Genomic DNA, 144,179 nt, shown 5'->3' on the forward strand with positions numbered 1-144,179 from the left:
CGGCGTCACGCGCAGCAGGTAAGCAGCTTACCTGCCCGCCACCCCCGTGGCCGGGGGCTCGTAACAGGGGTCACTTCGCGCGCTCCGCCCGCGCAGCTTACCTGCCCGCCACCCCTGTTGCCGGGGGCGCGTAACAGGGGTCACTCCGCGCGCAGTGCGCTCACGAAAGGGGTGGGGCTCACCCTGGTTGATATAGACAGCAGCTAGGACGGTGGCCATGGAAGTTGGAACCCGCTAAGGAGTGTGTAACAACCCACCTGCCGAATCAACTAGCCCTGAAAATGGATGGCGCTGGAGCGTCGGGCCCATATACCCGGCCGTCGCCGGCAGCGAGACGCGCTTGGAGGTGCGCTCAGCGCGGCTCCCATATAATTGCGCACTGGTGTGCGTCTGGGTCGTGACAGCGTGGCACGCGAATGCTGCATTGGATCAGTCTCTTTTCTTTAACAGGCAAAAGCTTTATAACCTCACTAATGCCTTGCATCGTCTATATTAGATATATAACAACGGGCGGATGGCGGGCGGATGCGGTTCTGATCAAATGTTAGATCGGGTGGATTGCGGATGGTTGACGACTTTCTGATGCGGTTGCGGATGAAATAATTGCCTATTCGCGCATCTCTACCACTTATGATATGTTGGAGCAGCAGGCAGCTATATACTCTGCATTGACCCACAACACCCTGAAGACAAATGTCACCCTGTCTGATGATGATGTGAGAGTGGCAGGTGAGGTCCTCCAGGTGCTTAAACCCCTCAAAAGTGTTCCATCTCTACTGAGCACTGAAACTTCACCATCTGTGTCAATGATCCTGCCACTGAAAACAAGTATTCTACAATCCATGGCTCCAAGTGTGGAAGACAGCAGCATCACTCCAGATGTCAGGCTTTATGTTTCAAGGAAGATGATGTGCCTTCTTATGTTGCACTTTAACTTGTTTTTTATTCATGGTCATTGGTCCAAGTTTAAAGAAAGGAGGAATGCCTTTTTATGTTGCACTGTTTTTCATTAATTATGTTAAAAGGAAAATAAAAATGTATGTCAAGTTGATCAACAGATTGTATTATTCTCCAGTGCAATAACAGTACTGAAATGAAGGCAAAAAGGGCATTAATGGGAGCTTTAAAAAAAGAAGAAGAAAAAAAGAAGTAACTAAATAGTTACTTTTCACAGTAACGCATTACTTTTTGGTGTAAGTAACTGAGTTAGTAACTGAGTTACTTTTGAAATAAAGTAACTAGTAACTGTAACTAGTTACTGGTTTTCAGTAACTAACCCAACACTGATCGTAACTAGCCTGAACTTGAGCATATAGGCCTGGCCTACTGTGTTCTATACATATAAAGTGCTGTAAATTAAACAAAGCCTGTCTGGGGACACCTTTACTGAAAGAGGACAATTCTTCAATGAAATGTAAGTATATAAAGTGCTGTAAATGTAACGATTGGGGACACTTGTGTATACACGTGTAGTGTAGTAACATGTATACACACTTGTGTGTATACATGTACATGTTAAAGGCTGAATAGACTTATGCATATAATACAGTATATGCTCATCAAGTGCTGTAACAAAGCCTGCCCGGGGACACTTTAAGACTGTGGTTCTTAACCTTGTTGGAGGTACCGAACCCCATTAGTTTCATATGTACATTCACCGAACCCTTCTTTAGTGAAAAATAAAATGTTTTTTTTTTTTCAAATTCAAGACAAAGTTATATGTTTTTGGTAACACTTTAGTATGGGGAACATATTCTAAGTAACAAAGACTTAATTTAGAGTTATTTGGTTATGGTTAGGGTTAGAATGTTAAGGCCAGGGTTAGAGGGTTAGGGTTATAATAAAGCCATGACGAATAAGGCATTAATAAGTATTTAATAATGACTAGTTAAGAGCCAATATGTTACTAATTTGCATGTTAATAGGCAACTAATTAATGGTGAATATGTTCCCCATACTAAAGTGTTACCATGTTTTTTTACTGGTGCACAAAATGAACCGTGCGTGAACATCACCTTGTTCAAACAACAAAACTAACACATTTCATGAAATCACAACAAATTACACACCTGCAAATCAGTGTGACTTCTGCTGTTGCCGTATTCGTAATATGCCGATAGGGAGACATGTTTATTTACACGATGGGTCGGGTGTGTTTTGACCTCCGCCGAACCCCTGAGGCCGACTCACCGAACCCAGGTTAAGAACCACTGCTTTAAGAGAACTATAGTCAAATGAAAACTTTTTTTGTGTGAACCCAAATGAAAAGATGAAGAGAAAAAAAGGAGAAAGTGCATATTTTTGGAGGTGTTTTCTCTTCTGAGTTTGAGGACACGGTGGAGTATCTGCTGTAGAATTTTTTTTAAACGCGCGGTGCACCCTCATGGTGCGGTCAGCAGCGTAACTAGGCAACCATCATGACAGACAGCGCAGAGGGGCGGGGCTGCGTGCAGGCAGACAGTCTTTACTGTCATGTCTTTTATTTTGTTCATTATTGTTGAATTCGGTGTTTACGTGTGTGTGTGTGTGTGTGTGTGTGTGTGTGTGTGTGTGTGTGTGTGTGTGTGTGTGTGTGTGTGTGTGTGTGTGTGTGTGTGTGTGTGTGTGTGTGTGTGTGTGTGTGTGTGTGTGTGTGTGTGTGTGTGTGTGTGTGTGTGTGTGTGTGTGACAGACGCATGGGACAAATAGGAAAATACGGAAGAAACTGCGTCCCGTATTGTTTCAATACGGGATGCAACATTTCAGTCCCAATTACAGGTCGATTCCGTATTTTACGGAGCGGGTGGCAATCCAATTCACATGCATCTTTTCTGACAATGCTAACGCTGCAGTGTGCATTCCAGGCCAGTAAGTGGTAATGTCACTTTGTTTATTAAAAGAACGACTTCCACTTTGAAGTTGGCAAACATTTACGGCTATTTTGCTAACCGCAACAGCAACACGTTTTGATGTTAAACACTTTTGTGTCAACATGACAAATGTTTAAGTTAGGTTAATTTAAGTTAAGTGTTGTGTTGTGTACCACACTAAAATAATATTTTAGAGTTTGCTCAAGTTCAACTCAGAGCTCCAAAGCTGTTACCGTGACAACTAACACCCCAGCAACAGAGGCCACACTGGCCTGTCTGTGGATCGTCGCCGTGGTTACGCCTGAGCATTTGTTTGAAAGACATTCATCATTCATTCAAACTCTTTTTTTTCTCCCCCTTCTGACACTTTCTTCTGCTTGTGGACATCAAGTTACGCCAAAACGTCTGCTTTTATTTCACATAAGCGGACTTTAAAAGAAACCGGGGATGAGGGGAGGGAGGGGGACGCACACAAAAGCGATGGAATGTTCCAAGCGGAGGCTGAAAAAGGAGAGCGGCTTTCAAACAAGAATAGGATGGAGGCGGGGGGGTCAAATGAGGTCAGTCAGTTTTTTTTTTCTTTCTGCAGAAAACCTTTTCATTTCCTGTTCCTGCTGACATTCAAGTGTTTAGCACGAGCATGGTAGCACCCATGACTCTCAAAAGAACAAAATCTGAACAAATGAAGAAAAGTCGTAACATCATCAAAACACTTACCAATGTCCAATCAGAATCAGAATCGTTTTTTTTTATTCAATTATTTATTATTTACAAATCAGCTCTCTGTAATGTCATCACCCACACAGCTCCCAAATGTTGTACAGGATTTCCCCTACATGTAATTGGTCGTGGCGCATTGGCCACACATTAAAATGAGGGTTGTTTTTTTTTACATAAACAAATTCAACATATTGTAGGTTTTGCCAAAGTCCCCATCCAAAACAAAGGCTCCTTCTGGATGTTGGATCTTGTCGATAGCATCATACTGTAGGAAGAGACCCAAGCTAAACTTCGCTTGGAGTGATATGTAAACTGTTAGAATTACAGCAGTGACCTCTCTGGGTAGGTAGAAGGGTCTGCCTACTACTGAAATGGCCTTTAAATCCAGACAAGAGTGTCTGTAAGTGGTTCTCAAACTTCTTTCACCTATAGCACCTCAGAAAATAATTTTCTCTCCAAGTACTACCAGCATACCAGAAAAGAGAAACTGGAAATTGTGATGTATCATGTTGTATGCATGCATGTTCGAAATAAACACAAACTCAACTCAAGAATGACTATAAATACAGTAGCGTAGTTATTAGCAAGTATATTTAATATTTTTGGCCACTGTAACATTGCACACAGTTTGAACAGTAACACCAAGTTTGAATACAGGAAAATAAAACACTGTACTTAAATAATGAATCAAATCAAATTAATTGCACATAAAATATTTTGATTCTTTGACATACCACTAGATGTAACCTGTGTACCACTAGCTTGAGAATAACTGGTATAGATGATTCTACAGTTCATGCTCTAGTGTGTCGATGCACAACCCCCCCAATCTTTTGTAATTTTTGTTTTTGTTTATAAACTCAGGAAATACGTCCCTGGACATAGGACTTTAAGTATGACCAACACTGCTCCTGTAACTAATTGATATATTATGTCACTAATAATGAACAATTATTTGTGGGGTGTTTTGCCTGTCATGATTGCTGAAGAAGCAGCTTTGTAAATAAAATGTGATTTATGTTGATTTTAAAGTGGTTTGTTAGATGAAGGGTTGCTCACAAGCAGTTTTTGTTGTTGTTGTTGTGTCACACATATGGAGTAGGAGGCTTGGTCCAGGTAGAGCATGGAGCACAGCTGGCTGACCTTACACTCAGCCCTGCACAGCAGCTGGTTGTTGTAGCTGACTATGAAGTGAGAATAGTAGGTGTCGAAGGTGGAGGTGGGCGGCAACCACAAGCTCAAAGCCAGCTGGAGCAGACTGGCGGGCCGCAGGTCCGTCACGCCAAAAGTGTCCGTCATGGTGTACTCCAGCTTCCAGTCAGCTCTTTGCTTGAGGTTGGCTTCAGTCAGGTTGAGATAATACTGCCAGATATCCTTCAACACAAACAAAACCTTTTCAGGCTTTTTTCTTCTCACAAACACACTTTTTGTCTGCTGATTTGCAGCACATTTTTTCTTCTTTCAAGATAGAGGAAACTTTTAGGGTTATTTCCAAAACACATATATTGGTTTATTTTTGGTCTCCTTGTAATTCACCTGCAAAGTGTGTGTGCGTGGTTAGTTGTCTTCTTTTCATCTTAAAAATGTATGTGTATGTATGCATTGAAACATTCTCAGCTGTTAAGAAAATATTCACTGGAAATAACTTTGCACTGTAAATTGTATTAATATTTTGTTTTATAGTGATACAGCTGACCATTTATTTGAATAACACACTTGGTCTGCCAGAGCATAAGAAGACAAGGCAGAAGCGATCACCGCTGCTAACTTAGTGACTTTGTTGCTATATTTAGCAGGTATGAACAACCGTCTAAATCAGACTTGGGCATTCTGCGGCCCGCGGGCCACATCCGGCCCTTTGTACGTCCCTGTCCGGCCCGCGTGAGGTCAATCATAAATTACAATATAAATTTAAAAAAGTATATATCTCGAGTGTGCAATACAACGGTGCTGCTTTTGTTTTGAAAAGCGTTATTTGTATTACTTCTGTGTGGACGTATGCTCGTGCGCGATTGTGAGTGAATGTGAAAAGCTGCAATCACAAATTACAAAATACATTTAAAAAAACATCTATGTCATGCGTACAATACAATTGTGCTGCTTTTATTTTTGAAAAGTGTTATTTATGGGTGTATGTCCGTGTGTAACCTGGGAGTGAAGGTGCACAGCGACAAGATGTCCGGTTATCCCCGAGACGCTAAAAAAAGAAAAGTTGATGACGAATGGCGTGTTTTCAACAAGACATGGACTGCCAAGTATTTCTTTACAGAAATTAAAGGTAAAGCTGTGTGCTTAATTTGTGGTACACATGTTGCTGTGTTTAAAGAATATAGTGTAACGACCTGCTGAAGTTGATGTTGTGTTCTTGGGTTGCGGAAATGAGGAGTGAGGATAGACGTGCGTGTGGAAGGAACGAGATAAGTTGAGCTGTGTTAGTATACGTTGCTCAATAAACGTTTAAAAAGAGCGTCAGACTTGGTGTGCACTTCTTCTGGACGCTACAATTGGTGTCAGAAGTAAAACTTTGCGCATACTGCCGCTGCTTGGGTGAGCATACTGTGCTGCTTGTGTGCTCAGCCTGCTACGTCATCGGGAGGTACGTGCCACGATGTTTCCTGGCGACTTTGTCAAGATTGAACGGGAGGGGGAGGACATTGAGTTGGGACTTAAGGTGCTGGCAGCGACTGCAGATGTCTGTGTGAATCCCGGACGTGAGGAGCTCGCCGCAAAGAAAAAGAGAGAGAGGCAGCGTCGACAGGTGCAGCGCACGCTGCTTGGCATGGGGGAATTCCGCCCTCAATGAAGACTCCCAGGTTTGATGGCAAGGTGAACTGGGAGGCATTTCATCCCACTTCTGACACCAATTGTAGCATCCAGAAGAAGTGCACATCAAGTCTGACACTCTTTTTAAACTTTTATTGAGCAACCTATACTAACACAGCTCAACTTATCTCATTCTTTCCACACGCACGTTTATCCTCACTCCTCATTTCCGCAACAGCAACGCTTCCTCCTTCTTCGCCAATCACCTTACAGTCGTGATACGTTCACAACAAAGAGGATGCAGGATAAAGTGACAGAAATTGAAATTTTTGCATTGTATTATACATCAGGAAGTGTTGTGTAAGAAAGTGTTAAAAATAAAACCATCAAAAGCCATCTGCTTTTGTATAAAGATAAGTTAGGTTAAATTAAAATATTATTATTATTATTATTATTTCTCTTACGGTATATCAAAAATAATTTGAGCAAAATTTAATTGAAATATTGTCGGTGTGGCCCTCCAGCAGTGCTCGGGTTGCTCATGCGGCCCCCGGTAAAAATTAATTGCCCACCCCTGCTCTAAATTGATAGTGTCAAACTACGGATCTGCGGGGCCATTTGAAAAACAAAGTGCATCCAGCCCAAATGGCAAATTTCAGGAAATAAGAACTCCAACTTCAGCATGTTTACCTCTTTCCAAGGTTTCCCCTTAATGTTATTGATTGTGGCGGCCCGCTACGACAAGACCTTTTTAAAATGAAGGTTTTTTTTATGTGAAAACAAATTAAAGTAATATAGGGTAATGTAGCCTCCAAAAGAAGTCACACAAATTCTGTCACTCTTTTTTTTTTAATTTTATTTTATGCTGACCATCCCAATTCCAACATATATTCCCTCCTGTGCACACACGTCCGTCTCTGTGATTTCTTACAAGACACACTTCCTCATCCTCACCAAACTTTTGGTCACCGAAAAAAGACTAATCATTGAAACAGCACTGCTGACCCGGATGTTGTGATGACATAAGCAATGCGGTTGTCTGGAGCGGAGGCAGCATATCTGCGACGTAGACATACTTTAATATATCCGAGATATACCCCCAGACAGCGATCTATAAAATGTTAGTATGCCGCCCCGTCCTAAATACACAGACATGCACACACGCGCGCACACACATACAAATAATCAAAAATCACTATGCATATGCTAGTTATGTTAACAGTTATGATTTTGCTATAGTGTGCTTCTTACCAAAATTCCAAAATCGTCCGTGTCATATAAATACAAGCGCACCGCTGGGTTGTTGGAGTAAGGCCTGTAGACGTCTTTAAAGGGCGTCACAGCTGGAGACACAAAGACAGAATTCACCGGCTTACCTAAAACAAAAGAAAAACAAAACTTACCATGTCAACTTTAAATAAACCCTTGTCCGTTTCATGCAGATTTAGAAGCAGCAATCTAATCGGGCATGCCTCAAGGTACATCCTTAAGTCTCTTACTTTTCTTGATTTGTACCTTCTCACTGTAAGAAATCTTTATACAAAAATAGTAGCAGTGCTTATTCTGCGCACGTTTCAATTTCTCTGAAAAAATACATACACTTATTTGCCACTTTATTAGGTAATATTAGTTGTAGGATAACCTCTGCCTTTTTAGAATATACTTTTTTTTCTTCGAATGTAATAATCATTTTTGTAAAGGCAGTTTTGTGTGCAGCTGTACCTAATGAAGTGTTTTGGTACCTTTCTGGTCCAGAAGCACCATGATGCTGTCTCTGTGGGTGTGGCCATAGAATTGTCCAGCGATCACACTACTGTGCGCCCTGAAAATGTCGACCAGCCTCTCGTTGTCAGCTTTTCTGATGGCGGTGGTGTTCCTGGCGAAGGGCAAGAAGCCGATTGGGACGTGAGAGATGATGAAGACCTGCAGCAACGAGTCATGATCATCGCAGTCACACGCGCTATTAAAGATTCTAGAAAGTGCTAATGTTGGACCTTCTCCATTCGCTGTTCAGCTCTCTTCAGGGTGTCCTCCAACCACTCAAACTGTCCCGCTGGGTCGCTGATGTTGGCGGTGGCTTCATTAGGACCGTAGTAGAGAATGCTGTTCACGCTGACCACTCGCAGGCCAGGATAGACCAGCTGAGAGTAGAAGCCACCTGAGGGACGCAAACACTTTGAGACGCGCTAGGTAGGCTACATGCTAAGGTTTCACTGTGGTGTGCTACAGCATTGTTTACCTTCCCGAAGTGTTTGCAGCGCGTCTGTCTGCAGCCAAGGCTTCCACAAGCGGGCGGCCGCCTTGTAGATGTCGTTTGTGGAGGTTGGCATCTGATCCTGACATATTTGTTTTTTAAGTAAGGCAGCCGAACACAACCTCACTGCTTTGTGATTAGATGGCTTGGTACCTGCGGCCAGTAGTCGTGGTTTCCCACAGCTGGATAGACAGTGATGTTTGGGAAGTGCTGGCGGATGGTTTGCGTCATGTTGCTCATCACCTGGATGACCATCTCTGTGGAGAGTTCATCTACAGGAACGTGAGGCGGACTATCTCTGCAGGACAACACTTTGTATTAATGCTAACAAACACAGGAAGGAACAACTAAATAAATACTTGTACAGACTCAGGACTGAATATTTTAATTGCTTTAAAATTGGCTTATTGTCATTACTGACTTAAAACATTTGTAGAAATCGCTATTTTACATTAGATCGACATGTATAATTTAGCAATCGAATGTAATTTTCCATATGTACTTGTCAACATATTGTACGAGTAGTGTGTAAAAAGCTTGATCGTCGCGGGCAAAGAGGGTAAAATTTAGCGACGAGTCTGAATTGACAAATACATTGAAAAATTACACAGCGCTTTGATTTTATCATCATTAGAATATTATGAATTTGTATAGGGTGTACACCGCCTTCCTTTTAATTTGTAATAGGTGTGTTGCTGTGGTCAGGAAGTAGTATTTGCCATTAAGTTGAATGTTACGATCCTGTCTTTTGTTGAGTACTACAGCGTCTGTACTGTAAGTATTCTATTTATTACCCACCAGCTGTTTTGATTGTAATGTGCATCTTAGTTGTAGTTTTCATTGCCAAATTTGGAAGTGTTTAAAATCACCATGTACAATTGCTAATGCTAATTGTTAACATGTCCAATTACCATCAGCTGGGGCATTCTGAAAGGTGGAGCCTTACTTTTGAATGCTTTCCATCAGGCAAGCTGTCTTTGTTGGCATGGAAAAGTACAATATTACATAGAGGCATTACGCTACGAATATGCCTGTTTGCCAGCCAAGTGCTTGAGCCGGTGCCAATTCTGCAACCGGATGTTGCATTACACGATCTAGTGATGCATATGGTACCGTTTGGTTTTATGTGAATAGGTACCTGGTAGTATAACATTCGGTACCCATCCCTCTGTCATCAATACCAAAAAGTTATATATATATATATATATATACAATATATATATATATTAGGGATGTCCGATAATGGCTTTTTTGCCGATATTCCGATATTGTCAAACTCTTAATTATCGATACAGATATCAACTGATACCGATATATACAGTCGTGGAATTAACACATTATTATGCCTGATTTGGACAACCAGGTATGGTGAAGAGAAGGTCCTTTTAAAAAAAAATAAAAAAAAATAAAAAATTTAAAATAAGAAATAAATTAAAAACATTTTCTTGACTAAAAAAGATATTAAAACAATATAAAAACTGTTACATAGAAACTAGTAATTAAGGAAAATTAGTAAAATTAACTGTTAAAGGTTAGTACTATTAGTGGACCAGCAGCACGCACAATCATGTGTGCTTACGGACTGTATCCCTTGCAGACTGTATTGATCTATATTGATATATAATGTAGGAACCAGAATATTAATAACAGAAAGAAACAACCCATTTGTGTGAATTAGTGTAAATGGGGAAGGGAGGTTTTTTGGGTTGGTGCACTAATTGTAAGTGTATCTTGTGTTTTTTATGTTGATTTAATAAAAAATTTAAAAAAATTAAACGATACCGATAATTTCCGATAATACATTTTAAAGCATTTATCGGCCGATAATATCGGCAGGTTGATATTATCGTCGGACCTTTCTAATATATATATATATATATATATATATATATATATATATATATATATATATATATGTGTGTGTATATATACCTGTGTGTGTGTGTGTATGTATTAGAGATGCGCGGATAGGCAATTATTTCATCCGCATCAGAAAGTCGTCAACCATCCGCCATCCACCCGATCTAACATTTAATCAGAACCGCACCCGCCCGTTGTTATATATCTAATATAGACGATGCAAGGCATTAGTGAGGTTATAAAGCTTTTGCCTGTTAAAGAAAGGAGACTGATCCAATGCAGCACAGACATTCGCGTGCCACGCTGTCACGGCCCAGACGCACACCAGTGCGCAATCGTATGGGAGCCGCGCTGAGCGCACCTCCAAGCACGTCTCGCTGCCGGCGACGGCCGGGTATGGGCCCGACGCTCCAGCGCCATCCATTTTCAGGGCTAGTTGATTTGGCAGGTGGGTTGTTACACACTCCTTAGCGGGTTCCGACTTCCATGGCCACCGTCCTGCTGTCTATATCAACCAGGGTGAGCCCCACCCCTTTCGTGAGCGCACTGCGCGCGGAGTGACCCCTGTTACGCGCCCCCGGCAACAGGGGTGGCGGGCAGGTAAGCTGCGCGGGCGGAGTGACCCCTGTTACGAGCCCCCGGCCACGGGGGTGGCGGGCAGGTAAGCTGCTTACCTGCTGCGCGTGACGCCGGCCGCGGCGAAGGCGGACGAGGCGGGGTGTCGGTGGGCGCGGTGGTGACCCTGGACGTGCGTCGGGCCCTTCTCGCGGATCGCCTCAGCTACGGCTCCCGGTGGGGCCCTCTCGGGGGCAGGGGCCTCGGTCCCGGACCCCGGCGAGGCGTCCCTTCTCCGCTCCGTAAAAGTGTCCATCTCTTTTTTTTTTCTTCTTCTGTTGTGGCATATGCTGCAGGTGCCTGCTCGTTTTTCGTATGTGGGTAACAACATTTAACTATGTATATATATTTCCGAATTGGTTTAACTGCCACCCGCCTGAATCTATTTAAAATCTAATTTTTTTTTATTTCAACCGCCCGACCCGACCCGCGGATAAAATCTAATTTTTTTTTATTTCAACCGCCCGATCCGCGGATAATCCGCGGACTCCGCGGTTGTGTCCGCAAACCGCGCATCTCTAGTATGTATGTATGTATATATACAGTATATATCTATCTATCTATCTATCTAGATAGATATCTCTCTCTATATATATCTATATATATATTAGATATTAGTGTATAAGATATTAGTGTATAAGATAGGGTGTGTAAATGTACTTATTAGTTTTCCTTTTCAACAAATGTGCAAACTTGGTGATTTTTTTATTTTGTAATTCACTAAAACGACCTTTTCTTAAAAATTAAAAATAAAGTGACTAGCAACAAATTGGGGGTCTTTTTCTTGTCTTTTAGAGACTAACATGAACATTTGTACCACTCTGAATATTGATGACTTTAAGAAGAAAAAAGAACAACTTAGATTTGTAATTCCAAATACATTTGTTTTCCTCCATGGTTTTTTTCTCACTTCCAACAGCATTCATAAATAAATTAAAGGCTAATAGCCAACTCTGCAAATGAAATGATTGTCAACAAACTCCTATGGGTTTTGGCAACCCACCAATACATTGCAGTCCTGTGGTAGACATTGTGGTGTCATAAAGAGGAAGAAGAAGTACTTGCTCTACCCAGTCCAAATGAAGAAGTCTTCAGGCTGTACGAGGTGATCCATGTGCAGGAAGACGGACTGGATGAGCCTGTAAGGTGAGTCACACGGGAAGGCTCCAAACGGGCCAGCATCAGAGGCGGGCTCACCTTTGGAGGAGAAGCACACCTTGGTGGGGTCTGGCGCCAGGTGGTAGCTGGGGTCCAGGTGCAGGTCAGTGATGTGCCAGAACCGTCCTAAAAGGGAGGTGACAAAAACAGTAAACATTCAAAGAAATTAACATTTATGACACGAAATAGGGAGAGTGTACCGTGACAGCTGCATTGTTTACGTTTTCCTCTACTCTTGACTTTATTTCCCCCACTCCTCACATTTTATTATTTACCCCCTATTGTGCAGTTTGAACAATATAATATATTTAAGGTAGAATAAGTTACCGTAAAAAAGTACTTCCTGTAATTATAGTGACAAAAATAGTACAACAAACGAGAAGCTGGCAGGGCTAGGACCCGACGAACTGCAAGCCGAAATCGATCAATCCAAAACATGTACACGATTCCCTCTGAAATTATAATAATTTCAGTACCATACCATGTTATCCTCTGTTCGCTACATGTATGGGGAGCAATTCGGCGCAGTTTATCTGAACGAAAACTGCTTTAATTTGCCTGAAAACGTCGGTTTGTGGAGTGACCGCTCCAAACATGTGCATATCTGCCATTGTTTTCCCAAGTGTAGAAGCTTCATTTTCAGGAAAAGCTCAACAGGTGAGAAGTCTCACCTGTTGCCCCCACGTCGCCTCTTCTCCCAGGGGGGGCTGCCTCGAGCCGGGTGGCGCTAAACAGTAAAATAACAAAACAGGCAAGTGGCGCCTTTTTGCCAATAGAAAAGACTAAAGGCGACATTTTCACTTCAACGTCAAATGACATAAAACATGTCGAGTGTGTTGGGAGAGAAACCGGAAGTTGTATGGATCAAATACGTCACGTGACGGATTGTCTCAAGAGTGGAGGCGGGGCTTCAGTTGACCGTCAGGAGGTTGGTCAACTTGCTTTGTTTACTGCATTCTTACTTCACTTTATATTGTATTACATTATATATACACTATATATTTTTTAAATATATTTATATATATTTGTATTATATATGTATATTATGTAAAAACAGGTGAAATAACTGAAAACATGTTTTATATTCTAGTTTCTTCAAAATAGCCACCCTTTGCTCTGATTACTTTTTTGCACACTCTTGGCATTCTCTCGATGAGCTTCAAGAGGTAATCACCTGAAAGGGTTTTCACTTCACAGGTGTGTTTGAAGCTCATCGAGAGAATGCTAAAAGTGTGCAAAGCAGTAATCAGAGCAAAGGGTGGCTGTTTTAAAGATACTAGAATATAAAACATCCATCCATCTTCCATCCATCTTCTTCCGCTTATCCGAGGTCGGGTCGCGGGGGCAGCAGCCTAAGCAGGGAAGCCCAGACTTTCCTCTCCCCAGCCACTTCGTCCAGCTCTCCCCGGGGGATCCCGAGGCGTTCCCAGGCCAGCTGGGAGACATAGTCTTCCCAACGTGTCCTGGGTCTTCCCCGTGGCCTCCTACCGGTTGGACGTGCCCTAAACACCTCCCTAGGGAGGCGTTCGGGTGGCATCCTGACCAGATGCCCGAACCACCTCATCTGGCTCCTCTCGATGTGGAGGAGCAGCGGCTTTACTTTGAGCTCCCCCCGGATGGCAGAGCTTCTCACCCTATCTCTAAGGGAAAGCCCCACCACCCGGCGGAGGAAACTCATTTCAGCCGCTTGTACCCGTGATCTTGTCCTTTCGGTCATAACCCAAAGCTCATGACCATAGGTGAGGATGGGAACGTAGATCGACCGGTAAATTGAGAGCTTTGCCTTCTGGCTCAGCTCCTTCTTCACCACAACGGATCGATACAGCGTCCGCATTACTGAAGACGCCGCACCGATCCGCCTATAATATAAAACATGTTTTCAGTTATTTCACCTTTTTTTGTTGAGTACATAACTCCACATGTGTTCATTCATAGTTTTGATGCCTTCAGTGACAATCTACAATGTAAATAGTCATGAAAATAAAGAAAACGCATTGAATGAGGAGAAGGTGTGTCCAAACTTTTGACCTGTACTGTATATAATATATAATTATCATATAACAGTATAATAATTTTGCTTACTATATAGGTAAACAATAAAAATTGCCCTAATGTTAGAAATAGTCTGTTAGAACATTGGTTCCTTCCTGGGAACTTACAAAAATATATGATGTATTGCCATACCCTTGGCATATGAATAATACCACACTAATTGATAATAGGAAATCAGCTTTTTGTCATCAATTGAATCTTCAAATTATCGCTAATGTAGTAAAAGACCAACAAACAAACACATTTAAAAAAGAGTCCATCATTCTCCCTCTGTGTTTTATTTAATGTTGCCATGACGAGTCATTCAAAATGTTTTCATATAAAAAAGAAATTCTTAAAAAAAAAAGTGTTGCCTGCGAGAGGAAAAAGATGAAGAAGTGTGAAGACAAGCAGTAGAGATAAAAAAAAACAAAGAAGTCAACACTTCCTCTCCATGGCTGGATGGGGGCGTGGCCTATGCTTTCTCGTAGGTGCGCACGGCGTGGATGTCCTGGAAGCTTAAGTTCTGTAAGAGAGGTCAGAGGTCAGGGTTTCACTTATTTGCCACCCCACCCCCATTTTAATAGTTCCATTTATTCTGCATATTAACTTTCGTCAAAAAAGAATACTTCTGCTGCTTTGCAGTAGTTGCTCAAAGTCCTGACTGCCAGCCCAGCAGGCACAAAACAGTGAAACAACGTTGAGAAGTTGTTGAATTAGGTCCTGACGTAGAGCAACTCAAACTTAACATTGAAACAACATGCTTTTTTACTACGTTTAATCAATGTCGGGTTCTAATGTTGATTTGACCATTGAGTTGGGTTCATTTCCCAAACAATATTCTACAACACAAATACAATGTTGAAGCATCATGCTCTTTGAAGACGTTTATTCTTTGTCGGGTTGTGACGTTGTTCTAAAGGACATGTATGTACGATCAATGTTGTCTCAATGTAGTGTGCCTGCTGGGAAAGTAGCACATTTTCTGGTCTATATATGTCAACATTTGCTTTTGAAAAAAAGATACATTTTCTGAAACATTCTGGAGTTTCTGGCAGAAAGTCCACAATTTCCCTTATTTTCCCAAATAATATTTTTTATTTTCACCTGCAAATGTTAACAAGTATGGACCAGAATTTGTGCTAGTACAACATTAAAGATATTTTCACAAACATAAGGGAAATTTTGTGGAAATTCTGGTGAAGTAAGCAGAATATTCCTTATTTTCCCACCATTTCTGAAAATGTCCCTTACCCTCAAATACAAATGTTGACAGGTAATGAGCAGAAAATGTGCTATTCTGACAGTCAGCATTTGCATTTAAAAATAAGGGCTATTTTCCAGGAAATAAGTGAACTTTTAAGTTTTCTATTGGAAATTTGGGTGGAAAGGACAACATTTCCCTTATTTTCTGGGGAAAAAAAATCGTAAATGCAAATGTTGACATGTGCATTGGAAATTATGTTGATCTGGCTGTCAGCATTTGCATGTAAAAATAAGGGGAATTTACCAGAAAATTTGGGAAATTCTGGAATTTCTGGTGGACATTATATGTTTTAATTTCCTACAAAATTTCCCTCATTTTAAAATATGAACGCTGACTGTTATGCTCTGGAAACTTCTCCTCCACCAGTCAATATTTGCTTTTGAAAATAAAGGAAATTTGATCAAAAATAAGGCAAATTCTGAGCTTTCCACCAGAACTTCCAAAATCTTCCGTCTGTGTACCAAATGTGGACAGAAGTGCCCCAATCAGGTAATTAGAAGCATGATGATGGGACAGGAGATGCTCAGGTGGTAAACCTGCTGTTCCATAAGATGGTGTTCCCTTGCACATAATAAGCATGTTACAATCTCAGAAGACTTTGTCTCCGCTCACCATGACCATTTTGCCGTCCTTGATTTCCCTCACGAATTTGGTCTCCTTGCCGTCCCACTTCTGGACGTGGACCAGCTTGTCTCCGTCCATGCTGACTGTGGACTGAGCGATGCGGGAACATTAAGCGCCAAAGTTGTCTGAGGTCAAAGTTCATAGGAGGCTCTCTTACTTTGCAGTTCCTGTCATCGGCGGTAGTCTCATCGAACTCCTCGCCCAGCTTGAAGGAGATCTCGGTGTTTTTGAAGGTACTCTGAGTGCGGACCATCACTTTGTCGCCCTCCTGGCTGATGATGACCGTGGGCTTGGTCACATTGCCCACTTGCCGGGTGGCGAAGCCCACGCCTGAACGGGGAGAGGAGCATCGTTAGGCCTCATCGGGTGCAGGCGCAGCGTAGACAGAGGAGCGTACTCACCCAGAGCTTTCATGTACTCGTCAAAGTTGTCGCTGTCCACCAGCTTCCATGTGGCACAGAATGCATCGACCATGATGAATCTTCTCTGCTGGGACTCTCCACACTGAGCAGACGATGCCTCCCCTTTGGGCTTCTTATGCAGCGTCTTATTAGTATGCACACAGGTGGGCGGCACCAAGCTCTCCATTGGCTCAGGAGACTTTTTTGGAGGGCTGCGATTGGCCCAAGAAAGTGGGTCACGCTGCTGCTGACCCTCTGGAAAGAAAAGAAGCTAAATGATCCCACTGGCGTGATTAATGATGTAATTACTAGCATTCATGCTGCTGGAATAACAAGAAGAATGTGAATGTATTTCCATTTGAAAAGTTCACCTGCTGTACTGGAGATCGGCAAAAGGCTCATCTTCTTCATTTTGTGTTTTTTGGGAACTTTCAGACTTCCGGGCGTTCCCGTGTGTGGAATGTGTCACACACTCATGCATGATCACGTCGTGTCACAGCCCTTTGTCCTTAACTGCATTAACAGACCCCCCAGCGACCCCCAAAACTGTCATTTCTTCATGCTCAGCACACTAATGACCGTGTGCACAAGAGGATACGTGTGCACGTTTCATGTCACACAATAAACACTGTCTGTATTACCACTTTAACACCACAATATCTCAACAACAAATACATATGATGTCACACTGGTGTATTTAAACTATTTTAATCATGCTCAAAACCACTAATTCTCAGTTGTAAATATGTATCATTTTTATTTTTTATTTAAATCAAAATGTAAAGAAATATACATTTTAACGTATGCAGCTGGGATAGACTCCAGTCCCCCCACCACCCCGAAAGGGCCAAGTGGATGAATGAATGGTGAGTATGCAACTTGTTTGGATCAAAGACAATAAACAAACTTTAAGGCCAAGCAGTGGGCTGGGGTTCATATTTTACAGCGGTTCTCTGGCGCTACCTTGTGGCCAGTGGTCGATTTTTTTATTTACATTTACTTCAAAAAATTTACTTTCAAGCACTTAGAATCATTTTTTAACTATTAGGCACTATTTAAAAAAAACATTAAAATCATCCTTCGCCACATTGCGCTTTGAAGTTTGCGACTTCACAATATTGCATTTTTTTTTAAGCTTATTCTGTGTATTTTTGGTTTAAATTAAACATTATTAAGCTTAAAATTGCCATAATCAACCAAACATATCAATACTACAGTAGTATTGGCCAATAAATGAGACCAAACCAATCAGAGCACGCTGTTCGGTATCATGGCCACTGATTAGCTCAGTCTCAGACAGCATTACTATATTGGATTAAATGAGTGGGGAAGGCAACTATGTGGGTGTTACTTCATGTCTAAAGGTCTATCCTAATGTCAAAATCCATTTTTAGAAGAACATAAACAGGTTTGTTATGCTTCTAGCTATGAATTTACTCGATTTTTAAACAATTCCTATACTTTGCCGAAATGTATTTTGCACGCTCAGGCCAATTATCAATTAACAGCGATAAACGAGGGATTACTGTATACACATCCTTTTTTTTTTTTTTTTTTTTGTCCTGTCCAGCTTCTCAGGCAAATCATATAGTTGATGTAGATGCCCATATCGGCTGTTCAGATTTACTTTACAAAAGAGAAGTGGAGGATACTTCTCTTGTTGCCTTATTTGTATTTGACTTTATTAAATGTATTTATATTATCATTTAGTGCAGCCGGGCCGGAGCAGGAGGGGATAGAAAGAGAAAAAAAAAGAAGACAGAGGGGGAAATTGTGGGGACAAGAGGGGGATTAGACAGAGAGACAAAAACAACAACAGCAAACACAACAACAACAATAGAGCAACATCAGCAAATACGACATGTACACATATGATGGTAAAAGTGATAGCAAATAAGCAGTTAGCGAAAATAAAAAATAATACAGAAATGACAATGAGCATTATTACACTACAAATGGAGCAATACAAATACCAATAGAAATAGCGCTATTGATAATGAACAATACCAATACTTTACCTTTATTATCAACAATACAGTTGTTCAAATGCAACAATACATATACGTAATGATAACTTGAGATACGAAAGAATGCAGAAAAATGGAGGGGAAGAGAGAGAAGCAACCTACATTAGCCTTGTAGATTGTTATAGTAACAATAGGTTAAGCTTTGTCAGTGTGCCATGTGTTATACCCAGTTTACCCTAGGGCAACAACGTTAATATATGTTTGATGAAACGTGAATATGTGCATGAGTGTATGTATGCATATGTACAGAATGTGTATATGTGTTTGTACAGTGAGTGTATATGTACAGTATGTGTATATGTATGTTTGTACAGTGAATGTATATGTATGTTTGTACAGTGAATGTATATGTACAGTATGTGTATGTGTATGTTTGTATAATGAATGTGCGTGTGGATGTACGAACTTTGAGTATGTAAATATGTACTGTATTTGTGTATGTATGTGGGAGCGTAGGTACCTATGTATGTATGTATGTATGTGAGTATATGTGAATTTGTATGTACCATACATTTGACTCCCAGAGTGCGTGTATACACATCCTGTGTGTATATGTAGTATAGTAATGTATCAGTCGGTCAAAATATTACAAACAGCTCCGACTACAACTTCTACAAATCAATTAAAATGTTGTATCATTCCAATTTTAGTATACGTGTTACACAAGTTTGTCATTGATACCAACATTCATCCGTCTTATGAGGGTGAGTGAAAAAATGACTGTTGTATTTTTAGTTAAAGGTGCCATATGTAGTAATGTGGCCAGAAATGGTACTGCAACCACAGTAAAAAAATTCTGTAGTCCCCTCCCACTCTTCATGATTGAGGTTGCCAGATATGCAGCCGAATCCGAATCCTACTCCAAGGAGCTTCAAATGGCAATCAACGAGTCATACTCTGTAGGTTTCTCTTGTTTAAGCTTCTTGCAAGATGGTTTACTAAGTAATTATGCCACATTTACTAATGTCGATAAGCCAAATGCATTTGTAAAGTTACGCAGCAATATTTTTGTCGGGAGTCGGAACAGATTGTTGGCATTACCCTGCTAAAATGTCTGGTTTGACCGCACGGACCACCATCGAAATAATTATATATAATAATATGTAATATATTATATATGTCATAGGCCTACTTTGATGGCAAGCCAAGGCCAACACTAAAATGACTGCCACATTTCATTCAGCATAACTCCATGTTGCATCCAACCTGACGCACTGCATTCTCTTCCATGTACGCACATCACCATCTTTCAGTGCAGGGTGCAATTCTATGAGCCAACCCACGTTACGCGTTAAAAATGACTTTAATTACGATCATGATTTCTGGTTAAAATAGGCCAGCAGAGAAGGCCTTGCTGGCCCTGACGGCACACCACTGGCCTCTACATCAACAATATGATTTGCCTGAGTAGCTGGACAGGACAAAAATAAATATCGCCAAGCTAGCGGAAAACACAACTCAAGTATGCCACCTAGTGGCTACAAGAGGTATATGCGTGATTGGGAAGTGTAATGTTTTTCTTCCTTTATTGCGTGTCCACTGACTTTTTATCTTTTTGTTGGAAAATACGTGAGCTTGTCAGGCGTTCATACCTCAGCATTAAGGACGTGCTGTGATCTTTCAAAATAAAACGTAACTTCAAAACATATATATTTTGCCGCTCGACAATGAACAAAAACACTATTCAAAGACAATAAACAGAATATGTTTCATGCCTTTAATATCCATTTGACCTTTTTTGTCACGTACTACAATATGATCCAAGTTGTTGTTTTTTTGTATCATGTCCTAAATTTTTACTGTTATCGTGTACATTACCAAATGTGTGTCTTTTACATTGATACGACCGTTTGACTCGGTGTGACGTCACTGGGGCGGGGCCGCAAATGTAATTGCTAACATCCTCTTGAGGTGTCCTGACTCCTGGCGCGGCAGACGAGCGACCACCGAACCAGCGACCAAACCCGGACAAAAAACCTTTGCCGTGCCGTGAACACCATGTCTTCCAAATGCCCAAAATGCGAAAAGACGGTGTTTTTTGGTGAGTGCACGTGTTTCGTGTGTTTGGTAGTGGGCGCGCGCCTTCTCGTTCATCATGTAACGTATAATTCATTTGTTAACGTCTTTTATCGTCATTTCGGCATTTTCCACTTGTAATTATTAGACATTCATTCTGGTGTCCATCTTCATCAAATAACATCTGACGTATTGTCATCATCAAATGTGAGTGACTCATGTTTTATCTTTTAACAATATGGGCTCAAAAAGGTGAAATTATGAAGCTCTCATTAATAATGAAGTGTATTAATTAACTCATATTATGTTCTACATATGGTGAATGTTCATATTCATCTTGGAGAAAGCAAGTATATATTGTTTTTCAAATCACCTGACATGTATACTGTGTAGATATGCATAATTTATCAATTTTTAAACATATTTTTTATATACATGTTACAGGTTATATATGTTTTATTATTGAATGTATCACATGCGATGAATATTTAAGGGACCACAATGGAAACAAGTCTTTTGGCTTTTTGTGCCATTTAATGCATTACATGGATTCAATTATTTAAGATGTCAATAAACTTTTCAATCACTCAAAAGCTTCAAGTTTGAGTACATAGTGGTATTTCAGTTTGAGCACATGATAAGATAAGGCCCCTTAGTTTGATATTCGCAGGTGAATTGGATCACTTCTCATAGGAAGGAGGCCCTAATTGGGACTTCGGAATGCAAAAGTGATAGCCCTATCCTTGAGAGGAGACTACCTGTCTAGTTCAAACACCAACCTTTAAGTTATGACTTAAAGGCCTACTGAAACCCACTACTACCGACCACGCAGTCTGATAGTTCATATATCAATGATGAAATCTTAACATTGCAACACAGGCCAATACGGCCGGGTTAGAAAGAAGGAATATTTAAACTGATGGTTTGGCTTCTCCAGGTTAGGAATCCTCCATTTTTGACCTAGATTCCTCCGGGAATTGCAGACCTGTTTAAATGACGCTGGCTTGTAATAAAGCAACTTTTGGTTCAGCAAAGCGTCTCCGACGTCTCTTTTAATCAAACTACGCATCCGCGTCGTGCCTCGGCCTGGGATGGGACGACAAGACCAGAATTACACTTCAATATTTCATGTGACGTTTACTTGAAACTTTTTATGTCATGTTGATTATTGATATTGTTTGCTTTTTTACTGTAACATTGTAACAGAACAACATTTCTTATTTACTAACTAAACAATGCAAAAAAATAAATATTGTGCTATGGTAAATTTGGACCTAAAAAAGTGAAACATTCTGGACCTCATGCCGGAGAAAAATGTAAAAGGTATTTGCTTGGTTGATTCCACACCAGAGGTCACTGACAACATGAGTGCCTTGGTGGAGGTCATAGCAATCAAATAATAAATACAGCACAGTGGTATTTAGGACAATTGAAGTGAACAAATCCCCAATGGCCAGCGGGCTGCAGCGAGAATTGAACTGACAAACTCTGGGCCACAAAATAAAGTAAAGAACTCATGAAAACAAGAGGGAAGCATTCAAGAACACAAAGGACGTAAGAAATTTAAAGCGCACAAAGCTGAACCCGTTCTCAAACAATGGCAATAAAAACTATTCTGATTCTGATGTAACCATCTGCCACTTCATTATGCAGCAGCGCCATTTCTACATACAGTTACAAAAGTTACTTAGATCATATTTGGTGTGTTTGTTCTTCCACAGCGGAGAAAGTGTCCTCTTTAGGCAAGGACTGGCACAAGTTCTGTCTGAAATGTGAGCGCTGCAGCAAGACTCTGAACGCTGGAGGCCACGCTGAGGTACTGTGCATGATTAAACACACACGCAACGGTTTTAACAGCTTTATCCAATGATTATTGAGTACAGAGAAGGACTAGATAGGGATGCTCCGATCAGGGTTTTATGCTGCCAACTCCGATTATCCGTGAGTCAGATAGGCCAATACCAATACCAATCACATATATTAAATGTTCAAATGTATTTATGGTGAGTGCTTTTGGCATTTAACAATATCAACAAATAAACAAAAGTAAAAACTAATACCTCATTTGAAAATTTGATTTTTGTCCTCAAAATTCTCCTCTACGGAATTATTCTCTGAATTGTCTAACGTTAACAAAAATGACAAAAAATGTTTTTGTGAAAATAGTAATATTGATCTCATCTCTTGAGTATCAATCATATACTGATATACCCTTGGTATCGACACTACCGATATATAAATCGATCTGCCCTCCTCTTACATATACGCTTGGCTGCTATAAAGAAACAACAGTCGTTGTTATATTATGCGCTCTCTAACTCTTACTGATCTACTTGCTAATGTCTTGATAATATCTCCTTACGGTCTGCTGTAACTTGCTTCTGTCTACACTTCTTGAATTTTACTGAACACTAAATTATTGTGTTGTTTCAAGCTATCTTGGCGGCTAACTTATTGATAGCATGGCTGCACTGGCTTGTTCTTATGGGCTGTAACATGTTCATCCTAGTCTCCCAGACCTCCAGTGATAACGTTACATATAAGATTTTTTTTTTTGCCTTAACAGAGGTGATGATTATTAACTTAGGGGCGCGGCTCCACGCTGTACATGGACATAAACAGCTGCTAAGCCGCCTTTGCCATCTTGGGTACCAAAAATATCAATCAATCAATCAATGTTTATTTATATAGCCCTAAATCACAAGTGTCTCAAAGGGCTGCACAAGCCACAACGACATCCTCAGTACAGAGCCCACATAAGGGCAAGGAAAAACTCACCCCAGTGGGACGTCGATGTGACTATGAGAAACCTTGGAGAGGACCGCATATGTGGGTAACCCCCACCCCTCTAGGGGAGACCGAAAGCAATGGATGTCGAGTGGGTCTGACATAATATTGTGAAAGTCCAGGCCATAGTGGATCCAACATATCAGCGAAAGTCCAGTCCATAGTGGATCCAACATAATAGTGAGAGTCCAGTCCATAGTGGGGCCAGCAGGAAACCATCCCGAGCGGAGACGGGTCAGCAGCGCAGAGATGTCCCCAACCGATGCACAGGCTAGCGGTTTACCCTGGGTTCCGACTCCAGCACTTCATCCATGGCCACCGGACCTGTGTAACTCCCCCTCCACAAGGGAGAGGGGGGCAGAGGAGAAAAAAAAAAGAAACGGCAGATCAACTGGTCTAAATAGAGGGTCTATTTAAAGGCTAGAGTATACAAATTAGTTTTAAGATGGGACTTAAATGCTTCTACTAAGGTAGCAGACTGTTACCAGGAGGGCACTCCATAGTACTGGAGCTCGTATAGAAAACGCTCTATAGCCCGCAGACTTTTTTTGGGCTCTGGGAATCACTAATAAGCCGGAGTTCTTTGAACGCAGATTTCTTGCCGGGACATACAGTATGGTACAATACAATCGACAAGATAGACTGGAGCTAGACCGTGTAGTATTTTATACGTAAGTAGTAAATCCCTAAAGTCACATCTTAAAGGGGAACATTATCACAATTTCAGAATTGTTAAAACCATTAAAAATCAGTTCCCAGTGGCTTATTATATTTTTCGAAGTTTTTTTCAAAATTTTACCCATCACGCAATATCCCTAAAAAAAGCTTCAAAGTGCCTGATTTTAACCACCCGTCCATTTTCCTGTGACGTCAAAAAGTGAAGCCAACACAAACAAACATGGCGGAAAGAACAGCAAGCTATAGCGACATTAGCTCGGATTCAGACTCGGATTTCAGCGGCTTAAGCGATTCAACAGATTACGAATGTATTGAAACGGATGGTTGTAGTGTGGAGGCAGGTAGCGAAAACGAAATTGAAGAAGAAACTGACGCTATTGAGCCATATCGGTTTGAACCGTATGCAAGCGAAACCGACAAAAACGACACGACAGCCAGCGACACGGGAGAAAGCGAGGACGAATTCGGCAATCGCCTTCTAACCAACGATTGGTATGTGTTTGTTTGGCATTAAAGGAAACTAACAACTATGAACTAGGTTTACAGCATATGAAATACATTTGGCAACAACATGCACTTTGAGAGTGCAGACAGCCCAATTTTCATCAATTAATATATTCTGCAGACATACCCTCATGTCAGCAGGCCAGGGAAGCTAGGGTCGATATTCTTCTCTTGATCATCTTGGGACGGTGTGAGCCAAGACATCCAGGGGGGTTTAGGTCGCTCGTCTGCGGGAACAAACTGCCGCCATTGCTTGCCGTGCTACCAAGGTCCTTTGTCCCTGAATTGCTCACACACTCCGGCAGATTCAATGGGGGTCTGGCGGAAGATTTCTTTGACTTTATCGTTGGAAATGCATCTGCTTTGAGTGTCGCAGGATATCCACACATTCTTGCCATCTCTGTCGTAGCATAGCTTTCGTCGGTAAAGTGTGCGGAACAAACGTCCAATTTCTTGCCACTTTCGCATCTTTGGGCCACTGGTGCAACTTGAATCCGTCCCTGTTCGTGTTGTTACACCCTCCGACAACACACCGACGAGGCATGATGTCTCCAAGGTACGGAAAACAGTCGAAAAAACGGAAAATAACAGAGCTGTTTTGACCCGGTGTTTGAGAAAATGGCGGATTGCTTCTCGATGCGACGTCACGCTGTGACGTCATCCCTCCGAGAGCGAATATTAGAAAGGCGTTTACCGGTAATTCGCCAAAATTCACCCATTTAGAGTTCGGAAATCGGTTAAAAAAATATATGGTCTTTTTTCTGCAACATCAAGGTATATATTGACGCTTACATAGGTCTGGTGATAATTTTCCCATTTAAGTGCACAGGAAGCCAGTGCAGGTGAGCCAGTATAGGCTAATATGATCAAACTTTCTTGTTCTTGTCACAAGTCTAGCAGCCACATTGTGTACCAACTGTAATCTTTTAATGATAGACATAGGGAGACCCGAAAATAATACGTTACAGTAATCGAGACGAGATGTAACGAACGCATGAATAATGATCTCAGCGTCGCGAGTGGACAAAATGGAACGAATTTTAGCGATATTACGGAGATGAAAGAAGGCTGTTTTAGTAACACTCTTAATGTGTGACTCAAACGAGAGAGTTGGGTCGAAGATAATACCCAGATTCTTTACCGAGTCGCCTTGTGTACCGTATTTTTCGGAGTATAAGTTGCACCGGAGTATAAGTCGCACCTGCCGAAAATGCATAATAAAGAAAGAAAAAAACATTATGCAACTTTCATAAACTATGAAAAAAACTGCGACTTATAGTCCGAAAAATACGGTAATTGTTTGGTTGTCAAATGTTAAGGTGGTATTATTAAATAAATGTCGATGTCTAGCAGGACCGATAATCAGCATTTCCGTTTTCTTAGCGTTGAGTTGCAAAAAGTTAGCGGACATCCATTGTTTAATTTCATTAAGACACGCCTCCAGCTGACTACAATCCGGCGTGTTGGTCAGCTTTAGGGGCATGTAGAGTTGGGTGTCATCAGCATAACAGTAAAAGCTAACACCGTATTTGCGTATGATATCGCCTAGCGGCAGCATGTAAGTACTGAAAAGTGCAGGGCCAAGAACCGAACCCTGGGGAACTCCGCACGTTACCTTAACATAGTCCGAGGTCACATTGTAATGGGAGACGCACTGCATCCTGTCAGTAAGATAAGAGTTAAACCAAGACAAGGCTAAGTCTGACATACCAACACGTGTTTTGATACGCTCTAATAAAATATTATGATCGACGGTATCGAAAGCAGCGCTAAGATCAAGAAGCAGCAACATAGATGACGCATCAGAATCCATCGTTAGCAATAGATCATTAGTAATTTTTGCGAGGGCTGTCTCCGTAGAGTGATTTGCCCTGAAACCGGATTGAAAAGGTTCACAGAAATTGTTAGACACTAAGTGTTCATTTAGCTGCTGTGCAACAATTCTTTCGAGGATTTTCTAAATGAACGGAAGGTGGGACACCGGTCGGTAGTTTACCATGAGGTCAGGATCGAGGTTAGGTCTTTTGAGCAGAGGATGAATAACCGGTTTTTTGAATGCTAGGGGAACAGTGCCAGAGAGAAAGTGATAAGTTTATAATATTTAGCACTGATGGACCTAATAATACAAAAAGCTCCCTGATAAGTTTCCCAGGAAGTGGGTCAAGTAAACATGTTGTTTGTTTTATCCCACTTACACGCCGTAATAATTCCTCTAATGTTATTTCATCAAAAAGAGAGAGACTATTTTGGAGGACGGTATCTGTCGTATATACAGTCGTATCTGTGTTAATATAACCCAGTTGTAGCTGGGATGCGTTGTCTTTAATCTCCTTTCTAATGAGTTCAATTTTCTTATTAAAGAAATTCATAAAGTCTTCTGCCGAGTGGGTGGAGCTACTGGGAGGAGTCCCTTGTTGGGTTAGCGATGCTACTGTACTAAACAAAAATTTAGGATCGTTTTTGTTGAAGCGGGTGAAATTTGAGTAATATTTAGCTTTAGCTAAGGTAAACATGCGTTTATAAGTTATTAAACTATCATTCCATACTTGATGGAAAACCTCAAGTTTAGTTGCGCGCCATTTGCGTTCCAGCTTTCTACATGATAATTTATGAGCTCTAGTTTCTTCTGTAAACCATGGGGTGCGCCTTTTAGGGGCCCTTTTTTGCTTTAGCGGTTTTATACTATCAATGGTTTCGCGCAGTGTATCGTCAAAGTTGTTAGTGAGGTTATCAATAGAGCCGACATAATTTGGGAATTGTGCCATTACCGAAGGCAGTAGGTCAGCAAGAGTCATTGTTGTGGCAGCATTAATGTTGCAGCTGCTATAGCAGTTATTATTATTATTAGCTTGTTGACAATGAGTCAGAACTTCGAATTTTATAAGGTAATGATCAGACATTACTTTAGTATACGGTAGTATCATAATTTTGGAGGTGGTGACACCCCTGACGAGCACTAGATCTATCGTATTATCGTTGCGATGCGTGAGTTCAAAAATAAATTAAGTATCAGCCAGAGGGGATTGATTTTTTTATTTGCATTGAAAGGCATTAATCAATACTGGACAATCACATACTTTTTCATGGAAATTCGATTCTATGGCTGATCAATCGGCGCATCCCTACTATATACAATAGAAGTTAACTATTTAAAGTATCATTGCTAACATATGTAATTATTTTTAGTGTGCTGTGTTTACTGTTTAACCTCTACATGTTCTTTTATTTTGCAGCATGAGGGAAAGCCTTTCTGCCACAAACCATGCTATGCTGCACTCTTCGGGCCTAAAGGTGGATTTCACTCACATTAACCTCCAGAAACACACACAAATAAATCTAACTTACAATTGCAATGTTTTTGCATTAAATAATTGATTGGGGGGAATATCATATACCATATTTTTTTGTTTAGATTATTTTCTTTTGGATTGTCCTGTGCAATCGACACAGGTATCCAGTGAATACTATTACTACGGTCATATTAACAAGGTTTTTAGGTAGGTATATCGATCCAATATTGATATCAGATATTGGTACAATATCAGCAAAAAAAAAAATATCAGAAGATATACGCTTGCATGTAAAATGTGAGATACAATGTCCGATAAAAGCAGTCCTGCATGGTGTTTACGTGTGCAAAACTGGACAGCCAGTTAACATCTAAATGTCCTCCAGTTGCTTTTTTCTTGAATTTTAGTCAAGTCATTTCCAAAAGTAATAATGGTAGGCTAGAGGCTACTAGGCGCTAGCAGCTACACAAGAGCTAAGCCCACAGTAGCACACAAGCTAGACATACAGTATGTAATAAGTGTCCTTCATTGAACAATATTGCCTAAAACAGCATATTCGTCAAGAAAAACAAGTATAAAATAATTATAGTTGCATATTACTTACACATACAAAGTCTCCAAGACAGAAGAAGCGTATTAGAAAGTATCCAGTAACAAAGGTGTCCGCATAATTCAACCTACTGCAGGGTTTGCCAAACCGTCCATCGCGATTGACCATTCGATCTTTGGAACCATACCAGTCGATCGCGAAAATTTTTGAAAAAAAGTATTGATATGACAATAGTGACACCCTCACCCGGAGAGTGGCCAACAGACCCGCCAACGGGCACACATTTTAACCCCTGAAAACGCCCGCAAGCCTCGGCTCTCTTCAGCCTCACATCCCGCTGCTCTCGACACCTGGAACACCCCCTGAGCATGGCCGGACAATTCACCCGCTCGTCTCGTAAACGCACATGGGATGACATGCACACAAATCATCGAGCTGCAACAATGCAGTAAGACTGACAGTTGCAATGCATCAAACATTTTCTAGCATCTTTCTGCATGCGATGGGAGTTTTGAGGATGCATCATAAGAAAGGCACTCACACATTCTGGGCAGCAATCAATCGACTTCCTGTATCCAGCAATGCGGTGCTCTGCTGGAAGTTCTGCCACGTCTTCCACAAACTGTAGGTTCTGTAAAGGTGAGCGATAAAAGACGCGCTATTGTCGAGCCAAGACCCTTCTGTCGGTCACAGAGCCCACTGTCATCATCAACTGCAACAGGAAGCTAACAAGCCAAATACTGGAGTCTGTGAACATTGCTCCAAAGTACGGATTTGGTATTGATTTCTATGCAAAAAAAGTAAACATTGACATGTGCAAAGGCAGTAATATATGATAAAACAAGGTGGCAGTTAAAGGAGGACATCCCCGTTTATTCCCTCTTTATCAAAAAGGAAAAACCCGCCAAGTGAACAGCTGATTGTACTACTTCCGGCGCTGACGTAAGCTGACTCACGTCCCATACGTGACCATAGGATGAACAAATATACTACAGTACTAAGACTTTAGTGGCCATAAACAGCAGGGGTGCTCATAAAGTGCGGCACAGAGGACACACTCGTTTGTTATTGGCCCTAGGCACATTACAAAAAACACCAGCAAAAATTAAGAAAGCAACAAAAAGCACATTGAGAAAAAAAACTAAATGTCAGCCAATAATAAACCACAAAGCTTAGTCTTTAAAAAAACTAACAAAAAAACGTTTCATAGTAATATATACACATACCTATATGTTATGGATGTATATTTGATCAAACCTTTTCTAATATACCACACTACAAAATAATAAAAGTATGTATGTGTCGTGCTGATATCGTATCCAATTATATTGGAATCAGCCAATAATCAAAGCTCTAATATTGGTATAGGGAGTAAAAAAGTTGCATTAGGACACTTTTTGTTGTGTTTAGACTAAAGGGGAGGTGACGGCTCAGACACCAGGGGGCAGTATATACAATTATTTATTTTATATATATATATAAAAATAATAACAAACAATACTACTAAACTAAGGAAATGGAGTGTGAACTAGAATACAAGAGTGTGTGGTGTAAGACTATGTGTGTAGTTAACTGAAGTGAGTGTTACCAACGTGTTGAACGAGATACGAGGAAGTCCATGGGGCAGGCAGGTTATCCGGGGCGAGAGAGAGGCGTCGGAATCCAGGGGCGAGCAAGAGGTCGAGGAACGAAGGAAGCAGTCAGAGTCCAGAGGGAGATCCAGGGGAAAATGAGACGCACAGCTCACTTTCCAGGCGACGGAGGGTACTGCGGGGACACGGGAGAAGACAAGGGACAAATCAAGGCACGGAGAGGAAACACGAATATAGCATAAAGCTTGTTGCTTACGGTACACCATGAGAAAGCTAAGTTCCCGCGCCGATCCTTGGGTCCACTGGTCCTTTATTGAGCTTGCCCTCATCAGACCCAGGAGTGTAGATTGCCGGTGAGTGATTGCAGCTTGCGGCTGCTGCAGGGCGGGGACGCGCGCACCCGTGGGCGTGTCCCGAGGTGCGCACAGACGGATGAGCGGCGTTGGCAGGAGCCTGAGCCGTAACAGTACCCCCCTCCTTATGGACAGCTCCCAGATGTCCTACAGGTCGTACCACAAAAGGCACAGGAAAAAAAATCAAGGGAGGGCGGAGGGGTGAATTGGTGGTGGGTCGCCGACCCAAATGTCCCCGAATCCACCGAGGGCGAGTCTGATGACGGCGGCGAGAAGAACGCCGCTGAAGCCGGCGAGGCGGGCGACCAAGGGACGGCCACCATCTTGGCCGTCGGGAAGGCGGACGTGATTGGTGCCATGGTGCGTCTCGCCGGAAACGAGGATATGACGTCGGCGGCGGCGTGGAAGCGGCAGACGTCATCGGCGGCGTGGAAGCGGCAGACGTCAAAGCCGTGGAAGCGGCGGACGTCAAAGCCGGAGACGAGGAGGGCAGCTGAGGAGCTGGCCGAGGTGCTGAAGTCGGCGGAGCAGGCCGAGGTGCTGGAGTCGGCGGAGCAGGCCGAGGTGCTGAGGTCGAGGCCAGCCTGGGAGCTGGTGGAGACGTGGGGGCCAGCCTGGGGACTGGTGCTAGCTCGGAGACTAGCCGAGGGGTTGGTGCTAGCTCGGAGACTAACCGAGGGGTTGGTGCTAGCTCGGAGACTAGCCGAGGGGTTGGTGCTAGCTCGGAGGCTAGCCGAGGGGCTGGTGCTAGCTCGGAGGCTAGCCGAGGGGCTGGTGCTAGCTCGGACGCTAGCCGAGGGGCTGGTGCTAGCTCGAACGCTAGCCGAGGGGCTGGTGCTAGCTCGGACGCTAGCCGAGGGGCTGGTGCTAGCTCGGACGCTAGCCGAGGGGCTGGTGCTAGCTCGGACGCTAGCCGAGGGGCTGGTGCTAGCTCGGACGCTAGCCGAGGGGCTGGTGCTAGCTCGGACGCTAGCCGAGGGACTGGTGCTAGCTCGGACGCTAGCCGAGGGACAGGTGCTAGCTCGGACGCTAGCCGAGGGACAGGTGCTAGCTCGGACGCTAGCCGAGGGACAGGTGCTAGCTCGGACGCTAGCCGAGGAACAGGTGCTAGCTCGGACGCTAGCTCGGGGACAAGTGCTGGCTCGGACGCTAGCTCGGGGACAAGTGCTAGCTCGGACGCTAGCTCGGGGACAAGTGCTGGTAGCGTGGTTGGTGGGTGCGGCCAGGCAAACTGAAAGATCGATGGTAGCGGTCTTGCTGGCCGCAGCTGTGCTACCTCACCAGCACGGCTGTCGGTACCATTCCCCCCCTCCAAAGGCGGATTCCAGACGCTTCCAGTAGACTGAGGAACAGACACTGAGGGTGGAAAGAGGGTGTCCAGGCGGCGAGAAAATTCCTCCTTGCTCACATCACTGCTAAACATGCCTTTCCACGACTGTTTGGCAGGACAAGACAACTCCTCCGGTGTGGAGCGAAAAAAAGAAAAAGACATGGTGAATGGGGCAAGAGGCAGAAAAAAAAAAAATTCACAGGGGCGGAACTAAAGTCACTGGGGAGGGGCTAAGGAACTGTGCCGTCAGGTCCTTTAATAATTTTGGCGGGAACTTACTGTTGTGTTTAGACTAAAGGGAAGGTGACGGCTCAGACACCAGGGGGCAGTATATACAATTATTTATTATATATATATATATATATATATATATATATATATATATATATATATATATATATATATATATATATATATATATATATAAAAATAATAACAAACAATACTACTAAACTAAGGAAATGGAGTGTGAACTAGAATACAAGAGTGTGTGGTGTAAGACTATGTGTGTAGTTAACTGAAGTGAGTGTTACCAACGTGTTGAACGAGATACGAGGAAGTCCATGGGGCAGGCAGGTTATCCGGGGCGAGAGAGAGGCGTCGGAATCCAGGGGCGAGCAAGAGGTCGAGGAACGAAGGAAGCAGTCAGAGTCCAGAGGGAGATCCAGGGGAAAATGAGACGCACAGCTCACTTTCCAGGCGACGGAGGGTACTGCGGGGACACGGGAGAAGACAAGGGACAAATCAAAGCACGGAGAGGAAACACGAATATAGCATAAAGCTTGTTGCTTACGGTACACCATGAGAAAGCTAAGTTCCCGCGCCGATCCTTGGGTCCACTGGTCCTTTATTGAGCTTGCCCTCATCAGACCCAGGAGTGTAGATTGCCGGTGAGTGATTGCAGCTTGCGGCTGCTGCAGGGCGGGGACGCGCATGGCGCGTCCCTGGATGTGCGCACCCGTGAGCGTGTCCCGAGGTGCGCACAGACGGATGAGCGGCGTTGGCAGGAGCCTGAGCCGTAACACTTTTGTCAGTTAGATTCTGCATTTTGATGCATTTTTGCATCAACCATCATTCTTATGTAAAAATGCAATAGGTCCACCACAGGGGACCTCAGACAAATGTGTGCAAAGTATCTCTTTGGTGAAATACCACCTGTAAGAACACTGTACTTGTACATTTTGGGAAGAAGTGAAGTGAATTATATATTTTTATATATATTTTTTAAGACAGATTTATTTCACGGGACTAAACCCATGCACTTTACAACACAATCACTTTTATTTGTATTTATATTAAGTGCATTGTTTGGTGTCAGCAGTTTAAAGTCTTGCCTCCTATTGCATGCGTGTCAGAGCGTTATTGAAATTTTGAATGCGTTTCAGGGGTGAACATTGGCGGAGCCGGCTGCTACGTATACGCCGCTCCCAGTGTGGAGGGCCCTGTGGCTGTTACCACGGAACCCAAAGCGGAGGAGAGAAAAGCTCCTGTGCGGGGACCGGTGAAAGGTGAGGAATAAGCCAAATAAAACTAGAAAATGATGTACACTTTCTGAAAAGACCAAGACAGTTCTGAGATCATGTTGAGGAATAATAGGTGTCGCTTTGTTGAAGAGAATAACAGGAAATTATGACAACTAATTTTGCTCTGGACAATATATATATTTTTTTTTTTACCTCCACAGCTGCCAGCTTCTCTGCCGTCACAGAGGGGCCCAACGTCTGCCCCCGCTGCAACAAAACAGTTTACTTTGGTGAGTGCACTGCAACCGGACAAAAGTATTGTAGTTAAGAAACAGTACCATACCATACCATACCAACTTTATTTATAAAGCCCTTTAAAAACAAGCACAGTTGAAAAACAAAGGGCTGTCCACCACAAAGAAATAGAGGCAAAGGACAGACTAAAAAATAACAATTAAAACAGAAATAAAAATACACATTTAAAAAGCAAATCTAAATTACCCTAAGAACAGTTTGTTGGATAAAAAACAGTTCAAAAGTTAAAAACTGTTAAAAAAGTTAAAAGCTAAAAATAGTTTAAAGTCTCATGCTGGGTTAAAAGCCAGTGAATAAAAATGGGTTTTAAGAAGGGTCTTAAAAATAGCCAAAGAAGGGGCCTAGTAGTCTTTGCAGCGAGAACGGCTTCCACTCTTCTAGGAATACTTTTTTCAGGATTTTGAAGAGAATTACTGTCCAATGACTTGACTTAAAGTGTTGCCACCAAGATGAACGCTACAATTGTACAAATTGTCTAAGATGAAAAATTAAGATTAGCCTTGGGGGTGCCCAAACTTTTTTGCCTCAAAAGGCCAAAGTGAAAAAGTTCCAATGAGCCACATGCCAAACAAAACGATTTTAAACGTGAAACAAAAATAGCCTAAATGTAAATAATACAGTTCCTTTAATTAATGCAAATAATAATGATAGGCTAATGATTGTGTGAGCTTTAGGAGTGTCCGACTAGTACTCAGTTGATATCCATATTATCCAATACAATAACAGAAGGAGTCATTTATACTTTTATTATTTTGCAGTGTGGAATGTTAGAACAAGTTTGATAAAGTGAAATTAATCAGGACGATGGTAGGCATGAAAAACACTAACCTGTTTATTATTAACCATCTGGAAAGGACTTTTGTTATCTTGAAGTACAGTTAGTTGTCCGTCGTCACATCAAGCTTCAAATATTGCGGTTTTGCCACATGCAGATTTTTTTTTGTTTTTTTAAAGCAAAGTCTACCATATTTTTGTCTTAAATTAAGTATTTTCAACCATAAAATAGCTAAATGAAGTAAAAATATCAGAAGTAAAAACATCAATACTACATCCACTGATGAGACCAAATCAGATCACGCTGTTCCGTATTGTGGCCACTGGTCGGCTCAGCCTCAGGCAGCTTTACTATATTGGATCAAAAGAGTGTCAAGGTCTATCAATCAATCAATCAATCAATCTTTATTTATATAGCCCTAAATCACAAGTGTCTCAAAGGGCTGCACAAGCCACAACGACATCCTCGGTACAAAGCCCACATACGGGCAAGGAAAAACTCACCCCAGTGGGACGTCGATGTGAATGACTATGAGAAACCTTGGAGAGGACCGCATATGTGGGTAACCCCCCCCCTCTAGGGGAGACCGAAAGCAATGGATGTCGAGTGGGTCTGACATAATATTGTGAGAGTCCAGTCCATAGTGGATCCAACATAATAGTAAGAGTCCAGTCCATAGTGGGGCCAGCAGGACACCATCCCGAGCGGAGACGGGTCAGCAGCGCAGAGATGTTCCCAGCCGATGCACAGGCGAGCGGTCCACCCCGGGTCCCGACTCTGGACAGCCAGCACTTCATCCATGGCCACCGGACCTGTGCCCCCCCCCCCTCAAGGAAAAGGGGAGCAGAGGAGAAAAGAAAAGAAACGACAGATCAACTGGTCTAACAGGGGGGCTATTTAAAGGCTAGAGTATACAAATGAGTTTTAAGATGGGACTTAAATGCTTCTACTGAGGTAGCATCTCTAATTGTTACCGGGAGGGCATTCCATAGTACTGGAGCCCGAATAGAAAACGCTCTATAGCCCGCAGACTTTTTTTGGGCTCTGGGAATCACTAATAAGCCGGAGTTCTTTGAACGCAGATTTCTTGCCGGGACATATGGTACAATGCAATCGACAAGATAGGACGGAGCTAGACCGTGTAGTATTTTATACGTAAGTAGTAAAACCTTAAAGTCACTTCTTAAGTGCACAGGAAGCCAGTGCAGGTGAGCCAGTATAGGCGTAATATGATCAAACTTTCTTGTTCTTGTCAAAAGTCTAGCAGCCGCATTTTGTACCAACTGTAATTTTTTAATGCTAGACATAGGGAGACCCGAAAATAATACGTTACAGTAGTCGAGACGAGACGTAACGAACGCATGAATAATGATCTCAGCGTCGCTAGTGGATAAAATAGAACGAATTTTAGCGATATTACGGAGATGAAAGAAGGCCGTTTTAGTAACACTCTTAATGTGTGATTCAAACGAGAGAGTTGGGTCGAAGATAATACCCAGATTCTTTACTGATTCGCCTTGTGTAATTGTTTGGTTGTCAAATGTTAAGGTGGTATTATTAAATAAATGTCGGTGTTTAGCAGGACCGATAATCAGCATTTCCGTTTTCTTGGCGTTGAGTTGCAAGAAGTTAGCGGACATCCATTGTTTAATTTCATTAAGACACGCCTCCAGCTGACTACAATCCGGCGTGTTGGTCAGCTTTAGGGGCATGTAGAGTTGGCTGTCATCAGCATAACAATGAAAGCTAACACCGTATTTGCGTATGATGTCGCCTAGCGGCAGCATGTAAATACTAAAGAGTGCAGGGCCAAGAACCGAACCCTGAGGAACTCCGCACGTTACCTTAACATAGTCCGAGGTCACATTATTATGGGAGACGCATTGCATCCTGTCAGTAAGATAAGAGTTAAACCACGACAAAGCTAAGTCTGACATACCAATACGTGTTTTGATACGCTCTAATAAAATATTATGATCGACGGTATCGAAAGCAGCGCTAAGATCAAGAAGCAGCAACATAGATGACGCATCAGAATCCATCGTTAGCAGTAGATCATTAGTCATTTTTGCGAGGGCTGTCTCCGTAGAGTGATTTGCCCTGAAACCGGATTGAAAAGGTTCACAGAGATTGTTAGACACTAAGTGTTCATTTAGCTGCTGTGCGACAATTTTTTCGAGGATTTTCGAAATAAAGGGAAGGTGGGACACCGGTCGGTAGTTTACCATGAGGTCAGGATCAAGGTTAGGTCTTTTGAGCAGAGGATGAATAACCGCTTTCTTGAATGCTAGGGGAACAGTGCCAGAGGAAAGTGATAAGTTTATAATATTTAGCACTGATGGACCTAATAATACAAAAAGCTCCTTGATAAGTTTCCCAGGAAGTGGGTCAAGTAAACATGTTGTTTGTTTTATCCCACTTACACGCTGTAATAGTTCCTCTAATGTTATTTCATCAAAAAGAGAGAGACTATTTTGTATTGCAGTATCCGTCGTAGATACAGTTGTATCTGTGTTCATAGAACCCAGTTGTAGCTGGGATGCGTTGTTTTTAATCTCCTTTCTAATGAGTTCAATTTTCTTATTAAAGAAATTCATAAAGTCATCTGCCGAGTGGGTGGAGCTATTGGGAGGAGTCCCTTGTTGGGTTAGCGATGCTACTGTACTAAACAAAAATTTAGGGTCGTTTTTGTTGAGGCGGATGAGATTTGAGTAATATTTAGCTTTAGCTAAGGTAAGCATGCGTTTATACGATATTAAACTATCACTCCATGCTTGATGGAAAACCTCAAGCTTGGTCGCGCGCCATTTGCGTTCCAACTTTCTACATGATAATTTATGAGCTCTGGTTTCCTCTGTAAACCATGGGGTGCGCCTTTTAGGGGCCCTTTTTTGTTTTAGCGGTGCTATACTATCAGTGGTTTTGCGCAGGGCATTGTCAAAGTTGTTAGTGAGGTTATCAATAGAGCCGACATAATTTGGGAATGGTGCCATTACCGAAGGCAGTAGGTCAGCAAGAGTCATCGTTGTGGCGGCATTAATGTTGCGGCTGCTATAGCAGTTATTATTATTATTAGTTTGTTGACAATGAGTCAGAACTTCGAATTTTATAAGGTAATGATCGGACAATACTTTAGTATACGGGAGTACCATAACTTTGGAGGTGGTGACACCCCTGACCAGCACTAGATCTATCGTATTGCCGTTGCGATGCGTAGGTTCATTTATTATTTGTGTAAGACCACAGCTATCAATTATAGTCTGGAGCGCCACGCACTGAGGGTCCGATGGGGTATTCATATGGATATTAAAGTCCCCCATTATGATTATATTGTCTGCGTGCGTCACTAGATCAGCAACGAACTCTGAGAATTCATTAATAAAGTCCGAGTAGGGCCCTGGGGGGCGGTAGATAACAGCCATATCGAGAGGCAGCGGTGCGACAGACCTCATAGTAAGCACCTCAAACGATTTGTATTTATTATTTAGGTTAGGGGTAAGGTTAAAGTTTTCATTGTATATTAGTGCGACCCCCCCACCCCTTTTAAGGGGACGGGCAATATGCGCATTCGTATAGTTAGGAGGAGATGCCTCATTTAGCGCAAAAAATTCGTCTGGTTTGAGCCAGGTTTCGCTAAGACCAATGACGTTAAGATTGTTGTCTCTAATGACCTCATTAACTAATAACGTTTTGGGAGACAATGATCTTATGTTTAAAAAGCCCATATTATAAGTATTGGGCTGTTTTGACGAGTTTTTGTTTAAATTATCCGTAGTAGAAATATTAATAATGTTGCGTTTATTATACGTAGTGCACTTTAAATAGTTTCGACCATATCTAGGAATTGATACGACGGGAATTTTCAGATTGTTTGCTTGATGCTGCGATCGACTGAACGCATCATGATTTGCCACCTCAGTAGAATGCATATCTACCCCGGACACATTCACAACAGAAAACACATTATGTGAGTTGTGTGTTATTCTAAGAAAATTGCTATGCGTACAGGAATTATCCAGCCTGGCGCTGGCTAGTTCTAGCTTAACTGACTCCTCACCCGGACTAGCAGGCTCTGTAATTGCCTGTGACCGGGCTTGCTCTAGTGTAGTTAGTCAAATGTGACTTAAACAGTAGTCTATATTCTTAGACAGGATGATGGCGCCTTCCTGGTTAGGGTGAAGGCCGTCCCTCATCAGCAAGCCTGGTTTGCCCCAGAAAGAGGGCCAATTATCAATAAACGTTAGTCCCTGTTGTCTACAGAAGCTAGCCAGCCACTTGTTAAGCGAGACTAATCTGCTATATCTCTCATCATTGCCTCTCGCAGGCAGGGGGCCAGAGACAATTACTCGATGCCTGGACATCTTTCTAGCGAGATCACAAGTCCTGGCTATGTTTCTCTTTGTAATCTCTGACTGTCTCATTCTAGTGTCATTGGAGCCAACGTGTACAACTATATTCGCATAACTAGTGGTGCGATTAGCCTGTCGTACGTGTTTACTAGGCCTGTTGCGAGTTAGCTCCCTAAGATTAGCCTCTATGTCAGGTGCTCGGGCCCCCGGGATGCACTTAATTGTGGCTGGTTTGCTAAGCTTTATGTTTCGGGTGATGGAGTCCCCTATGACTAAGGTGTGGTGCCCGGTAGACTGGGGTGTAGGACTAGCTAAAGAGCTAAATCTATTATGCGTCTCAACCGGTACACCGTAGCTTGTAGGCCGCTTAGGACTGCTACAGGCTGGGCTAGTTAGCTCGCTACAGCTAACGCTAGCAGATGTGTCCGCAACATCTAAAGTTACGAGATTACTCTGCTCTAACTGGCGGACACGGCCCTCTAGCAGAGCCAGCCTCTCCGTGAGTAAGGTGCAAGACGCGCAGGAAGCCATACTCACGGTGTTTTCTGTCACCGAGTGAAGTTCCTGCTGTCTTCCGAGAAGTCCTGGTCACGGTGTGCAGGAGTAGACTCCTTCTGACCGGCGCCCGGCGACGCCTTTCTCCGCGCTAGCTTCGTTAGCTTAGCAGCTAGCTGCTAGCTAGCTGCGGGAGGGGTGGAGAGACAGAGATCGGGTGATTTGCAAGTTAAATAGTACTACTAAATATGTTGAGAAAGTAATAAAGAAAGCTGCAGAACAATTTAAAAGCACACAAATAGAACGATACTTAGCTTTTTCGAAACAGCGAGCAGTCAGCGAGCAGTCACGTCTAGAGGGTTCTCATGTTGAAATATTTACAAACCCCGTTTCCATATGAGTTGGGAAATTGTGTTAGATGTAAATATAAATGGAATACAATGATTTGCAAATCATTTTCAACCCATATTCAGTTGAATATGCTACAAAGACAACATATTTGATGTTCAAACTGATAAACGTTTTTTTTTTTGCAAATCATTAACTTTAGAATTTGATGCCAGCAACACGTGACAAAGAAGTTGGGAAAGGTGGCAATAAATACTGATAAAGTTGAGGAATGCTCATCAAACACTTATTTGGAACTTCCCACAGGTGAACAGGCAAATTGGGAACAGGTGGGTGCCATGATTGGGTATAAAAGTAGATTCCATGAAATGCTCAGTCATTCACAAACAAGGAGGGGGCAAGGGTCACCACTTTGTCAACAAATGCGTGAGCAAATTGTTGAACTTTTTAAGAAAAACCTTTCTCAACCAGCTATTGCAAGGAATTTAGGGATTTCACCATCTACAGTCCGTAATATCATCAAAGGTTTCAGAGAATCTGGAGAAATCACTGCACGTAAGCAGCTAAGCCCGTGACCTTCGATCCCTCAGGCTGTACTGCATCAACAAGCGACATCAGTGTGTAAAGGATATCACCACATGGGCTCAGGAACACTTCAGAAACCCACTGTCAGTAACTACAGTTGGTCGCTACATCTGTAAGTGCAAGTTAAAACTCTCCTATGCAAGGCGAAAACCGTTTATCAACAACACCCAGAAACGCCGTCGGCTTCGCTGGGCCTGAGCTCATCTAAGATGGACTGATACAAAGTGGAAAAGTGTTCTGTGGTCTGACGAGTCCACATTTCAAATTGTTTTTGGAAACTGTGGATGTCGTGTCCTCCGGACCAAAGAGGAAAAGAACCGTCCGGATTGTTATAGGCGCAAAGTTGAAAAGCCAGCATCTGTGATGGTATGGGGGTGTATTAGTGCCCAAGACATGGGTAACTTACACACCTGTGAAGGCGCCATTAATGCTGTAAGGTACATACAGGTTTTAGACTTAGTCTTAGACTTCCTTTTTATTTTCATTCAAATTTGAACATTACAGCACAGATAAGAACGAAATTTCGTTACATAAGCACATGGTAGTGCAGGATAAGAAAGCAATAAGGTGCATATATAAATAAATAAATAAATATATATAAATAATATATATAATATATATATAAAATAAATAAATATATATAAATAAATAAATAGATTACTGTACAAATAGATATATTGCACTTTTTCACATGCGTCCACGTTTATGGATGTATGTTATATTGTCTTTTTTATTCCAGTGAGTTAATCCATTTTGGGGGGGGTTGAGGGGATAATTTAATTTAATTATGATGCGTTCAAGAGTCTTACGACCTGAGGGAAGAAGCTGTTACAGAACCTGGAGTTTCTGCTTCGGAGGCTGCGGAACCTCTTTCTAGAGTCCAGCAGTGAAAACAGTCCTTGGTGGGGGTGGGAGAAGTCTTTGCAGATTTTCTGAGCCCTGGTCAGGCAGCGGCTTTTTGCGATCTCCTGGATAGGAGGAAGAGGAGTCCTGATGATCTTTTCCGCCGTCCTCACCACTCTCTGGAGAGACTTCCAGTCTGAGGCATTGCAGGCTCCAGTCCAGACAGAGATGCTGTTGGTCAGCAGGCTCTCTATAGTGCCTCTGTAGAATGTGCTGAGAATGGGGGGAGGGAGCTGTGCTCTTTTCATCCGACGCAAAAAGAGCATGCGCTGCTGAGCTCTTTTTACAAGAGTGTGTAGGGACCAGGTGATATTGTCAGTTATCTGCACCCCCAGGAACTTGGTGCTACTTACTATCTCCACCGCTGTGCCGTTGATGTAGAGTGGAGCGTGGCTGGACTGGTGCTTCCTGAAGTCAACGATGATCTCCTTGGTCTTGTTGACATTCAGAACCAGGTTGTTGGTTCTGCACCAGTCAACCAGATGTTTCATCTCCTCCCTGTAGTCCATGTCGTTGTTGTCACGGATGAGGCCCACTACTGTCGTGTCGTCCGCATACTTCACAATGTGGTTAGTAGTGGACCGGGGGCAGCAGTCATGAGTCATCAACGTGAACAGCAGCTGACTCAGGACGCAGCCCTGGGGGGAGCCGGTGCTCAGGGAGATGGCACTGGAGGTGTTGTTGCCCACTCTCACAGATTGGGGTCTGTCTGTGAGGAAGTCAAGCAGCCAGTTGCAAAGGGGGTTACTGAATCCAAGGAGGACCAGTTTGCTCACCAAGTGCTGCGGGATGATGGTGTTGAATGCTGAGCTGAAGTCCAGGAACAACATCCGCACGTGTGTTCTTTCCTTCCAGATGTTCTAAGCTCAGGTGCAGTGTAGAGGAGATGGCGTCCTCTGTGGAGCGGTTAGGGCGATAAGCAAACTGGTATGGGTCGAATGTGGGGGGAAGTCTGGAGCAACATATGTTGCCATCCAAGCAACGTTACCATAGACGCCCCTGCTTATTTCCGCAAGACAATGCCAAGCCACGTGTTATATCAATGTAGCTTCATAGTAAAAGAGTGCGAGTACTAGACTGGCCTGCCTGTACTCCAGACCTGTCTCCCATTGAAAAAGTGTGGCGCATTATGAAGCCTAAAATACCACACTGGAGACCCCGGACTGTTGAACAACTTAAGCTGTACATCAAGCAAGAATGGGAAAGAATTCCACCTGAGAAGCTTAAAAAATGTGTCTCCTCAGTTCCCAAACGTTTACTGAGTGTTGTTAAAAGGAAAGGCCATGTAACACAGTGGTGAACATGCCCTTTCCCAACTACTTTGGCACGTGTTGCAGCCATGAAATTCTAAGTTAATTATTATTTGCAAAAAATAAATAAAGTTTATGAGTTTGAACATCATATCTTGTCTTTGTAGTGCATTCAATTGAATATGGGTTGAAAAGGATTTGCAAATCATTGTATTCCGTTTATATTTACATCTAACACAATTTCCCTACTCAAATGGAAACGGGGTTTGTATTTAGAAAGTAGCAGGCTCCAGCACCCCCACAAACCCCAAAAGGGACAAGCAGTAGAAAATGGATGGATGGATAAACTTGTTTTTTTAGACGAGTTTAGATGCAAGCTAATGTAACTCCATACTTGGTTGTTTTTACTGATATTGGACGATATCTGATGACAATATCAGATTGTGACACCCTAGTGAACTTGACAAAGGTCAGTAAAAACAAGTATTGCATTTGGGAAACACCTCGCTATAAACCAAACGACTCAGTGGGCCACTTAAGCCACCTCTGGTCGAGTCCATCTTCAAAGAGTCATTCATTAAGAGCTGTGTCCAAATTCTTTGTCCATTTGTTTCTCTCAGCGTACGAGAATGTGTTCTGTGGTCACCATGGTTGCTGTGTATGTTTGCAGCTGAGAAGGTGTCCTCTCTGGGGAAAAACTGGCACCAGCCATGTCTGCGCTGCGAGAGATGCAGTAAGACGCTGACGGCGGGTGGTCACGCCGAGGTGAGGAGACAGGCGGTCCATTGCATTTTTATGAAGGTAACAAATGAGAGCGGTCCATTCTGTCCTGTTTCAGCACGAGGGGCAGCCATATTGCCACAAACCATGCTACGCTGCGCTGTTTGGACCAAAAGGTATCCGTCCAAAATCGAAAAAATATATTGAAGCAAAAGACAGAAGCTTCTTTCCTTGATGTCACAATGGCAACAAACCTGTGAAGGTGTCTCAAGGCTTCAATGCCTGCAGAAATATTCTCATATCAACGAGATTGTTATGTTAATGATTCCTGTTCTCCGCAGGTGTGAACACGGGAGGAGTGGGAAGCTACATTTACGACAATGCTTAACACGGAACACAGCACATCACAGACACACAATCATTCTGTGGAGGCAAAATAGCTTCTATTTCATATGTCCTCACGACTGTCTTTATTGCTCGAGCTGTCATGTATTATTAGTGTGGAAAGTCTGACTGTAGGACAAAGATCTTGTTCTATTTGGAGATCTGCCGAATGTTTAAATAATTTTATACAGTAAGACTTTGATGGTAAGACACAACTAAATCTGTCAAATAAATGCCAAAAATCATTATGCCTTTAAATGTTCCTTCTCATCAACCTGTAGGTGGGGACATCTGTCAGTTCCGAACACAGTTTGAACATTTAAATAGGCAATCAAATGTTTTTAATTTAAAAGGTAATAAAATAAAAACATTGCGGCGATGTACTGATGTTGCTAATTATGGGGTGCAACTAAACTAGCACTACTAAGGAGCCACAAATGTATGAATAAAAAAACTTTTCCAATATCACATGTGAAAAATTCTGTACTCACACATCTGGCCTTTATTTGTTTTTCAACTTCTAAAAAAAAGTGTATGTACATGTACAGTATGTACCGGTGTGTGTGTGTGTATGTATGTATATATAATATATATATATATATATATACATATATATATATATATATATATAAATGAATGTATTGTGTGTGTGTGTTTGTACAGTATTTATGTATATACTGTATATATATATATATGTATCTATATATATATATATATATATATATATCTATATATATATATTGTGGAGTCTCACTCAGGCACCGCCTGACAGGTAGGCACCTCACAGGGGAGGAGCCAGGGCGTGGAGGCAGAGTGGAACACAGAGGACAACGCCCCAGCCTTGGCCACATCATCGAGGGGCGGTACTTTCCCCTGTACCTGCTCAATCAGCCTGAAGTGCCACCAGCTGTGCGGCCAGGTGGGGTCCAGCTACAAACTGTTCTTAACTCTGCCTCATTCAGGTCTGGCTCTCCTCTGTGTCAAGGCAGGTGCATCAGGCGGTAAGTGAGACATCCACTATTTCCCCATTAATGACATTATTAGGGAAATGTTTTCTGATATTATGTTTTCTCTTGTTTGATAGGCAATGACCTTTGACCTTTAAGGAAGTGTGCTGTGTGAAGGACAGAGAGCCCCAGATGGGAGATATTTATGTTTATTATTGGACACTTTAAGTTTGCTGATTCCACACCCCGCCCTTCCTAAAAACACTTGTACAATAAATGCCCTTTTCGGCTTGCTGCAAAACCAATCCTGTGTCTTGGTGAGAATCAGGTACCACATATGGTGGAGAACGCAGGTACTCTGATTCACGTCAACCTCTGATGATGTCACACACGGAAGCACTGAGTGCTTTGCTAAAAAGCCAAGCTGAACTTCAAGGTGCGGTACAAGAATTAGTAAAAAAAATTGCTAAAGATGTGGCTAGTACACGGCCACCCGCTGCAGTCCTAACTAAGTTATCGGGTGAGGATGATGTGGAAGCCTACTTGGAGCTTTTCGAGCGCACTGCGGCCCGGGAGAAGTGGCCGGTAGCTGAATGGGGATCCATTCTGGCACCTTTCCTCACTGGAGAAGCCCAGCGGGTGTGTAGCGACCTGGCATTGGCGGATGCTCAAGACTTTAAGAAACTAAAGAAAGCCATTCTCGACAGCCAAGGGTGCAGTCTGCCTGCCAGGGCCCAGCAATATCACAACTGGACCTTCCAGCCCACACAACCCCCGCGACAGCAGGTAGCCGCACTGCTCCGCCTAACACACCGCTGGCTAACGACCGAAGGGAACCCCCCCTCTGTAGATAGACTGGTGATAGACCGCTGTATCCGAGCCTTTCCGCCTGATGCCCGGAAGTATGCCGCACAAGTGAGCCCTTTAACTGTGGAGCAGTTGGTGGCGTTATTAGAGAACCACCAAGTGAGCATGGAAATGCTGAGAGCCACCCGTATGGAAACGGCCAGACCCACCGGGGAAGAGAAGCTAGGGCGCGACCGCCGAAGAGCGCCACCGCCAGCTCCATCCCCACCCCGACCTCAGGGCGCTGCCCCCGAGAGACCCAGTTGGGCCCCACATCGGAAATGTTATGTGTGTGGACACCCGGACCACATGTCTTGGGCGTGCCCGGAACGTGACCGTGATGTCTCCATGGCCACAGCCCCCAGCTCAGATGCAGGAAAACCATGCCTCCACACGGGGAGTGGACGACGACAGCATGCCAGCCTTCCAGTGAAGATCGGGGGGACCGATGCACATGCATTGCTGGACAGTGGGAGCGCTGTGACCCTGGTACATGTTGACCTGGCCGGACCCCTCAGCGAAGACACTGTTCCAGTGACGTGTGTACATGGAGATGTCCGCCAGTATCCGGTGAGCCATATACACATTCAGACACCCCGAGGGGATGCACTGGTAGCAGCTGGAGTGGTACCAAACCTGCCTGTTCCCCTACTCATCGGGTCTGACTGTGTACTCTTTGGCCGTTACTGGACCCCGGGCTACATTCCAAGTGCCGTTCCACGACAGCGTCGCCGTCGCAACAATGGACTCAAAAATATGAGACCGCTTGCAGCCTGCCCCGCGTTTAGGCCCTCGTCAGATGCCCCACAGAGTGACAGCTCGGCTGAAGAGGAGCGACGGGAGAGCAGGAAGGAGGAGGAGGAGGCAGAAGAGGAAGGGGACCCCTTTGTGGAGTTCCCCGTACCAGAAGAGAGCATCAACCAAAAAACGGGCGAGTTTGCCACTGCCCAGTGGAATGATCAGAACCTCAGCTGGGCCCGACAGCAAGTAGTAGAAATTGACGGACAGAAATGTGAAGGGGTGAGTGCACTTAATTCACCGTATTTTCTGATAAAAAATGGCCTTCTGTATAGAGGGGTGCTAACTAAGGGCAGGGACATAATTGAGCAACTGCTGGTGCCCAAGTCGTATATCTCCCGAGTGCTTTATCTTGCCCACACTCATCAGCTGGGAGCTCACCTAGGTATACAAAAGACGTATGACCGCATAATAACCCGCTTCTATTGGCCCGGTGTGAAACGAGCCATAGAAGACTTTTGCAAGGGCTGTCCTGAATGCCAAAAGAATGCACCGAGACCCACCTATCGAAACCCCTTGGTCCCGCTCCCCATCATCAGCACCCCATTCTCACGTCTGGCAATGGACATCGTTGGACCACTCCCAAAGTCAGCCAGAGGACATCGCTACATACTGGTAATACTAGACTATGCCACCCGATATCCTGAGGCTGTACCATTACGCACAGCCTCAGCCAAAGCGATAGCACATGAACTGTTTATGATGTTTAGCCGAGTGGGAATTGCCGATGAGATTTTAACGGACCAGGGCACATGTTTTATGTCACAAGTGCTAACCATGCTGTACAAATGGCTGAAAGTGAAACGCATACGAACCTCTATATACCATCCTCAGACAGATGGCCTGGTGGAACGTTTCAACTGTACGTTGAAGAAGATGCTAAAAAAAGTAGCCGACGAAGACGGGAAAGACTGGGATCACCTCATTCCATATGTCCTCTTTGCCATCAGAGAGGTTCCCCAGGCGTCCACTGGCTTCTCCCCCTTTGAGCTTGTCTATGGCCGACGTCCCCGAGGCGTGCTGGACATTGCGAAAGAGACCTGGGAGAACCAACCCTCGCCACACCGCAGTGTGATCGACCATGTCGCCCAACTACAAGCCCGGGCTCGCAAAATCTGGCCCATGGTAAGAGAACATATGGAAAAAGCCCAAAGAGAACAGGCGAAAACGTATAACAGAGGTGCCACACTCCGAGAGTTCCAAGTTGGGGAAAAAGTGCTGGTATTAGTTCCGTCCAGCGAGTGCAAGTTCTTGGCCAGATGGCAGGGGCCTTACGAGGTAATTGAGAGAATGGGCCCCGTCAACTACAAGGTAAACCAGCCAGGCCGGCGGAAAGGTCACCAAATTTACCATGTAAATATTCTGAAAAAATGGCATGCGGCAGAGCCGTTGCCATCTACTGCGTTTTTAACTGCACACTCTCCCCAGACCACTCCCCCGGTACCTATAGGAGAGGACCTCTCCCCGTCCCAAAAGCAGGAGGTGAAGGAACTTCTGGGACGGAACCAGGACCGCCTCTCGGAATTGCCAGGAAGGACCCAGGCGATCAAACATGACATTGAGACCAAACCCGGAAAGGTGATAAGACAAAGGCCCTACCGAATCCCAGAAGCCAGGCGGGCGGCTATAAAAGAAGAGGTAAAGAAAATGTTAGAACTTGGAGTAATAGAGGAATCTCATAGTCCATGGTCCAGCCCGATTGTTATTGTGCCAAAACCAGACGGGTCCCTGAGATTTTGTAATGACTTTCGCAAATTGAATGAGATTTCACTGTATGACGCTTATCCCATGCCCAGAGTAGATGAGCTGATAGAGCGGCTCGGACCTGCTCGTTTCATCAGCACCCTGGACCTGACCAAGGGCTACTGGCAGGTGCCATTGACGGAAAGGGCGAAACCTAAAACGGCTTTCTCCACACCCGAGGGGCTGTTCCAATATACTGTCTTACCGTTCGGGATACACGGGGCCCCGGCAACATTCCAGAGGATGATGGACCGAGTTCTACAGCCCCACCAAGAATACGCAGCCGCCTACCTAGACGATATTGTGATTCACAGCACCAGCTGGTCTCTCCATCTCCAGCATCTCGACGCAGTCCTAGGAGCCCTGAGACGTGCCGGACTGACTGTCAACGCTAAGAAGTGCCGAGTGGGTCTGACTGAGACTGATTATCTTGGCTACACCATAGGAAGAGGCTGCGTAAAACCCCAGGCCCGCAAAGTGGAGCGCATCAGGGAATGGCCCCGACCCTTGACGAAAAAGCAAGTAAAATCATTTATTGGCCTGGTATCATATTATCAAAAGTTTATTAAAAATTTCTCTACGATTGCAACACCGATGTATGAACTGACACGGAACAAATTGCCCCATCATGTCACCTGGACGGCTGAGGCCGAGACTGCCTTCAACATGTTGAAGAAAGCCCTAAGTGAAGAACCGGTGTTGAAAGCCCCCGACTTCAGCCAGCCATTCATCCTCCACACTGACGCCTCAGGCACGGGAATTGGAGCTGTGCTCGCCCAGCTCGTGGATGGAGAGGAGCACCCAGTGACATTTATTAGTCGGAAGCTCCAGAGCCATGAGCGAAACTATGCCACAGTGGAAAAGGAGTGCTTGGCAGTCAAATGGGCAATACACCACCTCCGCTACTACCTATGGGGTAGGACCTTCACCTTGGTGACAGACCACGCCCCCTTGAAGTGGATGTCCACAAATAAGGATCGAAACGATCGCGTCACACGCTGGTTCCTGGAACTACAGAATTACCACTTCACCGTGGAATATCGGCCTGGGAAGGCGATCCGACATGCAGACGCCATGTCCCGCCTCTATGAAGAGGACAAAGAAGCTCCCGGACCGACCGGCGAGCTTAGGGGGGGGGATATGTGGAGTCTCACTCAGGCACCGCCTGACAGGTAGGCACCTCACAGGGGAGGAGCCAGGGCGTGGAGGCAGAGTGGAACACAGAGGACAACGCCCCAGCCTTGGCCACATCATCGAGGGGCGGTACTTTCCCCTGTACCTGCTCAATCAGCCTGAAGTGCCACCAGCTGTGCGGCCAGGTGGGGCCCAGCTACAAACTGTTCTTAACTCTGCCTCATTCAGGTCTGGCTCTCCTCTGTGTCAAGGCAGGTGCATCAGGCGGTAAGTGAGACATCCACTATTTCCCCATTAATGACATTATTAGGGAAATGTTTTCTGATATTATGTTTTCTCTTGTTTGATAGGCAATGACCTTTGACCTTTAAGGAAGTGTGCTGTGTGAAGGACTGAGAGCCCCAGATGGGAGATATTTATGTTTATTATTGGACACTTTAAGTTTGCTGATTCCACACCCCGCCCTTCCTAAAAACACTTGTACAATAAATGCCCTTTTCGGCTTGCTGCAAAACCAATCCTGTGTCTTGGTGAGAATCAGGTACCACAATATATACAGTGGGGCAAAAAAGTATTTAGTCAGCCACCGATTGTGCAAGTTCTCCCACTTAAAATGATGACAGAGGTCTATAATTTTCATCATAGGTACACTTCAACTGTGAGAGACAGAATGTGAAAAAAAAATCCAGGAATTCACATTGTAGGAATTTTAAAGAATTTATTTGTAAATTATGGTGGAAAATAAGTATTTGGTCACTTCAAACAAGGAAGATCTCTGGCTCTCACAGACCTGTAACTTCTTCTTTAAGAAGCTCTTCTGTCCTCCACTTGTTACCTGTATTAATGGCACCTGTTTGAACTCGTTATCTGTATAAAAGACACCTGTACACAGCCTCAAACAGTCAGACTCCAAACTCCACTATGGCCAAGACCAAAGAGCTGTCGAAGGACACCAGGAAAATAATTGTAGACCTTCACCAGACTGTGAAGAGTGAATCTACAATAGGCAAGCAGCTTGGTGTGAAAAAATCAACTGTGGGAGCAATTATCAGAAAATGGAAGATATACAAGACCACTGATAATCTCCCTCGATCTGGGGCTCCACGCAAGATCTCATCCCGTGGGGTCAAAATGATCATCAGAACGGTGAGCAAAAATCCCAGAACCACACGGGGGGACCTGGTGAATGACCTGCAGAGAGCTGGGACCAAAGTAACAAAGGTTACCATCAGTAACACACTACGCCGACAGGGAATCAAATCCTGCAGTGCCAGACGTGTCCCCCTGCTTAAGCCAGTGCATGTCCAGGCCCGTCTGAAGTTTGCCAGAGAGCACATGGATGATACAGCAGAGGATTGGGAGAATGTCATGTGGTCAGATGAAACCAAAATAGAACTTTTTGGTATAAACTCAACTCGTTGTGTTTGGAGGAAGAAGAATACTGAGTTGCATCCCAAGAACACCATACCTACTGTGAAGCATGGGGGTGGAAACATCATGCTTTGGGGCTGTTTTTCTGCTAAGGGGACAGGCCGACTGAACCGTGTTAAGGAAAGAATGAACGGGGCCATGTATCGTGAGATTTTGAGCCAAAACCTCCTTCCATCAGTGAGAGCTTTGAAGATGAAACGTGGCTGGGTCTTCCAGCATGACAATGATCCCAAACACAACGCCCGAGCAACGAAGGAGTGGCTCCGTAAGAAGCATTTGAAAGTCCTGGAGTGGCCTAGCCAGTCTCCAGACCTCAACCCCATAGAAAATCTGTGGAGGGAGTTGAAAGTCTGTGTTGCTCGGCGACAGCCCCAAAACATCACTGCTCTCGAGAAGATCTGCATGAAGGAATGGGCCAAAATACCAGCTACTGTGTGTGCAAACCTGGTAAAGACCTATAGTAATCGTTTGACCTCTGTTATTGCCAACAAAGGTTATATTACAAAGTATTGAGTTGAATTTTTGTTATTGACCAAATACTTATTTGCCACCATAATTTACAAATAAATTCTTTAAAAATCCTACAAGATGAATTCCTGGATTTTTTTTTCACATTCTGTCTCTCACAGTTGAAGTGTACCTATGATGAAAATTACAGACCTCTGTCATCATTTTAAGTGGGAGAACTTGCACAATCGTGGCTGACTAAATACTTTTTTGCCCCACTGTATATACATATACACACAGTCGCGATCAAAAGTTGACATACACTTATAAAGAACATTATCTCATGGCTGTCTTCTACAACTCTTGTTTTTTTGTGAGAGTGATTGGAGCACATACTTGTTGGTCACAAAAAACATTCATGAAGTTTGGTTCTTATATGAATTTTTTATGGGTCTACTGAAAATGTGACCAAATCTGCTGGGTCAAAAGTATACATACATCAATGTTAATATTTGGTTACATGTCCCTTGGCAAGTTGCACTGCAATAAGGCGCTTTTGGTAGCCATCCACAAGCTTCTGGTTGAATTTTTGACCACTCCAAAAGTGGTGCAGTTCAGCTAAAGTTGTTGGTTTTCTGACATGGACTTGTTTCTTCAGTATTGTCCACACGTTTAAGTCAGGACTTTGGGAAGGCCATTCCAAAACCTTCATTCTAGCCTGATTTAGCCATTCCTTTACCACTTTTGACGTGTGTTTGGGGTCATTGTCCTGTTGGAACACCCAACTGCGCCCAAGACCCAACCTCCGGGCTGATGATTTTAGGTTGTCATGAAGAACTTGGAGGTAATCCTCCTTTTTCATTGTCCCGTTTACTCTCTATAAAGTACCAGTTACATTGGCAGCAAAACAGGCCCAGGGCATAATATTACCACCACCATGCTTGACGGTAGGAATGGTGTTCCTGGGATTAAAGGCCTCACCTTTTCTCCTCCAAACATTGCTGTGTATTGTGGCCAAACAGCTCAATTTCTGTTTCATCTGACATCACATGGACAAAGATAAGACCACCTGGAGGAAAGTTCTGTGGTAATAACGAATAGCCCTAACGACGCAAGTTTTACTGCAAAACAAATAGCCCTATAGTGTCTGCTTTGAGAATGGATTGGATTGGGTCAACAATCGCAATATCTATCTACGTTTCCACAACTAGAGGTCTTCGTATTTATTTAGGCATGGCAAACATAACATAACTTCAAATAACACAAACTAATGTGATCTCTTGCAGTTGATTTCATGCTATATACTTCACCGTCATCTACACCAATATGATTCAGTTTAAGAAGCTACCAAGTGTTCACAAACTACACATAACAAGAATAATGATGGAACATCTTGAACCCTTTATTTTTATTGAGACATAGATTATAATAATTGTTTGCTTACTATGGTATATTATTTGTTCACTGTTCTGTTGCAGAGAACAAGGAAATGGGAAAAAATTGCTATGGACTGAAAAGGGGTAGGATAAATAAGCTCTGCTTCTTCCAACTCCTTTTCGGACGTGCTGTAATGAAACAATTGGAAATGTGTGATGCATTGTATCGTATGCATATTCGAAATAAACAAACTGAACTGAACTTGTCCTTAGTTTACGATTAGTTCTGCTCTCAAACAACTTGCACTGAGCGTAGTCTATAAAATACGCTGCACCTCCCTGATACCGAAGTACATGTCAAACTACTTCCTTAACCGCCATAACAACAACACCAGGGGGAGCTCCACTAACCACGTTAAACCCAGATTCCAATCTAACAAAGGTCTAAACTCATTCTCCTTCTATGCCACATCAATATGGAATGCACTCCCAACAGGTGTAAAAGAAAGTGCATCTCTATCCTCCGTCAAAACTGCACTAAAACAGCACCTCCAGGCAACTTCAACCCTTGACTAACCTCCCCCTTCCACATTCCACCTCCCCGGATTGTAAATAATCAAATGTATTTCTAATGTATATACTTGTTCTTATGCTATCTGAACTCACTATGTTCTCTGCTCGCTGTACATATCCTACCAAGTCAGACCTACACTGTTTCAATGCCCATTTCTCTGATGATGCAATTGTTGATGACTGAAGTGCTGATATCAACCAAACCCTCCTCATCCCACCCCCCGGATTGTAAATAATGTAAATAATTCAATGTATATACTCTGATGATTAACTTGTGTGATGACTGTATTATGATGATAGTATATATTTGTACCATGAATTGATTTACGTGGACCCCGACTTAAACAAGTTGAAAAACTTATTCGGGTGTTACCATTTAGTGGTCAATTGTACGGAATATGTACTTCACTGTGCAATCTACTAATACAAGTTTCAATCAATCAATCAAAACACTACATAAACCCGATTGCATCACAGAAAGTTTCTCAAACAAATGAAATGTTAACCTTTTACGAAGTGATCACTGCAGATAATTGAGTCCTTTTATGAACCACTTCTTTCTATAAAAGCCATTTTTACTATCTCTGGATTCGAACCTTTGAACAGCACTTAAAACTGTATTTGCCCTTCATGAGTATAATGCCACGACAAGGCTAAGCGGACGTGACGTCATATGCAACCCAGCAATTCTCAAATACAGCACCGCGGACGCGAAAATGTGCGTTTTCTAGCGCTGCCGATTCATTGACGCGCCATGTCGTTGTTAAAACATTTTCACGGGAGAGATTTTTTAATGAAGAACGCCTAATACAATAGGCACGTTTCAAGTACTGGGAGAATTGAGTTACCTTTTATTTTTGTCCCTATGGTTCCCGCGCTAGCATCACAACAGTTAGCTTGTGACGTCGTTAGCAAGAAGGCGCCGAGCAGCGTGTTGTTGTTTTCGATTTGACATGTTTTACATGTTGGACGGCCAGGATGAAACACTCGTCGGAAACTGTGTAAACAGCAACCAATTAGCGCTGATTCGGGGAGAAGATGGGCTGAGCAACGCTGGAGCGACGAGGCAGGCGAACCAGAAGAAAAGAGGCAAGAAAAAAAGGCTTCGGTCGACGGATCTGCGGCATCAGCAGAACCCCAGCAGCAGAAGCTTCCGCTTGTCAGACAACAACAACGGCCTGCCCGCCTCGTCTGCTCTTAAACCCACAGCCCAGCCTGGTTCCGACCTGCCTGCCCGAACCCAAGCCGTCATCATGACCCGCCATCTTTTGAAACAGGAAACCAAGAAAGAGGTAAAGACTCACACCCCTCTCAAGTCTGATATTAATTACTTTCAGGGTTGATTCTTCAATTGTGAAGTGAAGTGAATTATATTTATATAGCGCCTTTCTCTAGTGACTCAGAGCGCGTTACATTATCTAAGTTACATTTAAACCAGTGTGCCCAAGGACACAACGGCAGTGAATCGGATTGAATTGAATTGAATTGAATTGAATTATATTATATTTATATAGCGCTTTTCTCTAGTGACTCGCTTTACATAGTGAAAACCCAATATCTAAGTTACATTTAAACCAGTGTGGGTGGCACTGGGAGCAGGTGGGTAAAGTGTCTTGCCCAAGGACACAACGGCAGTGACTAGGATGGCGGAAGCGGGGATCGAACCTGCAACCTTCAGGTTGATGGCATGGCCACTCTACCAACCGAGCTATACCGCCCGGATGGTATTAAACAAGACAGGAGAGTAACCTCTACAGCAGTGGTTCTCAACCTTTTTTCAGTGATGTACCCCCTGTGAATTTTTTTTAAATTCAAGTACCCCCTAATCAGAGCAAAGCATTTTTGGTTGAAAGAAAGAGATAAAGAAGTAAAATACATCAGTTTCTGATTTATTAAATTGTATAACAGTGCAAAATATTGCTAATTTGTAGTGGTCTTTCATGAACTATTTGGAAAAAAAGATAGGTTTTATTTATATTTACAAAGAATTTTTTGAATTGTTGCTATTTTTAGAAATATTTAAAAAAAATCTCACGTACCCCTTGGCACACCTTCAAGTACCCCAGGGGTACGCGTACCCCCATTTGAGAACCACTGCTCTACAGTACGCGTTTTAGTGTCAGTCCAAATGTATAGCTAGTCATGAAGGACATAAAATACAGTAATAGTTCTGCAAAAAGGGAGGGAGAGACAAGCTTATTGGGAGCATGAAGTGTATAGTATACCATGAATTGATTAACATGGACCCCGACTTAAACAAGTTGAAAAACGTATTCGGGTGTTACCATTTAGTGGTCAATTGTACGGAATATGTACTGTACTGTGCAATCTACTAATAAAAGTCTCAATCAATAATGAGACTACTAGGCTGCTTAATTATCACTATCGATTTCACTGGAGCAGATCCCTTTTCATTCAAAGGTACCATATTCATACTAAGGATTGTCACAGTGTTTAAACTTGGGGTGTCCCAAAACAACTTTTTCTCCTTCAAGATAGTTATTAGAGAGTTGAGTTTTGGCTGATACAGAGATTAATCCGATACAATGTCAGCACATATCCTAATACATAGGCCGAGGTCGACAATCAAGAAGTCAATTAAATGAACGATTAATGAAAATGAACTTGATAACTTTGTATCAATGTCTGTGTATTTGTTTTCCTTGTCTCTTGCTTTCAAACAGGGCACTAGAGCGTGTTCGCTCAGGAGCAGAATTAATTGAAGGGAGTGAACCTTCGTGTCAACCGTCCACAATATTTGTCTATGCGAAGGCGTGACTGCTAGGTTCCGACACTGCCTCGCTAGTGCGAAACACCATGAAGTAACAAAAACTAGGAGGCAAAAAGATGATTTCCAAGCCAAATGTCTGATGCGTAAATATTTCAGCTTCAAACCAAGTGAGCGAGATTCGCCTATCAACGCAGACGAACAAGCCAGTGTTCATAATTTGTTGCAAAGTGACAACAAAATAGCTGACCTTGTTTTTCCAACTGTGGAAAAAACTGCACTTCAAGATGTTCATATTTTTTGAAGGACAATTTTTGCTAACAATGAGAGTCCATTTTATTTTTATTATTTTTATTTCAGCCTTGCTCACAATTCAAGATTCAAGATTGTTTATTGTCATGTGCACAGTTAAACAGACAGTTTGCCGTACAATGAAAATCTTACTTTGCTAGTCCACCCTTCAACAAGTCACACGTTACTTAGCTAAAATAAAATACATTTAAAAAAATGTTATATACAAGGCACAGTGAGTAACAAAACATTACTGCACATTCTGATTGACAGTCAACGGTATAAATATGGAGGTGACATTGGGTCACAGCAGCAGTTAAAAGTGTCTTTAGTGATCAAAGGTGAAAAGTGTCTACAGTGATGGTTCACAGTTCGGGGGTGGTCATGGTAGCTGTCTTTTGTTCAAAAGATAAAAGTAAAAAAGGGGGGGGGGGGTAGCTAGGGGAGCTCACATTCACAAGTTAGCATTCACAAGTCTGATGGCCTGTGGGTAGAAACTGTTTGTCAGTCTCGTAGTACTGGCTTTCAGGCTCCTGTATCGTCTGCCTGATGGTAGGAGGCTAAAGCGACTGTGCTGGGGGTGTGTACTTACTGTCCTTTATGATGTTGTGTGCTCTCCTGGTGGCCCTGGTAGAGTACATGTCCTGTAGTGAGGAGAAGGCTGAAACTGAGCAGTTTTAATCACTCGCTGGAGTGCCTTCCTGTCCTTAACAGCGCAGTTTCCATACCAGACAGTGATTGAGCTGGTAAGGACACTCTCAACCGTACTTCTATAGAAGTTGCTGAGAATTTTGTGGTGGCATGCCAAATTGTCTCAGCCTTCTTAGGAAGTACAGTCGCTGCTGGGCTTTCTTTATTGTTTGTTGGGTGTTGTGAGCCCAGGTGAGGTCCTCGCTGATGTGGGTCCCGAGGAATTTAAAGGTTTTCACCCTGTCCACCTCTGTCTCCCCTATGTACAGAGGTGTGTACTGTGCACTCCTTCTCCGTGGGTCAATAATCATCTCCTTGGTCTTGTCTGTATTCAAGGAGAGATTATTATCCTGACACCAGGCCACCAGTTCCGCTATCTCCCTTCTGTACGCTGCCTCAGCTCCCCCGGTGATCAGTCCGACAACCGTAGTATCATCTGCAAACTTGATGATACTGGTGTTGTTCTGGGAGGCCACACAGATGTGTGTGAAGAGGGTGTACAACAGGGGGCTCAGCACGCAGCCTTGGGGGGGTCCCTGTGCTTAGAACTTTTGTCCCTGATGTCTGGTTACCGACTCTGACTGACTGGGGTCTGTTTGTGAGAAAGTTCAGCACCCAGTCACAGAGAGCCGGTGTCAGACCAACAGTGAGGAGTTTAGCAGTGAGTTTTTGTGGGATGACCGTGTTAAAAGCAGAGCTGTAGTCGATGAATAATAGCCTGGCATAGGTGTCCTTGCCCTCTAAGTGGGTGAGGGTGATGTGGATGACAGTGTTGACTGCATCCTCAGTTGACCGGTTCTGCCGGTAGGCAAACTGTAGAGGGTCCAGTGTGTCTGGGATGCTTGATGTGTGACATGACTATCCTCTTGAAGCACTTCATCACTATTGGGGTGAGTGCAACGGGGCGATAATCATTCAGACAGGTCACATGTTTTTCTTTGGCAGGGGCACAATGGTGGTGGTCTTAAAGCAGGTGGGCACAACAGCTTGTGCTAGTGACAAGTTGTATATGTCAGCAAGTACGTCAGCCAGCTCTGATGAACAGACCCTGAGGGCCCGGCCAGGGATGTGGTCTGGGCCGGCTGCCTTCCGTGCAGGTCAATTTCGGGTTTTTTGCCCAAATGCGACCTGTATCAGATTTTTTCATGTCCGTATGAACAGTGCAATTCCAATTTTTTTATATCCGACATTGGCCTTTTTCGTTTGGTATAAAGTTAAAGTACCACTGATAGTCACACACACACTAGGTGTGGTGAAAAAAACCCTCTGCATTTGACCCATTCCCTTGTTCCACCCCCTGGTAGCGCTTTGGAATCCATCCATCCATTTTCTACGGCTTGTCCCTTTCGAGGGAATCATTTTGGTGATTTAACCCCCAATTCCAACCCTTGATGCTGAATGCCAAGCAGGGAGGTAATGGCTCCCATTTTTATAGTCTTTGGTATGACTCGGTTTGAACTCACGACCTACCGATCTCAGGGCGGACACTCTAACCACAAGGCCACTGAGCAGGTTAAGTCTGATAATAAGTCTGATATATATGCCGTGCGTCCTCAATGTGAACGCTTCCGCGCTCAGGTCGCATTCATCCAACCAGAACGTCATCAAAAAGCGATAAGCATTGTAATCATTTGCCAAAATAGACAGTTACCAAATAAGTAGTTGACTACTAAGCAGTTGACTACTAAGCATACAACAGTTTGCAATATGTTTTAGGAACTCATGTGAAAGTTTTACCACCCTCGTTTCCCATTGCTCACCCACAGCAATATAATCAAGCAGATACCAAAGTAAAATATCCCGTAAAACTGCAAGAGCCAAAAATACTTGTTCCCCCTTCCTTGAAATTGCCACAAATGGCCTAGTGGAAGCCATTTTTACTTCTGTAAACATTGCAATGTATGTGACGTCATGACGTTATGTCTGCAAGCAGGTCAGATTGCATTTACATTAGAAATATGAAGGGCCACTAAAATGATCAATTGACAAAAAAATCTGCATTGTAAATGTAGCCCTAGGATAGTAAAAAAGTTATTCACCTTACAATTACAATAGTAAAAATATTTGAATGATAATTTTTTTATTGCGTTTGAAATGGTTACTTGCGTTATTATTATATGTTATGATTACATTAGTGCTTAAGTTTGTTTAAAAAAATAATCCTGTTTATCGGCAATAATTTGCGAGACAGTATATTGTCTAGCAAAATTTGTTATTGGCTCAGGCCTAAAAGTGCATACTTGTATTATTTGGTTGTGTGGAATGTTGCAACAATGGTAGGTATGAAAACCACTAAGCTTATGACTAGTCCTGGGCTGAATAAATTAATTAATTGAACAATAAATGAAAATGAACCCAATAACTTTCCCAGTATCGATAAATTGTCATGTCCGTGTATTGTTTGTATTTGTCTCTCGCTTTCAAAAAGAATACAAGAGGGTTCGCTCTGTACATCGCTCTCAGAACCTTAGTGTGTCTATTCAGTAGCAGAATGTTAGCATTAATTGTTGACGTTTTGTAAATTACTTGACTAAAATACAAGAAATGACCAACATTGTGTGTTTATTGGAGGATGACATTTAAATGTTAACTGGCTGTCTAGTTCTCTAGACGCATGGAAGTCGTTTTTTCTTTTGTTGTACAGTGTTAATCATTTTTGGGAGCGCACCGTAACTAGAGGTGGGAAAAATTATCGATTGTCCGATGTATCACGATTAAAATGTGGATGATTCTGAATCGATGGACACATTTCCAAATATTGGTTATTTACATATGTTAAAGTACATAATGTTCCCTAAACGTTTGTTTTAGGTTTGTCTCTAACCAACCGCGTGAGAACCATTAGCTAACATTCGTTTAAAGGGGAACTGCACTTTTTTGTAATTTAGTCTATAATTCACAATGACTATGTGAGAAAAGAACATATGTTTTTCTCTTTTTTGTGCATTCTAATTTTAATATACAATTCATACTAGGCAGCTAACAATAAAGCTAATTGGAGTCATCGAATCTGCCCATAAAGCCCTCCAAAAATATCAAAATACCGCCAACAATACTCCATTTACATGCCATGGCTTGCATATGGACCAAGTATTAGCGACATTGTTATTATAAGAACTAATGCCAAAGAACTACTTTTTTGCAGTGCCATAATCACAGAAAAGTAATGCAGTATTGCTGCGTTGCACTTCCTGGTTTAGGTGATGGTCCAATGTCCCATTAGGCACCTGGGTAAAGTTGGCCCATCGCAAAACTCTGTTGAAATAGTCTAATTCGTTAGTGCTGGTTTGTGCCGTTGAAATGGTTGTTTGTGCTGTTTTCATTTCTGAGTTACTAAATATTATTTTATAGTTCAATCAAAGGTCACCCTCCGTTCTCCAAATTAATTCCAAAGCTAAAATAGTCTCATTTGTTGGTACTTTGTTTGTGCTGCAAACATTTGTGGTCTAACTAACGTTTTATGTTATTAACGTGTAATTAAGTTATTACATACAAACAGTCCTTAACTATGTCAAAATCTCCCCAAATCAGTCCCAATCGTTTGTACTGGTTTGTGCAGTTGAAATGTTTGTTTGTGCTGCTTTTCTTTCTTAGTTAATAAATATTATTTTATAGGTCAATCAAAGGTCACCCAGCACCCCACTTTCTCCAAACTAAACCAAAATAGACTCATTAGTTTGTGCTGCGTTAATGCTGGTGAGTGCAGGTGAAGTGGTTGTTTGTGCTGCGTTTGTTTCTGAGTTATTACATATTTTATAGGTCAATCAAAGATCACACAGCCCCCTTCCTCACGTTCTCCAAATTAATCCAAAATAGTCTCATTCGTTTGTGCTATGTTTGTGCAGCAAAAAATATTAATTGGCGTGTTTTCGTTTTCAAGATATTAACGTTTCAAATTTCCGGAAGGGACATCATCATGAACTTGGCCCACCGGGGTTCCTCAAACTAGTTCAAAATAATCTAAAATTAAACCAAAATAGTCTCATTTGTTTGTGCTACGTTTGTGCAGTTGAAAGGATCGACTGTGCTGCCATAGTTTATGAATTATTAATGATAAAAGTTACCCTTATGATTAATTAACTAATATTGACCCAGGTCCAGCTTACTGTTGTTTGGTCGCTGTCTGACTTTTTAAATCCAAACAAAATAGTTTCTCTTTCCCCTTTTTAGCATCAATTCCTCTTCAGGTTTAGTTGTTTTAACTTCCATTGTGGTCTCCATCTTTGCAATGTTGTTGGCGTCCATGCTCCCTCCTTCTCTTGCCGTAAAGTTCTTTCAAGTGACCCTACATCTGCTGTAAAACGTTGATATGAACAATATTTATATTGTACAACAGACATTTTTATGTTGTATTACGATATGTATTTTAATATCGCACAGCACAAGTCTAGATAATGTGTTGGATATGCTTTGGTGTAAATTTTGCTCCACGGTAACATTTATAACCTACTTTTTGCATAAATTATGTCAGCGTAAACTATGTCCGCATATTTCAAGTTTCAGCACTCAGTGTGGTTCTGATTTAGACCAATTTGTAATAGTTACACCCATTTAACAATTAATTGAAGCAACAGAATATGAATTAAAGCGTAATGTATGCAACTCTAAACACAACATAAACACTTCAGGATCTTTTTTTCTATTTTTGGGCTTTGTAGCTGCCGAAATCCAAATGTGGCCGACTGGAGAGAGGGCCCGTGCAGCCAGTGGGTCCAGCAGTCCGCGTCCTGCTGAAACACGAACAGATGAACTTCGGTTACCACGGTAATGTCTGCAGACACAACCTGGGCCAACCCCCGCTAAAGAGGAATGGGAGAAGCCCCTCAAACAAAACTCAGTCTCATCCACAGCAGAACAGTGTGAAGAAGGTGCCGCCCGTCGACGGCGTGGCCGAACACCTCAAAGACGGTGAGAAGGTCTATGCCGGGGCCAAGTTTAGTGAGCCGCCCTCGCCTAGCGTCTTACCCAGACCGCCCAGTCACTGGGTCAGAGAGGACGGGCCGCAGCGGAGGAACCAAAGTCGAGAACTGATGACAGTCCACTTAAAATCGCTGCTGAAGGTTCGAGATCAAGTGTGACTGCTCGTGGGACCTTTTCTGTGGACTGTTTAGTTTCCTTCTGGACACTGCGTGTGCACACTTGGTCACATGATGGTCTTGTACCTGCGCCCGCTGTTTGGACCCGCAGGAAATAGTCTTAACATGTCTCAGTGATGCACTTTTGCACTGGCAGCCTGGCATTGATGCACTATTTCTACCATGAAATGTACATAATATATTTGTGTATTCCTATTTGAGAGATTCTAGTTTTGTTACTGAGATTTTTCCCACAATGGTGGAAGCCAAATCCTCTGACTGTGACCAAAGGAGAGCTCTCTCGCTGAGGCGTGGTGGTGCAGGAGCACACAGCTTGTGGACTAACTAAAGGCTGTTCGCTGGTCCCATACGACCTCTGAGGTGATGAAGCTCCTCAGAAGATGTGAGGGTTTTTGAAACGTTTAAAGCACTTTTAATCAAGACAATAAGCAAACATGCATCAAAGATAAAGACCAATCATTAGGGTGTTCCTTTGACATGCTTACAGTAAAAAATATGTGTTTGTTTAGTGAAATTACGGAGACACTCTCTTAGACCATCAAGAAGATGGAATACAGCCATCCATTCATTTTACGTAGTAGAGAACCTTCCAGTGCTGTTGGTTGTGTACGTTATTTCATCATGTTCTTGACAGATCCTCAGGACAACGATGAACGTCAACAGTCCTTTAAAACATTGAGAAAGTCTTTTAAAAGTAAATTGTGAAAATAAAGGATTAGTTACTAAAGAAACCTGTTTTTTTCTTCTACTTAGGACTATTTAGGCAGCACGGTGGAAGAGGGGTTAGTGCATCTGCCTCACAATACGAAGGTCTAGAGTAGTCCTGAGTTCAATCCCGGGCTCGGGATCTTTCTGTGTGGAGTTTGTATGTTCTCCCCGTGACTGCGTGGGTTCCCTCCGGGTACTCCGGCTTCCTCCCACCTCCAAAGACATGCACCTGGGGATAGGTTGATTGGCAACACTAAATTGGCCCTAGTGTGTGAATGTGAGTGTCAATGTTGTCTGTCTATCTGTGTTGGCCCTGTGATGAGGTGGCGACTTGTCCAGGGTGTACCCCGCCTTCCGCCCAAATGCAGCTGAGATAGGCTCCAGCGACCTCCCATGACCCCAAAAGGGACAAGCGGTAGAAAATGGATGGATGGATGGATTTAATTGCCAATTGAGGGAAAAACTTCTGGTTCTAAAAATGTATTCAACATGTTTGACATATTCCAAATGTCTAAAATTTGGAACTTGAACATCAGAATAATTAATTTCACATTAAAGCCACAGTGGATTGCAACCGCCAAAGTTGAGCTTAGTCTCTTTCTTGGTAAGTGATTTGAAAGCACAGTAAACAATAACCTCTTCATCGCTCGGTAAAGCTTTATTTGACATGAAAATTACTTTAAATACTGCTAAACCAGATATTTTTGGGCACGCAGATCATTTTATATTCTGTGCGGTACATTTTTCAAAACAAAGTTAAACCGTTTTCAAAACAAAAATGTTTTTAACACAAAACTATAACATTTGTCAACACGATATTAGAGCTGTGCGGCCAAAGACATGCACCTGGGGATAGGTTGATTGGCAACACTAAATTGGCCCTAGTGTGTGAATGTGAATGTTCAATGTTGTCTATCTATGTTGGCCCTGCGATGAGGTGGCGATTTGTCCAGGATGTACCCCGCCCTCCGCTCGAGTGCAGCTGGGATAGGTTCCGCGACCCCTAGAGGGACAAGCAGTAGAGGGTGGATGGATTACTATACCGGTATTATAGTAAATATCAGTATATTATAGAAAGCGGTATACATTCGAGACAATACCAGTATCTTTTAATGTGTCTTTGTTATGGTTGGTGCGGTACGGGAAGGATTTGGTGCGCGTCCGGAGTTGCTACCGCGCACTACCAACACCGAAACCCCCATCCCACCACAGTTGCCTTTGTGCACAGCGGACCTGCCGGCCCCGTAGCTTTTATAAGCACACGCATGCACACGCTGTTTTAAGTAACACATGAATTACTTTTCCAAGTAATTAATTACATTTATAACATTTTAAATTCCATTAATAATTAAAAACAAGGAATGGGCAAAACTGCCCAAAGATAGGTGTGCCAACCTTGTGGCATCGTATTCAAAAAGACTTGAGGCTGTAATTGCTGCCAAAGGTGAATCAGCAAAGTATAAACTTAGCAAAGACTAACATATATATATATATATATATATATATATATATATATATATATATATATATATATATATATACACACATATATATATATATATATATATAAATATATGGGTATGTGTATATACAGGTATATATATAGATGTGTATATACAGTATGCACACATCTGGAAGATCGTTTTAAAATGGAATTGATCGATTTTGTTGATACTAGAAGAGTGTGTGTGTGTATTCATATATGTATTTATATATAAATGTATATACAGTATATGTATATATGTGTGTGTATATAAATATATATATATATATATATATATCAGTGACGTGCAGTCACTAGAGGCAGGTGAGGCGGGGCCTCACCTGCCATCATGGAAAGAAAAAAAAAGTAAAAAGAAAAAAAAAAATTTAAATTGTTATATGTATCCAGTGATTATACTATAAAGTTATTTTCCATTTAACTTCGCCAGTTTTAGATTATTTTTATTCAAAATCGCTGAATTTTCACATTTGCCATTCAAATACTGAGAAGAGACGGTGCGGTGAACAGCAGCCAGTTGAGGCACGTCACTCAGTGCCGCAACATGGATTGCGCAATGACTCGGCTAACTGCTGGCCTGCTGTGCAGTAGACTGTATTGCTATATGAACTATATTATACATTTCCATAGTTTAGTTAGCTGAGGTATATAATGTACAGTGTATTTTGTCAACAACTGTATGTGTGTAAAGTATTTCTTGTGCTGAGCGATCATAAAACAGCTGCAAAAGACGCACTGGCTGAGGATCGCTTCCTGCACCCCCGCCGTAGAATTGTTATCAACTAAAGCCCACACTTAAACTTTCCACGTGCAAGATTGAATCTATTTAAAAAAATTATTTCATAAGAAGCCAAAAAGTGCAAAAACAATAATGTTGGTGTTGGAGGAGTTGTGAATGACTGCAGGGACAAAAAAAATAATTAAATTGTTATATGTATCCAGTGATTATACTATAAAGTTATTTTCCATTTAACTTCACCAGTTTTAGATTATTTTTATTCAAAATCGCTGAATTTTCACATTTGCCGTTCAAATACTGAGAAGAGACGGTGCGGTGAACAGCAGCCAGTTGAGGCACGTCACTCAGTGCCGCAACATGGATTGCGCAATGACTCGGCTAACTGCTGGCCTGCTGTGCAGATACACCTGCAGACTGCAGGTGTACCTAATTCACAACTCCTCCAACACGAACATTATTGTTTTTGCACTTTTTGGCTTCTTATTAAATAACTTTTGTAACCTATTTTCATGGGCTTTCCTCTTTGTGATGTTAAGTTCCTGTTATGCGCTGTTATACAGTATATGCCTTGAGCTCTTATTTTGAAGGCGCTAAGAGCGGAAGTGATGTCACGTTGCGGAGGTTTTTGAAAGAAGGTAAATAAAGTGGTCCTCGTGTAAACTGGAGCCTCCGTGTTTGTTATTTTGTAGTTTCATACAGTATAGGCGACATTTATAAACCCTCGGTTACACTTTTTTAAATAGATTCAATCTTGCACGTGGAAAGTTTAAGTGAGGGCTTTAGTTGCGGTGCATGGACTTAATTTCTAAGTAAAGGTAAGACCATAATAACGTTTTTTTTTATTAAATGTGCTTTTTTGTGTGCTACAGTTTGTATGTGTAAAGTTAAAGTTAAGTTAAAGTACCAATGATCGTCACATACATACATACACACAGGGCCGGCCCGTGGCATAGGCCGTATAGGCAAATGCTAAGGGCGCCGTCCATCAGGGGGCGCCATGCCAGTGCCACAAATGTTGGAGGAAAAAAAAAAAAGAAAAAAAAAGTTGTTACTATTATTTCTAAATACAAAAAAATAATCTCACGTTAATTAAAATGCAAAGTAAAGCCTATTTAATAGAAATATTATTTGTTACAACATTACGCTCCCCCCGCACGGTGCGCCTCCTCCCTTCCCGTATCATGACTCTTTTCGGACGTCACCACATCAAAAAATCAACACAAGATGTCAAAACGGCCAAAACTGTCAGGTGCCCAGGGAAGAAAAAAGAGAAAAGAAGAGGAGAAACGAGAAAAGACAGAGGTAGCAGGTAGGTAACGTTAGCCTACATGAAATTATTTGTCTGTTACAGAATGTGATAGTAACCTGGCTTTTTAGCATTAAGCTAATGTTACATGATTCGGCAATTGCTAATCAATAAATAGCTAGATCTGTTTTAACGTCGGGTTAATATTGTGGAGGATGCTAAATTGTTATGGAAAATAATAATGTAACGTTAGGTAATTACAGTACTCCCACCTTACATTCCTCAGGGACATTTGTATTAGCTCTTTTAAGCAGGTGTTTTTTGTTTACATTATTGCCTTCTGGTTAGCTAATGTTTGCCCTGCAGGTAATAGTCACTTTTCCACCCCTTTATATATTAGGTATAGTTGTAAGTAAAAAAAAAGGTCAAAGACAAAGCTATTCGGGTTCTTGTGAGTATATACACTTCACTGCCGATGTGGGGGGGGCGCCACCTAAAATCTTGCCTAGGGCGCCCGATTGGTTAGGGCCGGGCCTGCATACACACACACATCCGGAAATAGGTATGTAACCAAGATTGTTTTAAAATGGAATCGATCAATTTTTTTTTATACTAGAAAAGTGTTTGTGTTTGTGTGTATATACTGTATCTATATATGTATGTATATATATATATGTATGTATGTATGTATGTAAATCAATCAACATTTATTTATATAGCCCTTAATTACAAGTGCCTCAAAGGGCTTTACAAACCACAACGACACCTTCGGATGTAAACAATGTAAAACCGTGGGGATCTGGGAATCACGAGTATGTAAATATATAATAAGTATATAAATGGGAGAAAGAGAAAGCACTAAAGTACTGGATTAGAACCCAGTTGGAAAGTCTTGTGTGTCTGTCTGTTTTTTTTGTGTGTTGATTGTTAAAACAGAATGTTTCACAAACAAACATTTGCATGAATCAAACAAAATGCCCAGTCCCATTGTGTATACATTTAATAATTAATTTTTAATAAAGATAACAAACTTCCATTTCCGATTAATTAGAAGTTAGTTATGGACAAGTTGTGATTTTTCAGAATGAAACGTTCGAAATGTATGACAGCCCTTACAACAACATTGATCCATTATCATCATCCAAGGGCATCAGTAAATAAGAGTTATGTGGCTTTCCAATTAAAAATAGATTCATGTTCAAATTCAGAAAACTATGTACACAAGTAAAAATTGAGATGTATTTAACATGTGCACGCACAAAGCCAAGCACACTTCTTTTATTACATCGCAATCAACTTGAAATTGGTCCCATATGTTGGCCTGGCTTGGCAATCCCAGGCCATGCTCCTTATAAATAGGCAAATCATATTGAAATTAGCCATGTGCTTGAGCTCGGCATGTTCTGACCAATCAGAAGTCAGTAGGAGGTGCTTCTTTCTTGTGTTTTGACCCCAGTGAACTGCAGAGCTATTGTCAGCTTGCCGTTGCCTTGTCTCCGAGAAGTGAACACAAGCTGAAATAAAAAAAAGAAATGGTCATGTCAGGAAGGAAGTGAAGAAAAAGATAGATGTGTGTGGCTGAAAACTGACTCGGGGAGATTAGTGCTGCCCGGTGTTTGAAAAGATAGTCACTACAATGATATGTAAAACTTTAGACAAGACGGGTGACTCAGATTACCCCAAATGTTAATTAATTATTGGAATTTATAACAAAATGTATTTTTTTACAGTAGGCTACTCACATGAGCCAGATAAGGGTTTCGTGAGAAAATGATGTTTTATGGATGGGCTAATGGTCACCCCAAATCCACCTACTGCCCACCCTCCTACCCCCGCGATCTTTGGAGGGACAATTGTGGTAGTAAATGGATGGATGGATAGATTTGTTTGAAATCTTTTACATTTAAACATTCCAGCATATCGCAAAGGATACAAAGGACTTTGACTCTTGTTTGATTACTCAATTTATTATTAAAATACAGGAAAGTTCCTTGCGATAACAGCCGTATACATGACACATTCTCCTCTGTCTTCGGTGCCACGACCACCTGCTGCTGTCCCCCTGACATGGCCAAGGAAGGAGTCACAGGATAACGTTTTGACAGAAGTGATCGCCTCGATAAATTATTATATGTCCTCACAAATATTAATAGGAATATGAAGCATTGGCGAAAAAGTGAATTTTGTGTCCTTTCCGCAGTCTTTTTTACATTGTTGAAATCAAATGTTTGTCAAAGCCTGAATGACCACCTGAATGGTAAAGTATCCACAGCCTGTAGAAATGTATGCAGGCTTGTTACATATGAGACCCCTGGTCTTTCAGACGCAGGATACAACACCACACTACATAAGTCCGCTATCTCGTCTTTATATAACAACTTCCGGTTCCAAAGTTGAACATCTGTTTTGGTAAATTTTTACGTTTCTGCTGAGTGGTGATTTTAATATTTGTTTCTGAAATCTAAAATGAGAATGAAGCCGTTTTTTTGGATCAAATTATTGCTCTTCTTCACTGATAAGAATGCTTTGTTTTTCAATTAATTTTTTTGTATTTTAAAATGAAATTCAAATAATTTTATAATTTTTCCGTTTTTTCAATTCACATTTCTGAAAAGAAAATTAAATGACCTAAAGGTCCGTGTACCTTCTGTTCATTCGATTTCCAATTCTTAAATGCAAATCAAAAAAATTATTTTGGGCCATTTTTTTTAATTTTCATTTCTGAAACAAAAGTTGGACAACTATTTAATGACACTTTTTTAAAACGACAACACGACTCTTGCTGAATAAAGGTGTTAGCGTTATGCTAAAAACATGCTAAACACAAAGGAAAAGCTCAAATACTGCTTCCGGTTCAATTTGTCACCATACAGATAAACACGCATTTTGGATGAACATATATTAGATTTTTGTGTTTATCTGGAAAAATAAAAAAACATAAAAGGAAAACAGCATAAAATCCAATTTAATGGCAATATTTTAATGAAAATCAACACTTTTTTGTTTGTTTTAAAATCTGCCATATATAATAAAAATCGAAAAATGGCCCTAATTTTGTTTTTTGATTTGCGTTTAAAGGGGAACATTATCACCAGACCTATATAAGCGTCAATATATACCTTGATGTTGCAGAAAAAAGACCATATATTTTTTAACCGATTTCTGAACTCTAAATGGGTGAATTTTGGCGAATTAAACGCCTTTCTATTATTCGCTCTCGGAGCGATGACGTCACAACGTGACGTCACATCGGGAAGCAATCCGCCATTTTCTCAAACACATTACAAACACTGAGTCAAATCAGCTCTGTTATTTTCCGTTTTTTCGACTGTTTTCCATATCTTGGAGACATCATGCCTCGTCGGTGTGTTGTCGGAGGGTGTAACAACACGAACAGGGACGGATTCAAGTTGCACCAGTGGCCCAAAGATGCGAAAGTGGCAAGAAATTGGACGTTTGTTCCGCACACTTTACCGACGAAAGCTATGCTACGACAGAGATGGCAAGAATGTGTGGATATCCTGCGACACTCAAAGCAGATGCATTTCCAACTGGACTGGACAGATCAGCTTTCAGGAAAAGAGAGCGGATGAGGGTATGTCTACAGAATATATTAATTGATGAAAACGGGGCTGTCTGCACTCTCAAAGTGCATGTTGTTGCCAAATGTATTTCATATGCTGTAAACCTAGTTCATAGTTGTTAGCTTCCTTTAATGCCAAACAAACACATACCAATCGTTGGTTAGAAGGCGATCGCCGAATTCGTCCTCGCTTTCTCCCGTGTCGCTGGCTGTCGTATCGTTTTCATCGGTTTCGCTTGCCTACGGTTCAAACCGATATGGCTCAATAGCTTCAGTTTCTTCTTCAATTTCGTTTTCGCTACCTGCCTCCACACTACAACCATCCGTTTCAATACATGCGTAATCTGTTGAATCGCTTAAGCCGCTGAAATCCGAGTCTGAATCCGAGCTAATGTCGCTATACCTTGCTGTTCTATGCGCCATGTTTGTTTGTATTGGCATCACTGTGTGACGTCACAGGAAAATGGACGGGTGTTTATAACGATGGTTAAAATCAGGCACTTTGAAGCTTTTTTTAGGGATATTGCATATATTGCGTGATGGGTAAAATTTTGAAAAAAACTTCGAAAAATAAAATAAGCTACTGGGAACTGATTTTTAATGGTTTTAACCCTTCTGAAATTGTGATAATGTTCCCCTTTAAGAATTGGAAATAGAATGAACGGAAGGTAAACTGACCCCAAAAGATACACTGACCCTTGTACTGTATGTCATACGTTGATGTCTGCTCTTTGCACACGTCCGTCTAATTAAGTCAGCATTAAAGTAACTTGTATGCTTGTCCAGAGGATGACCTCTGACCTCGCAGGGATGAATAAGGACATAGTGAGTCTTTATAAAAAAACACTTACACGTGAGACGATTTGGTTGTAAAAGAAAGAGATTGTGTCTTCGCCGCACAGGTCGAGGGCAAAAATCATACGACCGCGGTAAGTGTTACGCAAAACAACCGTCAGCTTATTTTTTTAGTTAACGCCGTGCCCTCGGCAGGTTATAGTAGCAGCACCAAAAATAAAGACAAAGGTGATGAAGTCAAAAAAAACGTTTCCATTGTTGATGGACCCTCAGAGGATGCTAGCCATGTCTACACAAGTGTTTAACATACTCAACAATTGTGTGAACAAGGAAAACAATTTTTTTTGTTTGTATCAATTAATTTAGCACCCATTTAATAAATAATTCTACCTCACAATGATGTCTTTCTGTACTACACGCATTCTCTTCCCCATACGTTTCTCCAGTGTCAAGTTGCAAAGGCACAAATAACAAAAATCAGTCTTTACACATTCCTTTAGAAATAAACAAGCTGCCTTTTGTGCAACACACATCTTATCGTATGACCTGTCCACAGTTAATTTAAGTGGGAAGTCCAGACTGCTGAGTCAGGCCAAGGTGTCATCTGTTGTTAGATGACTGCAACTTATAAAGGGAGGAGAACTATTTCTCCTAAGCGTGGTTTAACCTCTAATAAAGCTCACCAAGTCGTTGTCAATTTTCACATTCACAGTCTTAGATGTATTTTACAGTGTGATTGTTTGAAGCAAATAAATACAATTCCCTCATGGCCACAAGTGGGGAAAGGGAGACTTCCTGCCAACAACAGCTCCTCTGAAAATGTCTGTCTTCTCCTTCTCTCCAAAGACTGATATACTTTTAAATACATCACACTCTTGTACCAGGGTTTTTTTGTTTTCCCTCTGTATGTGAGTGTTACTTTAAAACTAACCATTTACAGTTATATCTATATGACATACTATATAATAATTATATGATAGATATGTAGAAATATGACGATATATTTTTTGGTGCATGTGTATGCCAGGAATAATGTAGTTAGCATTAAAATATTACATTCCTTCACTTCACAGACATTTAATAGCTCAAGAGTACATTGTCTACCTTTGGCAGCAATTTTTTTATGTATTTATTTGACAGGGGCAGTACAATTAAACAGTGCTACCCACAGTAACCGATGTCAAAGTACATAGCCACAGGCTAATTTGCAACCCTTGTCCTGGTTAGGCTTTTTTTTTTAAGTTGAGAAAAGTGTATAACATATACAAAAAGATTAAGACAGATACAAAAATAAAAACATATTGAAAATAATTGCCACCATTTGTCCACACTCCACCCAGTTCTAGTGCTCACGCTTTTGATTTTCCTTAAGCCACGTTTTCAATTTTGTGGAGAAAAGTTTAATGTCCGACTGTGACTTTAACTCCAGTGGCAAAGAGTTCCACAGATGTGAGGCCTTCACTGAGAATGCAGACTGACCCAGAGTCGTCTGGCACCTTTTCACTCTACAGCTCCCACCGACTGCAGCTCGAGTCCACACGCCTTCACTACTGTATCTTTGTATTTCTTGACACATCACATCAGGGGCTAATCCATTAACACACTTAAAAATTGCTTTTAAAAATGAGAAATTTATAAAATTATCAAAACTGGCGTGGCGCAGTGGAAGAATGGCCGTGCGCGACCCGAGGGTCCCTGGTTCAATCCCCACCTAGTACCAGCCTCGTCACGTCCGTTGTGTCCTGAGCAAGACACTGGGTGCTGGTTAGCGCCTTGCATGGCAGCTCCCTCCATCAGTGTGTGAATGTGTGTGTGAATGGGTAAATGTGGAAGTAGTGTCAAAGCGCTTTGAGTACCTTGAAGATAGAAAAGCGCTATACAAGTACAACCCATTTATCATTTATGTTATATTTTTGAGTAATAAGGTAGTGATGATGCTTCATTGGTTTTGGATCAAATGTCTTGAAAGTTTGTTTATATAACGACAACAGAGGCTTCACTACACATTCCGTGGCCTGTCCCCAGACCATGGCACAATAAAAAAGTATTGCATGCGTGTAAACTTGTGCAACACGGTCTAGTGACCCTGAAACAGTTTATATTTCTTTTTATGGTCTTAGTCATTTTTATAATATGGCCATCAAATTTTAGCTTAGGGTCCAAAATAAAACCCAAATATTTAAATTCCTTTACCTGCTCTATTTTATTTTGATTAATGTTGACCTGAATTTCATTTAATGATTGTTTCTTCAAAGAGAAGCACGTTGAGACTGTTTTGTTATAATGTAGGGTTAAACGGTTATTTTGGATGAATTATGGTATTTTCCAGAGGTGGGACCAAGTCATTGTTTTGCAAGTCACAAGTAAGTCTCAAGTCTTTGCCCTCAAGTCCGAGTCAAGTCCCGAGTCAAGACAGGCAAGCCCCGAGTCAAGTCCAAAGTCAAGACTGGAAAGTCTCAAGTCAAGTCCTAAGTCCTGCATTTTGAGTTTCGAGTCCTTTCAAGTCCTTTTAACCACAGACTAATATATTAACACAGATTGTGTATGCTTTTCAAACGCTGTATTTATTTATTAAAACAAGTGCATTTTAAATTGCAGGAAAGAAAATTGTGCTGACATTGCACTTCATAATAGCACTATTAACCTGTCATTTTAAACATTAACTCATTCCTTTACAGAACAAACACATTGAAAAATAAAGTGGAAATGTACTTATTTGTACAAAAGTGTTAACATTGAAAAAACATGACATATACGTGAACATAACAAAAAAGTTGTAATTTTTATATGTCAGGGCCCTATGCTGCATTGCATTTGCAAAAGACCAAATTAGCCAAGAGTCTGTCAGTCATTTGTGCACGATGGGGGCGTAGTATGATGCCACCATGGCTGAAAACTCGCTCCACTGGAGCACTGGAGGCAGGCACTGCCAAGACTCTCATGGCCACTCGTAACAGTGAAGGAAGAGTCTTCATGTTCAATGCCCAGAACAAAAGGGGGGGGAGAGTTTTTTTGGGTTGGTGCACTACTTGTAAGTGTATCTTGTGTTTTTTGTGTTGATTTAATAATAAAAAAAAAATATATATATATATATATATTTCTTGTGCGGCCCGATACCAATCGATCCACGGACCAGTAGCGGGCCGCGGCCCGGTGGTTGGGGACCACTGAGGTTAAACAACCAACAGTATGTCAGAAAGCTAGCTAAAACGGTACACTTATTCATAATATAGTATACATTTTAACTGACCTTTATTTTACTATTTTTGTCTTTTTTTAGGTGGCTAAAATACGCGGTGCTGCTGACCGCCGTCTAACGTTACGTGTGATATATTGACTAACGTAACCCTGCTTAAAAAAAATCACTGAACAAAAAGTATGAATAAGGTAGTGAACTGCAACAGATTCCCGTGTTTGCAATAACGTTATAACGTTAGCAGTGAGTTTACAGCCTCACTGATTTAACTACACAGCAAATAAAAGTCACGTTACTTAGCCAATAAACATTATCTTACATTCAAAACTTACCGTTCTTTGTGCAACTTCAAATGACGGACGAAGTTGGAAGTTGTTGCCTCTCCATCAGTCATTTTCGAACTGCATGTGTTGCATACTGCAAACCGTTTTGTGTTGACCACCTCGTAATTTTTATACCCAAACGAAATTATTTTAGGTATCATTTTTTATTTATTAAAACAAGTGCATTTTAAATTGCAGGAAAGAAAATTGTGCTGACATTGCACTTCATAATAGCACTATTAACCTGTCATTTTAAACATTAACTCATTCCTTTACAGAACAAACACATTGAAAAATAAAGTGGAAATGTACTTATTTGTACAAAAGTGTTAACATTGAAAAAACATGACATATACGTGAACATAACAAAAAAGTTGTAATTTTTATATGTCAGGGCCCTATGCTGCATTGCATTTGCAAAAGACCAAATTAGCCAAGAGTCTGTCAGTCATTTGTGCACGATGGGGGCGTAGTATGATGCCACCATGGCTGAAAACTCGCTCCACTGGAGCACTGGAGGCAGGCACTGCCAAGACTCTCATGGCCACTCGTAACAGTGAAGGAAGAGTCTTCATGTTCAATGCCCAGAACAAAAGGGGGGGGAGAGTTTTTTTGGGTTGGTGCACTACTTGTAAGTGTATCTTGTGTTTTTTGTGTTGATTTAATAATAAAAAAAAAATATATATATATATATATATATATTTCTTGTGCGGCCCGATACCAATCGATCCACGGACCAGTAGCGGGCCGCGGCCCGGTGGTTGGGGACCACTGAGGTTAAACAACCAACAGTATGTCAGAAAGCTAGCTAAAACGGTACACTTATTCATAATATAGTATACATTTTAACTGACCTTTATTTTACTATTTTTGTCTTTTTTTAGGTGGCTAAAATACGCGGTGCTGCTGACCGCCGTCTAACGTTACGTGTGATATATTGACTAACGTAACCCTGCTTAAAAAAAATCACTGAACAAAAAGTATGAATAAGGTAGTGAACTGCAACAGATTCCCGTGTTTGCAATAACGTTATAACGTTAGCAGTGAGTTTACAGCCTCACTGATTTAACTACACAGCAAATAAAAGTCACGTTACTTAGCCAATAAACATTATCTTACATTCAAAACTTACCGTTCTTTGTGCAACTTCAAATGACGGACGAAGTTGGAAGTTGTTGCCTCTCCATCAGTCATTTTCGAACTGCATGTGTTGCATACTGCAAACCGTTTTGTGTTGACCACCTCGTAATTTTTATACCCAAACGAAATTATTTTAGGTATCATTTTTTGTTCACTGGCGTGTGGTTTGGACATGTCTTCTTCGTTGGTTGTCCTGCAATTTGATTGGATGAATGCTGTGTGATGAAAACAAAGTAGATCTAATTTGATTGGCTGTTGTACTGAGACCACACCAGCTGACACACGCAACGCTGATAGACAAGTACACAATGAAAAATACGGAGCGCTCCCGAATAACTTTTTCATCTTTGGGTTTTGGGGAAAGTAGCAAGTCATGTCAAGTCATGTCAATTCAAAAGGCTCAAGTCCAAGTGAAGTCACAAGTCATTGATGTTAAAGTCTAAGTCGAGTTGCAAGTCTTTTTACATTTTGTCAAGTCGAGTCTAAAGTCATCAAATTCATGACTCGAGTCTGACTCGAGTCCAAGTCATGTGACTCGAGTCCACACCTCTGGTATTTTCCCCTTGATGTCTTCGAAATAAAGCTACAAAACGCTAATCATGGTAACCGAAGGTATGAAGCAACGTGATTTTATTTTGAAACGTAAGGCTTGAACCGGAAGTAGCTGCCAATGACCCAGAATTGCTTTCCACTGTCATCACAGTGTGATGTCCGACACATTCAAGCGTAGTTGGGATATTTACTTTTCAACTCGGAGAAAAATAAGTCAATTTTTTTGGATACTGTGGGCATTTCTGAGTAATTCAACCGTTAATTTGTGAGCTGCTTGGTAAGTGATAGCGCGGAATGAATGTTAAAGCCGAATGCTGGAAGCTAACGTCTCTTCGCGTTTCAAATGTCCGACGACATCTTTGAACTAGTCGCTAAAAAGCTTCATGTTTTGTCCGCTACAGAATGGACATAATGATAGACTTGGAAGTTACAAGCTCTGGTTTTAGATGTAATGCTGCGCTTTAAAACTAGCCTATTACTCCAGTAGCTTCCTCGTTAGCATGTAGCCTAGCCGTTAGCAGTTTACTAATGTGTTTGTGTGCTGATGAAACGCAGCAGGCGGCCACTATGAGCAACAGCCATCCTCTGCGGCCGCTGGCCTCCGTATCGGAGATCGACCACATCCACCTGCTGTCGGAGCAGCTGGGACCTCTGGCGCTCTGCGAGCAATACAGCGATGTCACCTTCATCGTGGAGGGGAAGCGCTTTCCTGCACATAACGTTATCCTGGCCGCCCGATGCCACTACTTCAGGTACTCCGCCAACAATCACTGTTTCCTGCTCACTTATTTTTAATCACTAATGAACATTACAGTACTGATATGTGCTCATGTAACTGTCAATCAACAACTGCCTGTTATCCCAGTAACTCACCCTAATAGTGATGATCACTGATGCTTCTTTTTTGATTGAGACTTTTATTAGTAGATTGCACTACTCAGTGGCCTAGTGGTTAGAGTGTCCGCCCTAAAATCGGTAGGTTTGATTGATTGAGACTTTTATTAGTAGGTTGCACAGTGAAGTACATATTCCGTACAATGGACCACTAAATGGTAACACCCAAATAAGTTTTTCAACTTGTTTAAGTCGGGGTCCACTTAAATTGATTCATGACACAGATATATACTATCATATATACTATCATCATAATACAGTCATCACACAAGATAATCATCAGGGTATATACATTGAATTATTTGGGTGTGGAGGGGAGGGCGGGGGGGATTAGGTTTGGTTGTTATCAGTCATCAACAATTGAGAACAGAGAAATGGATATTGAAATAGTGTAGGTCTGACTTGGTAGGATATGTACAACAAGTAGTAGAGAGAGAGAGAGAGAGAGATCAGAAGGCATAAGAAAAGTATCTACATTTGATTGTTTACATTTGATTATTAACAATCCGGGGAGGGTGTTAGTTTAGGATTGAAGTTGCCTGGAGGTGTACTTTTAGTGCGGGTTGTGAGTTCAAACCCCGGCCGAGTCATACCAAAGACTATAAAAATGGGACCCATTACCTCACTGCTTGGCACTCAGCATCAAGGGTTGGAATTGGGGGTTAAATCACCAAAAATGATTCCCGGCATGGCACCGCTGCTGCCCACTGCTCCCCTCACCTCCCAGGGGGTGAACAATGGGATGGGTCAAATGCAGATGACAAATGTCACCACACCTAGTGTGTGTGGTGTGACAATCATTGGTACTTTTTAACACAGTACAGTACATATTCCGTACAATTGACCACTAAATGGTAACACCCGAATAAGTTTTTCAACTTGTTTAAGTCGGGGTCCACGTTAATCAATTCATGGTATAAATATATACTATCAGCATAATACAGGCATCACACAAGTTAATTATCAGAGTATATACATTGAATTATTTACATTATTTACAATCCGGGAGGTGGGATGTGGGGGGTTAGGTTTGGTTTATATCAGCACTTCAGTCATCAACAATTATATCATCTGAGAAATGGACATTGAAACAGTGTAGGTCTGACTTCATAGGATATGTACAGCGAGCAGTGAACATAGTGAGCTCAGAAAGCATAAGAACAAGTTTGAACATTTGATTATTTACAATCCGGGGAGGTGGGATGTGGTGGGGGGAGGGTGTTAGTCTAGGGTTGTAGTTGCCTGGAGGTGCTGTGAGGTTCACTGGCTTCTTTGGGAATTTCCCATTCAAAAAACCCGTAATGTTTCATATCCCATCAGCGTTTCTCACACTTACACAAAAAACATATAGAGTAGTGGTGTATGTACATGTTAAAGTTAAAGTATCAATGATAGTCACACACACACACACTAGGTGTGGTGAAATTAACCTCTGCATTTGACCCATCCCCTTGTTCACCCCCTGGGAGGTGAGGGGAGCAATGAGCAGCAGCGGTGGCCGTGCCCGGTAATCATTTTGGCGATTTAACCCCCAATTCCAACCCTTGATGCTGAGTGCCAACAAGGGAGGTAATGGCTCCCATTTTTATAGTCTTTGGTATGACTCGGCCGGGGTTTGAACTCACGACCTACTGATCTCAGGGCGGACACTCTAAACACTAGGCCACTGAGCCACATGTACTCATAATCACAGTTTTCACATGGGATACATGGCGCAGATGCAGTGTACGGGGCACCTCCACGACCCTGGAGAGTATCAGTAGGCAAAGAAGTGGCCATGGAAAGTGAGACTTAGAAGTGTGCAGAACACGTCCACTGTGTGGTGTCAAGGAGAGGCCAGAGTCAGGACACCAAATTTCAGCCTATGGGCATGATCGCAGCCCACTGCAGATTGTACAAATACAATTTGACAAAATAAGTGCTAAAAGGCATAATGTAAATTACAAATATTAAAGTTGTTCGGCGTGGTTCAACAAGCTATGTTCACTGACCGTACTTTTATGATGTTTTTAAAAGCTGCATGTAGCTCCGGGTGTGTTTGTGGCGGCCCACATGCATTTATGGCATACACTGGTATATCATATTTATTTTTTATTTGATAATTAATTGCCATCAGTTTCCACATTCAAATATGACACATTAAAAAATTATCAGTTTAGCTAGGCAGTTTCATGTTTTGCATTTGTTTCCCTTACCGTACCTAACTTGTACCCGACCGTCACCGAACCATTACGATGGCGTACCTTTACACACTAACACATTGAAACATATTTGGCTTTAAGCTGAGGCATTGGCCTTCCAGAAAATGCCAAACTCTGTTTTGCTTGCAAGTACAGCTGTTAAAAATTAGATATATGATTATATATATAATATAATCCTCCACATGGGGAGTGGTATCACATTGGTATTTTGCAGACTTCAGCTAACACATTGGTGCTGAGTATAGAAGGAACTTGCGAGAATTGTCAGAAAGATTGACATAATACAGAAAATATATTATACCACAGATCAGTGGACAAATGCTAATATTAATTTTATGTTATCGTTCTTATAACCTTACTGGTCCTGATGCAATAGTGTGCAAAAGTGTTGCTGAACTGTTGGACTTTTAAGTCGCAGGAAGTTCAAAGGTGATAAAAGCCACATAATCATATTGCACATCACAGGATCATAGTGCTTAAAGTACAAGTTTCACTTTGCAAGGAATTAAGCACGGCATGTTGACATTGATGTGCTATGCTGTATTTTCTTCTGTCATTTCTCTCCAAGTCCTTTGTAGTTTACATGTGACTAGTAGTAAAGTATATTTATTAAGCAATACTGTAATCACGATTATTCATTAATTTGAAAACATGAGTATTAAGCAATACTGTAAACATTTTTACCATCATAGAGTGTGTGCTTTTTGTGTCAAATAACATGTACTAATAACATGTTTATTTATTAAATGCAAAAATCTTTACATTTATTGGCGCATCTTTGGACTATTTTTTACCAATATTTTAGGTCAGAGCATAATAATTGTACAAATGTATCAATAAGTGCTTTAAGTACATTATGCTTGTCTAAGGTTCTTTTTCGAAATCTTTATTTTGTTAGCGCAGCCAGACCAGATGTGGCGCACCACGCTGTTATTGTGAAGGGGGAAGTGTGCTGTGCTGCTGTTCATTGTGACATTGCGTAATTCAGGACTGCCGGCGTTATGAGTGTGTCGGATAAATGAGCGCTCGTGGACTCATTATTGTCCCAAATAAATGTCTCTTTTCCTAACAATGACAACATTTTATGATATTATATTGCCTTTATCAACAAATTCCGTTTTATTGTCCAATTATGTGACTCCGTCTGCAGTTACGTCAACCCGGAAATCATTTGCTTTACTACTTTTATTGAGTTTAGTGATTATTCATTCTGCATACTAGCGCTGTGTCTATAAAAATAGCAACCATGGTAAGATCCCACACTTCTAGTACACATGCTCTCTTTTCACCCATTCGCACCTCATCTCTTTCACCGTCACAATCTCCGGAATTGGCATGCATGTTGCGTGGCCCATTAATCGGTGATTTTATTTTCTTAATCGTGAGAAGCCATTGTTGAAAGCAAAATTAAAATTGGATTAATTGTCCGGTCCTATGTGACTGCACAAAACAATACTCGAGGACGACAACAACAAATAAACATGGTTTTCCTTCAGGGCCCTCTTGTATGGCGGAATGAAAGAGTCGCAGCCCCAAGCAGAGATTTGTCTAGAGGAGACGCAGGCAGAGGCATTCTCCATGCTGCTTAACTACTTGTACACCGGCCGCGCAAGCCTCAGCTCGGCTCGCGAAGAGGTGTTGCTCGACTTCCTCGGCCTGGCCCACCGCTACGGCCTCCAGCCACTAGAGGACTCCATCTCTGACTTCCTCCGCACCATCCTGCACAACAATAATGTCTGCTTGGTGTTCGATGTGGCCAGCCTGTACTCTCTCAGCACGCTCAGCGCCGCCTGCTGTTCCTACATGGACAAACACGCACCGGAAGTTCTCAACTCTGACGGCTTCTTGACACTTTCCAAGGTAAGAGGCGACATAATGATACTGTACAATACACTCAGTGGTCACAAGATTAGGAACACTTGACCAATTCAAAGAGAAAGCATCAAAATATTAGGTTGAACTTCAAGCAAGATGCTGTGCAGTTGCACACCACTATAACGAACACATTGTTTGCCAGACATTGGCAATCAATATGTGGTAACGGGGCAAGTAAATTACATTGTATAATTGGCACAATTGGCTAAATATATACAGTGTTTCCCCTACATGTAACTGATCGTGCGCAAGATAAATGCCGCCCCTTTTCCGATATACGTTTTTTTTAACATGAAAACAAAGGTATGTGGTTAATGAATGTATATAGTGTATTATTTACGCACTAATAATAAGTTTGAAAAACCTCAAATATCACAAAAACGTTCCATGCATCTAAATCGCGTGCCAGGAACGCTACAGATGGTTGCACACCTAAACGAGAGTTGACGCCCATCAAAAGTAAGGAGAGAAAGTTGAAGAGAAAGGTTTTTCAAGTTAATTAATGCATTTCTTGTTCAAGTCTGTGTAAAGTATCCTAAATCCTTTGACGTTACAACCGAAAATAATTTGTAACTTTAGGCCGTGTGCGTCTTTGAACCTCCGTTTGGACATCTCTGTGTGGAGTGTGCATGTTGTCCTCGTGTGCGTCAGAGTCGTGTATAAAGAGAGTGTGACCAACTTGGTTTCAGGCAAAAGCTTCAATGATTGGTCAAATGGCGCACTCTTTTTTTTCTTTTTTTTGTCCTGTCCAGCCACCTCAGGCAAATCATATTGTTGATGTAGATGCCCATATATGCTGTACAGATTTATTTTATAAAAGAGAAGTGTGGGATACTTCTCTTGTTGCCTTACTTGTATTTGACTTTAGTAAATGGATTTATTTCATGTTTGGCGCAGCCGGACTGGAGCAGGAGGGGGTAGAAAGAAGAAAAAAGGATGACAGAGGGGGACATTGCAGGGCCAAGAGGGGGATAATACAGAGACAACAAAAAAAAAAAAAGAACAACATCAGCAAATACGATATGTACAAATATGATACGAAAAATGATAACAAAAAGCAGTTAGTGAAGTAAATATTAATAAGACATTATTGCAAATGGAGCATTACCAATAGAAATAGCACTATTGATAATGAATAATAATAATAATTACCTCTATTATCAACAATGCAATTGTTTTAAATGCAACAATACATATATGTAATGACAACTTGGATTACAAAAGAAAGCAGATAAATGGAGGGGAAGAAAGAGAAGCAAACTATATTAAATCTTGTAGATTGTTATAGTAACAATAGGTTAAGCTTTATCAGTGTGCCGTGTTTTACCCAGTTTCCCCTTGGGGGGCAACGTTATTATATGTTTGATTAAGCGTGATTAGAGTCATGGCCAAAAATATTGGCACCCCTGCATTTCTGTCAGATAATGCACCACTTCTCCCAGAAAATTGTTGAAATTACAAATGCTTTGGTATTCACATGTTTTTCTTTTGTTTGCATTGAAACAGCACAACAACAACAACAACAACAACAACAACAACAAAAAGCCAAATCTGATATTATTTTACACAGAACTCCATAAATGGACTGGACAAAATTATTGGCACTCTCAACTTAATATTTGGTAGCACACCCTTTGGAAATAAAATACTGAAATCAATCGCTTCCTGTAACCATCAATGAGTTTCTTACACCTTGCTACTGGAATTTTGGACCACTCTTCTTTTGCAAACTGCTTCAGGTCTTTCAGATTTGAAGGGTGCCTTCTCCCAACTTCTGTTTTTAGATCTCTCCACAGAGGTTCTACAGAATTTAGATCTGGACTCATTGATGGCCACTTCAGAACTCTCCAGCGCTTTGTCTTACCATTGTTGTGTGCTTTTTGAAGTATGCTTTGGGTCGTTGTCCTGCTGGAAGACCTATGACCTCTGACAGAGACCCACCTTTCTGACACTGGGCCCTACATTATGCCCCAAAATTCTTTGGTAGTCCTCAGATTTCATGATGCCATGCACACACTCAAGGCATTCGGTACCAGAAGCAGCAAAGCAACCCCAAAACATCAGTGAACATCCACCATGTTTGACTGTAGGGATGGTGTTCTTTTCTTTAAAGGCCTCATTTTGTTTTCTGTAAGCAGTGTGATGATGTGCTTTACCAAAAAGCTCCACTTTAGTCTCATCTGTCCACAGGATGTTCTCCCAGAAGGATTTTGGCTTCCTCAGGTAAGTTTTTGCAAACTCCAGTCTTGCTTTTTTATATCTCTGTGTCAGCAGCGAGGTCCTCCTGGGTCTCCTACCATAGCGTCCCTTTTCATTGAGATGGCGACAGATAGTGCGAGCTGACACTGTTGTACCCTGTGTCTGCAGGTCAGCTTGAATTTGTTTGGAAGTGGATCGAGGTTCTTTATCCAGAATTCTAACAATCCTTCTTTGCAGTCTTTCATCAATTGTTCTCTTCCGTCCACGTTCAGGGAGGTTAGCGACAGTACCACAGGCTTTAAACTTCTTGATGACATTGCGCACAGTAGGCACAGGAACATTTAGATTTCTGGAGATGGACTTGTAGCCTTGAGATTGTCAATGCTTTTCCACAATATTGGTTTTCAAATCATCTGAGAGTTCTTTGCTCTTCTTTCTTTTCTCCATGTTCCGTGTGGTACACACAACACAAAGGTTGAGTCAACTTTTCTCCATTTTAACTGGCTGCAAGTGTGATTTCTATATTGCCAGCACCTGTTACTTGCTACAGGTGAGTTTAACTACATATTAAAGGAGCATCACATGTTTAGAATACAACTATTTCTTACAATTTTGAAAAGGTGCCAATAATTTTGTCCAGTCTATTTTTGGAGTTTTGTGTAAAATATCAGATTTGGCTTTTTTGGTTAGGGACAAGCGGTAGAAAATGGATGGATGGGTTATTTTTTTATGTTGTTCCAATGCAAACAAAAGAAATAATCATGTGAATACCAAAGCATTTGTAATTTCAACAATTTTCTGGGAGAAGTGGTGCATTATCTGACAGAAATGCAGGGCTGCCAATATTTTTGGCCATGACTGTATATGCATGAGTGTATGTACAGTATATGTATATGTGTAAATGTATGTGGGAGCTTAGGTACGTGTGCGCCCGGGAATCATTTTTGGTGATTTAACCCCCAATTCCAACCCTTGATGCTGAGTGCCAAGCAGGGAAGAATGCTGGTATGAGCTTTTAAACATAACCCGTTAACTGCTGCCAATCAAATGGTGAATGAGATACTCTTTAGGGTTCATATGTTTGTAAATCTGACTGTGATGAAGTCAGTGCCTCACCAGCCATGAACCTCACCGCACGTCACTGGTATGTATGTGTATGTATGTACAAACCCCGTTTCCATATGAGTTGGGAAATTGTGTTAGATGTAAATACAAACGGAATACAATGATTTGCAAATCCTTTTCAACCCATATTCAATTAAATGCACTGCAAAGACAAGATATTTGATGTTCAAACTCATAAACTTTTTTTTTTTCCTCCAAATAATAATTAACTGATAATTTCATGGCTGCAACACGTGCCAAAGTAGTTGGGAAAGGGCATGTTCACCAATGTGTTACATCACCTTTTCTTTTAACAACACTCAATAAACGATCGGGAACTGAGGAAACTAATTGTTGAAGCTTTGAAAGTGGAATTCTTTCCCATTCTTGTTTTATGTAGAGCTTCAGTCGTTCCAACAGTCCGGGGTCGTATTTTACGCTTCATAATGCGCCACACATTTTCGATGGGAGACAGGTCTGGATTGCAGGCGGGACAGGAAAGTACCCGCAGTCTTTTTTTACGAAGCCACGCTGTTGTAACACGTGCTGAATGTGGCTTGGCATTGTCTTGCTGAAATAAGCAGGGACGTCCATGAAAAAGACGGCACTTAGATGGCAGCATATGTTGTTCCAAAACCTGTATGTACCTTTCAGCATTAATGGTGCCTTCACAGATGTGTGTGTTACCCATGCCTTGGGCACTAATGCACCCCCATACCATCATAGATGCTGGCTTTTTAACTTTGTGTCGATAACAGTCTGGATGGTTCGCTTCCCCTTTGGTCCGGATGACACGATGTCGAATATTTCCAAAAACAATTTGAATTGTGGACTCGTCAGACCACAGAACACTTTTCCACTTTGCATCAGTCCATCTTAGATGATCTCGGGCCCAGAGAAGCCGGCGGCGTTTCTGGATGTTGTTGATAAATGGCTTTCGCTTTGCATAGTAGAGCTTTAACTTGCACTTACAGATATAGCGACGAACTGTATTTAGTGACAGTGGTTTTCTGAAGTGTTCCTGAGCCCATGTGGTGATATCCTTTAGAGATTGATGTCGGTTTTTGATACAGTGCCGTCTGAGGGATCGAAGGTCACGGTCATTCAATGTTGGTTTCCGGCCATGCCGCTTACGTGGAGTGATTTCTCCAGATTCTCTGAACCTTTTGATGATATTATGGACCGTAGATGTTGAAATCCCTAAATTTCTTGCAATTGCACTTTGAGAAACGTTGTTCTTAAACTGTTTGACTATTTGCTCACTCAGTTGTGGACAAAGGGGTGTACCTCGGCCCATCCTTTCTTGTGAAAGACTGAGCATTTTTTGGGAAGCTGTTTTTACAGCCAATCATGGCACCCACCTGTTCCCAATTAGCCTGCACACCCGTGGGATGTTCCAAATAAGTGTTTGATGAGCATTCCTCAACTTTATCAGTATTTATTGCCACCTTTCCCAACTTCTTTGTCACGTGTTGCTGGCATCAAATTCTAAAGTTAATGATTATTTGCAACAAAAAAAAAAGTATCAGTTTGAACATCAAATACAATTATTTGCGAATCATTGTATTCCGTTTATATTTACATCTAACACAATTTCCCAACTCATATGGAAACGGGGTTTGTATATTTATATATATATATATATATATATATATATATATATATATATATATATATATACACACACACACACTTGTTTCCACCATAATTTGCAAATAAATTCTTTAAAAATGTGATTTTCTGGATTTCTTTTCTCATTTTGTCTGTCATAGTTGAGGTATACCTATGATAGAAATTACAGGCCTCTCTCATATTTTTAAGTGAGAGAACTTGTAAAATTTTTGACTGACAAAATACTTTTTTGCCCCACTGTAAATAGTATATGCGAGAGGGACAAGCGGTAGAAAATGGATGGATGGAGGAGTGTTTTGTACAGTTTTACAAAGCTGTCATGACGTTGGTCGTATGTGTCAACAAACGTTGTGTGCGCAGACGGCTCTGCTGACGGTGGTCCGCCGCGACTCTTTTGCTGCCAGCGAGAGGGAGATCTTTCAGGCCTTGTGTCGCTGGTGCCAGCAGTACGCCGAAGGCCCAGAGACTCAGGAAGTGATGGCGGCGGTGCGTCTGCCGCTCATGACCCTGACGGAGATGCTGAACATAGTTCGACCGTCTGGCCTCCTGAGCCCAGATGACCTGCTGGACGCCATCAAGCTGCGCTCCGAGAGCCGAAACATGGACCTAAACTTTCGCGGCATGCTAAGTCCGTGATTCTCATAGACCGTCTGACGTCTGATCATGTCACCGTACCATTGTGTTTCTATCGGTTGTCTGTTTGGCTTTCAGTACCGGAGGAGAACATCGCCACCATGAAGCATGGAGCTCAGGTGGTGAAAGGTGAGCTCAAGTCGGCTCTGCTGGACGGCGACACTCAGAACTATGACCTGGACCACGGCTTCTCCAGACACCCCATCGAAGAGGACGGCAGGGCCGGGATCCAGGTCAAACTGGGCCAGCCATCCATTATCAACCATGTGCGCCTGTTGCTGTGGGACAGAGACAGTCGGTAAAGACGCCTCACAAATGACTTGATGAACCTTTGCTGCTTCTGTCTTGAAGTTTTCTTATGGCGTCACATTAGTGCTAAAAATCCGAGCGCATAAAAACTGTTATCGCGCGCTGATTCTCCACTTTGTGCGCGCGCGCGACACCCTTTTGCGCGCGCGCGGTGCCTTTCTGTGCGCGCGCCGTCTCGGTCTGTGCGCTCTCTGTGTACTCCTGGCATCTCTCCTCACGCTGTCATGTTTCTTTTTGGCACTTTGGGGGCGGGTATGCTTGGACGGCCCCTTCTTTCTGATTGGTCAAGCGAAAAATGCTGAAAAATGCTCAGAGCCAATCAGAAGTATAGCAGGGCGGGTCATCGTCAATATGTATCAAGATTTACGGAGGAAGAAGTGGGTAAAAACATGTCGCGCGCTGATGAAGGTTATTTCATACCACATAAACACAATACAGGGTAATACAAAATGTGACCCAAATAAATAATAAGACAACAAACACCATAATCACATCTTTCAGCCAGAACTAATCCACCAGCAATAACATCCAACCATAACATTATTTTATATTTTCACTTCTTCTTGAACATTTGTTTTCTAATTTATGGAATTTCTTTTGATTCAGCCATAAAATTAATGAAATAATCTTTGAATTTTGTTTTTAAAATGTTAAAAATAGCTTTTAATAATGTATTCTGAAACAGTTTAAAATAATCAGAGAACTGACTAACACTGACCCTACACAACTATGTTGCACAATTAAGTCTTTTTTTTTTTTTTAAAGCGAAAGAGGTAATTTCAACAGGTACAGCATCCTATGTCATATCTACATGTAATAAGATTTGTAACAAGGCAAACCGTTTGTAAATTGGTCGAAAATCGAGCAAGTTATGGTAATTTAATTAGTACATGTACCATTGACATCAATGTAATGATTGAGGCTAGCTGTCCGAGGTAAGATGGCTACAACGCGCTGGAGAATGATTGGTCATATGAAAAATGCTCAGAGCCAATCAGAAAGAAGGGGCCGTCTAAGCATACCCGCCCCCAAAGTGCCAAAAAGAAACATGACAGCGCGAGGAGAGATGCCAGGAGTACACAGAGCGCGCACAGACCGAGACGGCGCGCGCGCAGAAAGGCACCGCGCGCGCGCAAAAGGGTGTCGCGCGCGCACGAAGTGGAGAATCAGCGCGCGATAACAGTTTTTATGCGCTCGGATTTTTGGCACTAATGTGACGCCATATTTTCTAGATGTTTGAACTTGTTCACGTGTTAAACAAGCATACCGTTGAAAGCTGCAGATATGATGTGACCTTCATTTTGATACTCATTTCAGCTCCTATTCCTACTACATTGAGGTGTCCATGGACGAGCTGGACTGGGTGCGGGTCGTAGACCATTCCAAGTACCTTTGCCGCTCCTGGCAGAATCTCTTTTTCACGTCTCGAGTCTGCAGGTAAGACAGATTGTCAGTTCTTTGTACTTTGTCATTTCTATAAAGCACGACAATAGCACCGTATTGTATGATGTTTTGCTCAGGTACGTGCGCATTGTCGGAACACACAACACGGTCAATAAGGTCTTTCATCTTGTGGCTTTTGAGTGTATGTTCACAAACCGCTCGTTTACACTGGAGCAGGGACTTCTGGGTAGGTTTCAGAGAAACTCTTGCAATTGTCGAAATGCAGCCCAGCAGCTGAGGTATAATTAATGTGTTGCATCTGCAGTGCCCACCGAGAACGTGTCCACTGTGGCGGGCTGTGCCAGCGTCATCGAGGGTGTCAGTCGCAGCAGAAACGCCTTGCTCAACGGCGACACTCGAAACTACGACTGGGACTCGGGCTACACCTGCCATCAGCTGGGCTCGGGCGCCATCGTCATTCAGCTGGCTCAGCCCTTTTGCGTTGGGTCGTTAAGGTGCATTGCCTTTCTGTTTGTCTTTCTAAAAGTTTTTCCATCAAGTTCTTATTCTCAGTTCTCTGACTTCTTGTTTAGGCTGCTGTTGTGGGACTGTGACGAGCGCTCTTACAGTTACTACATCGAGGTGTCCTCTAATCAGCAGGAGTGGACCAAGGTGGTAGACCGCACCCGCCTGGCGTGTCGGTAAGCCAATCAGAGTATCTTGTGGAAAAAATCTTATTAGCACATGCAGTAATAATGAGTGGCTGTTGTCAGGGTACAGTAAGCACCTTTCTGTCTCCCTATGTCACAGCTCATGGCAGACGCTCAAGTTTGACAAGCAGCCGGCCTCTTTCATCCGCATTGTGGGGACTCACAACACTGCTAATGAGGTATTTGTCACAGCCTTCTTCCTCTAATAGTCCAATAATTCCAAAGTACAGAAATACCTTTGGTTTGTTAGTAAATCTTTTCAAAAGGTCCAACAAAGTCCAAATGGTACAAAAACCGAAGCAATTTTCCCATTACAGGGTATTACAGGGTATCTGCGGGGTATACAAGTCTTAAATCCAACAATTTGAATTTAAGGCCTCAAAATGTCAAAATTCTTCTAAAATCTAATAAAAGATCTTAAATATGATTGTGATATGTCTTAAAAACCTATTAATATTACTTTTATGTAAAACATTTATAAACTTCCGTCTTTCTTTGAAATGTTTTGATTTTTGAGGACGTTACAACGGAACTGGAAAACGGAACTAAAGTAGGCTATCTGTGCTGCCTGGTCAGAATTTGTTGCGCACCAATACCTAGTGTGCTGTGCACACACAGCAGTGTGTTGTTACAGCTTAGCATAGCAGTGGAAACATTTTTACAAAAAGCCATTGGGAAAAACTTGCATAAGATGGGTAAGTGCAAGTTCAACGATTGTAGCTACAGAACTATCAATTTAATGCATGAAGCCATAATCGCCTTCTTTATTTTTAGACAATTGCTCTGTCTGCACTCACTGTTTTTCACAACTTTGTGCAGTTCCAGTAGTACTACAGTAGATGTTTTAATCTGTTTGCTCAATTCTGACTGCTGCAAAAGCATTGCAAAAGTTAACCAATTATCTTTAGTAGGGATGCTAACTGTCCCTTCCACAGACAATATATTGTTGTGCTTTCTTCTACCATTACTGACATTCTGGTTGTTGTTACATGAAAACACTTGATATTAAGCACACTGCACCTTTTGAAAGAAAACAGTTCTATGGCAAATATGAAAAATGGCTGTTATGATGTTTGCTAATATTGTTTTCAATTAGTTTACAATAGAGAGGAATTTGGTGCATGTAGTTGGTTTAACCATTTTGTTTTCCAACGTCAAAAAGCATTGAATTAATTCATATACTTACAATTTATTCCAGCCTTCTGATTTTCCTTTGCTTGTACTTTTTGTCTGTATGGATGTGAAATGGTCTTAATTGATATTAATTTTGGTCTTAAAAAAGTTTTATAGTCTTAAATTTAACTTGTTGAAACCTACAGAGACCCCGTATAAGAAATAATGTAAATCAAATTAACCTATTCCAGACAGCCCAAAATATAAACATAAAACACATATAATAGAAAATGATTGTTACATACAGAATGCGATGTAAAATACATATACAGTGAAACCTCAATTTACTAACAACATAACAGTGTTCGTAAATAGAAAAGTTTGTATAAGCAAGTTTTTTCCCATAAGAAACAATATAAACAGCCTCGACAAAAGTCAATCGTTTAGTAAAAGGAGGTGAACTGACAATTTAACTTTTAACAATGTATATACGTCACAAATTTGATGTTTGGCCTCTCTGGCTTCTTGGTTTCACATCAAGAATATTTTCCGGTTGACATTTCATTAAGTGGCTTATCATATTACTCGTGTTCCCCGACTGTCTGCAAACATGTATTTTTGCATGTCCGTGCTTCCACATGGGTTACACCAAAAATAAATAACTTTGTCTACTCATTCATCGGACTGACGATTCTGCAACAACATGGTTTCTCCTCGATTTTTTTTTTCACAACAAAAATACACTTATTCTTCTGATTTAAACTCTGCAGGAGATTCCAAAAGTTTTCCGCCGTGCTCGCCGGCACTGCGCAGAGAATCATGGGAGATGTACCGGTAGTTTACTTCTCTGACTGGCCCACTCAATAGCACCGGAAAAAAACTACACTGATGGGAGCACTCCAAGTTCTCGTTTGATACCGTTAAATGCCACGGCATTATCGTGAGAATTTTGAAACGACCATACCGCAATATTTACAATACCGTTACATCCCTATTCTTGACAGAGACTGAGTCACCAAAGTTTGAGATTCTTTCTTCGAACACTCCATTAATGTGGTCAAACTGAGTAGTTTGTTGGACGTGATGTTTTTCTGTATAATAACCGAGACGGTATACCAAAAACCAGGGCTAACTTTAAGTATTTATAGTATTGGTTGAAAAAACAAATCATTCAAACCACTTTTACTTTTAATTAGGGATGATACTCGAAACCGGTTTTCCCGGTTGTTCGATAAGAAAAGAACCGAGTCCTCGGACTCGAATCCCTTTTTGAGAACCGGTACCCGTTATCGAGACCACTATAGTAAAGAAAAAGAGTTTGTTCTTTATTCGAATCCCTCGGAACGAATCCCGTCCCGACCAGAAATGCCCCGTGGGACATCACAAGAAATTATGTCACGTAGCTCAGTCATTAGGCGCAGATAGCGAAAGCAGGAAAAACAATGGACCGGAAAAAGCGCTCCAAGGTGTAATAAAGTTCAAAACAAAAGGTATAATCCAATGAATAACTTTACTGAGAGATTTGAGCAGGGTACAAACACATGACGAACACTTTTACGACCAACCGGAAACATAGCAACCAGGCTAGCAACGCACCTCCTTTACGGCAGCTGTCGCAACGTTCTTAAAGCAACCGCAGCACATACATACATATATATACAACATATATGACATGATTTCCCTTTTTTAACTTTTGTTTTTCTTTCTTTGTAAACAAAACAAACTCACACTGTATATGTGTTGTCTGTCTAATTATAAATAATGCAGACGAGGCGTGTTGGCTGAGTTTTTGACGTTTACTTTCACAGCGTGCTCATAACCTCATTCTTAGCTGCCGGGTGGCGACATGCAACAACACTTTTCGGGGCTATCGCGCATGCTCGTCACTCCCGTTGCATGCTGGGTAGTGTAGTTGTTATATTCCCTAGCCTAGCTCATAACATCACCTCTCCCCCTATAAAGAAATAATGTTAACTCAATAAAGTGTATTTCTTTTTTTAGCTTTAACTTTTCATTTTTTAGCATTGTAACCACATTTGCAAACAACTTTTCTTTTCATAGAATTTTCTTTCAATAAAGAAATAAAGTGCAAAAATGTCAAAGCATCTAACAAACAGTTATGTCAAATAGCAGCAAAAGTGCACTTTTTGGAGAGCTGTATTATTTTAAGTTTTGTGCCCAAGGGACTGATTTTATTTAACACTATATTATTATTTATACACCTATAGTGATCACAGAGACAGGTTGTTTTTGTGTTCCTGTATATATTTGTTTTTCTGAAAAATCCCACTTAATATACTTTGGGTAACAACAGTCAATATGTATTTTTTTATTTTTTCGGGGGGTAACAGCATAGGTGGATTAATGAACGGGCCTACCGGGCCCAGGCCCAGGGGGCCAGAGGCCCCAAGGGGCCAGGCCAACTTGGCCCCGCGGCCACGACGCATGCAAAACTACTTTTGCAAAAATAATAATCTTAGGCCCCAAGGGGCCAGGCCAACTTGGCCCCGCGGCCACGACGCATGCAAAACTACTTTTGCAAAAATAATTATCTTAGGCCCCAAGGGGCCAGGCCAACTTGGCCCTGCGGCCATGATCCATAGAGGGTCAGAGGCCCCAAGGGGCCAGGTCAACTTGGCCCCGCGGCCGCGACCCACAGAGGGCCAGAGGCCCCAAGGGGCCAGGCCAACATGGCCCCGCGGCCATGATCCATAGACGGTCAGAGGCCCCAAGGGGCCAGGTCAACTTGGCCCCGCGGCCACGACCCACAGAGGGTCATAGGCCCCAAAGGGCCAGGCCAACTTGGCCCCGCGGCTGCGACCCACAGAAGGCCAGAGGCCCCAAGAGGCCAGGTCAACTTGGCCCCGCGGCCACGATCCATAGAGGGTAAGAGGCCCCAACGGGCCAGGTCAACTTGGCCCCGCGGCCGCGACCCACAGAGGGCCTGAGGCCCCAAGGGGTCAGGCCAACTTGGCCCCGCGGCCACGATCCATAGAGGGCCAGAGGCCCCGAGGGGTCATGCCAACTTGGCCCCGATCCATAGAGGGTCAGAGGCCCCAAGGGGCCAGGCCAACTTGGCCCCGCGGCCACGATCCACAGAGGGCCAGAGGCTCTCAATCATTATTATCAAAGCTAATTCTCAAATTGGATCACACAACCTCACTCACATATTCTTTATCAATTATTAAAGGTTGTTTCTGAATTTTGATCACAGAACTTAATGCAAATATTCTTGATTGATTGGCAAAGCTCATTCTCAAATTTTGATTACACAACCTTACTCTGACAAATTATCATTATCAAAAAGCTCTATCTCGAATTTGGATCACAGAATCTCACTCAAGTATTCTTAGCTGTGCCCCTCCCCCATCGAGTCTTTCATAAACCGGTCTGTTCTTTTAGAATCTCCTCATTTGGTACTTTGAACTCGTGAGTGACTGCTCAAAATTTGGTTTCCTTTCCCTCAGTTCAGACTCAGAGATAATTTGAAATCATTCCACAAGAAGTTTAACGCGCACATACACACGACACACACACACTTGAGTTGAGCATTACTTGGAAATTCTTATATTTTCCATTTTGCTGTTATTATCAGCATCTTCCCATTTTGTCCTTTTCTTTCAAAAAAGTTTACAGTCTGACATTTGTCACTGCTGTCAGTTAATAACTTTTTGGTCTTTGACCCATTTTGTCATTTTCTCGATTCGATCGTCACTGACCACTCTCTCCTGTCTGGCAGACATCGTTGCTGCCATCATAGCCAGCAAGCTGCCAGCAGATAGCGACATTTTGGTGTCCTTTGAGAAATATTAAGAAAGAAGACAAAAGTACAAGACATTGTACGATTACTATCTTTTTAAAAATTATTTGTTTCACTGTCAGTGTGATTGAGCGACTTTACCGCTAGATTTCGCGTCTTTTGGCCATACCTGGCTAGCGACTGAAAACATCATTTAGCGACTTTTTGGTTGTGAAGATAAGTGGTAAAAGCAGATCTGCCTGTTGGTCTTCCCACATTTTGCCATTTGGTACTTTGCACTCTTGTTGGTCACTCCAAGGCATTTGTCCCTGCCTTCAGCTAGTCACTTGGCTCTTTTGGAATTTATTTCACTGTAATTGGCTCTCTCTTTCTCCTCAGTACAAATCAGTCTGTTCCCTTGCCATTCATCACTGACCACTCCGCTCTCCTGTCTGTCAGACATTGTTGCTGCATGCCGATAGCTTGGGGTCCTTAGTGAAAATATCAGAAGAGAAAAGTACATAATTATCTTAATCATCTTTTTTTATTCACTGTCAGTCCTTCAGTGAGTCCCAGTGTGTTGGCGATTAAGCAACGTTGGCATTCGATTTAGAGACTTTTGGCCATACATGACTGGCAACTCAAAACGTCATCTAGTGACTTTCGCTGTCTTGAGTTTAGCATTGATTGGAAATCTGTTATCAGTTCTTATAGAAATCAGCTGATTTCTGCTTTTGACTGTTAATGCTAGATTGCTAGTTTTGAAAATTGCATCACTCACACACACACACACACACACACACACACACACACACACACACACACACACACACACACACACACACATAGTTGGTTAAGCTGTTGTGATAGGCAAAGAGCCAATGTGCACAGAAAGAAGGGAAATATGGATCATAAACGTCTAAGTGGAGGAGCTAGAAAAAAAATTCAGCAAGAAAAGAAAAAAAAGGAATCAGTTTTACTTGAGAGTGTTCCAAATATCTCCAGCTTCTTCAGTACAAAGACATCTGCTGAAAGCAATTCTATAAATGCTACTGCAAATTCAGCTAAGGTTAGCAATGCACCTGAGCTAGCATGTAGCTCCCAAGATCCTGAGACCACTACAAGTGTACGCACTGAACCAAATGCTTCGGATGCTAATGATTCAACCAACTCAGCAGTAGCCAGTTGCTCGGATGAATGTGAGGTCACTGCACCTCTGGACAGCATAGAAAATTAGTTGAATCTTTCTTCAACACCATCTACAGTGTCAGGGACGGCGTGGCGCAGTGGGAGAATGGCCGTGCGCGACCCGAGGGTCCCTGGTTCAATCCCCACCTAGTACCAACCTCGTCATGTCCGTTGTGTCCTGAGCAAGACACTTCACCCTTGCTCCTGATGGGTGCTGGTTAGCGCCTTGCATGGCAGCTCCCTCCATCAGTGTGTGAATGTGTGTGTGAATGGGTAAATGTGGAAGTAGTGTCAAAGCGCTTTGAGTACCTTGAAGGTAGAAAAGCGCTATACAAGTACAACCCATTTATCATTTATCATTTATAACTCTACCTAGTGATCCCGCTAAATGGGCTGATACCCTCACTGAGTCAATGAAGGAAGTTCTTATTCAAAGAGGTGCAAAATCATTTCACAACCGTCACAGCCATTATCCAGCTTCTGTGAGGAACAGTGGGCTAGGAGGCAAAACCCGATGCCTAAACAATGAACATTTTACTTCACACCTGCCCAATGGACAACGAGTACAAAGAGAGTGGATGATGTACTCTCCCTCTACTGGTAATGTTTACTGCTTTGCATGCAAACTGTTTTCCCCAAAAACGCATTCTTTTGTGACAGGCTATTGTGATTGGAAACACTCAGAAAGATTTGGTGAACATGAGCGAAGTGCTGAGCACATAACCTGCATGCAAGCAGTCTTGAACCGCGCCACAGGTGCCACAGTTGATGCAGACCTGTTCAAACAGTTTCAGGCAGAGAGCAGCTATTGGAGGCAGGTGTTACAAAGAGTTGTTGCAGTCATTAAATTCCTTGCAGAAAGGGGCCTTGCATTTAGGGGTAAAAATGAATCGTTAGGGTCTCCTCTCAATGGGAACTACCTTGGTATTCTGGAGGTCCTGGCTGAATTTGATCCCTTTCTAAAGGATCACATCAGAAAGTTTGGGCAGATGGGTCGAGGTAATACCTCATATCTGTCCTCCACCATTTGTGAGGAATTCATTGAATTGATGGGTGCAAAAACCAAACAGGCTATAGCAGATGAACTGCAAGCAAGCAAATACTACTCTATCATTGTGGATTCAACCCCAGATTTATCTCATGTGGACCAATTGACATTCATATTCCGTTTTGTTAGCAAAGAGGGCAGTGTTGTTGAACGCTTTGTGGGTTTTGAGCCCATTACTAGCCATACAGGTGAAAGTTTGGCTAACTGTGTCATGTCTGTGTTGGAAAATCTAGGGTTAGAGCTGTCAAATTGCAGGGGGCAGGCTTATGATAATGCCAGCAACATGTCAGGGAGGTATAATGGGTTGCAGGCTCACTTAAAGAAAAGCAACCCATTAATACACTTTATTCCATGTGCAGCTCACTCTTTGAATTTGGTGGGAGTCAACAGCATTGACAGATGTGGAAATGAAGTCTCTAAGTATTTTGACTTGATTCAGTCTATTTACAACTTCACAACTGCATCCACACACCGATGGGACAGGGTATTTGGCAATTCCAACATAGATCTCACACTTAAAGCTTTATCCAACACGCGTTGGAGTTGCCGTGCAGAATCTACCAAAGCACTGTGGCAGAACTACAGTAAAATAAGAGCAGCACTACAGGGTATTTCCACTGATGACACAGAGAAACGAGACACACAAACTGAAGCTGACAGTCTAGTGCGGAAGCTGGATTCACTTGAGATGGCCTTCATGGCAGGCTTTTGGGACACTGTTCTGTCCAGATTTCAGGCCACAAGTCTGCAACTTCAAAAAGCAGACATGGACCTTGGTACAGCAGTTAGATTGCTGGAATCTCTGCGCACCTTTGTTCTCTCCCAAAGAGATCTATTTGATCATTTTGAGCAGAAAGCCTTAAACATGTTGGGTGGCACCCCATCTTACAGGGCTGAACGGACGAAGAAACGTAAAAAGTTTGCTGATGAATCAGCATCCCCAGATGTTGTGCTTGAGGGAAGGCAACTGTTTCAAATAGAGACATTTATTGCCTCTATTGATCAACTGAGTTCAAGCCTTAATCACCGTCTGGAGGCCTACAAACATCTGAACAATTTGTTCAGTGTCCTTTTCTCTTTGGATACAGAGTCCAATGCTTCAGTCCTTCACAAGGCCAAGATTCTCACTGAATCATACTCATCTGACTTCAATGAAAGTCTTGGACAGGAGCTTATACAGTTCAAATCTTTTATACAGCTCAACAACACTGATGAGGAGAGGACCCCTTCAGGACTGCTCAAAACAATAATACATTTTGGACTACAGCCTACGTTTCCTAATACATACATTGCGCTACAGATTTTTCTCACTCTACCGGTCAGTAACTGTGAGGGAGAACGCTCATTCTCTCTTTTGTCAAGAGTCAAAAATGAGCTGCGCACAAGAATGACTCAGAAAAGATTAAATGCGTTATCTCTAATGGCAATTGAGAGTGAGCTGACAAGAGAGTTGGACTTCAATGATGTCGTGGATGATTTTGCGAAATTGAAAGCACGAAAGAAACCCCTTGCTTAAAGGTGCACTATGTAAGATTTTTAGGTTGTTATTTCCAGAATTCACCCATTCACTAATGTTAGGCTACCTGTTTTCATGAATACTTACCACCACCATAAAATTCTAAGTATCCATTATGACTGGGAGAATTGCACTTTCGCCATTTCTGGGAACTGTCTGTCACCTGGATTCTGAAGATAGGATTGACTTTAGGCAGAAGCTTGGTGCTTTCTCTGGCAAACTGAACCTCAAGCTTCATTCTCTGCAGCTTTGCATTCTTGCATTCTTGTTCAGACTTTCATCGACAAGGAACTTTTCAACTTCCCCACTATCGTGAAGGGGCCACCAAAAGATTTCAGTGTGTCCAGCATGTCTAGTCTCTTCTTCTCCTGTCTTTGAGCCATCTCTTGTTTCTCGTCAGCCCAACTCTCGAATTTTGCCTTCATGAGTTTACTCCAGTTGAGTTCAACCTCTCTTTTTGCTTGTGCTGCTGCCTTGAAACCTCTGAAGCTCCTGGCTCTTCTGTAAAATTATTGACCTATTGACTGCGTTCAGTGTGCCCAACTTATTCAGTCTGTAGTCCACCTTGCCACATTGTCTCTCCATCCCAATGTTGTGCACAGGGGTGCCATCAATGTTACTAGCCTGTTCACTGACAGGGTCCATTGGGAAGGTCTCCTCATCCATCCCATAGTCCATCCTCTGCCTGGCCAGGACAGTCTTCAGATGGGGCAGCATGAGATCTGTCAGCTGCTTCACTTCATCCAAGTATTCGGCAGCCACGTCTGACACTGAGTTCAGGACATGTCCAGTGCCTGTCCAGCCACTATAGCATTCTTGCTGTCTACATCCAGATCCACCATGAAACTCTGTAGCACTTGCTCCATCTTCATATCGGCCTCCGCCAACCGCATCACTTTATTCATGGCACTGCTGAAGCCCAGTGTAGTGTGGGTGCCACAAAAGATCTGCCCTGCTGGTTTTTCCAAGTTGTTCATCTCTGCCAACAGCTTTGAAAAGCCTTTGTTGTGCTCTGTGCTGTCAGTCATATGTGCATCTACAAGTTTATAAACATCCTCCACATTGACTCCTCTGACCGACGCCAGTATTTCGAACCCCATATCCACTTGCATTTCTATGTCCTCAGTGGTCTCTCGGTGAATGGGTAAGACAGGCAGAGGAAATGGGCTATCTTGACCTGCATGCAGCCCTTGTACCATGAACTGGCCTACACCTTTCTTTGTGGTGCTCTCCGATGCATGTGTTATCATTTTACCTTTCTCCTTCTCCTCCTCAAGCTTTCCCACAAAATAGATACAGACTTTGAGCCTCAATTTGCTGCACAGCTGCCGTTATGCCAAAGTGTTTTCCTAAGATATTATTTTATTTTTAATGATAGAAGGGAGGAAAAGGGGGCAAAAATCATGTCCAATTTAGTTTTTTGGGTGGGGTGGGGGGTTTATTTCATGATAGGTACCAACTTCCAATACATAATATCTCTCAAATGACCCAATGCACCATCACTGAAGTGGGCGTAATCATTTTCCAAAATTTTTATTTTTAGGCCATTTATCCCCTCCCCCTACCTGTGTCTGTGTGAAACCTGTGCTTGTGTGTGTGGTATACCTAATAGTGTGTGTGCAGTATGTGCACTCTTCTGTACAGTACAGTGTGCATGTCTGTTCACAGTATACAGTATTTCTTGCATAGTGCGTGCGTGTGTGTGCGCGTGCACGCGCGGGGTTGAGGGGCCAAGACCATGTCAGGCCCAGGGGGCCAAAATTTCTTAATCCGCCCCTGGGTAACAGTCAATATTTATTTATTTATTAGATTTTATTTTTTTCTTATATAATAAAAGTGAGCTTTTGTCAAACCAAATATTGTGTGTTTTTTTCCATATACAACAACCTATCTGGACTCGATAAGAGAATCAATAAGGAATCGGTTCGATAAGAGGATTCGATAATAGGCTGGAACTCGATAATTTCTTATCAAACATCATCCCTACTTTTAATGTTGTCTGATTAGATCATCCTCCCATCCAAAAGTGGGCAGCATACCACCACAAAGCAGGTCAATTGATACTCCTGCTCATCCTTCTGTGTTGTCCCTGCAGGTCTTCCACTGTGTCCACTTTGAGTGTCCCGCCCAGTTGGACACGGACGTCAAAGAAGGCAGCCCAGGCCTGGACGCTTCAGATGCCGCCACATCCTCGCTGCCGCCGCGACCTCAGCGACCATCCCGCACTCAGAGCCTGCTGCCCTCCAACCCGTCTTCATCTTCCTCACAGGCCCATCATTAATAACACCCCCTCCTCCCGCCCACCAAGGTTTTGAAGGGGTCAGGAGGACCGTCATTTTGCACAGCCTTTTTCCTCCTCGCTGCTCAACGGCGTCTTCTCGCTGTCATAACCTGTGCCCTTTGTCGTGCGCGTGCCTCAAGACTTGCATGTGTAGCAGCAGTGTTTTAATACTCCTGTCTTCCCACTCGGTAGCTTCTATGCCCACTGACTCGTATGATACGTTTTTGGTGACCTTGGTCCTCTGAAGGCTTCGACTCAGCGCCTTTCTCAAGTCAAGGTGGTGGAAGAAGACGATGCTAACGCTGAATGATAACCATGACGATGTGCTTTCACTAAGGCATTCATCTTTTGAGTAATATTTATCCTAGATACAAATACAGATTGAATCTATTTTCAAATCAGAAAATCAAAGACGCCTGTAGATTTTGCATTTCTCAATTCTTCAACTTTTTGCCAAGTGTGATGTTTGTACGCAAACAACACTTAATCAAATTATGCATTTGCATATGGAATGAAAACTGCGAAGTGTTTGCAGTCCTTTATCTGGAGAACTTTTTTTTTTATACCTCAAGAGCAAACTAAAGCGAGATTGACGTGTCTTAATTGAGTATTTTACGCAATTGCATTTCTTAGCACAAACTGAGGAGGAAACCAATTAGTTGACGAAAATTTGGACTAAGAGGCTCGGACCAAATGATTTATGCGCTCAGGCTGCAAAGAAGCGAAAACAGACTATTACAGGAGCAGCTGCTATTGGCACTTTAACAGACTCAAACAGGCACAAATTGGGTGTTTTGACTGAAGTAAAATACTGGAGCTGTGAGGTGAAATGAAGTTCTTCATCTCTTGAGATGTCTGTGTGTGTGTGTGTGTGCGTGTGCGTGTGCGTGTGCGTGCGTGCGCTTAAATGAAACTACTCTGATTGTTGCACTTTGTTCTCTGTGTCCACGAGGAGCTAATAGTCCTCCCATGTTCTGCTTGTTACCAAGCCAAGAACACACTCCTCAGATGTAATTCAACTTATCATTTTACACTAGTGGGAGCTTCAAGATTAGGCCTAGCATTAGCACTGTACCACACCCTTTCTTGGGGGTGGTAATATTAAATTCTGTTGAAAGAGCTGCTTTTGTGCTGTCTGACATGCTGGAAAACATTCTATTCACTGTGTTTGAAGTAGTTATTTTAGGGGCAGCCATAGACGCAGTGATGCATAACAGAACTTCCAACAGAATAACATTAGCATCCTCAGGAGGGTGTCAGGGTTTGTTATTATACTGTAATATATATCTGATTTACAACTTTTGATGTGTTTGCTTTTTCACTGCCTGTAAACATTGTCATTAATGTTCATCTAAGTGTGTTTTTCCATTCATGAAAAGTGTGTAGTATGTATTTGTCTCGTCTCAATGACACAAAAAAATGTTTCTTTGTTATACCGTTGAAGATGGGAAAACCTGCAATTGTTTACCATATGAATATTTATGTGGATGTTCATACACACATTGTGATGGGGCCGTCTTTGAACCTAGCGTCTTCTTATACCTGTACAGTAGGTGGCAGTATGCATCCTAACTGCTTCTTAAACGTATGCTCCTGGTCTGCCAGAGAATGAGAAGACAGAGCAGGAGAGATCAGTAATTTTATTTTAATTATCCATCCATCTATCTATTTTCTACTGCTTGTCCCTTTTGGAGCCTATCTCAGCTGCATTTGGGCGGAAGGCGGTGTACACCCTGGACAAGTCCCCAACTCATCACAGGGTCAACACAGATAGACAGACAACATTCACACTCACACACTAGGGCCAATTTAGTGTTTCCAATCAACCTATCCCCAGGTGCATGTTTTTGGCGGTGGGAGGAAGCCGTAGTACCCGGAGAGAACCCATGCAGTCACGGGGAGAACATGCAAACTCCACACAAAGATCCCAAGCCCGGAATTGAACCCAGGAATACTCAGGACCTTCGTATTGTGAGGCACATGCACTAACCCCTGGTCCGCCGTGCTGCCTATTTTAATTATGATTTAATTTATAAGGCATATAGGCAAGTATGAATACTTGCTAAATATCACAACAAAGTTGTTCTAAAGAAATTGAATTAAATCATATTTTAATTATGATTTCATTTAATTTCTTTAGAACAACTTTTGTTGTGATATTTAGCAAGTATTCATACTTGCCTATATGCCTTATAAAGCCCTCTACTGAAGAGAATTATTTGAAAAAGTACATAAGCTTTTCTTAATAAGCACATTACTGCTGTGAGACCCGCTGTCATGTTTGAGCACACAACCGGTGGCAATGTCTCGTTTGTGAGAAACATGACAAAAAAAGAAGCTGCGGAAGAAAATGCATCTAATATTTCTAAACTGAACTGTTTTGCTTTTCATGTCTATGACAAGTGGTAGAAAATGGATGGATGGGAGTCTGTGTTATTGTCTCCCACACCCAGGGTAGCCCCTCCTCACATACCAGTCGCTGTGCGTAGGGCACTTCATCCAAAGGGGGGCCCCATTTGACTTGATAACATGAGATACATGTTCTCCTTCATTTATAAGAATAAAATGGACCCAGAATTTAAGCATTAGTGCTGATCTTGTAACACAGATATAATGGGTTTGTTCCATAGTAGGGATTGTGTGAGAAAGGTTTGGAACTTTATGTTGGATTTAGTATTTTGCACAAGAAATATTGAACAATTTTTTTCCCATGAGCTTGCTTTAAGTACAAAACTTTCATTCAAGTTTGAGTTAAAGAAGTATATCTATAAAACATTTTCACATTAAAGTATGAGAGCCATTTTATAATCGCAAAAATAAATGTCAAAAAGCTGCTGCCTGACAAAGGCTCAGAAAATCTGCAGAGACTCCTCCCACCCCACCAAGGACTGTTTTCACTGCTGTTCTCTAGTAAGAGGTTCCTCAGCCTCCGTAGCAGAACCTCCAGGTTCTGTAACAGCTTCTTCCCTCAGGCCATAAGACTCTTGAACGCATAATAATAATCCCCTCAATTCCCCCCCAAAACGGATTAACTCCCTGGAATATAAAGACTATATAACATACATCTAAACGTGGATGCATATGCAAAAGTGCAATATATTTATCTGTACAGTAATCTATTTATATCTGCACCTTATTGCTCTTTTATCCTGCACTACAACGAGCTAATGTAATGAAATGTTGTTATCTGTACTGTGAAGTTCAAATTTGAATGACAATAAAAGGAAGTCTAAGTCTAATGTAAGGGGATGGGGGCTCCAAAAAATTCTGCTCATGGCCCCAATTTAGCCCTGCCCACTCCCTCTTTCCTGCAAATGCATCAGTCAATTATGCAAATGATCATTTAGTAGAGCATCCCCACCACCAGTAGATTGCAGTCCTGTGGGAAACACTCAACGGTTAAGTTTCAATAGTGTACTTTATAAAACGTAAGTACAGTACATGGTAAACCACACAAATAACACAGGCGTATAAAGCATATCGTCTTCCATTATTAAATATCAAAGACATGCGATTTGCGGCTGCAGTGTCAGCAAGAAGAGGCAGGCCTGTCTGGGTGTTCTTTCAACGTGTACTGTAATTACAGTTGTGTAAGTGGAGTCCATTGAACGTGGAATTGCGGCTCCACAATCCGCCGCAGAAAGGCAAAATAGTAACATTTGGTGTCGGTAACAGCAATCGTCGTAACATCAGCCAGTATTTGTGTATTTTGCTTTTGTTAGCCAATATTGACATTTGTAGTTTGATGGACGCGTTTCCGGTCCAGCACGGTTGAGACCATTGCGGCATAGATGGGGGAGTATTCCTGCGCGGTTGGGCCGGCCTGCCTCAGTCACTTTATCTTTGCGGCTCAAAACGCCCTTCTGCGCTTTTAACTTGTCTAGAATCGCCTTTTAACCACCACGACGCACATCAAGACACTTTTTGGACGGGTGCTGGTTCCGACTGAAACATCGGGCTACCCCCTCACCTCCGCCGTCTTGGTATCTTCTAACGTCCACAGGTCCAGCTGATTGCTTTGACTACCTTTCAATTATTCCTGTTCCAACTCCCAACGTTTTGTTGGAGTCCAACGACAACCCTTGTGGCCCAAAGCGGCTCACGATCCTTCCACTTTCTTCGCGAATCTCCTGAGGATTGTTAGACACGACGACGGCATTTTTGTTCGAGTCCTCCTCGCCTTTTTTGGATCGTTGCTCTGCCGAGCGAGCAGGCCGCGGACTCATCCCCAGCCTCGCGTAGTTCCTTGTGGCCGCCATGGGCGACACCAGCGAGCGAAGCAAGCCGCCCAGCCTCCCTCCCCGGTGTCCCTGCGGCTTTTGGGGGTAAGTTTTAATGAGAAGTCGTCAGACGACATGAAAGTAACTGTGTTGAAGCTAGATATAATATTATAAAGTCGTCTTAAAGCCTATTGTTGTTGTTCTGTTGAGCAGGCCGAGGGTGGGGGGTTGGGAAGTTGCCTGATAAATAGACCCTCTGCTTGCTTTAAAGTACATAAAAATACACTCTTCGCCAACATTTCGCCTTTAACTCGGTAGCAATACACGCTGCCGGTCTTTTGGCTTGGCTTGGCTTGTGTCGTGTTTAACGACATTTAAGGGGTGACGTTCCCGACGTACAACATGATTTATTGCCAGCAGGTTCCTTCTAAACGTGCCCTGCTGCTCTCAACAACCTCAGAAAGAAACACTAACAATGGACAAATCCGGACGAATTTATTTCAATAAATGGGTTGTTTTACTCGTTTCACTCTTTCTGATGTGTCATGTCACAGCGGTGGATGTATGTTGCATACCGGATGTGATTCACTGCATGGCCTGCGTCACCCCAGAAGAAAAAAACCCCACCGTTTTATCTTTTTAGTCGCTGAAAGGAGACTAGAACATTCGCTTGTGAATGCTGATAGGTTGTTGTATATCACAGCATACTTAAGCAATCCCAGAGATACAAGGCACCTATTGCCCCCCTGTGGCGGTGAAATATCATCACAGCAATCTGATTGGATAACTTCTTAGACTTTGTGCAATGACATCAGTCCTTGTTAGTCTACCATTGAAACCTTGATCTCTTTGATGATAAAAGTATTAATAACCGAACAAAGAAACAAGCTAACTCCTTCTGCCTGCACAATATAAGTACTAGTTGTACCATGAAGATGTTTGATTTCTATATTTCAAAGGCTCATCATAATAAACAAAATGATTGGCAAATCTGTGTGTAAGATGCATTGTAAAACACAACCAGGAACATAACTTTTTTTTTAATGGAACTATTTTAATACTGAATGCCTCTTTGTTCCCCAAACCCCGCAGAGTTCATTCTTTGGTGTCATAGAGTTAATCCAGTGACCCACCTGTCAATGTCAGGTGACACAGCGCACGTGTGTATGTGGGCTGGGACAAGAATAACACCTGGCTGGTCCACATGTCACCGGCAGTCAGGACCACCACAGTCATGATCTGTTTAGATTGGAGACGGTCACAGTGGTCAAAGTGGCATTCAGTGTTTTTGTTAAGAATTTTTGTGGTTACCTTTTTTATAGAAACGGTGAAAATAATGACATTGCTACCATGTGTGTAGCTGCAGGTCACACAGTGTGTGCTTTTGTATGATACACTGATAGGTGTGTGTGGAGTGTGTGTGTTTGTGTGGGAGAGAAAAAACTGACATGTACCGTATTTTCCGCACTATAAGGCGCACCTAAAAACCTCAAATTTTCTCAAAAGCTGACAGTGTGCCTTATAATCCGGTGCGCCGTATATATGGACCAATATTGAGCCACAACAAACCTAAACTTCATTTTCATAAAGTTTAGGTCTCGCAACTACGGTAAACAGCCGCCAACTTCTTTTTCCCCCGTAGAAGAAGAAGCGCTTCTTCTTCTACGGTAAGCAGCCGCTAACTTCGTTTTCTTCCGTAGAAGAATAACTTCTTCTACGGTAAGCAGCCGCCCCTGTAGAAGAAGAATAAGCGCGAAGTGCATGCTGGGATATATGACTGCGTAAGGCGTGCCGTTTTGATTTCCATTTGTTTGTTAATGTAAAGACCCCAAAATGGCTCTTATTAAGTGACACGCTTACGGCGCAGAGTTTAAACTTAAGACGCTCAGTCACGCAGTCGAACACGGGAATAGAGCAGCAGCGACACTGACTTGATTAATGACGACTTCGACGAGACGAAGTACGAGATGTTGGATGCCGTATCCGCCCAACTGTTTAATTCGGACACTGAAGAAGAAGAATTTGAGGGATTCGTGGATGAGGAATAACTTCATAAAGTGAGGTTTACATGTTTATTTTGTGTGTTGTGTTGTGTGACTAACGTTTGAGCAACGTTGAGTTATTGATATATTGTTATTGCTCTGCACAATTTCGAGTGTTACTATATTGTGATTGCGCTATCGTTTGATTTACCTTAACAGTATCACTGTTTTTTACGTGTTTATTGAATCAGCTAAAAGTTCCCCTCCACTATGTGATATAAATGCTGCACTACATGTTATACCTTGCTGTTGTTAAAAGATAAACAAAACACCACGTCACTGACTTTACCTCGGGGAAAATAATAAAACAGCTGTTTATTCATTTTGGGAGTGAACAGAGTTGTCAGAACGCTGGTTTGTAATCTATTAATAACGTTTGACTGACCTATCTGACTGTTTTGTTGACATTCCCTTTAGCGCAGCTCCATCTAATGGATGCATAGGTGCGGTGCGCCTTATAATCCGGTGCGCGTTATATATGAACAACGTTTTGAAATGTGCCATTCATTGAAGGTGCGCCTTATAATCCGGTGTGCCTTATAGTGCGGAAAATACGGTATGTCTGTTGATGGTAAAGGCTATTCAAATGTGTGTAGTGTTTCTTTACACTGCCTTGGCATGCATACTGAACTCTTTTGCCCTCCTTTTTAACAACTTTGTCAAAGTTTAAAACAATGCTGCAATAATTAATTAAATCAATTTAAAAAAGCTTTGATTTTATTCTGTTGCTTTGATCAATTGTTCAATGAGTTTAATAAAAAATTAATCAAATCAGTACTCCATGGAGTGCCGAAAATCTTCTGCACAGCTGCTGCAAAAGCTGCGTTGCAAGTGATGTCACGTCCATTTTTGTTTTGATGGTCAACCAGCTTGAGTGTAGTATTAAAACAAGTGAGTAAGTGTAGAGTTTGAACAGAAAATGCAGTATTGCTGTTCTTTTCTTGGGTGTTCCACTTATTCAAAATAGAGAGATAGGAAAGAGCTTTGATAGGGTCCCGAAATGAGTCGTTCTTAAAGGTAAAGTCAAGTGAATAAAAGTGTAGAAGGAAATGGCTTTTAAAAATATCACTTATCATCCTGTGGAATACAATCAGGCCATTTCTATGTCTGCAGTGATAACTTTGTGAAATGTTTGTTTAAACATTTGATTTCTTTGAGAAAGTTTTTGTGATGCAATCAAGTTTATTCTCTACTGTGTTAGTGTTTGAGAGCAGAACTAAACATAAAGAAAGGACAATTAAGAGATTTGATTAGTTTGTGTTCTTTTGTGGTTGCTGTGCCCAAATATAACTATGAAGACATGGTTGTGCAAATAAACTAACGTCATGTTGAGTCCTAGTAATAAATATTGTGATTGTTGGGCCAATCCATGGATGTAACGGTAAACGGTATAATGATAATTCCAGATGGTTAGTAATACTTTTAAAATTTTTAATTACAGAAAAAATGTCATTTATTAATGCATTTTAGGCAACACTGCTTACTTCCTGAAAACTGAAGCACTTGCACCGCTAGGCTCGAGAAAACATGGCGGCGGCGACAACACAGACTTTGCTTTGAAAATGTTCCCTCCGAGTTAACGCAGCCGATCGCTTTGTTTCACTTAATTTTAATCACTTCTACTTCCAAGGGGTCTCGGTGTGTGTTTAAGAACGCAATGTTGTTAGAGGAGAAACATATTTGATATTGCGGTTTCATTTTGAAAGTGCAACTAGCGTCCGCTAGTCAGTTGCTCGGACTGAGAGTTACCATGCAGCAGGCGATGTGTTGGGAACGTTTCCGCAACTTGTTTATAAAGTCCTCAGTTTGGGATGCTCATTCGTCCTGTAATTGAACTAGTCACTTTGTCAGTGTTTCAGTAACATCAATACTAGCTAAATTGTTTGTTAATTTCATCGAATTGAACGCCAGTGAGGCACAAAGTTTGTGTATTAGATGTGAGCGGTATCACTCCAGTTTATTTTTGTTGGCCAAACTGTTGCATTGAAGTACATGGTTGTTGGGAGTAGAACAAAGCTTAATTATTTGACTTTATCTTCATTAGCCAAACCTTGTGTTTTATATTTATATCAAAAAGTAAACAAAATATTTTTGACATTACTTTTGTTTTTTTCATTCCACAAATTACATTAATAACCATTCATATGACAAAGCATTTTGTTAATGTTTTATGGTGTAAAATTAATACCTATAGAACATATTTCTGCTCAAACTCTTAATGGATCTTTACCGATACAGCATGTGCATGTACACACATTAGTACATGTAAAAATGTATGTGCATAACTTAAAAAGGCCTCTCCATGAAAGTGTAAAAATACAGATGAAGGCATCATATAATAAAAAAAGCTGACGCGCTGATAGTATTAATGAACAAAAACACAAATATTTGTCTTTAAATTTATAGATAACGTTTAACTAGAGCATTTTTAAGCAGTAGAAAATGAATGGATGGATGGATGGATTACAAATTACATGATGTTCCCACTACACTGTTTTACCAAACATAATGAATAATCCTGATTAATAATCGTGATTTCAATATTGATTAAAAAAAATCTCAATTATTATTTTTCCCATAATCGTGCAGTCCTATATGTAAGACTAGACCTCATATTTGAACACTATTCGTATCTATATGGACAAAAAGTGCAGTTATGTCTTATGTCCATAAGGTGCCGTCTTGAAACACTTTCACATTTATTTGTATTTATTTATTATTATTTTGTTTCTGCGATATTACTTTGTTTATAATGCTTGTGTTGCTTTCATATGTACATTCAACTTTCTACATACATACATTTTGAATGTGTTTGTGTTTTAAAAAAATAAAATAAAACTTGGTTAAAATATTTCAGTATAAGAAGTTTTAGAAAATTTTAAGCATATTTAAAATAACCGCGATAATAATAACCGTAATAATTTTGGTCACAATAACCGTGATAAGAAATATTCATTCTGTGACATCCCTAGTCCAATCCAATTTATTTTCGTTGTCGATTTTCATAACATAAACTAAAAGCTTAGTAGTTGTGCTATATTCGACAGAAATGATCGCATTATAGCATCTTTGGTAATATTTGTTAGCATCAAGAAAATATCCTTAATAGTATGAATAAACCAATTTTACAAATCTCGTAGGTTTAACAGCATACTGAATCTTTATCTTAGCAAACATAGCTGAACAACATGGACATCTATAGGTAAATAACTATACAAAATATGAACTTTACATACACCATTAAAAACAACTGCAGACATGAATTTTAGATGAGGCTAGTATTTGTAGCTTGAAATGAACTGTAATATTTGGCATTTATAAAAAAAAAAGAGGGTTATGCCAAACTAAGAAAACAACACCACATTACTGTAACTACCAGTATTCTGAAAATTACTCTTTAAAGTAATTATTATAGTTACTTAACCAAAAATATATTGAATTACTAATGGAATTACTCTTTTTAATAAATGTAATTAATTACTAAGGGAAACAGTTTATGCGTTATGTGCAGTTGAGAGAAGTTAATGAGAGCAATGTATGTGTGCTTTTAAAAGGAAGTTTCTGGTGCCAAGCGACATGTGATGTCAGTGAGGGTTTGATCTGAACTGTTTGAGTTAGATTTAGCAAATAGCGACAGTTTGTCGTCTCTGACGGCTGCTCTGTTGTGTTGGTCAATAAACAGGAGCCGCTGGCGCTACAGTTCGGGCACGTCCACTGTGCGCGAAGGCAAATGTGGCGAGGGGTCTGTGTCAAGCTTTGGTGCTTGCCAGCCCCCAGATGGCTTTGCACGGCACAGGCCGCAAACGGCCGTAACAAATGCACATCAAAAGATACCGGTATGACAGTATTGTCTCAAATATACCGTATCTATTTCTGCAGCCCTACGTGACATCATAGGTCAAACGGAAAAGCAATATATTTATCCGCGCTAAAAAGTAATAACCGCTGCGCAGTGTACGGGGAGGCACACGGTGTATGAGAGAGTACAGTGTTTCCCCCAGAAAATGTGTTAGTTATGGTGGTGGGAGGGGGCGTCGCCCGGGATAGGCGGCAGGACGGGGAAGGGGCTGGGTGGGTGGAAGGAACAGTGTAACTCGGCCTGTCGCCGTCACGTCTCCACCTCATCGCTGCCACCCCAGCCTGGGGGGGCAATTGACTACAGACTCTGATTACATTGAACACATTGTTTATTAAAAAATAACCAAATAACAATATCTTATAATAAATAAAAATATTAGAGAAATAAAGAAGCCTACAATTTTTGGTTGTGTTTTCCGCTCCATTTGCAGAATGGCGATATACGATATACCGTATTTTTCGGATTATAAGTCGCATTTTTTTTCATAGTTTGGCCGTGGGTGCGACATATACTTCGGAGCGACTTATGTGTGAAATTATTAACACATTATCGTAAAATATCAAATATTATTTTTCTCATTCGCGTAAGAGACAAAGCAAATGGCAGCAATCGTCACACACACGTCAGCAATCGTCACTCACACGTCAACCAATAAGAATTTGGCGGGGGAGGGTCATGGCAGAAGTGCATTGTGGGTCATGGGATGCTAACTGCTATATGCTATATGCTACTGCCGTAGCTGTTAAAATGGATCACATCAACATTGGCGGTAACTTATAAAAACTGAGAAGGACTGAACAAAAATGGCACCGAAAAGGAAATCATATACTGCAGATTACAAGCTGGACGTAGTGAAATATGCAGCAGAGAACGGCAATCGAGCAGCAGAAAGGAAGGACATACTAGAGGCGACACCGGGGAGGAAGATTTCATCGGATTTAGCGATCGGGAGTGACAGACTGTTTGGTAAACGTATAGCATGTTCTATATGTTATAGTTATTTGAATGACTCTTGCCATGATGTGTTGCGTTAACATACCAGGCACGTTCTCAGTTGGTTATTTATGCGTCATATAACGTACACTTATTCAGCCTGTTGTTCACTATTCTTTATTTATTTTAAATTGCCTTTCAAATGTCTATTCTTGGTGTTGGATTTTATCAAATAATTTCCCCCAAAAAATGTGACTTATACTCATAAGCATACTCTTATACAGTGCGACGTATACTGTATATGTTTTTTTCCTTCTTTATTGTGCATTTTCGGCCGGTGCGACGTATACTCCGGAGCGACTTATAGTCCGAAAAATATGGTATATATCGATATTTTTTACGTAAAGTATAAACAAAACACAAAACAGTCCTAGTTACCTGAGATACTAAGTATGTCATTATTATGACTTAGTAAGTGAAGTGAAGTGAATTATATTTATATAGCGCTTTTCTCTAGTGACTCAAAGTGCTTTACATAGTGAAACCCAATATCTAAGTTACATTTAAACCAGTGTGGGTAGCACTGGGAGCAGGTGGGTAAAGTGTCTTGCCCAAGGACACAACAGCAGTGACTAGGATGGCGGAAGCGGGGATCGAACCTGCAACCCTCAAGTTGCTGGAACGGCCGCTCTAGCAACCGAGCTATACAGTCAATATTTTGACTTAGTAATTTGATGTTAGTTTGTCTAAATTGTCAGACGATCGCTTCTCTGATGTCTCCATCATGTCCATGTCTCTTCTTTATCTGGACGTCTTCTTCTACTGCATTCAGCAACTTTGTCTCGATTGGAAGTTTTTGTTTTAGTCTGTCGTGCTTGTAGTTGTTGAGTTTTGCCTAGTGAAAAAACATTTTTTTATAAGGATTTTTACAAAATTACATTCAATAATCATGAATACATTATTTGGGATAAACCCACTTTAGCACAGGTGTAAAATAGTGACATGTTATTTACAAATGTCAAATGGCCCTCAACATCGTCGGGAAACAATGTGTGTCAATAAAGCACTTCGAGGTATTTTAATTTTGACAGAAAAAAAAAACATTTAATGCAACTGCAGTTTTACTTAACTCGATATTATTTATTACAAGAAACTACTCAAAACATTTTTAATACAACCCTATTTAAATATATCTAAAACAGCTGAACTTTAATATATGCTTGCCATCTTGACTTCTGATTCCAATGCAAATATTTTTGTCACATTAAAACAAATGGGCAAAATATGATTCCACTTTGTTGAAAGTGGTCATCTGAGAGCATTTGTAATTGCAGTGCAGTTCATATAAAAATGTTTTGATGCCCCGGATACATATCTATTTGCCTTTTAACAATATTACTTCCTAGCAATGAAGTTAGCGCCCACATACCTGAAGTAGAGCTCTTCTCTCTTTCACCACAGAAGATTGTGGATTGCTCCCATTGGAATCTTGCTGCTCTTGTACATCGTTCGGCATATCTTTGTCTGTGACCAGGCTATCAAGGGTGAATGGAGAATCCAAACTCCTGTGAGAGCTTGTGTCAATATCTGATGTTTCTATTCCAAATTGAATGGATGTAGTTGAAGGAGAACCACCCCAGATCTGCTTACATAGTTCTAAGTACATCAAAACAACTCTACTGTAACCACTTCTTCGACCTGCGTCTTACTGCTTGTCTGTACTTTCCACGAATTGCTTTCAGTTTAGTGTCGATAGTTGTTTTTGTAATGTCGTCTTTCCGATGAGGAAATTCCTCAGATGTCCTCCAAATCCGTACTGCTCCAAAATAGGGTAAGAATGTCACCATACTTGGACTGACAAGTTTCCCAGTCAACACTTTGAGTTTTGTTAACTTAGTAGCTCTACTTCTCTGTCAGTCCACATAGATAATTCTTTCTTGCCGTGACCCGACATTTTTGCTATATGCCGCCTCTGGAAATGACGTTTTGGATGTTTCTGATTGACTAAAATGGTCTTAAGTCCTAGGCTACAGCGCCCCCAGTATTTTGGCATGCGTATGACACTCAGTGTATGCGTTTGCTTGGGGACAGAGATAGTTTTTTAAATGCGCACGTGTGGCTGGAGATCTTGTTAAGACGTTAGTTTAGGCGGTGGCTTTTTGTTGTTAAGGCGGCTGCCTTAAAAACAAAACGCTATGGGAAACCCTGGAGTACATGGACACTTGGACTTCACACAAGGGTGTGAAAATACAAAAAAATCAATTATTTGAGAAATCAGAATAATGTAGTGCATGGAAACATCATGACTGTCGATTTTCATAGAAAGGAAGGCTCTCACGCTCTCTGCAGCTCGTGTTTCGTCACGAACATGGATCAACAAAATAAAGAGTCTCGAAACACGAGTACAGTCCACAACAACACCAGAAATAGATGATTGATTTGTTACTAATTGTTTTTAATTAAGAGTGACTAAAAGGATTGCATACATTTCTAGAAAAATAATTCTGAACAAAGTACATTGTACAATAAGCAGCAACAATCGGAAAATAGAAAAAAACAATATTATGTAAGAAAAAAGATATGTTAATACTAATTATTAACTAATTATTAACATATATTTGTACAAAGTGTTTTGCCTCTTCAAAGAAAATAGATGCATCGTAGCAAATACCATACCATACCATACCAACTTTATTTATAAAGCCCTTTAAAAACAACCACAGTTGAAGAACAAAGGGCTGTACACCACAAAGAAAGAGGCAAAGGACAGACAAAAAAACCCAAAAATTTTTAAAACAGAAGTAAAATACACATTGAATAACATAACATCATATTGCCCATGTCCTAGCCACACCTCCACCTCCACAGGTATTTTAGCAATCTAAATGAAACCCTGTAATCACTCACCTGTCAAACCCAGCAGTTAGCAGCACAGTTTGTCAACTCTGATGTCAGCTCCTTTGAATCTTTTCACCCTAATTGTTACCTCTGGTTAATAAAGAGATTGAATGTGCTTTGATGGCTGTCATATCTTCTTGTCAACAAACTGGATATTTTGGATGGCAAGTTTGTCACTTCAATTATTGACTGGTTGTTCAATATTCCCATTGTGTATGTTTGCGTATGTTGTTGTCTGCTGTGTCACAGTGTGATGGTGCCTCTTCCTATTTGATATCAAGTTTATTTTAGTGCGGTACTGCTTGTTGCGTTCACAAGTAAAAAGATATTTCCTGCATTGAACTAGCTGAGATAGGCTCCAGCGCCCCCCGCGACCCCAAAAGGGAATAAGCGGTAGAAAATGGATGGATGGATGAACTAGCTGCACTTACGACGCTATTTTGTTGACCTAAAACCACATCAAAAGTAGTGTTCCACGTTACATCAAGCAATTGCTAACCATGTTGTAACGGACCTAAAAGTAATTAATTACATTACTCGTTACTAGTAAAAGTAACGGCGTTACTAACGTTATTATATAACGGCGTTATTACGAACACTGATTCCGACACATACTCTTTCCCGTGCACACACGTCTTTTTCCTCACGCACACCTCCTCACTCACCGTCAATATCTTTCAAGCACGTTATGTTTGCGAATATGAGAGCTCTGAATATCAATAATGCATTAATACCAGCTGGTCATTACAAAAGTGTTTTAACAGTTTTGTTTATCTACAATTACTAGCTATTTTGAAGCGTTGCAAATGTTCCCATCTTCTGCCGCGACTCATTCAGAGGTTGCACAGCCCATCTTCACTAATGTCTTTTCCTCTGGTTTATGAGTAAAACGTCCATTAAAAGTAAACTGATGTTTCTGAATGATTAGTTCTGGTGTCAACAAAGATGGCGATGTGGTTGTCTTTTGCTCTTTATAAAATGGTAAATATCTACTCAAACGCTGCAGTAGCTCCTTTTGGAGACACTGTCCTTAGTGTTTTGGAAGAGAATTACAATTCACAAGTCAGCCCCAATGGAAAAGCTAAAACTAACCAGATGGCATGCAAGCAACGTGACGTGAGAGTATTTCCCAGCCTTACTCATCAGAGGGTCAATTTATATTTTTTGCAACTCTAATAGTTTTATAAGTGTTACATTCTGGCATTAACAAATGATCACAGTATAGCATTAAGACAATGGCCACATGTAATTCATTTCAAATGTAATCAGGACAAATGCTGTTCCATCTTCTAGTCTTCAATAGGGTTTCTACTCGTATGGTTTCTTCATTCATCACTTCAATATAACAAACGATTCATACTTACCGGTACTAAACCGTCACAAGTTTGATAGTAGTGTTTTCATGTATATTTGTACATGGTATATTAATGTAATCAAGCTAGCGTCATTAGCATTAGCTAATATGCTAACACGTTTACAAGCGTCTTTGTTACTATTTTTACTTACAATGGCATTCTTTTTGTATTGTTTCATTCTTTTTGGATTGTTTTAGTTTCACAAATTCCTCTGTAAATTCACCAAAACATCACCGTGGAGTTAATGAGTTTTACTTGATTGGAGAGCTAGATTCCACAGCCAGTGGGTCCTTTTACTGCCGTGTTACAGGCACCGTATGGAAACAATAAAGGTTTGTAAATAAACATTTACAAAATCTTTCTGTGTAAATAACTAATTTCACAACATATATCTGCGGCTTATAGGTCTGTGCGGTTAATATATGGAAAACTGTTTTTCTTCTAGAATTTAGTGGGTGCAGCCAATTATTCGGTGCGCTCTATAGTTCAGAAAATATGGTAGTCAATTATACAATTCTATACATTGAGTCTATTAGATTGCTAAAAATGCCAGGAGTTAGTCTATGATATACCAGTGTGCAGCTTTTTAATAACATCAAAACAAAAGGCTTGTTTTTTTTAAGCAAGTTAGATGGTAGGAGTGTAACAGTTGATCGATCTATCGATAGATCGATTTGTATTCCTAAATTCAAAGTACATCGATTTGTGGTCGGCAAGTTTGCCTTCCAGATGATAGGTATTAATCCAAGATATTTTTAAAAGGGAATAGATCGATTTTATCGATAATGGAAAAAGAAAAACATTGGATTTAAGAATGGCAGACTTTACAGGAAGTTTAACACCTTTAATAATAAGAACGTTAAGTTTGTGTACTGTCTGTGGTCGAGAAAACTCATAACAAATGCAAACGCCACAAGGCAATGTGATATACAGGTAAAAGCCAGTAAATTAGAATATTTTGAAAAACTTGATTTATTTCAGTAATTGCATTCAAAAGGTGTAACTTGTACATTATATTTATTCATTGCACACAGACTGATGCATTCAAATATTTATTTCATTTAATTTTGATGATTTGAAGTGGCAACAAATGAAAATCCAAAATTCTGTGTGTCACAAAATTAGAATATTACTTAAGGCCAGAGGTGGGTAGAGTAGCCAGAAATTGTACTCAAGTAAGAGTACTGTTACTTTAGAGATTTATTACTCAAGTAAAAGTAAGGAGTAGTCACCCAAATATTTACTTAAGTAAAAGTAAAAAGTATGTTGTGAAAAAACTACTCAAGTACTGAGTAACTGATGAGTAACATACACACTCATATCATATATATATATATATATATATATATATATATATATATATATACACATACATACATATACATTGATATATACAGTATATAATTTATATGTATTTATTTTGCTGTTTTTGTTTACATGTTAAAGGTGTTTTAATGAATATACATGCATGTTTAACATATAGATTCCTTTCTTTCATGAAGACAAGAATATAAGTTGGTGTATTACCTGATTCTGATGACTTGCATTGATTGTAATCAGACAGTTGTGATGATAACGTCCACGTTTTCAAATGGAGGAGAAGAAAAGTTTCTCCTTTCTGTCTAATACCACATGAAAGTGGTTGGTTTTTGGCATCTTATTTGTCCAGCTTCCATATTCGTTTTTATACACTTTACAAGAAATATATTGGCGTCAAACTCCGTAGCTTGCTAGCTTGTTTGCGCTGGCTTTCGGAGACTCTTGTTTTGAAAGCGCAGGCGCGATGGAGCGGCACTTTTATTGTGAAGACAGGAACGTCCTCGTGCGGTTGAAATAAAAAAGTATCTTTTTTCCTTCACACTTTTGATTGATTGATTGGAACTTTTATTATTAGATTGCACAGTACAGTACACATTCCGTACAATTGACCACTAAATGGTAACACCCCAATAAGTTTTTCAACTAGTTTAAGTCAGGTCATGTGACCGCCTGGCTCTGTTTGATTGGTCCAACGTCACCAGTGACTGCATCTGATTGGTGGAACGAAGTGAAACCTCACCAGTAAGGCAGGCACTTTGAAGGTCTGTCTGACAGACCAAAACAAACAAAGCGTGCATTAACAGATCGATAAAAATTAGTAGCGAGTAGCGAGCTGAATGTAGATAAAAGTAGCGGAGTAAAAGTAGCGTTCCTTCTCTATAAATATACTTAAGTAAAAGTAAAAGTATGTTGCATTAAAACTACTCTTAGAAGTACAATTTATCCCAAAAGTTACTCAAGTAGATGTAACGGAGTAAATGTAGCGCGTTACTACCCACCTCTGCTTAAGGCTAATACAAAAAAGGGATTTTTAGAAATGTTGGCCAACTGAAAAGTATGAACATGAAAAATATGAGCATGTACAATACTCAATACTTGGTTGGAGCTCCTTTTGCCTCAATTACTGCGTTAATGCGGCGTGGCATGGAGTCGATGAGTTTCTGGCACTGCTCAGGTGTTATGAGAGCCCAGGTTGCTCTGATAGTGGCCTTCAACTCTTCTGCGTTTTTGGGTCTGGCATTCTGCATCTTCCTTTTCACAATACCCCACAGATTTTCTATGGGGCTAAGGTCAGGGGAGTTGGCGGGCCAATTTAGAACAGAAATACCATGGTCCGTAAACCAGGCACGGGTAGATTTTGCGCTGTGTGCAGGCGCCAAGTCCTGTTGGAACTTGAAATCTCCATCTCCATAGAGCAGGTCAGCAGCAGGAAGCATGAAGTGCTCTAAAACTTGCTGGTAGACGGCTGCGTTGACCCTGGATCTCAGGAAACAGAGTGGACCGACACCAGCTGGACTGCTGCTGAGTGGTCCAAAGTCATGTTTTCTGACGAAAGCAAATTTTGCATTTCCTTTGGAAATCGAGGTCCCAGAGTCTGGAGGAAGACAGGAGAGGCACAGGATCCACGTTGCCTGAAGTCTAGTGTAAAGTTTCCACCATCAGTGATGGTTTGGGGTGCCATGTCATCTGCTGGTGTCGGTCCACTCTGTTTCCTGAGATCCAGGGTCAACGCAGCCGTCTACCAGCAAGACGGACCATGGTATTTCTGTTCTAAATTGGCCCGCCAACTCCCCTGACCTTAGCCCCATAGAAAATCTGTGGGGTATTGTGAAAAGGAAGATGCAGAATGCCAGACCCAAAAACGCAGAAGAGTTGAAGGCCACTATCAGAGCAACCTGGGCTCTCATAACACCTGAGCAGTGCCAGAAACTCATCGACTCCATGCCACGCCGCATTAACGCAGTAATTGAGGCAAAAGGAGCTCCAACCAAGTATTGAGTATTGTACATGCTCATATTTTTCATTTTCATACTTTTCAGTTGGCCAACATTTCTAAAAATCCCTTTTTTGTATTAGCCTTAAGTAATATTCTAATTTTGTGACACACGGAATTTTGGATTTTCATTTGTTGCCACTTCAAATCATCAAAATTAAATGAAATAAAAATGAAATAAACATTTGAATGCATCAGTCTGTGTGCAATGAATAAATATAATGTACAAGTTACACCTTTTGAATGCAATTACTGAAATAAATCAAGTTTTTCAAAATATTCTAATTTACTGGCTTTTACCTATATGTGTGTGCCTTTTAAGGGGTAGTGCTGTTGGGAGAGCGACAGAGTGAACAGGGTCGCGCGACCGTTTGGGTGACTGTGTGTTTAAGTGTTTGAGCGTGAATTGTGGCAAACAGCAGCTCTTGTATATGTGTGTTTTGACTCCGAGTTTGCTACCGCTTGTTAATGAAGCGTCAAAGCTTCACAAAACAAAAACTTTCAGCTACGGCAAGGTTTACAAAAGCCACAGGGAAGACAAACGACACAACACAATAATATAAACCGCAACACAACTTTAAGCCACAAAAAAACGCGACCAATACACTGGAAAGTGACAGTGAAGCAAGACTTTTGGAACACAAGAAGTCATTTCATGAGAAACAAATACAGGAGATGGATTTCCGTGCCCAAGAGAATTTGAGAAAGTGCTGGAAGAAACGATCACAGGTACATTTAATTTGCAAATGTGTCCCAACTAGGGCTGGGCAATATGGATTTTTCTTAATATCACAATATTTTAAGACCATATCGCGATACATGATATATATCTCGATATTTTGCCTTAGCCTTGAATGAACATTTGATGCATATAATCACAGCAATATGATGATTCTATGTGTCTACATTAAAACATTCTTCTTCATACTGCATTAATATATGCTACTTTAAAACTTTCATGCAGAGAAGGAAATCACAACTAAAGAAAAAAAATCAAATTTTTTTTCATACGGTGTTGATCTGGAAATGTTAGCCTCTGCATTTTGATGGTGTGGGCGTGTGGCACCGAACGGAGATGTTGACATGCGGAGTAAGCACTCTTCATTCTCTAGCAGGGGACTTTTCAAATGATGCTACATATTAGCAGTAATGCTACTTTCTATAGCAACGCTTTTGCTCCACACTTGACAAATTACGGTTGTCTGTTCGACATATTCCCACTTGAAGCCAAACCACCGCCAAACGATGGACCCCCTGCTGTTTTTTGGGGGAATTAATTATTCCTTCATTTGTTACCAGATTTGCACCTTCTCTCTCTCGTATTACCACTCGCACGGCTGCGCTAGCATCACAGCTAACGTAACCCATGCTACTACCTCTTTGCTGCGCGAGGGCGTATACGTATGTGACGTATGACGTGACAGTATGTGACGTGTGTAAGAAAGTGCGCTTGTCTGTCCCGTGAGAAGGAGACACAGGAAAGAGCGAGGAGAGCCTGTAGTGTAATACCAGCAGCTAAAAGCAACTGCGTGAGAACGTATACTCAAATATCACGATATAGTCATTTTCTATATCGCACAGAGACAAACCGCTATATATCGCGTATATCGATATATCGCCCAGCCCTAGTCCCAACTGTGCTAAAATGGGCCTTTTTTGGTTTGGTTTGTTTGCTGTTATTGTTTTTACATTCAATTTGCACAATCTCTTCTATTATTATGTTCTATTCTATTGATAATCTATTCTTATTAACCTACGCTATTTATAATATACTATATTTATATCTTATTCTATTTAATAGGGGTGTATCATGACAGTATCAAACAAAAACTTTGTGTTCAGTTTTTTTTTCTGATGCTTTAACATTGGCTGGGTCTGAAAATAAACTACATCTCCCAGAATCCTCTGCGCAGCTTGGGGCCGACAAGGTGGGGGCATGGAACCCATGAGCAGAAAAGTAAAGTGTTTGTAGTAGATGAGAGGAATAGTTTTTTTTGTGTTTTTTTTTTACATTTCTTGAACAAAATCATCAGAATCAATAGGCCTGGACCGATAACAAATTTTAATTGACCATATGTCAACCTACAAATTCTTGCCAATAAACAATATTATTGCCAAATTAACCACTGATGTAACGATAATACATATGTATATCCTTTAAAATCCATTAAACGTGTATTGCCTATATATTAGCATTGTAATTGGAATGTAAACTTTGAAATCTCCAAGATAAATATAAAAAAAAATTTGTAAAATATACTTTGTGTGTTAGTAAAATTTTGCACTTGAATAAAAATCACAACGAAAAACAATAATATATATTAAGGAGGGGGTGGAGGGCCCTCAAATATACACAACCAGAACAATAAGTAAAACAGTTAAATAAAGTATTGACAAAGTTGCACTTAAATAATGAACATGGAGGCAGAGGTAGAGTTGTACATTACTTAACTGACAATCAAGTTAAGACCTGTTTTAAACAAAAGTGAAGAGTAACAACATAAACACTACAGTGTAAGCAGATGTATTACAGGTCATATGAAAAAAAATCTTAAGTCTGGCAGATTCCAAGTGAGGAAACACCAACATGACATGACAGCATGACTAATATCTGTCAAATGTTTGCAGCATTTGTAGAAGTGCTAGTTTTTCATCAGTAGTAAGTGGCAGCATATCTTTGCTGATGTATTTAACAACATTTTCTGTGAAGGCACACTATTTTCGCTGTTTTGTTTACATTCACCTGGCTTGTTCACCAAACGTCTCAATAAGTGTCGACTGTAAGGTCGGGGTGCAGGTTTGTTGCAGTCACGCACATTCGGCAAACTGACTCCTTGGTGTTGATACACTCATCTTGTTCCAAAGGTTTAAACTAAAATGTTCCCACACTAGTGTGGTGGCATTTGCTTTTATGATAATTTGACCATGTTAGCTGCTACATGCTAACTAGTTGTACTGCGTGATGCTAGCCGACCAGCGGCCCCGCCTTGCCGCGCAAAGACTCAGACACTGGAGGACAAGAGAATTCACCCCCTTGTTTTCTTTTCGCTACGGCAGAAACGTGTGCAGGTGCTGAAAGCGACAACGTGTGAATATTCTTGAAGCATGCACACAGCGATTTAGCGACGCTGGAAAACTTACCAACTTACTTTTAATTTGTCGGTTAATTAACTTATTGAATTCCGGCCCAGGTCTAAAAATCAATCCATAGTTATTTGAGTTATGTTGCTAACAAACAGACAAACAAATCCAGGCGAAAACATAACTTCTTTGTTGGACGTAAAAAAGTCTACGTTCTACAAAGCAAAGCCCGCCACTTTTGTCTCGAGCGTTTCCAAGGAGACACAGAGCCAGCTAGTCACGTCGCACTGCATGGAGGGAAATCACAAAAAAAGGAGTAAAGTGAAACTGAAAATTAAGGCTGCAGCTAACGATTATTTTTCTATCGATTAATCTATAAATTATTTTTTCGATTAATCGGTTAATCTATAGATTATTTTTTGGATTTATCTGTAGATTATTATTCCTTTTACCGATTATTTTTCTATTTAAAATGAAGATGAAAAAATAAATGTAGGCCAGTTTTTTCAAAAGGCATGGCTTTTATTTACAAAAAAAAAGTATGGCCACTGAGTCAACATTGACAACAACATGACAAATTATTCTGTAACAATGTAAACATTTAAAACTTTTAACATTTAACAAAATTAAAAGTATCTTATTATGTGCAAATATAAAATAAAAATACAGTGCAAATCTTAATATTCTGCAATAGTATAAGCATTTCAAAAGTAAAAGTATTGCTTATTTTGCTTTAAAATGTGCAAAAAAAAAAGATAAACATCCAATACAAAAAAGTGCGTATTTCCTTGAATTGGCGCCGGGTATATAGTATTCGCATGCCTCGAATTACTACCGGGTCAAACTCGTTTCGCAAAATAATTAGCGCATGCTTGGCTTTACCGCTGGCTCAGGATTAACGCCGGATCAAACTCGTTTCGCAAAATATTAATTTTATTAGCGCATGTCTGGAATTTTCGCCGGGTCAAACTCGTTTCGCAAAATAATTAGCATATGTCTAGAACTTCCGCCGGGTCAAACTCGTCACGTCATGAGTGACACTTCACCTGTCATCATTTTCAAAATGGAGGAGGCTGATTTCAATAATTTGAAATTGCATTTAGGGAAGAAGATTAAGAGCTATTCAGTAGGATTTAAGGTCCAAGCTATTGAATATGCTAAAAAGAACAGTAAGCAGCTATGTTTTATTAATATACTGTAGCTGCGTGTGTCAAATATGAGTCATTTAATGACTCCCGCCTCTTGGTGGTAGAGGGCGCTAGTGATCCTTCTTGCGACTACCGGTACTGCAGAAGACCGGTGCTGCAGAAGAAGACAACAAGCCACAAGAGTGACCAGCGATCGTTTGCTTGCACTTTTAACATGGAGGATTACATATCTAAAATAAAACAGTTTTCTAAACTGGACTTTCAATCGAAGCAGGAGGTAATACTTAAAGGAATATCTCCATCGAGACATAGAGACTTTTAAAACTGAAGAAAGATAAGGAAGACTTCTATAAACAAGTTATCGATGCTTTTGATCAGAAGCAGCTGCGCATGGACTCATAAGTAAAGTTAAGACCATAATAATGTTTTTTTTTTATTAAATGTGCTTTTCATGATGGTATCCTGACATCACTCACATTTATAAGCACAGGCCTAAATTTACCCCATGCCTTTTGGTAAGCGCAGGAGTGAGAAGAGGTTTTAAATTAATTAGCGCCCCGGCGGCTATTCAAGGAAATACGGTATGCGACGCGTCGACGCACAAAAACGACGTCGACGTATTTACGTAATCGATGACGTCGACGCGTCGTTTCAGCCTTACTGAAAATCTACTTGTTACACCCTCAATCCATCCATCCAGTTTCCACCGAGTCATCTCTCTTGATGTCACGGGGGGGTAGAGCCTATCCAGGTGCACACTGGCGAAAGGCAGGGTGCACCTTAGACAAGTCGCAATCTTATATACCACAATAATATCGTACCATTGTATTAACACCTTGATATTATCGTATTGTGAGTGAGATTTTGATACTGTTACATCCCTATTTAAATTATGTACATACTATTGTTCTTGTAGTACTCATTAAATCTGGGATCCGGGGGACTACATTGCGTGCCGTCTCATGTGTGCTGCTGTGAGTAAAATCGAATTAAGTTGCTTGAATTCTTAGGGTGTACTTAATGACTGTGACTTATTTTGAAGGGACAGTAAATTCACATACTGAAATTCACATTATTTTGAAGGGACAGTAAATTCACATACTGAAATTCACATTCTCATACAAGCTGTACACTGACCACTCAACATTGTATCAAATTTCTTAAAGGGAACTGCACTTTATTTTTAATGTTGCCTATCATCCGTAATCCCTATGAAAGACAAGAACACATGTCCTTTTTTAATGCATTCTAATTCGAAATATACGGCAACAGGGTCTCCCCTAGACTGCCAAGATACCCTTGGTGGTGGGGGCGTGGTCCTAATGTTAAGATATTTGTATTATTTGCTATATTTATTTTCTTTAAAAAGGCTAAAAAAAGTATTCATATATAGTTATTAGTATTTTTTTTATCGTTTTGCCATATTTCCGATTGTTGCTGCTTATTGTACAATGTACTTTGTTGCGATTTTTTTCAAGTGTTTAGAGACTTTTAATGAGCTTTTTATGAAACAACTAGCAACAAATCTAGCATCTTTTTCTGGTGTTCTTACAGAATGTAGTCATTTTTTGAGACTCTTTACTTTTGTCCCTCGATGTCCCTGACTAAAGAGGTGAGCTGCAACGAGCATGACGTTACACTTGCTTTGCGCTGTTGCTCCAGTTGGACTTTCTCTACTTAGGGTACTAAGAAATGCAATTTATTTACCGTAAAGGAGTTGATTATAGTAAGTTTAGAGGAGCGGCTCCACACTGTTTATGGAGACACATAATTAGCTGGTCGCCGCTGGTCAGCCAGAGGGAATCAGCGTTTTTGATGGTCATTGAAAGATATTAATAGGCAATGGCGATCAAATCCTTTTTTACGAAAATCAACCGTTGCAGATTGGTGGCCGATCAATTGGCACATTCTTAATTCAAACATTTTGCTAACCAGCATAGCAACGGTTGCTAAGGTTCCACAATTTGATCTACTAGATACGTATATCTTTGCAGGTCCAGTAAAACCATGAACCTCTGCTCCAAATGTTTTGCTGGTAAGTTCATTCAACTTAATATCTGACCCTGTCATGTAAATGATGAAAATATTAGGAACATGATTGTGCAACATTCTGTCTGCTGGGCTCGAGAAGTAGTATGGTGTAAGACATGTTGGTCGTCATTGCTGCAGACATCCAGAAGAAGCAGCCTGGTGAAGACTGCACCTCCAAGGCCATGCAAAGCAGCGGCAGCAGCCAGACGCCCGTCTTCAGTAGCGAGACCGCCATCACCACCAGCAGCACTCAGTCCATATCCTCAGCGGCAGCATCGTCATCATCATCGTCGCCACCCAGCTCTGCAGAGCAGCCAGCAGCTGAAGAACCGTCGCCACTCGTTGCCACCTCCAGAGAGGGTAAGCAGCAGATAATTTCTCTAAAATGTTTGGCTCCACCCATCTCACACTTATTTTCCCGCCCACTTTGCAGGTGTGTCGTCTACAGAAACGGCACAGGGTACACTGTGTACCCCCATGAAGCGTCCTCGAGAGTCAGGTACAGTCACCTCCATTACACCGCCACTCGCTTCGCCCCTTCACCCGCTTTTAACCCGCCACTCTTCTGCCGCCTTCACAGCCTCAGCCTCAGAGAGCGAGGCCACGCCGGAGAAGCGATTGCGAGCGGAGGCAAAAGATGATGACGGCGAGGAGACAGGCGGGACGCCCAAGCAGAAGAAACGCCGGCGTTGCTACCGCTGCCAAACCAAACTGGAGCTGGTCCAGCAGGAACTGGGCTCCTGTCGCTGTGGTCAGTAGAGCCACACCCACCATGTCACATGACGCAGCGTTCACCTTTGATTGACATTTCCCGTGTGTGTTTCCTGTAGGATATGTCTTCTGCATGCTGCACCGCCTCCCTGAGCAACACGACTGCCTCTTCGACCACCTGGGCCGCGGCCGCGAGGAGGCCGTCCTCAAGATGGTCAAACTGGACCGCAAGGTGGGGCGCTCGTGCCAACGCATCGGTGAGGAGTGCTCCTGATTGGCCACGCCCCAGTTAACCATTAAATCCAAGATGAGGCGCTTACCAAGACTGGGGGAGGGGGGAGGGGGGAGGACTATGACCATAAGTGGGTGGGTGAGGGTGGGGTAGGGGTTTGGGGGGGGACCTGAGCTTGATGATTCTGATTTTCCTGCTGGAGCATCTGATTGGACTCCTGGCGAAGCGGCTCGCACTCACACAGCCTTAACCCCGCCCCCTTCTCCAGAGGAAGGACGCCAAGGAGGCGGATCCACTCTGCTACGCGTTGCTCTTCCTCACTCCGCTCTTCTTTCCTCTTTCTCAAGTACAGCAAGGTTCGGACGTTGTGCCCAACGCTCGTCTGTCAGTCGCGGCGTCCGCCCGGCCAACGACGCCTCAGGTCAACCCCACCTTCCTCTTCTTTTTCACTTTTCTTCCGCCAGTGATCGGTTCTTCGTGCAGTGTTGGCGCTCCAACTCTGATGCTCACATGGACCGCTGACTCCAGGGAAAACCCAAACCGTGTGTGTGCGTGTGCGTGTGTGTAGCAAATCCTCCTCTTCCTTCCCCCCCGACGCTCGGTACTGTTGTTCCTCACACTTGGCGGGAAGTACGACTGAATTTTTGTATTCTCATGAAGTTGTTCACCAAAACACCGCCAACGAGTACCTGAGGTGATCACATGACCTGCTACCCTCCTCAAACCGTTCTTTTAATTTATTTCTTATTTTGTCTTTTGTGGCTAGAATTAATTATATGTTTGGATAAGGGGCCGTGTGGGTTGTTTCTTTGCAACAAGAATTTAATCTTTTCTTGACTGAGGATTGCAGGGTGTCTCTTTTGCTCGTCTGCTCTCAAGCCAGCACGCTAATCATCTCTCAAAAATAGGATCTTTATCAGTGGATTTCCACAGAAATAAAACTCCCACATTTTAGTGATATCAGAGACATGATCAAATTCACTGGTATCGCAAATGCTGCCGACGTGAAGGATGAATTTGACGTGCGTGACATCACAAATTAAAACTGTTGGGACGCTGCCACTCGCTTTGATCCAGAAATCTTAAATTAATTTTGATTGCCTTGTGTTCTGTCCTCGCTCCTAATCTGCGAAACATTGTGGACTTGGTTTGTTTTAGCGCATTCCTTCCACCAGGAGCTAGTTAAGCATCATAGCAGGAGGAAAGGGAGAATCAATCAATGATGCCTCTTTCCTCCCCCACTAAAGGGACAAAACGTCACGGCTAAATCTGGCTGGGATGATTTTGGAAAGGAAATGCTTTTTGAGTGCTAATTAGAAATGGAAGAAAATATCTTTGTGTACCTTTTTAAAGAAAATAATTATTTAACCTTATATCAGTTTGAGTTACTTACACCCTAGCATAGAGTGGCATATTTAGTTCATTGTATTGAAAAGAAGCAAGAACATTTCTGTCCTGTTTTCTCCTTTTGATTTTGCGTTCCCTGTTCTGCTGAGGAAAATAAACTGGATTAAAAATGTGTGTTTCCTTATTGTCACGAATATTGAGTCATAAATTAAAGTGAAGTTAATCTATTCTAATGCAAGGATACAATTTCCAAAGCTTTATGTTGTAAAAGATAATGCAGCAATGCGATTAAACAAAAATATTTAATTGTGTATCAACGCAGATTAATCAAATTTATTTTGAACGCACATGCCCCCTTTACCTTAACCAGTTCAGTTTCAGTTTATTTGGAACATGCATACGATATGTAATGCATCACACAATTCCAGTTGTTTCATTACAGCACATCCGAAAAGGAGTAGGAAGAATCAGAGCTAATTTAATCCTACCGCTTTTCATACATAGCAATTGTATCCATTTTCCTTGTTCTCTAACAGAACAGTGAACACATAAATAATAAATATACCATAGTAAGCATACAAATATTAAATACATAAATCTGTCTCAGTGAAAAAAAGGGTTCAAGATACACCTAATTCTTGTTCTGCGTACTTTGCGAACACATATGGGTTATGGTAAGATGATAGATGGGTTGTTATACGGTCAATGACCAGTGATCAGGTGTGCTTGCTGGCAAATAAATGACATTTAAAACTTATACATTCGGACAGCATAATTGCTCTTGTCAAAATATTGGCATTTGTTTAAAGTAAGTTTAAATTATACAAGCAAATAGTCCTGTGATTGATTGCGATTACTTGCAATTCAAAAGTGTAACTTACAATAAAGACAAATCTTTTGACAACACGAATATAGTATGACCGAAATACAAAAGTTGAAAACGCCACAAGATGGAGGAAAGCTGCTCTCCTTAAGAACACTAGATGGCAGCAAAGGACAGTACAATATACTAGCGCGCACATTAACCAATCAAATTTGTAAAAGAATGATTTTTTTGGTCTTGATTTCCTTAAACACGTATCTCATGAAGTGATATTTATGGATAGATATTCATATTCACCTCTTTTAAAAGCAGTCCTAAATATGTATGTCATACTTTACAACTACACAGTAAAAGTATTTTCATTTTTCACGATTACACGCTGTGCTTTTATTTTGACAGGCGTCAGAAGGTGGCGCTCTCCCGCACGCACGCACACACGCACGCGAAGAGAGCAAGTCTGGAGTTGGCTCCAACACGCTGGGTGAGAGTGAGGAAGTGTGTAGAATGTACAGCGTTGAGTGAGGAATAGTCTAGAATGTTCTCGTGGCTTCCTTCTTGCTCCTCCTCTTGGTTTGCGTGCGTGTCGGCGTGCTCGCCAGCCCGGCTCAGTGAGAGCGGGCGCCGCCGGCTGCTCTGGCCGGAAATGAAGCGTCTTTGTCGGCGGCTGGCGGTGGCCGTGGCGGTGCTCGTGTGGCTCGGAGCGCTTGTCTACCTGCTGGTGCTTAGCCGAAGGCGGCTGCCCGAACTTGGCGTGGCAACCGGGGAAGCTGTCGGTGCGCGTCTTGTCGCTGGTCCTGGCCCGGCTGTCGGGTTCGACAAACAGGTGAGACACACCTGTCCCACGCGCACCTGTCTTTTCCCGCCAACTTTCCTGATACTTTAGTGGTGACTGCGCATGCTCCCTGTGGTGGGTGGTGTTGGTGTTCGGAGCAGGGACTTGGTTTGCGCACCTGTGCTGTGACGTAAGGAAGGTGAGGACGTCACGTTTCCGGTTTTCGGTGGTCACTTGATGTTTAGTTTAATGCACAAGCTGCTGCTGGTTGTCTAAAGCAGGGGTCCTCAAACTTTTTGACTCGGGGGCCACATTGCGTGGAAAGAGTTTGGCCTGGGATTGATCGATCTATCAATCAATCAATCTATCTATCTATAGATCTAAACACATGTATATATGTACAGTATATATGTATCTATCTATCTATCCATCTATCTATCTATCAATCTATCTAAACACATGTATATATGTGTGCGTGTGTGTGTGTATGAGCGCGCGTGTGTACGTATATATACATACTGCAGAGGTGGGACCAAGTCATTGTTTTGCAAGTCACAAGTAAGTCTCAAGTCTTTGCCCTCAAGTCCGAGTCAAGTCCCGAGTCAAGACAGGCAAGCCCCGAGTCAAGTCCAAAGTCAAGACTGGAAAGTCTCAAGTCAAGTCCTAAGTCCTGCATTTTGAGTTTCGAGTCCTTTCAAGTCCTTTTAACCACAGACTAATATATTAACACAGATTGTGTATGCTTTTCAAACGCTGTATTTATTTATTAAAACAAGTGCATTTTAAATTGCAGGAAAGAAAATTGTGCTGACATTGCACTTCATAATAGCACTATTAACCAGTCATTTTAAACATTAACTCATTCCTTTACAGAACAAACACATTGAAAAATAAAGTGGAAATGTACTTATTTGTACAAAAGTGTTAACATTGAAAAAACATGACATATACGTGAACATAACAAAAAAGTTGTACTTTTTATATGTCAGGGCCCTATGCTGCATTGCATTTGCAAAAGACCAAATTAGCCAAGAGTCTGTCAGTCATTTGTGCACGATGGGGGCGTAGTATGATGCCACCATGGCTGAAAACTCTCTCCACTGGAGCACTGGAGGCAGGCACTGCCAAGACTCTCATGGCCACTCGTAACAGTGAAGGAAGAGTCTTCATGTTCAATGCCCAGAACAAAAGGGGGGAGAGAGTTTTTTTGGGTTGGTGCACTACTTGTAAGTGTATCTTGTGTTTTTTATGTTGATTTAATAAAAAAAAAAAAAAAAAAAAATATATATATTTCTTGTGCAGCCCGATACCAATCGATCCACGGACCAGTAGCGGGCCGCGGCCCGGTGGTTGGGGACCACTGAGGTAAACAACCAACAGTATGTCAGAAAGCTAGCTAAAACGGTACACTTATTCATAATATAGTATACATTTTAACTGACCTTTATTTTACTATTTTTGTCTTTTTTTAGGTGGCTAAAATACGCGGTGCTGCTGACCGCCGTCTAACGTTACGTGTGATATATTGACTAACGTAACCCTGCTTAAAAAAAATCACTGAACAAAAAGTATGAATAAGGTAGTGAACTGCAACAGATTCCCGTGTTTGCAATAACGTTATAACGTTAGCAGTGAGTTTACAGCCTCACTGATTTAACTACACAGCAAATAAAAGTCACGTTACTTAGCCAATAAACGTTATCTTACATTCAAAACTTACCGTTCTTTGTGCAACTTCAAATGACGGACGAAGTTGGAAGTTGTTGCCTCTCCATCAGTCATTTTCGAACCGCATGTGTTGCATACTGCAAACCGTTTTGTGTTGACCACCTCGTAATTTTTATACCCAAACGAAATTATTTTAGGTATCATTTTTTGTTCACTGGCGTGTGGTTTGGACATGTCTTCTTTGTTGGTTGTCCTGCAATTTGATTGGATGAATGCTGTGTGATGAAAACAAAATAGATCTAATTTGATTGGTTGTTGTACTGAGACCACACCAGCTGACACACGCAACGCTGATAGACAAGTACACAATGAAAAATACGGAGCGCTCCCGAATAACTTTTTCATCTTTGGGTTTTGGGGAAAGTAGCAAGTCATGTCAAGTCATGTCAATTCAAAAGGCTCAAGTCCAAGTGAAGTCACAAGTCATTGATGTTAAAGTCTAAGTCGAGTTGCAAGTCTTTTTACATTTTGTCAAGTCGAGTCTAAAGTCATCAAATTCATGACTCGAGTCTGACTCGAGTCCAAGTCATGTGACTCGAGTCCACACCTCTGACATACTGTATATATACGTACACACACGCATATATATGTATGTATGTATGTGTATATATATATATTTATATATATATATATATATATATATATATATATATATATATATATATATACATATACATATACATATGTATATGCATGTGTGTGTGTGTATATATATATATATATATATATATGTGTGTGTATATATATATATATATATATATATATATATATATATATATATATGTGTGTGTGTATATGTATATATATATATATGTATATATATATATATATATATATATATATATATATATATATATATATAAAATATTTATATAGAATATATGTGTATATATATATATATATGTATGTATGTATGTGTGTGTGTATATATATATATATATGTGTATGTATCAGTGACGTGCGGTGAGGTTCATGGCTGGTGAGGCACTGACTTCATCACAGTCAGATTTACAAATATATGAGCCCTAAAGAGTATCTTATTCACCATTTGATTGGCAGCAGTTAACGGGTTATGTTCAAAAGCTCATACCAGCATTCTTCCCTGCTTGGCACTCAGCATCAAGGGTTGGAATTGGGGGTTAAATCACCAAAAATGATTCCCGGGCGCGGCGCCGCTGCTGCCCACTGTTCCCCTCACCTCCCAGGGGGTGATCAAGGGAATGGGTCAAATGCAGAGGACAAATTTCACCACACCTAGTGTGTGTGACAATCATTGGTACTTTGACTTAACTTTAACTTTACACATACAAACTGTAGCACACAAAAAAGCACATTTAATTAAAAAAAAACGTTATTATGGTCTTACCTTCACTTATAAATGAAGTCCATGCGCAGCTCCTTTTGAACAAAAGCATCGATAACTTGTTTATAGAAGTCTTCCTTATCTTTCTTCAGTTTTAAAAGTCTCTCTGTCTCTATGGAGATCTTCCTTTAAGTATTACCTCCTGCTTCGATTGAAAGTCCAGTTTAGAAAACTGTTTTATTTTAGTAATCCTCCATGTTAAAAGTCCAGGCGAGAGGAAAAAATAAACGATCGCTGCTAACTGTTGCTGCTTGTTGTCACTTCTTCTGCAGCCGTGTAGTCGCAAGAATGATCTCTGGGATCACTAGCGCCCTCTACCACCAGGAGGCGGGATTACTGCGAGCCTCAGCCAGTGCGTCTTCGCAGCCGTTTTATGATTGCTCAGCACAAGAAATACGTTACACACATACAGTTGTTGACAAAATACACTGTACATTATATATCTCAGCTAACTAAACTATGGAAATGTATAATATAATTCATATAGCAATACGGTCTCACTGCACAGCAGGCCAGCAGTTAGCCGAGTCATTGCGCAATCCATGGTGAGGCTCAACTCAGTGACGTGCCTCAACTGGCTGCTAACTCACCGCAAGTCTCTTCTCAGTATTTGAACGGCAAATGTGAAAATTCTGCATTTTTGGATAAAAATAATCTAAAACTGGTGAAGTTAAATGGAAAATAACTTTATAGTATAATCACTGGATACATATAACAATTACATTTTTTTTTTTTCTTTTTACATTTTTTTTCTTTCCATGATGGCACGTGAGGCCCCGCCTCACCTGCCTCCCCTGACTGCACGTCACTGGCGTGTATGTATGTATATATATATATCAGTGACGTGCGGTGAGGTTGATGGCTGGTGAGGCACTGACTTCATCACAGTCAGATTTACAAAAAATAGTATCTTATTCACCATTTGATTGGCAGCAGTTAACGGGTTATGTTTAAAAGCTCATACCAGCATTCTTCCCTGCTTGGCACTCAGCATCAAGGCTTGGAATTGGGGGTTATTAAATCACCAAAAATTATTCCCGGGCGCGGCGCCGCTGCTGCCCACTGCTCCCCTCACCTCCCAGGGGGTGATCCAGGGGATGGGTCAAATGCAGAGGACAAATTTCATTACACCTAGTGTGTGTGTGACAATCATTGGTACTTTAACTTAACTTTAACTTTACACATACAAACTAGCACACAAAAAAGCACATTTAATAAAAAAACTTTATTATGGTCTTACCTTTACTTATAAAATAAATCCATGAGCCGCGATTGTGCTGGATAAATGCAATCCCTGACGAGAGTGTTATATCAACTAAAGCCCTCACTTAAACTTTCCACGTGCAAGATTGAATCTATTTAAAAAGTGTAACCGAGGGTTTATAAATGTCGCCTATACTGTATGAAACTACAAAATAACAAACACGGAGGCTCCAGTTTACACGAGGACCACTTTATTTACCTTCTTTCAAAAACTTCCGCTCCACTCCAACGTGTCGTCACTTCCGCTCTTTGCGCCTTCAAAATAAGAGCTCAAGGCATATACTGTACTGCGCATAACAGGAACTTAACATCACAAAGAGGAAAGCCCATAAAAATAGGTTACAAAAGTTATTTAATAAGAAGCCAAAAAGTGCAAAAACAATAATGTTCGTGTTGGAGGAGTTGTGAATTAGGTACACCTGCAGTCTGCAGGTGTACCTAATGTTGTGGCCCTACAGTCATTCACAACTCCTCCAACACGAACATTATTGTTTTTGCACTTTTTGGCTTCTTATTAAATAACTTTTTTAAATAGATTCAATCTTGCACGTGGAAAGTTTAAGTGTGGGTGTTATGGCTACTCTTGCATTCAAAAAGTTCGAAAAAATAAAAATAAAGTAATACAGAGTAGTCCTGAGGAGGAGGTGTTTGACTCACTAAATTCCTTAATAAGCACTCGCGGAGATATGTCGAGATTCCAAATGATCATAATTTATTTTCACAAACAAAACATATTCTCCGTGGTTGACTTTCAAAATAATCAAAATAACTTATTTAGCGTGGCTTCAATATAATTTAGCGTGGCTTCCAAATAATTTATCGGTAAACAAACTGTTTCACTCCTCACTCCTTCAACATGATAGACAGACAAAGGGCACCCAGCTGTCCCGTCTTCTTAATTATAGGAGGAGGAAGTGGCTCACCAGTAGGAGCGTTAGCAGCTGAAAACAATCAGTCAATCACAATGAAATCTAAAACATCCAATAATTCATCAACATCATTATTGACATTATTTGATTTCATTGTCAAAACAATTAATAAATAAATAATATAGATAGGCTCCAACAGTGGGCTTTAGTTGATATAACACTCCCGTCAGCGGTTGCCTTGCATTCTACAGTGGGGGTGCAGGAGGCGAGCCTCAGCCAGTGCGTCTTTTGCAGCCGTTTTATGATCGCTCAGCACAAAAAATACTTTACACACATACAGTTGTTGACAAAATACACTGTACATTATATACCTCAGCTAACTAAAAAATGGAAATGTATAATATAGTTCATATCGCAATACAGTCTTGCTGCACAGCAGGCCAGCAGTTAGCCGAGTCATTGCGCAATCCATGTTGCGGCACTGAGTGACGTGCCTCAACTGGCTGCTGTTCACCGCACCGTCTCTTCTCAGTATTTGAACGGCAAATGTGAAAATTCAGCGATTTTAAATACAAATAATCTAAAACGGGTGAAGTTAAATGGAAAATAACTTTATAGTATAATCACTGGATACATATAACAATTTAATAAAAATAAAAAAAAATTAAATTTTTTTTCTTTCCATGATGGCAGGTGAGACCCCACCTCACCTGCCTCTAGTGACTGCACGTCACTGATATATATATATATGTGCGTGTGTGTATGTATATATACATGCATGTATATATATGAATATTAATATTTGTATGTATATATACATACATGCAGTCAAGCCCAAAATTGTTCATAGCCCTGACAAATCTTGACGTAAAGTTACATTGATCCAACCAGCAAGTTTTTTTTTGATTGGAAATGACACATATTATCCCAAGAGATAATAAAATTATGTGCAAGAGGCATCATTGTGGGAAAAAAATGTTTCTCAGCTTTTATTTACATTTGAACAAAAAGTGGCATGTCCAAAATGATTCATACCTTTCTCAATAATCAATAGAAAAGCCTTTGTTGGCTATTACGCTTCCTATAATTGCTGACCAGCTATGTTCATGTCTCCACTGGTATTTTTGCCCATTCATCTTCAGCAAAGTCTTCTTTTTTTCCTATCCCCTCCTGCTCCGGTCCCGCTGCACCAAACACTAAAAATATCTAAACATTTATTTAAGTCAAACAAATAAGCTAACAAGAGAATTATTCTGCACTTCTCTTTTGCAAAGTACATCTGTACAGCAGATATGGGCATCTACATCAAAAATATGATTTGCCTTAGCGGCTGGACAGGACAGAATAAAAAATAATACAATTTGCGGCTTCCGGCCTGCGGGCCGAAGTTTGGGGTCCTCTGGTTTAAACTAAGACACCGGCTGTGGTTGAGGGCTCTCTGTCAGTTGTAGTTGTGTTGACTGGGCGTTCTGGTAGATCTATACATGTTTTCTCCATCATGTCAGTAGAAATCATCTGCCCAAGGGGCAAGCTGTGGCCATTATAAAAGCTTATATACGTTTTAAGTCACATTTTTACCTTCTCAAGCGTCATGTAAGTGTAAAAACAAGTGTTGGGTGACATCGTATGTAACAGCAGATTCTGTTTTTCAGCTTTCTGTGACTTTTTTCCTAGTAAATCCCAACTTTAACTTTAACAAAGAGGTGACTCCTAAAGATAAAACATAAAAGTGTCAACATGTTAACTCCCTGTCAGTAGCATCTATTTTGGGTATCATTATAGGGCTCGAAAGGCCACGTGATTTTTGCAATGCATTGTGGGGCTGGGTAGACACACTTGTTGGATAAAGGCTTTGTTTACAATGTGAAAGCGAGCAACAAACTGGATTAAAATAGTTTCATCCATTTTCTACCGCTTGTCCCTATTGTGTACATAATTTGAAAAAAACTAGGGACCGTACCATGACAAACTTTACCCTATTCCAAAGGCTCGCTACAAGTAAAAGTGCCGCCAAATTTGAACCTATATTTCGTCAACGGAGTCAGTTTTAATACCGGTGAAGAATTTCAGAATGCAAGGTCTGTTAAGGCTTTCATCTCTTATGTGTTCAAGATACGCGAGTCCCCAGGCCTCGTTTCACAAGCAGGCAGAGGTGGGACCAAGTCATTGCTTTGCAAGTCACATGTAAGTCTCAAGTCTTTGCCCTCAAGTCCGAGTCAAGTCCCGAGTCAAGACAGAGCAAGTCCGAGTCAAGTCCAAAGTCAAGACTGGAAAGTCTCAAGTCAAGTCCCAAGTCCTGCATTTTGAGTTTCGAGTCCTTTCAAGTCGTTTAACCACAGACTAATATATTTACACAGATTGTGTATGCTTTTAAAATGCTGTATTTATTTATTAAAACAAGTGCATTTGAAATTGCAGGGAAAAAGATAGTGCTGACATTGCACTTCAAAATAGCACTATTAACCAGTCATTTTAAACATGTAACTCATTCCTTTACAGAATAAACACATTTGAAAAAAACAAGTGCAACTGTACTTATTTGCACAAAAGTGTTAACATTGTATTTCAATGGCATATTGCATTGTAACTAGTTCCACAGCAGTTTCTATCCTGTTCTTACCTTATCTCATTGATCTCATCTCATACTGTATGTGTGTTTATGTGTGCGTACACATGAAAAACATAACAAATATATGAACATAACAATGAACAGAGTTGTACTTTTTAGATGTCAGGACCCTATGCAATATGTACACATATTCTTAATATAGTATACATTTTAACTGACCTTTATTTGACTATGTTTGTCTTTTTGTAGGTGGCTAAAATACGCGGTGCTGCTGACCACCGTCTAACTTTACGTTACTGTGTGTGATACATTGACTAACGTAATGTTACTGTGTGTGATACATTGACTAACGTTACGTTACTGTGTGTGATACATTGACTAACGTTACGTTACTGTGTGTGATACATTGTCTAACGTAACGTTATGTGTAGGTACCTCATGCAACCCTGCTTAAAAAAAAATCACTTGACAAAAAGTATGAATAAGGTAGCAAACTGCAGTGGACGCAACAGATTGCCGTGTTTGCAATGACGTTGTAACCATAGACATCTTATAAGTAGACGCAGGTTGCTGTGACGTGAGCAATTTGGCCGCCATCTTGAAGTGGTGATGAGGAGCCGGCGAGCAGCCTAAACTGACAGTTGACAGGTAGAAAACAAAGATGCCGGGCTGGTGTTCAGCGTTTTCCTGCTCAAATGAGCGGACTGTTGAAAATAGGAATCGGGGGATTACTTTTCACAAGTAAGATTTAACATTAACGTACTATTAGTTGTATCTTATGAAAATAATATTACCACAGAGTTGAGAAGGATCAAAGATCTTCAATATTTGTATGTGAAAATCACAAAGAAATCTTCTGGGGGAGGATGACGCCCCTACAGGGGTTTGGTTTACAAACTTTCAGCCCCACCTAAAACAAAATTCACCAGCCGCCACTGATTATGATGCATTCTCATTTTAGGCAAAGTATAAGACAATACTTTCTTAACAGTATAATTGTAACCAGGAATAAATCTTCAAGTAACAATATTCAAATACTAACATTGTTGGGTAAAACAGAATTTGGTTTTATTCTGAATCCAGTGAAACAGATTGGTGGTTTTAGCTGATATGAAGACTTTCAGGTGTTTATATGTGTTTATGTTTAAGTATTTGGCAGACGCTTTTATCCAAAGCGACTTACATAAAATAATACATATAAAACAATCACTGCAAATATTATCATTTAAGGGAAGAATGTAATAGAAAATATCAATACAAAGTGTCAAGACAGAATAAACTCTCTGCTGCTGCAGCAACAGAGATACAGTCTATAGGTCCCTAAGATATATAGATATCTAATGTATTCATACATTGTTTATGTAGGATATACGCATGTATATATAACCTAATCATATTGTTTCTTCAACTTAAAAATAGTTTACCGTTTTTTCCCCTTCTCTAGGATTATAATCCCAGTTTTGATCTCGGACGTCTGGTCACTTATAGCATATAAGAATATTATATTACTGTTAAGCAAACTATGAATACTAAAACACGCCAAAACATGTGTCTGTTATCATAGCTACACGTATGACAAAAAAGGGGGGTGAAAATCAGTGGTATTCAGTGAGGTAAAATGAATTAAATGCGCTGACAGTTCATTGTTCCTGCCAAATGAATTGCACTGAGTGGAGCGGATCACCACTCCAAGATGGCGGCCCCGCGCCTCGTCTGCGCCAGTAGGCAGTAGCGCTCCATGCTGCGTCTACTTATAAGATGTTTATGGTTATAACGTTAGCAGTGAGTTTGCAGCCTCACTGATTTAACTACACAGCAAATACAAGTCACGTAACTTAGCCAATAAACGTTATCTTACATTCAAAACTTACCCTTCTTTGTGCAACTTCAAATGTTGAACGTTGTTGCGTCTCCGTCTGTAATATTCGAACTGCGTGATTTCCATACGGCAATTCGTTTTTTGTTGACCAAGTCGTAGTTTTTATACCCGAACGAAACCAACTTTGGCATAATTGTTGCGTTGTTTGACAACTTGTTCGGTGGTTGTACTGCAATTTGATTGGATGAATGCTGCATGATGAAAACAACGTAGATCTAATTTGATTGGCTGTTGTACTGACAGCACACCAGCTGACAGGAACAACACGCTGAGAGACACAGACGAAGAAAATGAAAAATACGGAGCGCTCCCAAATAACTTTTTAAGCATTGGATTTTGGGGAAAGTAGCAAGTCATGTCAAGTCATGTCAAGTCAAAAGGCTCAAGTCCAAGTGAAGTCACAAGTCATTGATGTTAAAGTCTAAGTCGAGTTGCAAGTCTCTTTACATTTTGTCAAGTCGAGTCTAAAGTCATCAAATTCATGACTCGAGTCTGACTCGAGTCCAAGTCATGTGACTCGAGTCCACACCTCTGCAAGCAGGATTCCCCGGAAACAAGGCCGATGTTACCTTTAAATACTTTGATCTCTGCGCTACCGCTCCAAAAATGATACTCATCATTTTGTGCTCAGCCGTGACTAAAAGTAAACAGACAACATGCTTTTTACTGTCTGTTGTTTAATAGCTGCGCCACAGTTAGCTTAAGCAAACGCTTACAGGCAACAGCTAACAAATGCTACGTGTAAAACAGAATAAAACATGCTTTTCCTCAAACTTACCAGTCTGAATATGCTGTGAACACACCAACATGTACCAGGTAATGGCGTTAAAAGGGATGTTTGTAGTTTTGTACGGCTGATATATTCCTGTTTCTTTTATCTGTTCCGTAGCTTTGCTTTAGCGCTGGAAACGAGGCAAATCTCACCAAATCTTTATTTTTTTCCCCCAAAGCGATCATGACAACCATTGTGACAATTATTGATGCTACACATTTGTAACATATTGGGAACTTGTTAAAAAAAAAAAAAAAAAAAAATTAGTAAAAGAGTCTTACATCTAACCCAATGCAAAGATGCTATTCCGATGCAGTAAGACCCATGATGCATTGTGTTTCCACGTCACACTTTCAAGCCCTATATCTAGGTGGCCTATGGTCAGGGCCGGCCCGTGGCATAAATAATCTATGCAGTCGTTTAGGGCCAAAACCACATGACCATTGCCTGGGCTTTTGTTAAGATTTGAAGATTTATTTTTTCCATTTAAATCAGTCGGTTATAAAATACAATGTCATAAAAGTTCAATTAGGTAAAAATGCAATACATTTATTGGTGGCGACAGTTTTGTTTAAGTTTTACTTTTGCATCTCATAGCACATAATTGTAGTGCGTTCAAGGAACATTGATTAAAGTTTGAATTTACACAGACGTCAATGGTTGTCAAACAGAGGGAGTCCCCGGTTGATTCACTAATAATAATAATAATGATGATGTATTGTGATTATTATCCACTAATGATAATCCTGCATGAATCAACTAATCTCACACCGTGGGGTAAATGGAAAGCTGATATATTTGTAATCATATTCACAGGTTGTATGATTATTAAAACTCAAATTCTGGCTACTGTACATTAAATTTGTGGCACTATTTTGTAAAAAATAAAAATAAAAACCAACACAAATAATTTAGGGGGGTTTAAATATATTTTAAGGAGCCTTTAGCACCACTAAAAAGCCCAAATGATGCCACTGGTTTTAATGCTTGATGATAAATGGGACAAGCGGTAGAAAATGGATGGGTGTATGGATGGATAAACATTATTGATAAAACAAAGACATAAATATGTAAATATTGTGGGGTTTCTGATCATGGAGTTCACCATCTACTGTCCTTCCAGGTTATTACGTTTGGAAGACTGGCACGTGTGTAGACTGTACGGTTATAATGATGGATGATGAGAGTGTTTATACATGTAAAAGATGTAACTGGTTTACGATTATAATATATATATGTTAATCCCATCTTTAAAAAGTCAAAAACCTTATTAAAGATTTTCCTTGGAAACATTACATGCTCTATGAAAAAACGTAAAGGTTTTTACATGCGTTTTAAAAAGCTACTTTCAACCAAATTAAGTGACTTTCAACCAATAATTTGTTTTTTAGTGCATGTAGACACACTGAGTGTGTATGTGGGAGTGGTGCGTTAGGTTTAGGGTGGGATAGGGGCCCTACAGTAGTCTAATAATAATTATGGTCATAATAATAAATAAGAAAGACCAAAATGGGGTCACACCTTGCCCTGCCTGCGGTTTATGGCCCCGTTTACACTAAGGTTATCCAGGGTAAATCACACCTAACCTTATCCGTGTCCACACACAACAATGCCACCGTTTAAGACCCCCGCCCCCCTCCGTCCGCCGGCGCAACGCGACTTAGTACGCATGCGCGGGAAAAAATAAAAAAAAATAAAAAAGCGCCCATCTGCTCTCCAGTAGATGACTTTACTTCACTGTGAAGTTATTTAAAAGAGCTATATTGTAAATAGTTTACTGTGCATTTTACATTTGTTTGCTGTGTTTTGTGTGCAAGTTTTTAAATTAAAATGTATCTCCTTTGAACAATATCCTGTGTTGTGGTATTTCAATTAACTTGAAGGGAATAAGCGGTAGAAAATGGATGGATGGATAGAATCCAGTGTGCTGTGGGGCCCTATTGTAGTGAATCACACCTGAGACATCATAAATTAATCAAATCTTTAATCGACATGGGAAAGTACACAATGCGATAAAGAACATTTTACAACAATAACAACAATTAATCTAGACAGAGAATACCCAAAGTATTGTTGTTGTGGGTTGACTCCGCCGTTGGGGTATTCTTTCGTGACATATGGCGTCAGGGGATAAGCTGGGCCAAACCAAAATAAAAACAGGGAGCGGATCTTCATCTTCCAGCAATTGTTTGGGACACCAGGTGATGGTTCCATCTTTCAGCTGTGCGCTAATGGCGGAGTTAGCGAAGATGCGGGCATCATGCACGCTGCCTGGCCATTTCAGTCACATCCATAAAGCAATATTTGTAGTCACACATTGGCTATCACAATCACATCCACAGGAGGAAGGGACCAAGTTTTTCGGTAAATACTCAAAGCTGACCCGGTCATTAGAAAGTTCTCTTGCCGTCTGAGAAGTGTTGTATTGTCTTCTCTTAAGGTATTGATTTCCAAAAGCGCCTGTACATCTAGAAGAAGGAGAAACACGGATGATCCGCCTCCATCTTTGTTATGAAGCTGCCCGTGGCGCGTTCTTTCTGATGTCTTTTCCTGTGTGGAGCGCGGGCTTTCTGGCGTCACTTTCTGTGTGGGCGTGGTCTTTCTGGCGTCACTTCTTCTCCGAACTCACATTGTAAACGATCAATGAGTCCATACAAAGCTAAGTGCCGAAGATTCAAGAATTACACGGCTGACTTACCCATGTAAAAATTTGTCCGTGGAGGGTGACTTTAAATGCTGGTTTAGTGTGGCTGAAACGGGGCTTAGGCTAAATAATTATTCTTTTAAGGGGTTAAACGACTTAGTGTAGACATGGCCTATGTCTCCGTTACGTTGAGCACAAGCTAATCAGGTTCGTTTCCCACCTAGAGTGGCGTCGTTGGCGCTGCAGGATGTCTGTTACACAAATGATTACCCACCCCCTCAACCCTCCTGCAAGCTAATTGTGTCTGGAGGCTAAATTGTATTGATCCACACACACACACACATACACACACACACACACACACACACACACACACACACACACACACACACACACACACACACACACACACACACACACACACACACACACACACACACACAGGACAGGTATAGTAGTGTGTGTGTATAGCGAAACAATCTTAAATAGTCATTAAGACAAAAATAGCAACACTCTGCTGTTAGTGAATGTTTAGTTATATTATTTGACCTCTGACCTCTCCCGTGAGCGCTATGTTCAGTTTTTCCCACAGGACTGCTGTCTACCTGTAGTAGTGGGTTATGAGAAGGAAGGGAAATGGATAAGAAGACATCGTTGTCTATTTTGCATAATTGGCCATGACGCCCATGCATAAAAACAAAACAAATATGTTTATAAATACAAATAAACATGAATCTGTCGCTGCTTTTGGTGTTTTTTTTAATGTCACAAGTGAGTGCTTTTCGATGGGGGAGGGACCCAGAGCAGAACCTGCTACTCATTGAGTGGAGCGATATATTCAAGTGTTTCAAGTGTTCAATAAGACCAGAAAAAGTCACTCCACTTGTTGCTAGTGACCTTTTTAAAAAGACAATCTAAAAGGGGTCTAAATATAACAAAGTTAGTAAGAGCCTAATTTACTAAGTTCCAAACACCAGGCGCTAATTAGCGTATCCATTCTATAAAATAGCGTGTACAATTAGTGGGAGTGTTGCGTGCGACTTACTAACACTACGTGTGCAATTGAAGAGTGGTGCAGACCGCCTTATTTAAATGAGGATTTTGTGTGCACTATACAGAGCGTCACCACAGAGACACACTCATTTACTGCACATGCATGTTATCATGCTCTTACCTGTGGCGTTTTGCTATGTTTTCAAACATGCCACAGACATGTACTACTTTTTAAGGGAATTTTATAGGCAGTCGTGCAGTGTACCTATATTGACACCACTTTTTTTTTTTTTTTTACCGCCGAAGGTGCGCTCATTGGCTGCACATTATTCTACTCATGAGTTTTTTTTTCATATAAGAAATAATTTGATAATGTGTATTCTATAGTTCTCTGTGCAGCACTTTGAGTGTCGAGAAAAGCGCTGTATAAATCGAATCCATTATTATTATTATATGAAAAAAACTATCATAAAAAAATACTAAAGGACACCAAAACGTATCAATTTAATTGTTTTTTAACCAGCCCCTTAAGTCCTCTAGCACCTGGAAAATTAGACAATGTTGTTGCTGAATAGATGATGTGTAATATAAAATAGTTATTTATTTCTGACTGTCCAAAATGTTGACACACACGTAGGAAGGACGATACTCGTTTGTTCATTGTCTGTGTGTAGAACTGTCAATTTACATGTCCTTCCGACACGTGCAAAATAAAACAGTAGAAATATTTCTCGCAAAACGGTGATGAGTGTTAATAAATCACATTGAGCGTGCTAAAAAGTTACGTTTGCATCGTCTCCCCGTTAGTATTGTGGGCGTTTTCATGATCAGCATATATTTTGCATTTTAATGAAGACAGAGATGCAAAATGGATTGCACACCTTATTCTATTCCCTTAACAGACTTACGTATACTGTGTATACAGTATATTTATTGAAGTGAACACTGCTAAGTAGGGGTGTCGATCATTTTTTTAACTTCTGATACAATGTTGATATTGGAGCCTTGAATATTGGCCAATATCTATCCAATATGATCAAGAATCATAAATACTTAGTATTTTGTAGTTGAAAAAGGTTTGATCAAGAGAAATTAGTCAAACAGAACAATGGTAGGTGTTCTGCTTTTACTCTAGAGGAGAATCCCAAAAATAACAGTGAGGTGAATATACAAAAGAATCCATTTAATTTAATCAAAAAGCGAATAATAACAAAAAATGGCCGGAAGGGGGAAAACAAATTACAATGCCACTGGCAGGAGGCAGACAGTGACACGAAAAGTACAAAGAAAACAAGTAACAAACAAAAGTAGACCACAAAGGGAAAACGGGAGGCCTGAGCACTCAAAAGCTAAAGTTAGAGAACAGAGAAGTCACAAAAATAAACTCGACAAACAGGAGGACTAGATGCAAGCTGAGTTGGTGTGGAGTAACGTGTAGAAACATAGAAAAATCCAGCACCAACTGGTATGTGAGATGAGACTAAATAGGCAGAGGGTGAATGAAAACAGGTGTGCTCGTCACTCCCGCCTTTCCCTGGAAACAATGGCAACGGAAAGAAAACAGTAAAAACACAGGTGAGACACAACAGCAAAAGCACAAGCAAGACAACGCAAGAAGGAGGCACCAGATATGTAACAGAACCCCACCCTCTAATGGACGCCATCTGGTGGATTATCCGGTTTTCCTGGAAAACATTGATAGAAATCAGACGAGAGGGATCGAGAATGAATGAGCGAGAGACCCAAGACGGGTCCTCGGGGAAATAACCCTCCCAGTCCACCAGGTACTGAAAACCTCTGCCCCTTCTCACACCCAGAATTGCCTTGACCGTAAAAGCCAAATGGCCGTCGATCAGCCTCAGAGGAGGAGGAGGCGTCTGTGGAGAAGAAGTCACTGGTTTGAGTGAAGTATATTTATATCCATATTCCACTCATCTGCCTCCTGGATGGGCACATGATGGTGAGCATTACATAGGTTTTATTTGGTAAAATACTTAGCTTGGTCTAGAGAACTGAGCAGAGAAGAGAAATGGGATACTTAGTTTTTACCTTAATATCATTCAGCGCTAGGTAATCGATGCAGGGGCGTAGAGAACTGTCGTTCTTCCCATCAAAGAAGAACTCCACCACTAATGGTGAGAATGACGAACGGATAATGCCTGAGGCAAAAGAGGTGGAAATATACTCCTCAAGGGCATTACGTTCTGGAGCGGAGATATAGAGTCGAGCTGCAGGAAGTGTCATCCGGGAGGATGTCATTACCACAGTTATACGGTCTATGTGGTGACAAGGACAAGGCATGCTCTTTGTTAAACACTTTGTGGAGATCATGATATACCAAGGGGACGCTAGACAGATCAACCTCCTTGG

General features: G+C 41.3%; 8 protein-coding genes across 19 annotated transcripts in view; 6 read left to right on the forward strand and 2 right to left on the reverse strand.

Annotated features, from left to right (window-relative positions):
* Positions 1 to 3,630: 3,630 nt before the first annotated feature.
* smpdl3a (sphingomyelin phosphodiesterase acid like 3A) lies at positions 3,631 to 13,092 on the reverse strand. Of its 4 annotated transcripts, XM_061929285.2 has the most exons (9): positions 12,891 to 13,088; positions 12,259 to 12,345; positions 12,132 to 12,200; positions 8,740 to 8,884; positions 8,572 to 8,668; positions 8,327 to 8,490; positions 8,075 to 8,255; positions 7,584 to 7,708; positions 3,631 to 4,943 (listed from the first exon to the last, which is right to left on the reverse strand). In XM_061929285.2, exons 3-9 carry the CDS (start codon positions 12,173 to 12,175, stop codon positions 4,596 to 4,598), a joined length of 1,104 nt encoding a protein of 367 aa, XP_061785269.1. In that variant the 5' UTR covers positions 12,176 to 12,200; positions 12,259 to 12,345; positions 12,891 to 13,088; the 3' UTR covers positions 3,631 to 4,595. The 4 variants fall into 4 exon arrangements, with proteins under 4 accessions (XP_061785269.1, XP_061785267.1, XP_061785266.1 ...); XM_061929283.2 differs by having other exon boundaries at positions 7,584 to 7,675; positions 12,132 to 12,345; positions 12,891 to 13,092; XM_061929282.1 differs by having other exon boundaries at positions 12,132 to 12,345; positions 12,891 to 13,090.
* A 1,441-nt stretch (positions 13,093 to 14,533) lies between these two features.
* Positions 14,534 to 16,708, reverse strand: fabp7b (fatty acid binding protein 7, brain, b). The gene is made up of 4 exons (XM_061929489.1): positions 16,543 to 16,708; positions 16,299 to 16,471; positions 16,130 to 16,231; positions 14,534 to 14,776 (listed from the first exon to the last, which is right to left on the reverse strand). Exons 1-4 carry the CDS (start codon positions 16,613 to 16,615, stop codon positions 14,726 to 14,728), a joined length of 399 nt encoding a protein of 132 aa, XP_061785473.1. The 5' UTR covers positions 16,616 to 16,708; the 3' UTR covers positions 14,534 to 14,725.
* A 3,741-nt stretch (positions 16,709 to 20,449) lies between these two features.
* Positions 20,450 to 43,724, forward strand: LOC133576338 (cysteine-rich protein 2-like). Of its 2 annotated transcripts, none has more exons than XM_061929490.1 (8): positions 20,450 to 20,610; positions 22,307 to 22,401; positions 27,788 to 27,845; positions 33,055 to 33,177; positions 33,354 to 33,422; positions 42,823 to 42,917; positions 42,991 to 43,134; positions 43,214 to 43,724. In XM_061929490.1, the coding sequence occupies exons 1-7, from the start codon at positions 20,568 to 20,570 to the stop codon at positions 43,105 to 43,107; spliced, it is 600 nt and encodes a 199-aa protein (XP_061785474.1). In that variant the 5' UTR covers positions 20,450 to 20,567; the 3' UTR covers positions 43,108 to 43,134; positions 43,214 to 43,724. The 2 variants fall into 2 exon arrangements, with proteins under 2 accessions (XP_061785474.1, XP_061785475.1); XM_061929491.1 differs by having other exon boundaries at positions 42,991 to 43,048.
* Positions 43,725 to 43,852: 128 nt separating this feature from the next.
* On the forward strand, positions 43,853 to 49,261 carry LOC133576336 (uncharacterized). 3 transcript variants are annotated; one of them, XR_012049313.1, is made up of 2 exons: positions 43,853 to 48,991; positions 49,075 to 49,261. XR_012049313.1 is itself a non-coding variant. In XM_061929488.1 (2 exons), the coding sequence occupies exons 1-2, from the start codon at positions 44,582 to 44,584 to the stop codon at positions 48,764 to 48,766; spliced, it is 4,068 nt and encodes a 1,355-aa protein (XP_061785472.1). In that variant the 5' UTR covers positions 43,853 to 44,581; the 3' UTR covers positions 48,767 to 49,261. The 3 variants fall into 3 exon arrangements, 2 of the variants coding, with proteins under 2 accessions (XP_061785472.1, XP_072768318.1); XM_061929488.1 differs by having other exon boundaries at positions 43,853 to 47,158; positions 47,276 to 49,261; XM_072912217.1 differs by having other exon boundaries at positions 43,853 to 46,462; positions 46,682 to 49,261.
* Positions 49,262 to 53,192: 3,931 nt separating this feature from the next.
* On the forward strand, positions 53,193 to 62,097 carry LOC133576342 (uncharacterized). The gene is made up of 2 exons (XM_061929495.1): positions 53,193 to 53,843; positions 60,919 to 62,097. The coding sequence occupies exons 1-2, from the start codon at positions 53,505 to 53,507 to the stop codon at positions 61,336 to 61,338; spliced, it is 759 nt and encodes a 252-aa protein (XP_061785479.1). The 5' UTR covers positions 53,193 to 53,504; the 3' UTR covers positions 61,339 to 62,097.
* Positions 62,098 to 75,231: 13,134 nt separating this feature from the next.
* On the forward strand, positions 75,232 to 100,312 carry btbd9 (BTB (POZ) domain containing 9). The gene is made up of 11 exons (XM_061929333.1): positions 75,232 to 75,416; positions 75,695 to 75,891; positions 79,731 to 80,094; positions 85,405 to 85,672; positions 85,756 to 85,975; positions 87,304 to 87,423; positions 87,507 to 87,616; positions 87,695 to 87,884; positions 87,963 to 88,070; positions 88,180 to 88,258; positions 98,779 to 100,312. The coding sequence occupies exons 2-11, from the start codon at positions 75,707 to 75,709 to the stop codon at positions 98,962 to 98,964; spliced, it is 1,830 nt and encodes a 609-aa protein (XP_061785317.1). The 5' UTR covers positions 75,232 to 75,416; positions 75,695 to 75,706; the 3' UTR covers positions 98,965 to 100,312.
* A 2,362-nt stretch (positions 100,313 to 102,674) lies between these two features.
* On the forward strand, positions 102,675 to 124,904 carry zfand3 (zinc finger, AN1-type domain 3). The gene is made up of 6 exons (XM_061929205.1): positions 102,675 to 103,289; positions 123,808 to 123,848; positions 123,983 to 124,204; positions 124,278 to 124,343; positions 124,425 to 124,595; positions 124,675 to 124,904. Exons 1-6 carry the CDS (start codon positions 103,222 to 103,224, stop codon positions 124,827 to 124,829), a joined length of 723 nt encoding a protein of 240 aa, XP_061785189.1. The 5' UTR covers positions 102,675 to 103,221; the 3' UTR covers positions 124,830 to 124,904.
* Positions 124,905 to 127,405: 2,501 nt separating this feature from the next.
* galnt14 (UDP-N-acetyl-alpha-D-galactosamine:polypeptide N-acetylgalactosaminyltransferase 14 (GalNAc-T14)) overlaps positions 127,406 to 144,179 on the forward strand; it is a 191,905-nt gene continuing 175,131 nt past the window's right edge. For 5 of the 6 annotated variants that reach the window (XR_009811593.1, XM_061929190.1, XM_061929191.1 and 2 more), the window contains exon 1: positions 127,406 to 127,780. Coding sequence is in view for 5 of the 6 variants with exons in the window: in XM_061929190.1 (XP_061785174.1) it covers positions 127,493 to 127,780 (288 nt within the window). In the remaining variant the exon portion in view is untranslated. The remainder of the gene's footprint in view (positions 127,781 to 144,179) is intronic. The other variant, XM_061929195.1, reaches the window with a different exon arrangement.

Source organism: Nerophis lumbriciformis, linkage group LG34, assembly GCF_033978685.3.
Source record: "Nerophis lumbriciformis linkage group LG34, RoL_Nlum_v2.1, whole genome shotgun sequence".
NCBI classification, from domain to species: Eukaryota; Metazoa; Chordata; class Actinopteri; order Syngnathiformes; family Syngnathidae; genus Nerophis; species Nerophis lumbriciformis.

Bases quoted from the DNA above. Each gene is read 5' to 3' on its own strand.
- smpdl3a (XM_061929282.1), bottom strand. From the start codon at position 13,038: ATGTCATTTGACGTTGAAGTGAAAATGTCGCCTTTAGTCTTTTCTATT. The intron at 8,885-12,131 runs GTAGAGCAAGTA...GTTGTCCTGCAG, and splicing joins GACTTCTTCATTTGGACTGG to AGATAGTCCGCCTCACGTTC. The intron at 8,256-8,326 runs GTCCAACATTAG...TCGTTGCTGCAG, and splicing joins CTGAACAGCGAATGGAGAAG to GTCTTCATCATCTCTCACGT.
- fabp7b (XM_061929489.1), bottom strand. From the start codon at position 16,615: ATGGTCGATGCATTCTGTGCCACATGGAAGCTGGTGGACAGCGACAAC. The intron at 16,472-16,542 runs GTGAGTACGCTC...CTCCCCGTTCAG, and splicing joins CGAGTACATGAAAGCTCTGG to GCGTGGGCTTCGCCACCCGG. The intron at 14,777-16,129 runs GTGAGCGGAGAC...CCTCTCTTACAG, and splicing joins AGGACGGCAAAATGGTCATG to AACTTAAGCTTCCAGGACAT.
- LOC133576338 (XM_061929490.1), top strand. From the start codon at position 20,568: ATGTCTTCCAAATGCCCAAAATGCGAAAAGACGGTGTTTTTTG. The intron at 20,611-22,306 runs GTGAGTGCACGT...GTTCTTCCACAG, and splicing joins CGAAAAGACGGTGTTTTTTG to CGGAGAAAGTGTCCTCTTTA. The intron at 22,402-27,787 runs GTACTGTGCATG...TTTATTTTGCAG, and splicing joins ACGCTGGAGGCCACGCTGAG to CATGAGGGAAAGCCTTTCTG.
- LOC133576336 (XM_061929488.1), top strand. From the start codon at position 44,582: ATGATGTCACACACGGAAGCACTGAGTGCTTTGCTAAAAAGCCAAGCT. The intron at 47,159-47,275 runs GTAAACCAGCCA...CACTCTCCCCAG, and splicing joins TGGGCCCCGTCAACTACAAG to ACCACTCCCCCGGTACCTAT.
- LOC133576342 (XM_061929495.1), top strand. From the start codon at position 53,505: ATGTTTTACATGTTGGACGGCCAGGATGAAACACTCGTCGGAAACTGT. The intron at 53,844-60,918 runs GTAAAGACTCAC...TGGGCTTTGTAG, and splicing joins AACAGGAAACCAAGAAAGAG to CTGCCGAAATCCAAATGTGG.
- btbd9 (XM_061929333.1), top strand. From the start codon at position 75,707: ATGAGCAACAGCCATCCTCTGCGGCCGCTGGCCTCCGTATCGGAGATC. The intron at 80,095-85,404 runs GTAAGAGGCGAC...TTGTGTGCGCAG, and splicing joins GCTTCTTGACACTTTCCAAG to ACGGCTCTGCTGACGGTGGT. The intron at 87,885-87,962 runs GTGCATTGCCTT...CTTCTTGTTTAG, and splicing joins TTTTGCGTTGGGTCGTTAAG to GCTGCTGTTGTGGGACTGTG.
- zfand3 (XM_061929205.1), top strand. From the start codon at position 103,222: ATGGGCGACACCAGCGAGCGAAGCAAGCCGCCCAGCCTCCCTCCCCGG. The intron at 123,849-123,982 runs GTAAGTTCATTC...TCATTGCTGCAG, and splicing joins CTGCTCCAAATGTTTTGCTG to ACATCCAGAAGAAGCAGCCT. The intron at 124,205-124,277 runs GTAAGCAGCAGA...CCCACTTTGCAG, and splicing joins CGTTGCCACCTCCAGAGAGG to GTGTGTCGTCTACAGAAACG.